General features: G+C 34.2%; 1 protein-coding gene and 1 pseudogene across 1 annotated transcript; one reads left to right on the forward strand and one right to left on the reverse strand.

The window, feature by feature from the left end:
* Positions 1 to 54,977: 54,977 nt before the first annotated feature.
* Positions 54,978 to 119,315, reverse strand: trbl (tribbles). Its single transcript, XM_023167227.2, has 5 exons — positions 119,156 to 119,315; positions 117,839 to 118,246; positions 108,840 to 109,129; positions 65,921 to 66,112; positions 54,978 to 56,299 (listed from the first exon to the last, which is right to left on the reverse strand). Exons 2-5 carry the CDS (start codon positions 118,148 to 118,150, stop codon positions 56,056 to 56,058), a joined length of 1,038 nt encoding a protein of 345 aa, XP_023022995.1. The 5' UTR covers positions 118,151 to 118,246; positions 119,156 to 119,315; the 3' UTR covers positions 54,978 to 56,055.
* Positions 85,922 to 86,314, forward strand: LOC141480599 (large ribosomal subunit protein P1-like; annotated as a pseudogene).
* Positions 119,316 to 144,179: the final 24,864 nt, after the last annotated feature.

Consider the following 144,179-nt stretch of genomic DNA (forward strand, 5'->3'; position numbering starts at 1 on the left):
CTCATATATTAGCTATTACCGGTGAAAGTGGCGATCTCATTGGCAATCCCTCATCTTGCGTAAATAATTCGTCCTTCAGTTGGAAGTAGCAGTTTCGTACACAGCATCCTAGTAAGTATCGGTAAGTTAGTTCTATCTTTCAGGTCTCCATTTTCGGATAGCTTCTTCTGTATGCTTTGAAGTGCTTCTTCTAGAGGAACGTTGGTATAGAGGCTTTCCACGTCGAAACTGATCAGTTGATCCTGTTCTTTGACTTCGATTTCCCCTAGCATTCTAGTAAATTCTATGATTAGTTGTATCGGTAAGTTAGTTCTATCTTTCAGGTCTCCATTTTCGGATAGCTTCTTCTGTATGCTTTGAAGTGCTTCTTCTACAGGAACGTTGGTATAGAGGCTTTCCACGTCGAAACTGATCAGTTGATCCTGTTCTTTGACTTCGATTTCCCCTAGACGTACTGATGAAGAGGACCAACACTAAATGGGAAACATCTGTAGGTATATCGAAAACCCTCTCACACAGGAGAGTATCTGAACCAGAAATCCAACCACCATCAATCGACTAAGAGAGGAATCATCAAGACTCTACTAGACCATGCCTTCGGGCTCTATAATATAAAGGAAGGTCTCGAAAGGGAACTAGGGATCATCAGGTTTAAACGTTATCGTATCACTTGTTCCCGCTCCTTGCAGAAGAAGGAGCGGGAACAAGTGATACAGTAGGAACACTGGAGGAATACTGGTTTAGGAGAAAATTTAAAGAAGCTGCGTATATGTTGTCCAACAAAGCATTTAGTCAAGCTAGCGTAGAGATACGTAACATTTGGAAATCTCTAATCAAACGGAAAACGACCAACTCCCGCCAAACGGTCATCACCCGCCAAAACCAATGAAGCGAAGAGAGAGAAGAGGGGATAGGTGAAAGCACTCGAATGGCCTATAAATAGTCGTAAATAATAATTTTTTATTTTCAACTTTTATTAATATTTAAATTTTTATTTTTTTGGTTGTTGTTTGGTTTCATGTTATTTCTTTGTAATTTCAGTTTTTTTGTTCAAATAAAATTATTATTTTAGGATAATCTTCTCAATACTTTTTCAGAAATTTCAAATCAATTTATATTATATTAGACAATGGAAGTCCGAACTGATGAAATACACCACGAAACATTGTCAACCACTTTCAAACAAATTTCCTCCATGTTTCATTTCATTTCAGTATTGTTGCTCAATTTAATTGTTATTTTTTCAGCTAACCTTTGTAATTTTTCACAGATTCTTTCAAGGATTTCAAATCAATTTATATCCTATTAGACAATGGAAGTCCGAACTAATAAAATGCATCAACAATTTACTTGGGTTAAGGATTAAAACCCTTCATAATTCATTGGGAATATATTTTTTTAAATATTACTATCGATCCGTTTTTTTCATGATCAAAAGCTACATGAAAATAATTTTTTCAAATTGTTATTTCCTACTGGTCAAAAATTGTTATAAACAAATGCATCGTTCATAAGATAATTCAAAACTTTTTTGGAAACTCTTCAATGCAAATTATGATATTAAAAAAAATCGTTTTAAAAAAATATTGCTTAAATTTGTTAATTAACAATTTTTTTACTTTCAATTAATATTAAGAAACCATTTTGTCAAATCACAATTTATCTTGCTTTTTGATAACTAAAAAACATTGTTTTCAATTAAATTTTCATTGTTCATTCAATAAACAATTTGTTATAAACACAATGTTCTCACAATGAAGTTTTACTTGGATAGCAAGAACTGATTGAAATTTTCTCGGACAATTATAAGTTCTTCGTTTGCTTTTCACATGGGTCAAACATAGAAATATCTAGTAACTAGTATACAATCAATACAGTTTACTTTATAGGACAAAACTGAAGTAACAATAGTTACAAACACAAGTGTTATGAAAACATAGGAAGTTTTATTTTCCATTTTTCAATAGAATGTATAATTTTCATCAAAATTAATATTTATCAGTTGATTGAGTCACTTGACTAAAATAGGTTTTTTAAGGACAGAACACAAGCATTACAGAAAAATCCTTGATGCGCTCTAAAAGCGGTGCCTGTGCGAAAGTAGTGATTCACGTTGGATTTGAAGCGCTGGAGATTGAATTCATTTAGAAAAACGTTCTCAGGAAGTTTATTCCACATACACGCAGTTCTCCAAATGGAAGAGTTCTTAAGCAGTCCAGAGCAGTGAGAGTAAGAGAGCAGTAAGCAGTTAAGAGTATTTCTGATATGTACTTCTGATATGTATTTCTGATATGTACTGCTCTTGGTGGAATCAAATGTGTCAAGTCACTTGAACACTTCCCGTGAAAGTATCTATAGAAGAGAGGCAAATCTCCAACCTTTCTTCGATGTTCCAGACTATCTAGGTTGCAAGTGATGTTCGAGTCTTCAATCAGGTTGATGGCTCTTTTCTGGATGGAATACAGCAGCTTCAGAGTAAGCTTAGGGGCGGAGCTCCATACATGAGAAAAATACTCTAAAAAAGGTACGATCTGAGCTTTATGAAGCATCAAAAGTTGCTGAGGTATTTACAGTTTTATGATTCAGAATAGTGTTCCAAGCTTTTGAGAAGCAGCCTTTGCAATTCCAGCGACATGATTGTGCCAAGACATATTGGTGTCCATTTCGACCCCATCAAACTTATCAAAGCAGAAAGCGAAATTGTCTGACCTGACATTATTTTATCCGGTTCAGAAACATTTATATTTTTGGAGAAAACCGATGAACGTGTTTTTTTGGCATTGAATTCAACTTGGTTACTTTCGTCCCATTTCGAAATCACCTCAATAAGATATTCAACCTCCTGCTGCCGGTGAAGATGTGCATCTGCAGCCGAGGTCCTGGAATTCAAATGGAATGGTTGTGTATTTCTCACTATTTTTTGGGTATGTTAGTAACCTTCCACAATCTGAAAATTAAACAAAGCTAAAGCAATAGAGAATCTGCTGAAGTCTAATAAAGGGCAAACTGAAAAGTTCACCCCGAAACATTACTGCGTAATATGAACCACTGAAGATTCCAATTAGTCAGTATCTCCTCGAATTCATGAAGTCCTCCACAAAAAATGTCTTTCAAAGAATATGTTGTGTATCTTTCTGTAATTGGTTTAAGTCACCTGATAGTATTATGTCAAATTTGAACGTACTGGTAAATATTGTAACATTTTTTTGAAGAGTAAACACCAATAGTACACATATCTTTTGGTATATTGTGAATATATCAAATGATTCCATTTCCTCTTGTTATACAATTCCACTAAGTCTACCAAACGAGATTGAAATAACACGTCTGGTGAATGTGATAGCTTGTGATTTCCCAAGTAAAGTGATGCAAGACAAACAATCCAGCAGACAAAGCAAATTTTTAAAAATCAATACATTGAGACAGTATGTTGAATAAATGTTACAAATAGTTCAAAGTACAATAAACACTTCAAGAAAATAACGTATCAGTTATGAAATGAAATGTCTTGTCTCAACGGACCTTTACTCTTTCAATAACTTGAATGTAAGTAAACAATCAAATGCTGATAATTCGGGATTTCACTCTCTTAACTGACAATTTGATACGTTTTTTCAAACGAATACAATTCGTTTAAAAATGTCCTATTATTATTATTGCAGTTTGTTCGTTTGTTTGGGTCAAATTTAGCAACTGAAGTTTGACCCCCATCCTGTTGACAGAATGATCTGATATTTGATACACACATTTAGTTTTGATGACAATACAATTCAATTAATTTTGTATCATTTTAAAGTCGAAATGGCCGCAGCTACAAAATGACGGATTACATATTGTTTCACAACTACCTCAAAATGGGTATCAAATGACAGGGCTAGACTAGTAGAATAGTATTTTTTTTTCTGATTGATTCGGCCGTTACTTGATGAAGATCCATAGAAACTTCCACAAAATTTATTTGGAAAATATATCACATGTTTCGCTAAAACAATAGCTTCTTCAACAGTGATTTGAATACTTATGCTGATATTCATATACCACAGGTAACTACAATTGGGACTACCTCTATCAAATTACCTGAACCTCTACAATTCTTACCTGTGGTACCTGAGGTGCCTGAGATACCTGAGGTACCTCTTCAATTATGATTACCTGAAGTATATTGCCTCACTTCTACATCAATAATAATACTTTATTGGTTTTTTAAGAAAACAAGTTCAATAGTGGTGATCTATTCAAATCCAGTTGGTCATTCATTAGAATATTTGAATTTTTAAGTTTATTAGTTTCCATTGCTTCCAAATGATTCAGTTTCGAATCTTTATTTTCTATGTGTAATTGTAAAATTTCAAACTTTTCGTTAAAGATATGATTTTCTTCTGAAAGATGATTTGAATATGTTGAACTTGTTTTCTTATTTACAAAGCTCATATGATGTTCCTGGATTCGATTCCTGAATGTTCTGCCAGTTTGACCAATATATATCTTAGAAACGTTCCACACTTCAATTTATTGTATACTCCTGATTTCTCGAATTTTGATGTTTTGCCTTTATTATTTTTAATTAACTTTTCCAACGTATTACTTGTTCTATATGCAATTTTAATATCTCGTTTCCTCAAAAATGAAGCCACTTCTTTCGTTACGTTAAAGTTCTATAATTTTGATTATCTAACTTACTAATAGGAAACACGTCTCGAATTGGTTTTGCGTAGACTTTTTTGGAAAGTATTTTATTTAATTCGGCTTTAAAACCATTGTTTACTGCAATTTGCTTGATGATATTAAGTTCTCTATTGGAATTATCTATTGAAAGATGAAAAATGACTAATCTGTGAATCATGCTATTGTAAGCTGTTACATTGAGTTGATATGGATGGGTAGAATCCTAAGTAATATCCGTATAGGACGGTTTTTCATAAATTGAAAAATCATGTTTGTTGTTCATTCTACTATTTGTTAAGTCCAAGAAATTGATTGAGTGTCTGCTTCTACTTCAATAGTGAATTTAATGTTTTCACGAATTTTGTTAATATCCCTATGAAAAGTATCTAATTGTCTCTTAGTACCTGTAAAACACACCAAAACGTCATCCACATATCTATACCTATACAAGCAATTATTAATCAAAGGATGTTTAAAAATCGACTTATCTAGGTTATCTATGAAAATTTCCGCAAGTAATAGGCTTAACGGATTTCCCATAATTAAACCTTTTGAAGAGGAATAAATATGTATTCCTCTTCAAAAAATATTAAATTCACTATTGAAGTAGAAGCAGACAACTCAATCAAATTCCTGGACTTAACAATTATTAAAAATGATTCGGGAGTTCCTAAGTAGCAGTCATCACACCACTCTCCTCAGCAATCTACATTACTGATCAAATAAAAAATTAAGTCACTTCTGTGCATGATCTACACATTTTTGTACTGAGTTAATTTTTGATTCCTTAGTTTCTTTGAAAGATTTCCACATTTTTTGTATCAAGATGGAGAAGTAGAAGGCCAAAAATATTCTTTCCAAAAAAAATAATAAAATCGTTGGGCGTAGTATCTACATATTTACTCAGGTTACGCTACGCCCAACGATTTTACTTATACTGATTGCTGAGGCGAGTGGTGTGATGACTGCTACCTAGGATTTTCCGAATTATTTTTTAGTGCATTATCTACATCATTATTACCTTTTTTTTAAATAAAACCGTTTAACGTAAAAAATTGTTTTACTTATTTTATACAAATATAATCCGTTTGAAAATGTCCTTTTGGGAGGAAACTGCAGTAACGTTAGTTACAAATAAATACAAGTGGTATAAAACATCCATCAATATAATAATAACTATGATGTTATCAATTTCCTTTGTTGATTCTCTCTAAAATTATGGAAATTCTTTAGAAATTATCAACCATATTTAGTGAGTAGAATCTAGGCACTGGAAATGAGCATTTTTTTTTCGTGATGAATAAGCAATGAAGAGTTGGGAGTGACATTGTAGGAAAACAACGAAATAAAATTTTAAAAGCGACTCTTCTACGGTTTCATATGCAATGATGTAGAACTTGAAAATATAATATCATTACTTTTATCTTTGAAGTTTATTATTTCAACAAATTAGCTTTCGTGAAATAATGTAGTGAAATTTGACATTAAAGGTTTTAAGTAATACATTCTCAGAAAATAATGTTTTGATTAATATTTTCTTTGTTTCTCAATGAGTTTAACATTTGTTATTATGATGTTTTTCAATTTGGCATATATTTCATTTATAATGAGCATTTGTTTGTTAAATTATTATCCTATCGGGTTATTTTTCAATAATTAACATGAACGAACCGTATACCGTAATTTGTTATTGCGGCCGAAACGACTAGAGTAAATTGTTGTTTCCTTCTCTCATTTTTATTTGTATAGGTCGTTTATAAGCAATAATATAGATTATGAATGGAATGCTGTTGTGGTTGTTGCGAAATTACTGTTTGTTACTATCCTTCTTGATGAATTTGAACAATCAAATGATAATCAACAAGATCACTGAATATAACGTTTTCAGTTGCATGGTGGTGTATCTCAATGAAAAGAAGACAATTTTTATATCAAGAAGATAAAGATTTCGAAATGAAATCTCAAAACACTCATCACTCCTAACGTACCTAGTTTCTGCATAGTGCCAGCTGGAACACAACTACTCCCCCGGCTAATACTACGCTTGATACCCGGCTTGACCACGCAACAGACATTCATGCAAGGTACCTGAGAGATGGTTCTCGTTCATCCAGTAGAAGGACCACGCTAGAATCAATCGAGTATATCACTTACAACTCCTCATCAGTGCAGGAAAGAAACAACCCAATCAAAGTGTTCCTGGGACTCGACCAACTTTCTCCCACCCTTTGAAAGAGCATTCAAAAGAGGGGCCACAAATATGTTCCAATTTAATAGGTGCGGTACAGGTTTCAGTCGTGAAGATAACATGCGTCGTCATCAAATGTACTCTTGCAGGCTGATGATGCAGGCCCCCCAGCAAAACGTATCAGAGCGGATTCTGCCTCACTGAGTGCAGTTCAGGAATTGTGCAACTATTGTAATAGAATGGTGTCTGCGACTTAGATGGATTCTCACCTCAAAACATTGGAGCACTGAACAAATTCCTGTACAGAATTTGAAGATGGTGTCATCTTCAAATTCTGTACAGCTCATTTAAATATAGGCTCGAATGTAAGAATCCGCATTCAGATTAATAATCAATCATTTTTCAATATATCAGTGGTGAAGTTTTTCAACAGCCAAAATTAAATTGTTGATCCAATCTACCGACCTTGAGGAGGTATATTATCTACATGAATCTAAAAGTTTTCAGTCATGAAACGAGTAATGTTTTCACAGGTTGGACTCTGGAAAAAGTTATGTTTATCGAAGTAAACATCACCAAATATAACCCTCTTAGTGGATATTCCAACATCGAACTTCCAGAATTCATCGCTTTGAAGAGGACAGTTTTAAATGTGAGGGATGAAGACTAAACCTGCTTCGCTTGGGCGATAACACCATCAGCGCTGCCTCCAGCGCAAATGAGAATTTCTGAAGCAGGATCATATCCACCCTTCAGAGATGTACTCAATATTGAAGATATATATTTTCTAATGAAATCACGCGATATTCCAAAATTTGAGAGTATAAATGATTGTTCAGTCAATGCTTATGGGTTAGAAACAACAAAGTGAAATATGAAATTATCAGCCCTCTTATCATGCACGGCTGAAACTCGGTCGCCATGTTTATGGCGGTAATGAGCATAAACATACATCATAAGGTAATGAGCACCATTGTTGGATAAAAAATCTATCTACATCAGTTTCACCAAAAATTCCATCTCATGACCATAGGATGTATTTTTTTTATAGATGCCTGATGTATTTTTCAGACGAACGGAAATTATTGCGACATCCGTTAAATGATTGCAATTTCATTTCAACCACCATTTCGACAACACAAATCAAAACTAATGAATGTGGGAGGACTGCACCAAAAGATATATTCGAACTTAAAAATTTTGAAACACAGTGTGACGTATGTCAACCACTCCTACGAAGTCAACTTGCAATTTTGCAGCTTCGAATTGTGGAACATGAATGATGGCTTCATTTAGTTCTTTATGACGCGCCATCCTCAGTGACTGCTGTATCTCCATCTCACGAACCTAGTCGATGACACTGTGGACGCTATTTCAGTGGGTGAAGTTATCGGGTGCTTCTGGATGAAGAAACTAAGATTTGTATTTATAATAATAAATAAACGTCAAGCAGTCATGGAAAGCAGGAGAATACATAGAAATGACTCGGCTGCGAACTAGTCCACGTGGACTGTAGAATTGGCGGTTCGTATTGGATAATTTTTACTAACCGAGTTTCGTGATTGGCTGAAGAGTCATAAAAATTAAATTTAAAGCCATGTTACGATGACGAAAAGAAATCGGGGAATGTGGGAATGGTTATTGCCGTCTTGTTATTAATGTTCAGTTCAGGAACTGATCGCGATTTGAGTGTTAAAATTTGATATTGGTGCAGTTATAATTACTTGAAATTTTTATCATCTGTTCAAAATGTGGCGTCCTTGGACAAGTACTAATAGTAATAACGAGTGTGATAACAACGCAGACTTTTTTCAGTGTAGTGATTTCAATAGCAATGGTGAACAATGTGAAAGAGAGATACCAGTGAATAAGGATCGGCCGCATTAGAATATTGAAACACAGAGAGTACGTTTCACTGTATATAAGAATCTACATCTCAAGTTTGCTTTCGAGGGAAATGAACTAATACAAGCATCATCAGATTTGACTGAAATTCCTTTCTCAACTGTACGTGAAATAGTCAAAAACAAACCTTATGAACACAAGACGTGGTGTGATACAGGATTACCAAAACCTTTAGATGTTCACCTAATAAAATCATTTAAAAAAACAATATACGACTGTTACAAAAGCAATGAGATTCCTACAACTGAAATCATAAGGAAAAAATTGCAAACTTTGGGCCATAACGTGAGTTACTGTAACAAAATACTTCAGAATTTGATAAAGAAACTAGGAATTAGATTTGAAATAATAAACAAACGTCAAGCAGTTATGGAAAGCAGAAGAATAGTGGAATTGCGTAATAAATACTTAGAACAAATAACTAAATATAGACAAGAACAACAGCAAATTTTCTATTTGGACGAAACTTGATATGACACTCACGACACAGTTAAGAAAGGGTGAACTGATGGTTCGATAATGTGTACGCCTAACATGCCTGCAAACAAAAGATCGCGACTAATCATTGTGCATTACGGAGGAAGTGAAGGGTGGATACAAAATTCTATGAAATTATGTGGAAAAAAACTTGAGGCCTGCAATGTTGACTATCATAAGAAGATGGAAGCTAATATATTCGAGAAATGGTTTGAAAACACATTGATCCCAAATTTGGATGCGGATAGTGTAATAGTTCTCGACAAAGCTTCCTATCATTCGCGATAGCTCATCAAAGTACCGAATAAAAATTTGAAGAAAGATGAAATACAAAGTTTTTTAATGGATAACAATTTATATTTTGAAGATAACTATAACAAAAACCAACTATTTGAAGTTTCACAGACAAAAACATTTGAAAAAGTGTATTCACTTGAGATAATTGCTGAAAAGTATGGACACACCATACTGAGACTTTCCCCCTATTTTTGTGTTTTCAATCCCATCGAAATGATTTGGGGAAAATTGAAACAAAGCATCAGGCGTAAAAATAATTTTCCAAAATTTGATAAGAAGGTTTTGAAAAAGTTACTTTAGTTGAAAAAGATTATATGGAGATTGGACACTTCCATATTAATCCAATTTATTATATATTTTTATTATATATATATTATATTATATTATATTTCACAATATCACCAGACCCGATTATTGTTCTTATCAGCTTAATCGTTTTTTGTCATTGTATGAGTGGCGTTATATTTGTGGGGGATTTCACTTCATTGAATTTCTCGATATAAGGTATGCTCATCATTGCGAAACTTTGCGGTCTATAAATTAGCTTGGAGCACCATTATCACAGAATATGTGTTTTATTTATTTCGAAATGTGATAAAACTAGATTGCAAAGATTACAGAATACCTGTGTTCGTCGCATATGCGGCTTATGTAGGAGAAATTATGCTATAAATGCTTTGAAATCGCTGGATTGGATGAACATGACTGAAAGGAGAGCACCTCATGCCTGCTACTTATTCGAAGAATCCAAATCAATAAAAGTCATTTCAATTCATACCATAAGACATTATTCAGAACGGACGTATAGTTCAAGTAAACGATATATTATGAGATAAATTTATTTGAAATTCCTTGAAAGAATCTGTAAAAAATTAAAAAAGGTTAACTGAAAAAATAACAATTATATTAAGCCAAAAAACTGAAATTGCAATGAAATGAAATACAAGCAATAACCAAAAAATCAAAAAATTAAAAGATTCCAAACCAAGTAACTTAACGACGTTTCGATTATTAGTATCCACAATCGTCTTCGGTAGCTATAGCTACCTGCGACGAGGTGATGTTAGATGGTGTCTGGGAATGCTAGGTCTTCTAATTGAAACCACAAATGTGTGGTTAGCCCCTGTTGGTGACACCGTGCATATGTGATGTTTTTCATTTTTGGTAACCATCTTTGCAATTGGCTGCACCGCGCTGATGAGGCCAATTGCCAGAAACACGTGTCCGCGGTTTGCCCCCATTGTTTGAGTGTTATGTCATCATTTCTTATTAGATAAAAATCACAATAACCATATAATATATATATATATATATATATATATATATATATATATATATATATAAATATATATATATATATATATATATATATATATATATATATATATATATATATATATATATATATATATATATATATATATATATATATAATTCCTTGAAGTTATTTGGGATAGCAGCGAAGCGCAAGTGTACTCTTATAACATTATATTTCCAATATTTCGACAATGGTTATTGTCATCATCAGGGAGCTAAGATGATAGATTTTGAATTAATACAGAATTTAAGTTAACAGACAGATACTTACAATGTTAGTGAGATTGGTCGCAATTGAGTTGAGTTAAAATTAAAATATGAACGTTGTGATCATGATAAAAACAACTGTAAAATTACAAGACATATGAAGTAAGTGAAAGCTACAAAATATATACGTTAAATGAGGAATATTCATAAAATTGTGTTTTTTTTTTAATTTGAGAATGAACGTGGTGATCTTAGGTTAGAAACACATCACTTGTCAATTTATTAAATTTTGAAGAAGAAGTAGACTTGGCATTTGCCGCTGGTGCAATTAATCAAAGAGTTACAGTTGCCTCCAGAAGAAAGAGTTATGTTGCATAATTTTTTTGTTGATAAGTTGATAAATGAATTTAAGTAATGTCAAATGAGTTGTCTTTGAAGGAATTCCAGTTTTTGTCTATAAAAAGTAAATAGGAATATATTTCACTTAAATGTTGTAAGTCTGTTTTTTTATTCTGACAATTTTGTGATTGCGAAATGTAAGTCATTTCAAGGAATAATCTTTTAGAAACATTCCTCTCTTTGGTCAAAATTTTTACTGAGTTAAAGTCCATTACATGTCCATTATTATAAACATGTTCACTAAGGGCACACCTTTCTGGATGAAGTCTACAGTCACTTTTGTGTGCAGATATTCTGTCTTTTAATAATCTGGCAGTCTGACCAATGTATTCAGCACTGCAACTTATACAAGGGATACTATAAACCACTTGAGATTGAAATTTTGTTGGGATTTTATCTTTTAAGTTTGAAAAAAGGGAATTAATTGTTAATATAGGTTTGTGTGCAATTTTTATATTATCAATATTTTTGAAAATTCGTGTGAGTTTGGGTGTAATTTCACTGGTATGTGGTAAGGAAGTAAAAAGATAATTATTTATCTGAATTTCATTATTATTATTATTGATATCATTGTCCTGACTTGGAGAGATTGAAGGACGAACGTTATGATCTATTTCATTTGGGGACGTGTTAAACAATATCTTGTTTAATAAGGTTTTAGGATATGAATTTTGTACAAAGAGGTTTAAAAGGATTTTGAAATTTTTTAAATGAAAGGACGAGTCCGAAATTCTGATAACACGTTGTTTCATCTGTTTGACCAAATTGACTTTTATTGATTGTTTATGCAGTGACCAATAGTTCATGTAACTACCTGAACTTATTGGCTTTCTGTACCAGTCAATAAGTACGGTATTAGTGGAAGTGCGAATGAGTTTAGTGTCTAGAAATGGAACACTTTGTTCATCGTCTTCCTTTTTGATGGTAAATTTTATATAGGGGTCATAACTATTAAAGATTTCAACGATTTCTGTGACTCCTGTATAGGGAAGGGCAAGGATTATGTCATCGACATATTTTTTTAAGAAAAAAACATGGTAAGGAAGGACATTTAGGACATTGTCTAACAGGTCATCCATTACATAGTTAGCTAAAATGGGGCTTATTTTGGCTCCCATTGGTGTACCAAAATTTTGTTTATATATTTTGTTATTAAAAGAAAAATATGTATTATTGAACAAGAAGGTCAGAAGATGCATGAAGTCATCTTCATGAATATTACAAAAATTACTGATACGATTCCAATTATTATGAATGGCTCTAAGGCAAATATCAAGGTAAACATTACTGAACAGTGAAACCACATCCAAACTGGCTAACACATAATTTTCTGGAAGTTGAATTCTATTGAATTTTGAAGAGACTTCAAAAGAGTCTTTAATGTAATATGGATTATCATAATCATAAGCCTTTGTCAATATATCCGTCAAAAAAGATGCCAAAGATTCTGTAGGGTTATTTATAGAGGCAATGATGGGCCTTAAAGATAAAGTAGGTTTATGAAATTTGGGGAGAGCATAAAATTTTGGAATGATACCTGTGTAAGAAGTAAGTTTTTTTTTAGTAATTTCATCTATTTGATTAGTGGTAAAGAGGTTTTTTATTAGGGAATTAGATTTATTTTGGATTTTAAGAGTGGGATCTCTTTGGATGAGTTCATAAGAATTACAATTTTCTATTAGTTCGGAGAATAACTGTTTATATTGTTATTTGGGATAGCGCTTCGCTGCTATCTCCATCTATCTAAATAACTTCAAGGAATTGTTAATAACTAGTCAGCAAAGACTACCTCTCTCTCTCTCTCTCTCTCTCTATATATATATATATATATATATATATATATATATATATATATATATATATATATATATATATATATAATAAATAGATAAGTGCTTTTTGATCATTCCCATATTGATTTCAATTTAAGAGCCACCGGGAGACAGCTTTTCATTACAATAAAGCGTGTTTCATTATAAAAATAAAAAAATTACTCATCAGTAAAATATAAAAACGCCTTTTGTATAAAATGCAGAAGAGATGGGGGTGTAGGGAACCCTAATATAGTTTTAAAGGAAATCTACTCCTGCGTCAAATTACGTCACTAAATACGGGTGTTCCATTCAACTTTATATTTAATTAAATGTGTGTCCAAATTTTGAGGAAATTTTTTTCGCCACTCGGAATAATATTGCATCAAAAATTTCATGTGGTAGTCAACTTTAACCTTTGAGCTAAGCAGTACATTTAATCACTAGCAGCTCGTTACATGTTACAGGGTGAAAACAATTTTTGAATTATGGTCTGTATTTTTAAATTTCTCGAAATTTCTCAGAAACGGTCAGTTTTTAGTATGGGTAATATAATAGTAACTCACCTTTATTTTGTCTATAGTATCTCAAAATGTAAAAAATATAGGGTATTCCATAAGAAAAAATATAAGTTATGTTACTTTTTTGGGAGTCACCCTTTATTATTATTATTCAAAATAATTTTGAAATATGCTCCTCATGGACCCACATAAAACTGTGCTCATTTTTTTCCCTAACTCTCTTCATTTCTCGTAAAAATACCGAGGCGAATGTGGTGGGCCACCCTGTGTCTAACATATAATATATTTTGTTACCGAAGTTTGCGCTGGTCAGGTCCTATCCCTCGAAGCCCCTATACATTCCGGAAGGCGTGCCAGCATCATCAACTAATGACCACTTCCCACACCGTGGGGAAGGTGATCATTGGATCCGAGAATCGTGCGCCCTGAGTAAGCGCAGTGAGCCAAGAATGACAGCCGTCTGCATCTTTCCGGCTTAGTGGGGAATATCGGCGTGATTTTGAGATTCGATGGTAGAGAGGGTATCATTCCACCAAGAACTACAATAATCAGAACAACCATCTTGATAGAGTGGTCTGGATAGAGTCTACGGAGTTCGAAGAGAAAATCTCGATATTTTATTATTATTATTTCGTCATATAGTCATAATTGTTTTCATCACTAGGTTAAAACTAAAATTAATTGTTTTGAAACTACATTTAGAAATGATTCTTGCCACCGTCATCGTTAAAAAAAATAAGTTGAATGAATTTTTATGTTGAACGATTTTATTGAAGAAAAAATTATAATGAAGAAAATAATGTACTACAAACCAAAAATTAATTCGGGAAGTGCTAGGTGGCAGTCATCACAGCACTCTCCTCAGCAATCCACTTTTGAACAGATGAAAAAATAATAAAATCGTTGGACGTGGCGTAACCTGAGTAAATATGTAAATACTATGCCTTAGATTGCTGAGGAGAGTTGTGTGATGACTGCTACCTAGAAATTTCCGAATTATTTTTTAGCTTTTAGTACATTGCCTATATCATTATTATCGGTGGCCAGGCGATTCGTCGCGGGTGCTTTGTTCACTCACTCGAATTGACTGCCGTGTTGGTCGATGGTTCAAGCCCTAGAAGGAACGATCGATTTTCACTTGCTATCGTCCAACCCGTGTTAAGAATCAAACGTTAAAAGGTGAGACCTCGTTAATCCTTAGCTCGCACAAATTTCGACTTCTGAGGGTTGTCGTTCGTAGGGGTGCGACAGCTGGTTAACAGAAAAACAGATTTCAAACAGAAACAGATTATAATCTTTTTTTTCGTTAATAAAACCGTTCAACATATTTTTTTTTACCTATTTCATTTTCAAGTTTTTAGTTTCTAATATTTATCCACCCTAATGTCACACAGTTCTCGGCACGTTTCAATCGTTGTCCTCAACTTGGGTGGTGTATCGCTAACGAAGTATCTTTTTCATAGTTCGTTCAGTATTGTCTGAGAGTAAAAAAAATTCAAGAATGCAAACATGTCGCTACATCGAAGAAAGCAACATAGTCGTCTCAAGCAAATAGCACTGCAATTCACCCACAAAATCATTGAGATATGTCTGCCCTCTATATCCCTTGAGGACGCCGCTAACGAGCCATTGAAATAGGGATATGCGACAAAGAACGCGAAAACATCGACAAATAATGCGAAAATACTGCCAAAAGAACCGCTCGATGTTTTTTCTGATATTAGGTTTAAGATAATATTAATAGGCGTTGGACTGAGGGTATTAATATAAATTTTCCATTGATATATTCTGTATGATGAGAAGATGATTAAAATATGGTGAAAACTAGTTTTGTTTGAATATTTTATTTTGGGAAGGACAATTTATATTTGATATCGAGTTTTTTATTAATTAGAATTGTTACCTTCTACAGATCTATAAAATAATCAGAATATTAAATTTACTAATAAATACAAATGTAGAAAGGGCAAAACTGGTGACGTTTTAAAGACTCTTTATCCAACCTATTTGAATCAAAACATTATAATTTGTAGTTATGATTCGTCTTTTGATGTGAATAAATTTGAATATATTATTATCATTGACACTGATAATATCAAATTGATCGTCGGTATGATAAGGAAGATGGATAAAGTATTCGAAACATCACCAGCTAAGTATACAAATAGAATAGATTTTCGCGTTTAGAAATTTGAACATCTGATTTGAGTTGAACCGCGTTCAAAATTTTACGTTGTTCGACGTTTCGGCTTCGAGTTTGACATTTTCTGGAAGTAGAAAAGTGTGGCTGCACTGAGAGATACACTTTATATATTCTTGTTGGTTTGGAAATGAACATTCATATTCCTTATTGGATTTTATAGTTGATTCAGAAACAATTTTATAGATTTAATGGGAAATCTCACTTCGAATAAGACATTGCGATAAAGTCTACAGGGATTCGTTGAGTGATTCTTCACTGGATGAATCAGTTTCATTAGGATTGATGACAACTGGAATAATTTTTTCTGATAATGAGTCTATGCGATCATCCAGATTCCACATCTCTGCTTCGATTCTAATTGTTTTGTGGATACATTTTTCCCAAGCTTGTTGGTGGACTGTTTTCAGAGCACTGTATAGGCATTTCTACACTTCACACAGTTCGAAAGTCTTACGGCCAATTTCATAATCAATATCTAAAGTCCACTTTACCGAAAGAAGACTTTATACTAAAGTCCCCTTTAAAGTAGCTGTTGCCGTCATTTGGTTTCATAATTAATATTAAAATGCCCTGTCCATAAAGTATCTTTTGAGTAATTTTTAAGATGTTAGTTAACCTGGAATTCATGGATTTTGACAAGATTTGTCATATTTTGCGAGTATTTAAGTTCCGTGTTTGAATAAGTAAGGTTAAGAGTTGTGGTGTTTGGTGTTTTTGTTATTTGTATTTGTGAGGACGATTTATTTGGACAAAAAATGGAAATGTTAAAAAACAATAAGAAAGTTCGCTCGTCAATTTTTTCTCGGGAGGAAGAAATGAATTTAATACAAGAAATTGAAAAATTCAAGCATATTTTAGAATGCAAAACTACTAATGAAGTAACTAATGCAGAAAAGGTATGTATTACAACTACAAGCAATTTTTTGTGTGTTTTATTTATTGTAGAATACATGTTCATATAATCGTAACCCTAATTTTACTTCATCAAGGGTGAAGGGTGAGCTTGAAATAATAAATTGAAACTATATATTATTATGTAGTTAGATACCTCAATATAAATAAATTTAAATATGATTTTAGGAAGAGGCATGGCGCAAAGTACTTTCCGGCTTCCACTCTAGAAATCTACAAGTGAGAAGTATATCTCAGATTAAAGCAAAATTTGATAATCTAAAAACAAAAGCTAGAAAAGATATGGCGAAACAAAAATCATATATGACGGGAACAGGGGGTGGTCCCGCAATAAAAATTGATTTAGAGATATATATATATATATATATATATATATATATATATATATATATATATATATATATATATATATATACTGCTGTAGTGTCTCTCATTTCTGAACAGCCACATCAACGCCACATAGTCCTCGACACGATCAAACATCTTGACTTGGGTGGGAGATCCATGCTTGTATCCCGATTCTTTGTATAATTTATATTGGATTTGCATCTTTTTGATAGTGTACTATTATAGTACTAGTCAAGCCCTGTTGTTTGATACCCATATTTAGGTAGTTGTGAAACAATATGTAATCCGCCATTTTGTAGCTACGACCATCTTGGATTTAGACTGATACAGACTTTATTAAATTGTATTGTCATCAAAACTAAATATGTCTACCTAATATCAGATCAATCTGTCAACAGGAAGGGAGTCAAACTTCAATTACTAAATTTGACTCAGACAAATGAATAAACAAACAAACAGGGCAAGCTGAGTAAAAAACCTTTCAAAAATTAGAACCAACTCGAATCATTTTGAAAATGAAGAACGGAAAAAAGATTGGGAAACATATCACATAGTCAAATATAGGATAGAATCTGATCAACAGGTAATTATCGGGGAACATTCACTTTGAACAAACCGTACATGAAATTGAAAAGACAAGTTAAAAATTGAAACCTAAAATATCACCGACCCTCTCATACGTGCATAATTAGTTTCACTAACTAAATTATTGAAAACATAAATATTTCCTAAATATTTTAAACAAAATAAGCAGAACAACATCATTTAAAAAAAAAGAAAACCAAGTCTCAAATTTCGAAAATAATTCGCCTGTATGGTATGTATTTTATATCAAGTAGGTAACTGAAATGGATTTGTGGAAAAAAAGCGAAAACCAATCGTTTAATATTGCATAAGCGAGGTTTTCACTCGAACTCACAATACAAATTGTGTTTACCACTAATGTTTTCCTTCTTTCTTTTTCTCTTTTCTGAGGTGAGTTTTCATATACTTAATACTGTACGAACTGAAATCTTATTGCATATTCTTTATTTCCATTGTTGATATCTGCCTCCAAAAACATCTTCCAAATATCTTCCACAGTTACTTAGATGTCACCTTCCTAATGAATTTGAAATTTTTGACTTTCATCTAGTGAGAATTTTTTTCATATACGCTGAAAAAACTCTTCTACTACATACCAGAATTGTAAGTAGGTTTTATCAGGAGATGACGTTAAAAATATTTGCTTGACTCAACTCGCATTAGAATGGTGTTACAATTCTGGTGTATTTTTGTTGAAATCATTTTACAACCCCAGTTGTACATTTCATTGCGCTTCTTGTTTTCATTCATTCGAAAAGTCTGATCTCATAAATAACCTTTTGATAGACTAAGTAACATTTTACACAGCAGTAGTCGCACACGGTCCACTAGACCAGTTGATTACCATTATATATTGTTCTAATAAATATTGTTTTACAATCATTTTGCGTTACTTTTCAATAGTTTATTTACATATTCATTTTCAGGGGAAGTAGAAAAATCAATGAATTTTTGAACTCCTTATTTTATTCTTACGTAATACAAAAATTTTACATACTTTTCGACAAATAAAACCAAACACATATTTCTGGAATGTTTTGAAATGATTACCAATAGATAATTAAATAAATGAATCAACTGTAGTATACATGTAAAGCTAGAGAATCAGGGTACAATTACATATTAAATTTACATATGCCATTTGTGGCGATTTTCACATATCGGGATACCGTGCTCTGAACATAAATATTTTTTACATAATGCACAGACACATTTTTGTTTTACGATATTGTTTTTCAACTACAATCGCCACATCTCCAAATTTCTCCTGGATTTCTTTGAATAGGTATTGAATAACCTCTAAATGGCATATCTTCTTCAAGCACATCCTTATTGTCTTTGGAATATTTGCATTCATATTTAAGTTTTTCTGATGTTTATAATAATAATATATTTATTGATTTCTTTAGGACATCCTAATATACATACATTATTTTAAAAATATATAAATAAATTACATAAAATGATGAAAAAACTAATAAAAACCATTTTTCAATGATTCCAGAATGGTTTTAACATGATGATATAAATAATGAATATATTACCAAACAGAAAAAAGAAAATCAAGTATGATATTTTATATAGTTCACCCGACCTGCAAGAATTTCTGCCGAGTTGCAAAATTTATTTTCAATTTTATGAGAGTTCAGAAATATTTGGGTAGTGGTTGAAATTTTTTCTATCGGAAATGAATAATCTGATCGAAATTCATATCTGGAATACACGAGCTGCACGAATTTCTGCCGACCTGCAAAATTTATTACACGAAGGGTGAGGGTTGATTTTTTTTTGTCGAAAATGAATGAGCTGGTCGAAATTCATGTCTGGGAGATTCAACCTGCAATAACTTCTGTCGACCTGCAAAATTTATTTTCAATTTTATGAGAAATATGAAATGTTTTCATAGTCGAGTTCTAACATTTTTAGGTCCTCTGTGTTTGTCCAATTTTGTTTTGTGGTCTTTTCCAATGAAGTAGGGTCCACGAATGGATGATAATTCTTTCACAACTTCTAATTTCTCAACTTCTTTCTCTGTTCTGCTTTCCTCTAACCTTTCTTCAATGTTATCTTCCTCTTCTAATTCCTCTTCATCATCGTATCCATCTTCTGATTTGACTTTCTCAAAAAGCCACAACAGCTTTTCCTACTTCCTTTTATAATCCATAATTATCTCCATAGTTATCGCACACACCAGTTTGTCAATTTACGAGTACTCACTTACTATTCTAGCACAGTAAACGAACGAATACATACTACATAACATACTGATCTATTATTCCATAAATGTAAAGAACACGGCCAGAGAGTTCCGTACACTCCTGATAACTTTTTCGAAATACTGATCATAATCCTGTTCGGTACACTAGACCAGCATCGTCCACTGAAGGGATAATTAAATAAACTGGCAACCTTATCTCATGCCCACACCAAACTATCATGTGATTCTCCATGAACTCAGTAATTTATCTCGAAGTAAGAATATATACGTTCGGTTCTTTACAGTTTCAGGTTAATTTTTTAGTTGTTTCAGGGAGGACAACAATCAGTGTTGTTCTGGTCTCTCTAACTGTTTCATTCCGAAATTACGAATGTTACGGATAGCAAAAAAATGCAATGTCTGTGTGGACGATGAGTGAATAATTCTTGCACAGGACATGTACGCTCAATAATACGGTAACAAACAGTTGTGTTGAAAGCCAACTGCCTAGCTTTGGAGCCGATAGCACCGTTATCACAGACTCGTCTGGCGTTGAGAGGCACGTTAATTACAACTCTAGTCAATATCTAATATGACGAACTGTATAACAAGAACCAGAGAAAACAAACAATTCTTCCAATAAACGATATGGTTGTATGAGAAAGTGCAGGATTAGTAACGTTTCGTTGGTGGTGAAAGATTGAATGATGATAAAAATGGTAGAAATTTTCGTTAATATAAGTAATATACAGATAGATAATGGACTTAGCGTCTGATATGAGTCAGATATTCAGTTGGAAGGGTTTCTGAAAAAAAAATGAATAGTTTTACAACGATTCTGCAAATTGGTGAGTACATTGTCTCGCTTGCTTACGGTATTTGCTATCTATATCTTCTATACAATAACACAAGATGGTTGTTGGATTATTTATAAACGGACACTTACATGAGAGTCATTGATACCAAAATTTTGAGTGTGAAGTTTTTCTACAGGTAGTCAAATAAAAAAATCCCTAAATTCATGGTAACTTACCAAAAAAAACCAAAGGTATTGATATCGATAGATATCAGTATTTGTTCAGTTCTAACTCTGAAAATATAATGAAATCAGAAATTGACTATTCTCGAATAAGTTACGTTCAACAATTTTAACTGGGGTAAGTTATATCTGTTTCTCTTAAGTTGTATGTAGCTTACTGATCTTTAAATCGTTGTTTTAGGACAAACTTTATAAAAGTTGTTATTGAGGTATATTCGATCACACAATCCTTTTTGTCGTTTGTGTTAATTCTCAACTATTACCAAATTACCAAAGTTATCCTGAGACTTATATTTAGAGAAATGTACAAGGAGCTGCAATAAAATCTTTTGATAACCCTGAGACGAAAATGAGGAAATAACAATAATCTATAAATTAATATTGAGGGAAAATATAAAAAATACATCTATTTTTAGAAAATACCGGTATGCTTATCGAACTGAACAAAAAAGAACCTATAATGTTTTTGAAATCACCCATTTCAATTACATCTATGTTTTTCAGTTTGTACCAGCTATCAAGATTCGGTGATTTTTAAATAGAAAAAATGCCAGAGAAGATCCTAAAAAATCAGTTTAAGGATGCGCTTCAACTTCAGAGACACCCAAAAACAGTGTGACCCAAAGAAGAAATCTGAGATCCTGAGAAAACCGTAAGGTGAACTGTTCATAGTTTTAACAGTATATTCCTGTGTTTATGCATAACACTGGTAAACACACAGTTTGCTGCCGGAATTTTTATTACTGTTTCTAGGTAATTTGGGTATGCTGAATCCAAAAATGCCACCAGATTTGCTTAATCAGATCGTTTTCAGAAAATACGACAACAGATCACATTTCTAACATATAGGGTAATTCAACTCAGCACTACCTATACATATATGTAGTGCTGCTAAGCATCTAATAAACGATACATGAATAAAAAGTAAGATATTTATTGTAAAATAGTATACTTACAAAAATTATCACACTTATCTGCCAAACAAACTTAACTTTTCATGTAACCTTACCAGCATCGCAACACAAATCTGTTATTCGGCGTCATCTAAAAACTCCCTTTTATATGATTTTCTTGCAAAGGCTTCAAAAGGACGGTCCCTTTGAAGACTCCAACAGTAATCCGCCATCATGTGAGTGTCTCTCCCATCTCCCCTGATACCTCTCTTCCATCGTTTTGATATTTTGGTGGAAGCGTTCCCCTTGTTCCTCACTAAGGTCACCAAAATTTTCTGAGAAACGGTCTAAGTGGCTGTGGAGGTAATGAATTCTAATACTCATATGATAACCGTGTTTGTTAAAAATGTTGAGCATTTCTTCCACTAAATCCCGATAATTTTCCGATTCATTCTTTCCAAGAAAATTTTCCACCATGCATTACACTCAATTTCAGTCATTGATTCTGTAAAATGTGAATCTTTCATAAGTTGTCGTATCTGAGGCCCATCAAATATTCCGGCTTTCAATTTTTCTTCTCTAAGTGCAGGAAATTTGCTGGACAAGTATTCAAAACAAGGACGATTCTGGTCTAGGGCCTTTACAAATTGTTTCATCAGCCCTAGTTTAATATGTAACGGAGGTAATATTATTTTCTCTCGGTCGACCAATGCTTCGTTAACTACGTTAGCTTCTTCTTGAACTAAAGCATCTCTAGAACACCAATTTCTTCTACTTCCGTGTTGGTCGTTTTCCCAAAGACACAAGAAACAAGGATATTTTGTATGGCCACCTTGTTGTCCCAGGAGAAAGTTCACCATCTTGAAATCAACACAGATCGCCCACTGATGTTGGTCATACTTGATGTTTTTTAGCACCAGCGATATTGTTTTATAAGTATTCTTCTTTCAGTTTTGTAGAATGCCCAATTGGTATACTTCCATATTTGTTGCCATTATGTTGAAGGACACGACAGTTCCAAACTTCGTTTGGAACTGTCGATAAAAAGACGCCAGTGATCTGGTATATACTCCGATACACCCATTTTTTCTAACAGTCCTTTAATATTGTTATAAAAAACCATATCATCTTGCTGAGAAAAAAAAGGCAAAAGATCTCTTTCTCTATTATGGTAGTATGTAATTTTGGTGTCTGGGAAGGAAGTTTCTTTTCCTTTCGTCTGGAGGCAAGCAACTCGGAAGAATCCTTTGGAAGGTTCAAGTCTCTAATAAGATCGCTTAGCTCTTCCTGAGTAAAGCGCTCAGGACGTGTTGAATCCCCTTCAAAATCACTGTCGTCTTCTTCAAATCTATTAGTCTGTAGTTCATCAGATAACGTTTTGATATTATCCTCTAGTAACGTAGGTAGGCTGCTAAATATTGGAATGTGTATCTGCTCAAGCTGATGTGGAATTGGTCTTATTGCTAAATCCAGGTAAGGATATCCACGTACGTCGATTGTTACGATTAATGTCCTTTATATTCACAAGACAGAAATAGCAATCGTCAAAATGATTTTTTGGTTCCCTCCATACCATTGGAACACCAAACTTTGAACATTTTCGTTGTCCTTTCGTCCACTGTCGCAAGTTTTCAAGACAAGTTTTGCACACTACATGTGGAGCCCAGGATTCATATTGATGTCCTAAATGAACACCAAAATAGGCTTGATACGCCCTTTTTATAAAATCACAAACTGGTTTTCTACTTTTCTTTACAATGTACTCGCCATGCACATATGTAGCAATAAACGTTCGGGTTATTCACACAACAACGCCTGCTTGTAGAAGCCATGGATTTCAATTGTCAAAAATAAACTCTTGCAACGAAACTCAAGTTCAGACTGAATTTTACAATGGAATGCAGTCGACTTTATAGGAATTTATTAAGGCCATTTCCGAGAAAATACTATTTACTTATCGGACAATAAAGCAATAAAGCAATTAGCGCTAATTTCATGTTATGGGCATTTCAAATAAGTACACTTTAATTAGAAGTCATCAGTATGCATTTGTCTTAGAATTTGTTGAGTTTGTTTATGAACATATTGCAAAATCAAATGATTTTTTTTCTTTAAGTTTTATTCTGAAAATTTTTGGTTTGCTTATAATCTGTATCTGTCTCCAAACTCGAAGGTTTGGACCAATATGTACGTGATTTTGACATAGGAATTGTCGATACTTTTACCATTGAAAACTTTCATTAACATTCCAATAAAAACTTACAAAATTATTTCGAAATAAAAATAAAAATCAGAATATCACAGAATCTTCATTGGGGACATTAATATTAACCCTCTAGAAAACGATGAAGATACTATAGATTTCAAAAATATCCTAAATGAGTTTGGATACATATCAACAAGTGCATAGATATCATCAGTCCTAATCACATATTTATTAAATCTTCAAATAATATCTTCCTTACCCCTAGTGATAAAGACAAATATAACGGATCACTTTACTACCCAACTACAAAAAGTTCTAGATTGTGAAATATTACAAAAAACTACCTGAAACTGAGTAAAATATCTTGGCAGAGTATATATACACTGCTCCGAACGCAGACGCTGCTACCGACATATTTATTAACATGTCAATAACAAGTCACTACAATCTATTGACATGATTCAATTGTTTAAATGTTACATTCTTTTCGACACGGTCATCCTCACTAACAGTTAGTTTGAGCCCTTCGTATTAGTTTTATATTGTACTATCATCATACAAATTTTGTAGCTTTTACTTGGAGATGACAATGAGAAATATTGGAATAACTTGTGTTATATGAGTACATTTTCGTTCTGCTAATCACCCAAGTTTATGCAGTCAAGCTGCTGGAAAATAATTCCATGAAAATCAAAAGATAAATAGAAACATGTGGATTCATTTTCCGATGGCATTCTAGAATAGCTTCCCGAATTTCTGCTAATGCAGATGTCGGTTGATTGGTCAAACCACCAACACTGACATAAAAACTTGACAAGTTGATTTGGGTGTCACACCAATAGGTGGTTCCACTTATGTCTTGCCTGCGTTTACGCAGTTATTTTTGTCAAGTACTTTTCTTGGTTATTCACATTTTGTTTTCAATCGAGGACCGCCTGCTCGGTAGTGACGATGCCCAACAGGCTGAAACAGCTGGCTAATGACTGGCAAACACTCAAAATTGAGGCTCAGACAGATTTTTGCATGGTAAAAGACTGGCTTGATTATAAATTACTCACCATACATTTTGATAAGACAAAATTTATGCTTTTCTCTTGCAACAGTTCCAGCTCCCAGTCGTACGATCGACTCACAGTATATATTCAAAGGAAAACATGCAACGTGTTATCTGTAACGAAAATTAAATAATTGGGCATATTCTTAGTCTGTAACATGAGATGGATCGACCATATAACATACCCTATCAATAAACTTCAAAGTATTCTTTTTAAAATCATATATCTGAAAAAATCTTACCGTATTTTATATCACTCTTTAATTGAAAGTCGTTTACGGTATGGTATACTTGCCTGTGGGGTAGGCTCTTAGAACATTTATTCAACACCTTGAGGCGTTGCAGCGTAAATTTGTCAAACTATTCCTTGATAGGGAATGGATTCGTCAAATGAAATTTATTCAGAGAGAGATGGAATATTAGATATAAGGCAACTATATTACCTGAACAACAACTTGAAATTTCACTCTATATGCCACTTGATTTCTCTCCCATCCCATAATTACCTTACCCGTCGGAGAAATTATCGTGTTGTTCCCCACATGACAAAATCTAGGTGCCAGCGGTTTTTTGCCTACCTAGCACAAAAAGTCTACAATAACCTATCCGTAGGAATACAACAGACAGATTCCTATACATAGTTGAAGAACAGATTGAAAAAATTAATTCGTGATTCTCCGAGATGACATCAATACTTTTATTGAAGAAAGACAATGAATGGAAGTGTCACTACTCTATTATTTCAAATAAATCTATTTCTATTTATCAGAGTAAATTTTTGATTATTTTGAGTTTGAATATTTGTTTAATCGTATTTCACATTTGTTGTATATTTAACGCTATTGTTTTTTATTGATGTTGTCTTGCACTATGGCACAGTCAAAATAAGAGTGAATTCACTTCTCGAGTCCATGTTTTATCATATTTTACATGTTGACTTATTTTTATTCGCCCTATCTCGAAACAAGTGTTAACTAACTTATCGATTATAATAATTAAAATTTCCGGAAATGTTATTTTATCAAGTATCACATACGGAAAATACATGGATTATTATTATTGTTATTTACATTATTGTGCGTACAATATATTCAAAAAACCATATCAAAATGTATTTAGAAGTTTTATCTGATTACCACTTTTTATCAGTTTTGCTTGTTCAGGGACTTCATCGCGAAAAAAGAACAAACAAAACAAATCAGATCCGCCACTGCTATCTCACGAGTTTTTCAAAATATAGAATATATAACAAATTTAGGTTACCATGTAATTTATACTTTGTTTTTTTTCAGTACGTTTTGATATGACGATATATATGGTGTAAGAACAATCGACGATCAGTCATTCAATTCGTGCATGTAACGTTGTGTGACCTGCTAATGTGCACGTTTGCCAAAATACAGTAGAAACGATACGACATAATTCATTATCATTTTATCGAGAGACAAGACACGATGTCTGGGCTTATAAGCAAATGGATCATGAATCATTACACCGCGTTTAATTAAATGAAGTATTGTCTCATTTTTTAAATTTCTGCTCACATCAAAGCATTATTTGTACATTCCGAACTGTTTTTGCCTTCGCGATTGAATTGCTACACTTTTTAAAATCATAAAGCAAATCTGATTCTTTATTACTAAATTGTACGAAAGCGCGATTTTATAATCGACATTTCAAACTGTCGAGTATAGATAATTCACAGTTTCAACTGTCTTATCAGTGGTTCTAGGCTAAACCACGAATTATTGCCGGACTCGACTGTCCTGATAATAATGATGGTATTGAAAACAATGAGAAGAGACGACCATCCAATATCTTAGGCCTTTGGTGAGATGCGCTACCACTTATCTGAACAAATGGTGCAAACCGACCGGCAGCCCAAGTGCACCCTGAAGGGAGAACACATTTCTACCTCTAATGACGGCTGTGGGTCTATTGGGTTAACCACGACCCCATATACCATAAATTTACTTGAGGATAAGAGTCCTACATAACAGGCCCTCTCGGACTAGAGGTCAAAGGCAAGGTGGTGGGGCCTATAACGAGGATTTGCCATCGAACAAGAGACATGCAATGCCACCGGGCGCTTTGAGCTAAGGTATAGACTTCTGCGTTGCTACGAGAATAGTTGGCCCGCGCGAAGAAGATGCATGGCAAGAATGCATGCTCTGTGGTGTAAAACACATCTTGGTTCATATCGCCTTTTCCGTCCAATACAATACAATAGGAATTATCTATCGTATCTTAGACGGTAGAACTATATAACTCCTCCCCAGTCAGTCAACGAAGTGGTGGAATTGGTAGTTCTACCACCCGTACAGCTGGAGGGAAGACTCGCATCATGCTACCAGTGGAGACAATCAGAACACGCAGGGCGCTCCACCGAATTACACCCCTGAAGTCACAAGAACTAGCTAGCTGAAGCCAGTTCTTATGGCTGAAATTGAACGGTGGGTACACAAGATGGAGGCTAAGATCAAATTAGCAGTTCAATACTTGTCTCATATTCAATATTTACGAGTATCTTATACACACGACAAAAATGATTTGAAGCTTTATAACTTCTATTTATTATATGCGAGCACTTTCGATAGCTGGCTGTGCTATCATCTTCTTGGCTCTTCTCAAACTGAACGTGTCATCCTCTTGTTTGTTCTTTTATGCGGTCAGAACGCCTTGGTGCAAGTAATGTAGGCATATTTACCTGTATTTGAGTTACATCAGGTAATATCCTTTATGTTGGATTTTCTTTAGGTTCACTGTTTCTAGGAATGTGTATTGTATTGAGTAGTATATTGAATGTTAGGTATTGTTGTGTTTTGATTTGTATTTGTTCCTCGATAAGTGATTTATGAATTTTAAATTTATCGATGTTTACGTTTTCCCAGATGTCCATACAGTTTCCTCTATTGATTGTTTTATGAATTTTATGTTCTCTGGTGGGGGGAAGTTATGTTTGTTTTGTATGGCGTGTGTTGCGAGGTTTGTTTTATATATTATTGGGTTTATGTATGCCTTTTCGTGCTCCTCGTACCTGTGGATCAGTTTTTTCTTGATCTGGTCGATATTGAATTTGTTGCAGTCCGAGCATTGTATTATGCTATACATTCCGTTTAGGATTTTGTATTCTTCTTTTTCATAGCTCTTTATTTTTTGTGCTATTTTCGTGTTTGGCTTGTATATGTGATGTTGATATTCAGGGGTTAGTTTTTTGGTTTGGTGACCTACGTATGTCAATGCAGTCCATCGTTGTGTTGTTTTATCTGTTGGAGTAGTTTGATCCTTGTTCTGTATTTTTTTTGATTCTATTTTCTAATTTATCTATTGTCTTTTGGGTGTATCCATTCTCTTTCGCTATTTGGTATATGATTTTTCTTTCCTTGTTCCAGGCTTCATTGCTAAGTAATATCCTTAACATTCTGTATATGGATGCGTTATAGGCAGCTATTTTGTACGATGGTGGGTGGTTTGAACTTGGGGGTATGTTGGAGCTTATTTGTGTAGGTTTCCTGTATATTGCCATTTGGAATTGTGTTTTGTTGTGGTTATATCCGATACTTATGTCCAGGTAGTTGAGTTTCGATTTGTTTACTTCCTCTATGCTGAAAATCAGTTTTTGATTTATTTTGTTAATTTCCCTTGTTATTTGTTCTATTCTTATTCCTTTGTTTTGTGATATGTATAGGCCATCATCAACGTATCTGAACCATTCTCCTTTTTTATCGTGTGTTTTTTATTGTTGTTAAGATTTTCTCATCTCTGGTTTGCAGGTATATTTGGGATATAATGCTAGATAGTGGGGATCTCATCGCTAGTCCATCTGTTTGTTTATAAACTTTTTCTCATTCCATCTGGTTAATGTAGGTCCTGTCTATGTTTTGGTGTTTTAGTTTATCTGATATGATTTTTATACTTTCGTTGATCGATATGTTGGGGTATATTATGTTTTATATGTCGAATGAGAATAGTTTAGTGTTCGTGCTGACATTTGTCGTTGAAATTCTGTCTGTGAGTTCTATTAAATTTTTGACACTGTGGTTGTTCCTTCCTATTGGTTTTGTTTTTTAGTTCATCGGCTATGATTTTTGAAATTTTGTATGAAGATGCTTTGGTGAAATTGATAACCCGTCTTATAGGTTTATTTTCCTTATGTTTCTTTATCTGTGCGTTAAGTTTTGGTGCTTTCGGGTTGTTGACTGTGTATCTGTTCAATATTTTGTTAGTGAAGATCTGTTTGTTGGATTTTATTAGGATACTTATTTGACTTTCAAATTTTGTGGTTGGGTCGTGGTTCATTAAACAAAAATCGTTTTCTGTAATGTACTTGTTCACTTTCATACTTAATTCCTGTTTTTCGATTATAACTGTGGCGTTACTTTCGTCAGTTTTAACTGCTGTGAGGTTTTTAGAAATTACCTTCCTTTTTATTGATTTGATAGCTTTTGTGATTGCTGTTTCCTCTCTCACAAAACAAAGGAATAAGAATAGAACAAAGAACGAAGAAAATAACAAAATAAATCAAAAACTAAATTTCACCATAGAATTTCATTTGAATACTTAATATTTGCATTTATTTTTGGCGATTTATTGAAATACCGTCAATAACCATTTATCACGGATAACATTATCAAGAATTATTATTGCTCCTTCTTGGTGAGACGTAACTGATTTATCATTCCACTTGTGATATATATATATATATATATATATATATATATATATATATATATTATTTATATTTTGGGATTTTTCGGTAATATTTAATTATAATTGGGTGAATTATTCCCTTTTGAATTGAGGCTCTGGAAATTGGTTGACTGAGTTGAATAACAACACAATAGCAACTTTAACGTCTCCCTATGTACCGTAGAATCTTTAGAGAGTTTTTTTTCATATTTAGGTATCTATTCATATTCATAAATTGTAATGAAAATTGAAATGAAGTAAATAATATACACAAAAAAATTAATGACACAATAATTGTTCGAATTGGAATCCTTCCATTTAGAGACAAATAATGGGCCAATGAGATGGCCTGCAAGATAACCAGATCTTACTATTTTGGACTAATTTCTATGGGGGATATTGAAAAATAGGATTTATGCTCGCAGAGAGATAGAAAATGTTGAAGACTCGAGATTGAGGATTTTGAATGATTCCGCAACAATGCAGCAAATAAGTGTATTGAGGGCAATAAATAATATGAAAAACCAAGTTCAAAAATGTCTCGAAATGGAAGGACTCCAATTGGAACATTTATTGCGCCATTAATGTTTTTCTGTATATAATTTACTTCATTTCAATTTCCATTAAAATTATAGTGTTCATTTCGGATGTTATTATTGCTATCATTTCTTTTCCTGCTTATTGAAACACATATAATATATTTTTGATGTAGATATGTTTCAGATAATCATAAAAGGTTTTCTTACTCGAAGTTCATTATAGAAAACGCTCAGAGCAATGGAAAAAATATGAATAGGTACCTAAAAAATGAAAAAAATATCTCAAAAACTCTACTGTACACAGGGAGACGTGAAAGTTGCTATTGTGTTCTTATTCAACTCAGTGAACCAATTTCCAGGGCCGAAATTTAAAAGGGAATAATACCCACAATTACCGAAACATCCCGAAATATACAATTGAATTTGATTTCTAAGAATGAAGTGAACGTTAACGATACAAAAACTACAACAAAAAATACATGTCCACATTTAAAAATTCAAAGATGGGGTTGGCCCAAGTCAGATAACACCCTGTATAAAAGATTCATGGACATATTCTGATAACTCACATCAAGTACCAATAGCAAAATGTGGACAGATTTTCAATATGTCTGCGAGTAAAGAAGATATAGGCAAAAAAATAATTTGGGATTTTTTGGTTTTTCCTGTAACCAAAAACCATAACCAAAAGAGCTATATTCGATTTTTTTAGATAATTGAATTGGTCTCTAAAATACGCAACTTTGCCACAATTTAACCGACACTCTATCTCTTATCGTTCACGAGATCCCCATGTACAGAAACGAATTTGAATAATAGCCCTGTGTATATATATATATATATATATATATATATATATATATATATATATATATATATATATATATATATATATATATATATATATATATGCTGGTGGCTCCGTCCATTTGTATTTATTTCTTTCTTTTGGTAACCAAATGTGGCCCATCCTTACAGTTGGCTGCACCATACTGATGATGGGCCAAAAGCCCCAAACTCGTGACTATGGTTTGCCACTTTCTTGAGTGCAATGTCCAATTATTAACTTCTTTCTCTATCTACATCAGGAGACTCAATTACCCTCATATTTGTGTTATTTCCTGGACTCGGATGTCACGCAGGTAGCTTTAGCTGCTATTATAAACATTGTTGAGTTTCCGCTAACAAATTGCAAAGATATATTCTGTTCTATGAATTAAAGCAAAAATTCCGCCTACCCAAATATCATATTTGAAGTGAGGTGGAATATATTTATCACATTTGAGTTTCTACCCTATGTACGAGTATCATTAGCAGTGCATGAACTCTGGCAAGTTATTCAATGAAGCACCCCTTTCATGTTGCTTCCTCGACCTAGTTTCATCCGTAGGGTGGCATATTTTTTTGGTCTCAATTTCATTTCCGGGTCCTGCCTCCCACATGTTTGCTCTCAATACCACTTAATACTTTATTTTGGAGGCCCTTTCATGGCCGTAATAATTTTGAAAACACTCACCTCCAGGAAATTTGACAGACCGCCTGGAAAGCATCCCCTCTTGTTATGTAAATAACAATTAACACGTGAGTGATTTTTATTTACTTGTTTATAAACACTATTTTTCATAAAGAAGTAGGTATTTGGACAGCTCAGTTGTTTTTGATCAAGAATATTATACAAGATTTCATATTATCAAATTTCAGTCTATATGATGGGCATCTGATAAATGCGGATTTATGAGGGGAGTACTGGGGGTATTTACCTCAACATTTACATCAACAGTTCATTGTTATACTGGGTGGTCCAAGCCATGTCATTGAAAAATAAAAATTAGATTCTTTGCATCAAGAGGTATTAAAATACACCCAATGTATATTATCCGATCTTTGATTTTTTGTAGTTTTTGAGTTACCAATTTTTTCATGTTTTCGTTAAAAAAAATTGTCGGATCAGATTTGATTGTTTCGATAGCTTTTTTAGGACTTCTCTGTATCTGTAGAGTAGGGAGGGTACTTAGTACAGTACTTAGGTCACATGTGACCCATTGTACATCCTCCCGAGGAGTTGTCCTTCTAGGTCATCGTCCATCCTGTCCTTTCCAGAAAGGTGGACAGGTCACTGGGAGACATCTCCTGTATATCGGCAGGTGTAGGCCAAGACTCGTGAAACATACACTCTCTTATTGACGATAACTCCGGGCACTCGCACAAGACATGCCTGACAATCTCATCTTCCTGTTCACACATGCTGCATAGAGGTGTGTCCACTAGCACCGTATTGTGGAGGTCTTTCCTTAGTTTACAGTGGCCAGTCAGAAATCCTACTGTTAGGCATTGAATTTTCCTGGTCATCGCCAGATATTTCTTTGGCGCCAGCTTCCCAGGGTTGCCCAAGGTGATCCTGGCAAGATTACATCTTTTGGTTTCGTCCCATCTCTTCAAGGATTAAGCATGGGTGTAATACTTGACTAGTTCCGCAATTATCGAAGTCATCAGGCCGTAGGTGCCACAGGGTCCTAAAATTCTTAGTCCAGCCGCTTCCTTGGCTGAAAAGTTGGCAATGCGATTATCTTTACTCCTGTCGTGCCCTTTAATCCACCTCAGGATAATGTTATTATCTACCGAGGCTTTGGCTAAATCTTGGTGACACTCTAGTAGTAGCCCTGAGGTTATACGTTGTCTGTTCAAGGCTAATAGGGCTTGTCTGCTGTCACTGCAGATTGTTATGTTTTTTGCCAGAAATTCCTTTCTTGGTTAATTCTTTTGTGGCGATTGAGATACCAGCCAGTTCTGTTTAGACCACGCTGGTATTTCTTCCCATTCTCCACTTAATTCATAGGCTTAGTGATCTGGAAGACACTCCACACTTGGTTTTTGAGCCGTCTGTGTAAATCCGTATTGCATTTATATCATCTGACTCTATGTTCAGCTTTATTTGTATTTTGTAGGGTTTATTAAACACAAACCTGGGTTCAATTGCATCGCTTATTGCCTGCAGTAGAGGTTGCACAGTAAGCGCTTCCCACCACAGGCCCAGCCTCAATTGACCCATTCCTACTTCGAGGTTTACACCAGTCGTGCACAATCGTACAATGACCATCAAGGCAACCTCCTTCACGTACAGATCAAGAGGGGTCAGGCCCGTGATTAATTCCATTGCCGTGGTTGGTGTTATTCTCACGGCTCCTGTGATGTTTAAACAAGCCATTCGCTGTATTTGGTATAATTTTTAGATGGCCGTTGCTTGTAGAACTTTCAGCCCCCATACAATGGCTCCATACGTTAACATAGGTCTTATTATTGCAGTGTAGATTCAGGTGACCACACGGGGTGAACGAACCCATGCGCGTCCCACTGTCCTCCGACATTGCTCATAAGCAACGTATGCTCTTTTTGCTCTACTCTGTAGATGAGAGTTCTTCATCACTTACGTACCGCTCACATAGCCTCTCCATGGATTTTAAGAAAAACGATGTGAGACTAATTGGTCGGAATGCTTTTGGTAGGGTGTAGTCCATCCTACCTGGTTTGGGTATGAATACTACTCTTACTTCTCTCCACTTACTGGGAATATACCTCAGAGCTAGAGCGGCTCTGAATATTCCAACCAGGTGCGGCATAAGAGTGTCCAGTCCCCACTGAAGTAGGGCTGGTCTTATACCGTCAGTTCCTGGTGACTTACTTGAAGGGGGAAAAGCCCGATATAGCCCATCTTATTTTGCCCTCATCAATTACTGCACTATTGTGAGGGTGTTGTTGGTACATCCGTCCAGTTCATCGTTCCAGGAAAGACAGAACCTGGGAAGTGAGTTTCCATAAGAATTTCAGCACTCTCCTGGAGGTTGGCGGCTTTGTCGCCAGTTTCCCTCTTCAGGATGCCGGTACTCTTATGGTGGTCATTTGAGACTGCCTTCTGTAGCCTAGAAGCTAGTGGGAAGTCATCGACTGCCTCACAATAGGCTCTCCAGGCTTCTCTTTGCTTTCGTCTGCAGACTTTTTTGAACTCTCTGAGGTTGGCTTGAGGTTGGCCCAGTCCTCTTTGAGTCTTGTACGTTTTGCCTTGTTAAAGGTCGTTCCTGAGGTGTTCCAATTCAGGACACCACCATGTGTTGGTTGTGTCATCTGTTTGAACTATCCTCATCGGACAGGATTCTTGTAGGCAGTGTCTATTTTGTTGTGGATAGATACCGTGTATCTTCCAGTTCTTCATTGTTGCCAGGAGTCTGGCCCTCTGTTTCCCGCAGAGCTCCTCTTAAGAGTCGATTGTAGAGAGCTACATCCGTCCTCTTCGAGACACGGGATTTTACAGTGGTCCTGAGATCCTGGTTTACCGAATAGGTCAACCAGCGGTGGTCTGACATTGAGATATGGTCCGAGACTTGCCAGTCTTGGATTTTGTTTGATATTTTGGCTGTAGTAACCGTGATATCTATTAATGTTTGGCTACGGGCGTTAATAAATGTCGGTTCCGTGCCTCTATTCAAGATTGTTAGATCTTTCTTAATTATATATTCATTATATATATATATATATATATATATATATATATATATATATATATATATATATATATATATATATATATATATATATATATATATATATTTAGGACTTATTGTTTGAAATATAATTCTTATGAATATTATACTTCCACGTAGAATAAATTAAAAAAAAAATACCTTCCGAAAATTAATCAGTCAAAATGAAATGAATGTAAAAACTTTAAATTTCGTGACAGTGATGTATCATGACAGTAGTAGTACTATGTTCTAATCTTCGAAAAGCGTTTGCATTTTTCCTATGATTTATGTCAATTGAAAATTATTCTTAGTTCAAGTAATGAGATAAATTTAGTATAATTGTGATCATTCATTTACAATCAGACTTTTATAATCCAACATTTCGGAATTTATTAAATCCATCATCTGGGCTCAAAATGGGTTTAATGAAGTCTGAAACGTTGGCATAAAACTAAATTGTTTATCTACTGACATTTTTGATCCCTTTCTCAACCAATAGAAAGAAACCGCATTTGAAAATATTTTGGATCACTAAACCAGGCAAAGTTAATATAATTCATGTCATCACCTATGTCCGTGTTAGGAATCCGTGTTAGGAATCCGTGTTAAGAATCACACGTTAGAAGGTAAGACCTCATTTGCATGTCGCAGCTCGCTAGGACCTGCCACTGCTGATTTGGATCTTTAATCAAAAATTGAGTTGGTTAACAGATGATCAGTGTCAGCAGGGATCGAGTCCGGTATATTTTGCACACTACATAAATTCGGATAGCATATATAGGGTATATTCAGATACCCTTAATTTATATTCTTTGACGTCATGGTTTGGACTACCCTGTATACAGGGTACAGCGCGATGACCGTCGGTTAGCCGTATTTTGAGAAATAATAGAATAATAATAGAATAATAGAAATAATATCCTCAATTCAAAAGTAATAATCTGTAAATTTTCACATTTTTGATAACTGGTATATTCTAATGTGAGCTTATACCAAAAATGAGCCTATACCAAAAAATCAACCGTCCTCGAGAAATTCATTTGTTTACTCAAAAAAAACTAGGTGATAAAATTAAAGATTTTGATAGAATACATAACCGAACGGCTAACCGATGGTCATCGAGCTGTACCCTGTATACAGGCACCTACTTTCATATATACACATTATTTCCCCTGAAAATTACTTTTTCCCGAAATTTTGATCTAAATCCGCCCGAGAGATCTCATAATCGGTAAGAGAGAGAATTGGTGGAATTGTGGATATTTTTTGAATAATATTTCAGGGTAGGGGAGACCGGGTAAGTAACGCGGCGTGTCGAAAGTAACAAATGCTCTCTAGATTGATCCACTGGACTAACAACGCTTCGCCGCCGTCAGGCGATAGCCGGGAGCGCCCGCCCCAATTGATTTCAATCGCCGTGTGCGCTGTTAGGCTGTGTGACAGGACGCAACGTGTTTTCACAAAGCAAAAGTAAGATTTTCGACGTATTCATTAAATGTTTATGTAGTCTTGAAAGGATGATAGTTATCTGAATGTTTGCATATCCATTCTTGATTAGGGTGATTATATATTGCTTTAATTCATTTTTGTGTTCCGTTTTAAGGTTGTGTTGCACGTTTTGACAAAAATGTGTAATGATTTAATTATCTATCATATTTTTAGGTGTGTTTTTACTTCAATAGAGTGCCGCGACAACGCATACCTAATAACTACTGAACGAGGAACTACCGACACGGAAGTGTATCAAAAAGCGGCTGAAGAGCTTTTCAAAGATGATGCAAAAATTAGAGGTCTGCCAAAAAATATAATGTTTGCCATGTAAAATTATATAGACTTATAAAAAAAGACAAAAAGCAGGAAATACTAGCGCAGTTGTGGGATACCGTTGCGTCAACCGAATGTTTACTGAGGATAGTAATCTACGCGACTATTTAATTGAGTGTTCAGCAGTGTATTTTGGGCATACACTGGCATACAAGTTAGTGATAAAAACGAAAAATCATTTCCTGAAAAGTGGCACAATAGTTACATGGCGCTTAAGGATTGGTTGACGGGTTTTTTTAAAACACCCGAGCCTGCCTTTGTCGCAGGCAACAAGTCTGTCGCGGTCTTCAAGCTTCAACGAGCATAATGTGAGTAAATTTTTTGATAACCTTGCTGAGGTATTGGATAGCTACCAATTCCAGCTAATAGATATCTGGAATATGGACGAAATAGGGGTGGGCACTGTCCAAAAACCTAGCAAAATTGTAGCTCAAAAAGAAATTAAACGAGTAGGTGCAGTAACCTCAGAAGAGGGTGGAAGATTACTTGAACTAAAGGAGGGCACATTCCGCTTTTTTACGTATTCCCACTGAAAAGATACCAAGACCAATGCTATTTTAAAAGGCAAGTCAAGCCCACAGTTGATCAAAAATTTTGTTACTGCTCGACAACCATGCATCGCATATATCTATTCAAACTCTATATGTTTGTATAGAAAATGGAATAGTACTGCTATCGTTTTCACCCCATTGCATACACAAACTTCAGTCTTTGGATAGATCAAGCCATTTAAGAAAATGAAAGACACCGCTACAGACAACTAGATGCGAAATCATCCTGGTCGAACGATGACTATTCGTTACATTCCTGGGATTGTTAGAGAAGCATTTTCTCCCTCTGTCACTGATAGAAATGCAATTTCTGGATTCACCTGTACTGGCATAAGTCCATTTAATAGAAATAAATTACTGCTTTTGACTACGCGGATATCTGTCACTAACCGGGCGTTACAAGTTAACAGACAAATTCCACCAAATAGTGGAATTTGGAAAAAGTTCTGATGCAATGTCATCCATTCAACTTGATCCACAAGTACTCTAATTGGTTACCTTCCAACATCAATTGCCACACTGACACTCATCCTCTGTTAACTAACTCAATTTTTGATCAAAGATCCAAATCACCAGTGGCAGGACTTATCGAGCTGCGACATGCAATTTCTACCTGGTTGTTTATTTCTCACCTAAAGATTTTAGACCTTTACCACAAGCGGGTCCGAAAACTGAAATAAATAAAGTTCGTAAAAAACGTAAGACTTCAATTCTGACGGACACTCTCGAAAAAAAACTTAATTGAACAAGAACACCAACAACGAAATGAAGCCAAGAAAATGGTACTGCAAACTAATCTGGAGAAGGTAAGAGAAAATTGATATCTATAAAAGGAAAGGAAAAAAGACAATGAAGGCACCAAAAGGAAGGAAAATAAATCTGACGACGGAGATTGCTTCTGTATTGTCTGTTCAGAAACTTTTGGCACTAGTCGACCAAATGAATAATGGATACAATATATCGAATGTAAAATGTGGAATGCGTGGGTGATGATAAGAATTATGTGTGCCATAATTGCGATAATTGATCTCATTACTTAAACTAAAAATAATTTTTATTGATTTGAACATTTAAAATACAGAAGTTGATTTGTGTTATTGATAAAAAGTATTCAAATAAATAATTTATTGATATATCATGTATAATATCGTATTCATTAATAACATGTTATCGACCTGTCTACGTGGCGTGGTCGAAAGTAATAACCAACGATTTTTTTTAAATTTATGTTATTCATATAAAACACACCATAATATAATGAATCGAGTTACTAGTGTAAAGAACGTAAACTGAATTTATACATGGTCAGTTTAATGATAACAGTAACACCCAGCCAGAAATCAAGGTAAAAGTACAAAGTATTACTTTTGTACCCGGTCTCCACTACTCCAACTCTTTTGATTGCTGCAAGAACTCTTATTGGACTCTCACAATATCTTCATTGAACTTTTATACAGAGACTCATTGCACATTCGAATGTGGTACTGAATTTTTTGTAGTAATTTCTTGATCCTCAACGGTCATTTCATAGCTCTCTGGAAAAATTATTTGATACCCTATTTTTATTCAAAGCAAAAAGTACTTCAAGTATATTGGTATCACAACCTGCTAATAATATTACCAATGATATTTTTTCCAGACCATACAACTCCCGGAGGTTTATATTCCACACCTATTTTGGTTACCGGTAAAAAAATACGAATCAGTGTAAATAGATTTAACCTACTGCACATATTTCCAACAATACTCTAAAATGTTATACAATTTCGACTCTGATCAATCAAATGAAGAAATCCGTATAGTTTCACTGATTAGTAGTGGTAGCAAAGGCCAATAGGGATTAAAAATTGGAAACGAAAATCATCAGGACAGCTGGTCAGTTCTATGAGTTACATAATTTTTTGGGAAAGAAAGTTTTTGGCTCTCTACTACTCCATCTTGATACAAAAAAAGGAAGGACGAGCTACTTTCATATAAACATTGAATTATACGAAAGAAAAATTCATTCGAAACAAATACTTCTATATGAACACTGAATTATACAGAAGATACTTTTCTCTACTCAGTTTGAATTTCAAAAATTCGTTGTGGAATAAAAATCAGATATCATTCACATGAGTTTTACTTTAAATGAATGGTAACAAATTGCACTTACATAGAACACTGCCATCCTCACTGGTATACACCGATGTTTCGCCTTAAGACACTTGCCCTAAGGCTCTTCAGTACCAAATTGGATAACATTATAGAAAATACACACACTTCATTCATGAATTACGATTTTTTAATGTCACGGAATAAGCTTGATCTGCTTATGTCATCGATGACATCGTAATGACATTCATTCATTCACCTATTTGATTTAATTTCATCTAAGAGGAATCTTATTTGAATTGAAGGGGTTATATTTTTTAGGAGTGATTAATTTTTGGGAAAGAAAGTTTTTGGCTCTCTACTACTCCATCTTGATACAAAAAAAAGGAAGGATGAGGGAGTATTCCAAAGAAAGGAAGGAAATAACTCTATACATGGATGTGTAGATCATGCAAAGAAGTAACTTTCTTTTTTTTGTATCAAGATGGAGTAGTAGAGAGCCAAAAACTTTCTTTCCCAAAAATTAATCACTGCTATTTCATAAGGTTAGCTCATGCTTCAATTAACAACACATATAAAAATAAATGTTTAATAATTTTGTGTGTAGCCCCATTAATAACTGTCCCTAATGTACAATTTTCCCAAAAGTTGTACAACTTTAAAGTGTTTGATCATACTATTTGAAATTCTTTTAGAGCAGCAATATAACTCTACTAATTTGAAGTTCATACGATATTACTAAGAGGAGCTACGAAAGCACAGAAGTGCCTCATATTTTTATCTTCGTTTCTGAGAAATTTCGACTTTAAAAATCAAAATTCCGACATATAATCTTGAAATTGCGACTTTAATCTTGAAATTACGAGTTTTAACTCGAAATTTCGACTTCAAACTAAAACTTTGTCTTCAAACTCGAAATTTCAACTTAAAACTGGAAATTTCTGCTTCGTTCTCGAAATTGTCGTAATTTCCAAATAACCAGATGCATTGATGTCTAAAACCTTTACACGAAACATTTTGATAACCTCACTGCTTCATCTCAAACTGTTGATGGAAGGTCGATGTGACACACACTGTATCTTTAGTAGTATTTCTTCTCTTTTCTTGTAATTTCTTTTAACCATCAAATTTAGCATTCAAAACGTTCCTACATAACCTACACAACCTATCGCGCAAACATATGTTATTCCGAATGTTGTAATAGAAAGGGTGGTTGTAATTTGAAAATACGCATGAATCATGTTTTCTAAGAAAGAACACAAGCACTACAGGCAAATCCTTGATGCGCTCTCAGAGCGGTGCCTGTGCGAAAGTAGCGACTCACATTGGATTAGAATTGCTGGAGATTAAATCCATTTGGAAACACGTTCTCAGGAAGTTTATTCCTCATAAACGCAGTTCTCCAGATGAACGAGTTCTTAAACAGTGAAGTTCGAGGTGTTCTGAGGTGAACCTCAAAACGATGCAGCCACAGTCCGTCGCGTATTTCTGATATGTACCGCTCCTGGTGGAATCGAATGTGCCAAGTCACTTGAACACTTCCCTTGAAAGTATCTGCAGAAGAGAGACAAATCTCCAAACTTTTTTCGATGTATCAGGCTATCAAGGTTGTACGTGATGTTCGCCTCTCCAATCAGGCGGATGGCTCTTTTCTGGATGGAATCCAGCAACTTCAGGGTATGTTTGGGGACAGAGTCTCGTACATGAGAACAATACTCCAAAAATGTCTGATCTGAGTTTTATAAAGAACCAAAGTTGCTTTTGAGAAGTAGCCTTTGCAATTCCAGCGACATGACCGTGCCATGACATTGGTGTCCATTTCAACTCCCAACAAACTTATCGAAGCAGAAAGCGGAATTGTCTGACCTGACATTTTTATATCCGGTTCAGAGAAATGTATCTTCTTGGAGAAAACCGATGCCTGGGTTTTTATGGCATTGAATTGAACCTGGTAACTTTCACCCCATTTCGAAATCACTTCTAGATCCTCATTAAGATATGCAACCACCTGCTGCCGGTGAAGATGTGCCTCCGTAGCCGATGTCCTGGAATCCAAATGGAATATGACAAGACAAGTGTGCTGTAGTCAGCAAAGCAATATATTGGATTCTTGGTTTTATTTCAAAGAGTCGTTGATATACAATTGAAGACAATATGGATTACTGGGGAATACCAGCGTTGATGGTGAAAGTATTCGAGAAGAATTCTAGGAAGCTGAAGAGCAATACACAAAAAAGATCCGACAAGCCATAGCATCGAAGTCTGGTCTTTTCCCTAACGTATTCGACAAACTTCCAACATTACCCCAAAAAATTGCAATATAGGTATCAGTTTTTTCACCTGATCAACCGATCACGCCTTGGAGTGAGCCAATCCTGGAGGATTCTGCCAGAAGTCCATAACTCTTCGCCATTCAGGTGTTCAGTGTTTCTTTGGCAAAGCCGAAAGCGATACCAATGCCAGGTTCTGGTCCAATGAGGCCGCTTGCAGCACCCTCCTTTGCAAGAGAGTCAGCAGCTTCATTGCCTTCCAGACCAGAGACAATGTGTTAAATCTTTCTATCGAGGAGAATCTTTTTTGGCAGTTTGCTACCAATTTAGACGTTGCTCGGTAGAAGCCAAGAGCTTTCAACGCCGTTTGACTGTCCGAGAATATTTTTAATGACTTGTGAGTGAGGTTGGATTTATCCAATCTCTCCGCACACAATTCAATAGCGTAAATTTCCGCTTGAAATACAGTCGCATAAGTTCCTAGACAGCTAAATAACTCTGTCCTGGGTCTGCGACTGAAAACACCAGAACCGGAAGGTGATTTTGATCCATCTGTGAACCAACAAGTATCTGCTCTTAATATTTCCTTCTCCCGGAGAATCCAGTCCTCTCTACTCGGGAATAATACTTTATAAGGCAGTTCGTAGCTGACAGTTGAAAGCATAAAGTCATAGGTTATTTCCAGAATGATGTGACTTCCAATATCAGCCAACAATTTGTTGCACTCTGCATTGTATTGATTTGTGCAATTGGCAATGTGCACAAGTCTGTATGCAGTCCATCTAGCATCTCTTTCCAGAAAAATGTGGAGAGGAGGTAGATCTAGAAGGATCTCCATGGCCGCTGATGGTGTCTTACTGATGGCACCACTGATAGCCAAACAAGCCTGTCTCTGTAAGCCAGAGAGCTTCGCTTGGGCCGTTTTATGTACAGTTTTCGGCCACCAAGCAATTGCACCATAAGTGATCATTGGTCTGACAATCATCACATGAATCCAATGGATTTGTTTGGGACCTAAACTCCAAGTTTTACCACAAATCCTTCGACATGTTCATAGAGACAGTCTGGCTTTGTGTAAAACTTTTTCCAAGTGAGCGTTCCAGGTGAGTATTTTATCAAGGACAATGCCAAGATATTTCACCTCCGTTCCAAATGGAATGACCACACCTTTGAGAGAAAGTGGCGTTAGATCGTCCAATTTCCAGTTTTGCTGGGGTTGACAGACATCTTCTCCCTCAGGCACCAACTGTGAACAACGCCCAACGCGCTTGGCTACCAAGCTACTAAGCTACCCTTTCCGGCGTGGACTTTGTCAGGATGACAAGGTCATCTGCATAAGCTTACGGATCAACTTTTCTTCTGTCGACGGCATCAAGCAGACTATCCACCAGGAGCGACCACAGAAGGGGAGATAGTGTTCCACCTTGAGGGCAGCCCCTGATGACCCTGAACCTGATAGCCTCGCCTTGAAGAGTCGTAGTTGCAGTTCTGTTTACTAACATGGCATAGATCCAGCCAGTTATGGTCGATTCTATACCCTTTCTAACCAGAGACAATCCTATAGATTTAGGTAGTGCATTGTGAAATGCTCCTTCAATATCAAGAAATACAGCAACCGCAATCTCCTTGTTGTCAAGGGATTGGGAGATTTTCTCAACGAGGTTGTTTAATGCTGAATCTGTTGATTTGCCGGTTTGATAAGCATACTGGTGGTTATTCAGGGGGGATGATATGTCCGTCCAGTATCCTCTCAAGTCCTTTCAGCAGAAAGGATGTAAGGCTGATTGGTTGTACCGATTTGTACCGACCCACTTCAGGTATATATACCACCCTTGCTGCCAACCAGCTAGGTGGTATATAGTTTCACGCCAGACTAGCTCTATACAATTTTGTGAGAATAGGTAAAATTATTTCCAGTCCGTTTGAAGAAGAGCTGGAAATATATCATCCTCTCCGGGAAATTTGAAGGGCTGAAAAGACTTGATAGCCCATTCAACTGCCGGTGCTGTGATAACCTTCTTTGCGACGTCCCAGTCGTTCTTTTTTGGGCATTTCGCGCCCTCGAAGATGGGCGGTCTGTTGTTATCAAGAGTCAGATTTCCAGGAAAGTGGTTTTCTATCAAAAGCTCTAACGTTTCTTTACTAGAGGTATTAAATGTGTCGTTTAAGCGACCCAATTTCAGCAGTCGGCTCTCTAGAGAGAATCTTCTGAATTCTGGTGCTGCGAGGTAAATCAGAGATACTCTCACAGAACTTCCTCCAAGACTCCCGTTTTGCCTTTCTAATTTCCTTGTTGTATGTCGTTAGAGTGGTTTTATAAAGCTCCCAGTTACCTGATTCTTTAGCTCGATTGAATAGTCGTCGAACTTCTTTTCCTTTACTTTCAAGGCTTTTGTTCCACCAAGAAGAGTTGCGATTATCTCTTTTGACCCTCAGTGGACAGTTCTCATGATAGGATGAGATCACTGCTTCACGAAATTGCGTCGCTACTGTATCCATATTATTATAACTGTGAATAGTACTGAATCCGTCCTCAAATTACGATCGGAGGGAGTTTTTATACCCCTCCAGTCGAAATTTTGCTAAGCAAATGATTTGATTGTATAATCATTTGATAAAATTCCAAAAGCTTGATGTGCAAGTGATAGGGGAGAGGGGGGTACATTGGGACACGGGGCACATATGGACATTTCAAATTTTTGCGCCATTAAGCATAAAGTTGAGTTGTAATGCTTATCGTTAGAGCGCACCACGTACCTTTTTTATTGTAGAAAAGTTTCGAAAGCGTCAAGCGACTCAGTACCTAGTTACAGTTTGTTACGTGCACGTGTCCGGCGTGGTAAATAAATCAGAAATCGTTTGAGATCGAATATTTTTCAAGTGGATGCTAGAAATAACTATGTTGAAATTCTGAAGGTAAGTGGAATTGTTTATGCTCATTATGTCTGTAAGTGCTGATGTTATTGTGTATTTTAGTTATTTATATAAACCCATTTTGTTTATAAGAATGATTGGGGCAGATTGGGACATCTAGTCGGGGGCACATATAGACACTGTCCCAATCTGCCCCAGAGAAAAATGTGGGAATTGACTGCATTTTTTTTCAGGCATCAACATGGTAAGGACTTACAAGAGGAAGACCAATCGTTCTGATATATCAGAGGAAAACATAATGGCCGCTGTCGAAGATATTTTGCAAGGAAGAGTTTCAATAAGAACTGCAACCACAACCTACAATTTGACGAAATCGACCCTGGGTAACAGACTGAAAAAAATAAAGAGACGACGTTTCGAAAATCCTGGCCGAGACCATGACGCTCCTGACAGACAAGATTCAGATGATCCAATATCATTTGCATCATCATTCCAGTCAAAGTATTCGTCTCAACAAGTTTTTACATCTGCTCAAGAAGAACAACTAGCCAAATATTTTATCCAGAGTTCGAAAATGAATTATGGTCTCACATATACACAAGCTCAAAAGCTGGCATATGATTATGCCAAAAAACTAAATGTGAAGTATCCGCCGAGCTGGAATAACTCGTTATCCGCTGGAAAGGATTGGATGAAATCATTCATGAAGAGGTATCCAATTTTGTCATTGAGGAAAGCAGAAAATACCAGTATAGCAAGAGTCTCGGCATTTAATGAAACAAATGTGAAGGAATTTTTCGATAATTTACAGAGAGCTTTAGAAAAGTATAAGATTACACCAGAACGAATCTACAATTTGGATGAAACAGGTGTTGCCACTGTTTTAGATGCACCAAAAGTTATTGCCAAAACTGGCACAAAACAAGTTGGTCAGGCAGTATCCGCCGAACGGGGAGAGCTTGTTACATTTTGCGCTATAATAAGTGGAGTTGGAAATACAATTCCTCCTGTTTATGTGTTCCCAAGAGCCAAATTCAAGGATGTTTTTATGAAAGCAGCGCCTACAGGAAGTCTTGGATTAGCTAACAAGTCAGGGTCAGAATGGATGACTTCTATATTATTCTTGGATCTGATTAAACACATACAAAAGCATACAAAATGTACGAAAAATGAACCAATATTGATTGTTTTGGACAACCATGAGTCTCACACCAGTCTTGAAACTATTTTATATTGTAGGGAGAACGGAATCATTTTCGTTACGTTTCCCCCACATTGTACGCACCGCCTTCAGCCTCTTGACGTTGCGTTATATGGCCCATTTAAAACATATTTGAAGCAAGCTTTCAATGATTGGTTAGTAAACCATCCTGGCAAAAGGGTATCTATATATGAAATCGCAGAATTGACAGAAAAAGCGTATCAGAAAGCTTTCACTCTGGCCAACATATGTTCCGGGTTTAGAAAAACCGAGATTATGCCATTTGATAGAGGTATTTTTAAGGAAGATGATTTCGTTGCTGCATCTATAACAGATACAAGGGATCCAGTAGCAACAGACGCACCATCAACATCTGTGTTGGTCAGTAGCACTTCATCAACTTCATTACAGTCGGATGTCATATCTCCAGACATAATACGGCTCTATCCCAAAGCAGAGAGAAAGATATCAAATTCAAAAGGAAGACAGTCCGGAAAATCACGAATTCTAACAGAGACGCCAGAAAAAGATAGACTGGAAGAAAAAAAAATAGCTAAGCAAAAGAAGAAGCAAGTTAAACATAACCTATTTGATAATGTTGAGCAACAAGCGAATGATTCAGATGATTCCGGAGAGAAAGTGAGCTATGCTGATGATGAATCTGACTGTTTGAGTGAAATGGACCGTGAAAATTCTGACGAAGAATTCATGCAAAATGTAGAAGCTATCATAGATCCTGAATCTGGGATGCCAAATATCAAAGTCGGTGACTTTTTGCTGGTTAAGTATTGCACGAAGAAAACCCAAAAATATTATGTAGGAGAAGTGGAAGAAATTGTCGACGGAAAATATTTCATGAATTTTCTCAGGAACACAGGAACTGGATTTACCTTAACCCAAGTACCTGATAAGGACCAAATAGAATTGGAACAAGTGGAACTAAAACTACCTAAGCCAAGAACGTCTGAAACAACTGCAAGGTCTAGTTCAATAAAACGGTTTCAAGTTGACTTCCGCGCCTATAATGTCAACTAAATCAAATGAAAATGTTGTTTAATGTATTTTTTATTTTTATTTTACTGTTTATACGATTTATGTTAGATCGTACCACCTTTATTCACCAAGTGAATATGACTCAAAACTTTTTTAATAAAGAAATTTGTTTTTGTCCACATCTGCCCCTACATTGTCCAAATCTACCCCAGCCAAGGGGCACATCGGGACATTTTGAATACTTGGTAAAATCTCAAAATCTGATTTATCTATTAGTGGATAAGAGCTAAGCCTATGGTGATAGATAGTACACTTATAAATGTAAACAACATAAAATTATTTGATCAATATATCGAAAGCCAAGCTCTACATAGCTAATTATATTTGTAGCGTCCCAATGTCCCCCCCTCTCCCCTATATATGTTGAGATTATTTCCAGATTAAGGGAAAAACCAAAATTTAGGACGTACGTATTGTATTCTAGTACATTTGAATAACTACTGTAAAACTCTGTAAACGCTGTTAAACCTTCGACTGTTTCATCGTTTTATGCATTGAGGAAAATAATCATGAAAATTATACCTATTTCAAAATAATAGAATATGTTTATGTTCATAGTTATACTGCTCCTAATGAGTACGGAGAATTAATTTTCATCTGAATCTGCCCCTGTGGAAGGTAATCATCAATATTGTATCACTATTCAAGTGTTGTTCAGTTCTCAGAATGTATCTATAAAATGAAAAGGAATGAACAAGTTACGATTCGTGTTGATGAGTAGTAGTTCGTGATTCATCCTTCCTTCGGAACCAGTCAGGTCATTTTCTTGCTGGCTGGGACAGGTTTGTTCATAAACGGTTTAGGAAAGATGAGTCACACGTCGGGACGACTTTTCGAAGATCAATAACACGGATTACGCACACATTTTATAATAGAATTACTATTTTGAACTTTTTCGGTGCGTATTTACATAAACATTTTTTTTACAATACAATACCTGTATAAAATGGAAAACAAAAAGGAAAATACATATTAATGTATACTGTAGAAAATAGCGCTTTCGACACCATTTTGACAGTTTGGGTGAATGAGAGAAACGCTTTTCAAACGAGTTTTACGATATACTTTTTCTACGACGGCACTATTTCAGTACTATGGCGTACCATTGAAATAAATTGTTCACACCAGATTATAATTTACTTCAATATTTTTTTTACTTTTTTTACCTACCCTAACTAATTAACATAAAAAAATGAAATATGGACTAATTAAATATTTTCTAATAAATTAAAAAAAAAAAAAGTTAATGAATATAAAAAGTTGATAGTTGTCAAAATCTAGTTCAGAAAATTGTCGGGCTTTATTTTGTTATAAATACTTGTTTTTTCTTTTTCGTTGATTTCTCTGGTGTATGATTTTTTTTATTTTCTCTTTATGAAAAATTGAAGTTTCATATAGTCGAAAGTTCGGAAGGCTACTTTTCCGTTCAACTTTTTAGAAATGCGATTCAATTCCTTAGTGCATATTGGGTCATTCGGAAAGACAAAGAAATTTGAGTCAATGTCTTTTCGAAAAGTCGAAGATTCCCAAATTTTATGTTTCCTAATTAATTTATATACAATATTTGAAAAATATACGTTGCTTTCAGCTATGCCCCTGCTAACATTTTTCTCAATATCGTATAATTTACTAGTTGTTGCCCGCCCGCGTAGAATTTGGTTTGTCAAATTAAGTTCCGTGGCAGACCATTTTAAACAGTTACAATATTTTTTAATTATCCCAAGTTTTCAACTTAAAAACTGACGACATTCAATACAATCTTTACACCCGTATTTTTCCCCCCAGGGTGGAAATTCCTGATTCCCTTTCTTGATGCTCAGTTACGCTATACAAAGAACGTACTGCGTATTTCAAAATTCTACTTATCCTACTTATGTCCTACTCCTACTTATAAACTACTCAAAATGAATATAGAGACACATCCTTAAAATCCAATAAGTAAAAAAACATGTATTATTTCATGATAAAAACTTCTGGTGTGTACTCCATACTAATTCTTATCATGTTCCATTCGGTTGTTGTTTACTTTTTTTACTTCTTTTTGTACTTTTAGCTACAAAATCATTAATATGAAAAATTCTGTATTTAGTTTGACTTTACTTTAGTTCGTAATAGGTATTAAATTTTAAAATTTAAACAAGTTGCTAGAGCAGTGGCATTGATCGAAGTAGGGTATTCAAGTCGTCGAGCAGCCCAAATGTTTAATGTGAGTCATTTTGCCGTTTCCAGAGCTTGGAATCGCCATCAAATTTTTGGCATAGTAAAAAGAGCCCCTTATCCCAATCGACAAAGGGCAACAACCCGCAGAAAAGATCCTTTATTACAACTTTGGGCAATTAGGGGTCGCACCGATTCTGCTAGAATACTGCAAAATCGCCTTATAGAAGCTACGGGAATGCGAATTTCGAACCAAACGATACGAAACCGACTTCACGAAGTACAACTCCATGCAAGACGAACTGCTAGAGTCCCTAGATTAACTCCAGCTCATCGATGGAATCGTAGAAACTTTTGTCAAGAGCATCATAATCGAAATTTAGAGCAGTGGGCCAATGTAATGTTTACAGATGAAAAAAATTCATGTTATTCAACAATGACGGACGTGTTCGGGTATGGAGATGTCCCGGTGAACGCTATTTTGATGACTGTGTGCAAGAAATTGTTCCATTTGGAGGTGGATCGATAATGGTATGGGCTGGTATAACTTTGACAGGACACACGGACTTTGTGGTATTTCGGGAAGAGAGTTTAACGGTTGTCCGTTACACAGAGGAGATATTGGAACCTCATGTCGTCCCATTTGCCCAAAATTTGGGCCCTGGGCTCATTTTACAACAAGATAATGCCAGGCCACACGTAGCCAGGGTCATGAGAAATTTCCTACAGCAGCACAATATTAATGTCATGAGATGGCCAGCTAATAGTACGGATTTAAATCCTATTGAACAGCTCTGGGATGAACTGGAAAGACGTTTGAAGGATCATCAACCCTTCCAAAATCTGAACCAAGTTGCAGATGCTCTTTTGACGATGTATGAGCAGTTACCACAACAAATAATTAGAAATTTGGTGGAAAGCATGCCTCGTCGTTGTGCCGAACTTCTTAGAGCCAGGAGTGGACGTACTCACTAATAATATACATTTTTCTTAATTTTTTTTAAAATAAATTTTATTTGTTTTTGACACTCATTTGTATTTCTTTTTAATCGTATTACCAAACACCATTTTGAAAACAATGTAAGTTAAATTTAATAAAGGCACCTATAAACTATTTTATAAATATAAATGTTTGACAAAATAATACATATTTTTTTACTCATTGCATTTCAAGGACATGCCCCTATATTCATTTTGAGTAGTTTATTATAAATGCGTAAAGTTTGTGATTTTTATTTTTTCACGCCTAAATAGCTCAACCGATTCAAATGTAAGCTATTATTGAATAAGTGGGTACCTATTGATTGACTGACATTCTTATATTAAGTACAGCCAAAACTACTGAACCTAGAATCTTGAAATATGCAGGTAGGTTCTTTGTATAGCGTAAATAAGCACCAAGAAAGGGAATCAGGAGGTTCCATTCCCAAGGGGGAAAAATAGGGGTTCGAAGATTGTATTGAATTTCGTAAGCTTTGAAGTTGGAAACCTGAAGTTTTGGGTCGATAAAAAAATATTTTAACTATTTGTTTAGAATGGTCTGTCACGAAATTTAGTGTGACAAACCAAATTTTACCCGGACGAAGCCGCGAGCAACAGCTAGTAATTTATATTTTTACTTTAAAAATACAGTAACAAAAAAAATATGCCAACTGCACTAAGTAATGAATAGCTTCGAGAATCCAATTATATTACCTGTAAGAAATTTCGCAAAACTAACATAACCGTCAACGTCTGCCCGCGGTCGGGTCGCGTTCTCGGCGATGGCGCTTCATTGCTTAGACCGCCTCTCTACCCCTGCGCATCGTCCACCGTCGTCTTACAGTAGACACGACGCGTAATGGCTTACTGCGTTGCGTCAAGTTAATCTTATCGTGATAACTTTTAAACGATTACTCAATACTTAAAACGGCAATTGTATCAATTTTTATAAGAAGTCGACAGATATTCTAAAATGTGCAAGTCCAATTTAATTGTATTTATGACTCAGTGTTTTACATATAGTGGCTACCACATAAAAGGTGGATATATGCTATCGCGGACTTTCATTCAGAATGATCTTACGGTACTTCATCTTCATGTAATTCCAACGGTATAGACAGCGCACACCAAGTTTCCGACTGACTTAATTAATGATTCATATCGTTATATTATCACCAAAATTACACAACACATTCGTAAATTCTAACTTATATGTTATTCTGATGTATTGGCTGTTTTTATGTGAAGTTTCATCTAAATCCGTTCAGTCGTTTAGGCGTGAAAGAGTCACAAACATACATACTTACATTTATCCATCCTCACAAACTTTCTCATTTAGAATATTAGTATAGATATAGATTGTCAAGGGGAATGTAACTAGTCTGAGAACCAGAAAGTTCAGTATTGTGAACTTTAAACTGTAATATCTCAGTGAATACTCATTCAATTTGAACGAAATAAGCGCCATTTGAGTCAGTGCACTCAAACAAATTAATTAATTCCATCAGCGTTAAAATTGGGTGCTTGGGATTCGATGAAGCCGATGAAGGCCGTTTATACCTGCTCCTGATTAACGAAGGTTCTACCAGTTGGAAAGTAATCGAAGTGTTCGAAAAGATAGAAATCAGTTGGCAAGAGGTCTGGGGAGTATGGTGGGTGAGGTTGGCGCTCAATTTGTTCAATTTTCGGACGGTGATTTGTGAAACGTGCCAACGTGCGTTGTCGTGAAGCAGGATCAGACCTCTTCCGTTGACCAGTGTCGGCTACTGTTGATGCAATTTTCGATAAATTTCGTCGATTTTCTCAAAGTAGGACTTTGCTGTGATTGGTGGTTTGTCTTGGAGAATATGTATTCATCGATATACTTATTACATCATTTTTCAGAAAGGTGATATTGAGGTAATTTATTTTTAGTTTATTCTTCAGCAGAATCGGTCCTGAACAAATAGTTTCTAATTTTATCCAGGTAACTTTACTTTCATCACGTAGTTCACTCTCCATGTCATAAAAAATACGTATACGGAATATTGTGAATTTTTTCATCATCTACATTTTGTAGTTGATGATATATTATCACTCATATTGGTTTAATTACTTTCAACATCTCATAAAAAATCATAAATATGTTCCTACGAAATCATGCAAAATTCGCTCATTACTTTTGATAAGATATGAATGAATTGCAAAATTTGTAAAACGTGTTCGAAATAAAACGCGTTGGTAAATTCTCAGATGATTTTTTCCAAAATATCTCTCCATACTCTAAGCAGAAACTAGAAAGAAATTAATTGTTGTGAAATGAATAGGTGAGGAAGTAGGTAAAATGTATGAGAGAAAATACTGAAAAAAAAATCTCAACTGGTATAAAATTTGCCCAGCATGAGAATGATACTACGGAAATTAATTAGAATAATTGTGGCTAACCATGAATTACATCAATCGCAATATTTCCGAGACTTTCTGTATGGATTTGCTCATGTTATTTCAATTTAGTAACGCAATGTTCTCAATTGAGTCTACATATATTTTATATCTCAAAAATAATTATTTCTTTATGTTTTATCACATATCTAAGCAGAGAGTTCTCCTGTTTATCTTCATTTCTATTTCGGGTCAATTTGAGAGACCATGCCCGGTACTGATGATGGGGCACACACTCCGAGTCTATTGAATGTTCGGATCGACCAAACAAAATTAATTTCTGCTTTTCATAGTGGGAAATGACTTACGACGAATCTTTCGAATCGAAGACGTTGCAGAGGTGCATGATGGTTTCATTTCAACTCTGCGGGGTATTAGCTGGGTTAGTTGTTGTTTCTCCGTTGGGTATCTGCCACACGTACATACAAAGTATTAGGTCTATATAAGAGGAAAGGGATACGGTGTTTTCACCTGAACCTGCCATATGCACCTCTCCGGAATATTAGTCATTATTCCGACTTCCACCCCGGAGTATGTTTATGGAGTTGTTTCCTGGCTGTCTGCAGCTGGCGCAGTGAACATCCCACTGAATCAACTGCAGAAAGATTTCATGACTAGCTGGAATTATATTTGTTTGGTCGTGATACTTAGACGGTTCACATCATTCTGAAGAGGCCATGCCCGGTACGGATGATGGGGCAAACACCCCGAAACCGGTCTATCGGTTGGTCGGATCGACCAAACGAGATTAATTTCTGCTTTTCATAATGGGAAATAACTTACGACGAATCTTCCAAATCGAAGACGTTGCACAGGTGCCTGATGGTTTTACTTCAACTCTCTGCGCGGCATTAGCTGGGTTAGTTGTTGTTTTCCGTTAAATATCTGCCACACGTACCTACAAAGTCGTAGATCTACATGAGAGGAAAGGGGTAAGGTGTTTTTCACCTGAACCTACAGCTTGCCATATGCACCTCTCTGGAATATTAATTATTATTCCGAATCCCACCCCGGAGTACGTTTGTAGAGTTGTTTCCTGGCTGTCTGTCAAATTTTCAAACTTCAAATGTCTATATATAATGTCAATGATCAAATTTCGAATATTTCCTGTTTCCTCTCTCTTTATGGTTGCTACCACGCTACTAGTAAGTGCCAAGCATGGCCAGTGAAATAATTTTAAAATTTCAAAATCTTTTGAGTATTTAAATTAAATAAGTTTATTGTACTTTTTCTTTGAAACCCTAAAATTGAATGTGTGACACTTTTCTACATGATGAAAAGTATTAACTTTGTTTTTCTCATTGCAACATTACTATAACCTCAAGTTAGTAAGTACATTTTTTACCTATTTGTTTTACAATTTTGCTGCAATGTTCTGAATTTCTTGTAGATGTCTTAATGAAGGGAATAAATATTCTCGAAAGCTCGACCATATAACGAAGAGTATTCTTTAATCCCCAACAATATTCCGTATTTCTATATATATATATATACTAAAAAGAGTAAATATTTATTCTAATCAGACCGATTCCCTGAAAAAAGTTATTGTAGTCAAGCTGCTGGAAAATAATTCCATGAAAATCAAAAGATAAATCTATAAGTACTATTTTGATTTCAATTTACGGTACTGACGATGCCCAATAGGCTGAAACAGTTGTCTACCGGTGGCTCTCAAATTTATTTTTTTACTAGGTTTTTCATATTATTTATTGCCCTTAATACACTTATTTGCTGCATTGTTGGAAAATCATTCAAAATCCTCAATCTCGAGTCTTCCACATTTTCTATCTCTCTGCCAGCGTAAATCCTATTTTTCAATGCCCCCTATAGAAAATAGTCCAAAATAGTTGGATCTGGTGATCTTGAACACCATCTTATTGTCCCATTATTTGTCTCGAAATGGAAGGACTTCAATTCGAACATTAATTGCACAATGAATTTTTTTGTGTATATAAATTACTTCATTTCAATTTTCATTATAATTATAGTGTTCTTTTCGGATGTTATTATAACTACCATTTTTTTTTCTGCTCATCAAAACACATATAATATATTTTTGTTGTAGATATGTTTCAGGTAATCATAAAAGGTTTTCTTATTCGAAGTTTATTGTAGAAAACGCTCAGAGCAATGGATAAATATGAATAGGTACCTAAAAATGAGAAAATTCTAGAAAAACTCTATGGTACATAGGGAGACGTGAAAGTTGCTATTGTGTTTTTATTCAACCCAGTAAACCAATTTCCAGGGCCGTAATTTAAAAGGGAATAATAAACACAATTGTAATCGAATATTACCGAAAAATCCCGAAATATAAAATTGAATTCAATTTGTCAGTATGAAGTGAACGTCTACGATCCAAAAACTACAACAAAAAATACAGGTCTGTATTTAAAAATTCAAAGATGGGGGTGAATTATTTCCTCGTTTGATTAACCCACCTCAAATATTTTCGGTTGTAGCATATAGCAGCGTGTTCATACTAACCTTCAATTAGTATTACATTGATACAGTATTTCATTGTTGATTCATAAACCAAGTACTTGGGGAGTTTGCTGAAAGAGTGAAATGAAACCAAAATATTTACAAAAACTATCGTTTTATTATGAACAACATAATATACCACCGATGAATTTTTTCTCACAAATGCCAAGCTATTTACACGATATACATCGATATACCAATTAACATAATATAAATTAATAAAACGAAATATACAACGACTTCTATGTACATGATCAGTTCAAAAATATACAATGTGGTCAAATTCTCTGACCGAGATCACAAAACTAATTTTCAACAGCATCACAATTTTGAATTTTTCAAACATTAACGTCACCTAAGTAGAATATCTTACGTCATATTGCTGCAAGTCACCAACTGATAACAACACTGTAGCCAACGGTTGAGTAAAAATATAAGAAAAAAATGTTCCAAAGAAAAAATGTTAAGAGAAAAAGTTTAAAATGACTATTAAATAGAGTGAAAATGCTTGGAATATTTGCAGAAATGAGTATGAATAAATAATATACTCAAATTCATTTTCCTTGCAGCGATACAATGCAATTTTAATCATATTTGGTGGTTTAATATTAGGTAACAACGTTTGGCAGTGGATTGCCAATAAAAAGAAAAACAAGAAATCAACCTTCGAATCCACCAAACAAAATAATTCAGTCTTCGAAAAAAATCACTTGAATGATACAGTGATGCCTTCAAACAGAGAAATATTCAGTTTGCCAACTGACCTAAAACTTAAAGTGCGAGAATGAAAAAATATAAATGTACAACAGTCACATCAGAAAATAATCTGAAACAGAAAAGCAACAAAAAGATAGATTAAAAAGACTTTTGGTGGAGCCAAATTAAACAATATCAATAAATAAATTTAACTAAAAACTTTCATTGCATACAAGATGAAAACAAAACTAATACCTCAATCTTCCAAAACTTAAAATGTACAGAATGGCTTCAACAGACATTGCAGTATATCGAAAAGGTTGACAAATTTCGACAAAAGGTCAACTAAAATAGATAAATAATCTCTAAAAAAAGTCAGCCAACCCTCACGATATATAGCAAACATCTTACTTATTCCTAAAACACAGCACAAGATTTGCACGTTGTCCCGAATTTTTTTCACAGAAAAAAACTTAGGAACTAATCGTAGAAACTACATTCGGGCACTACTTGATCACATGGCGAAGGCTTCCAGTTCCGGTCCTCTTTCGTCAACCACGGATGGTAGAGAATATCTTCGGAAGTTAACCGTTCTGAAGGTTCTCTTCTGAGCAGGGATCTGATAAGACATCGAGCTCTAGGCGAAATGGATTCAGGAATCACGAAATGCCCTCTGGAGATTTTCACGAAGAGAGAAATATGCTCGGAATCATTGAAAGGATACCTGGAACAAAGAAAAACATTTTGAGAAAAGATTACTCATTTGTAGGTAGAAATCATGCTCAGACATTTTATTAAGAAACAAATGTCTATAAAAGGGCAGTCATTTGTGAGACGTGGTTTCTGTTACAAACTGTATTATATTCAGATACTAAGAAATGTACAAAGTCAACTGCTAATGTAACATAATCGCACTCACAAATCTATCCACATAAAATCTCATAACAAAGCGATAATGGATTGAATTTGTACATATGTTAAGAGGAATTTAGACAATGCAAATTCGAGACTACAATCAGTGGCTTAGTCATATTTATTACTGACGGTGATAATGCCTAAAATTCGATTTCATCCCGTAGACGCCTGAAACTGTCAACATTCGGTAAAAGTAAACGATATCCTGCAAGGGTATAAATATCTGATCAAATTGTTGAAATATGTATGTTCCTAATAAAATGCCAAGAATTTTCGAGAAATTGTCTTATCTATGAAATTATTAAATATCTTTATTTTGGTTCAATTCCACTAATTCCAGTGATACAAAAAATGTCATTATTTGAAGATGCTAATTTTTCTAGCGGTGCTGTTGATTGCAGTATTGCATTATATTTTCCATGGTACTTGTAAGTATTTTTGAAGGGATGATGTAGATATTTGAGATACCCTGTATAATTATTCATTATTTGCACGGATATTCGGACTAAATTTTGTAAATGCGTTCGTATTTGTCCGATAAACACATTTTGATGATCCTGATGTTGAGACAGATCCTGTAGTGTACACATTCTATATTATATCATGATTCAGTGTCTTGTTTATCCTTTGGCATATATTCCAAATCTCATTTAGAAATGGTTATTTTCTCCGGTTTTACCTTCCAACCAATCAATATTGTATTAGACTGTCTTTTTGAATGACATTTTTTGCAGCAATACTTGCTGGTAAGTTAGTTCTTATGGAGGGAGCCTTATTTCATGAGGTTTTCATTATGATTGGGTTCATCTCTATCTCAATATGACAGAGTAATATATTTTTTTTGTTTCAGATGGACACAGTAACAAAAGTCTTAAACTAGCAATGTCGGTGTTGTATATTATAACAATATGTGTTCTCTGCTGAATATATAAAAATTTGGTATTATTTATTTCACTTCTTCAGTTTTTCTCCAACGTGAAACAGAGACAAACATTCCTTTTGTGGCTTAAATTTACTAGAGCCACTTTGTGGTTATAGTCATATCCGTTACGAATGCAATTTATTCAGACATTTCGTGCAGTTATTTCAAATAACGAAACGATAAAAGAATACGTTGCATAACTTGCTGACGCTAGCTGAAATATAAAAACTTCAACCCCGTCGCTATAAATTATAATAGTTCATTATGCAAAGCCATCTAATGGACTATAAACGTTGCATTTTAACCCCTCGATAGCCATAAACGATAAAAACTACGCAAATTCACACTTCCGGTTGGTAGAGACGATTTTTGATGGGAAAAAGAACGTTATTTTCTTGCGGGCTTATTTCTTCCTTTCCCAAGCTATGATGCGTAACGGATGCACCATATGTTGTCAGAAGTCGAAATTATACAGGTGAACCGATGAACCTCTTTCTTTTCTTACCCATCAACTGCAGGAGTGGACTTCCCAAGTTTGATAATAAACAGAAGACTTGTTTACTTTACAGTACACTTTACCCCTCAATTGAAAATCAAATGAAACCCAAACTCCACAACAAAGAATCTAAATGAAAAATAAGTGAGACATATTTTTGGAATATTCTTATATATTTGAAAAAAATGTACGGTTGGATGACAGCCATTTTCAGAGAATTTGTCAAAGATATGTATATTTTCAAATAATGAAGTTGAATGGATTCAATTCGATTAGTTAGAGAGATCATTTCAGTAAAGACAATCAAATAAAAGTCTATATCTATCTCCCAATCACATAATCTTGGAAAGGTATATTAAGAGTTGTTGGGAACTTACTTTGATTTCATTTCTATATACAGTTAATCTTCAGGAAACATTGGTAATGCCAATTAAATGTACCAGTTAAATTAAATACTACTAGTATTTGATACAATTAAAAAAACTGGAATTAAACTCCTGCTTAGGATTAAATTGTTTTTAATTTGTAAAGTTAATTTTTTTTTAAATTACTTATTGTTGAATCATCTGAAAATGGAATTTTTAACAGGTGATAATTGACTGTATTGCCAAACATACGCCAAACTAACTGTTATAAGGAAAAAAGTATAGCTGAGGCACCAGTCAATATAATAATAATACTGATAATCTTCAAACAATACTCAACCTCTGACGGAAGAACCAAACTGTTTCGAAGGTTCGAAATAGATGAACACTTCAATCTAGCAGACCACTATTATAATATTCATGCAGTCATTGTTCACTGTGGTTCTGGCGTTGAATTTGGTCATTATTACGCCTTGGTCAAGACGAAACGGACTGGTTTAAGTTTGACGATAGTCGTGTCACGAAGTGTTCAGGCGATGTATTGAATTTATTGGAGCCTCTGGAGTCTACATTTTGTTTTATAAGAATCTTCAGATAATATGGTGCAGAGGTTTTTCCGGGTTTTCCTGCAGCTGAAAAAGCAAATGCGCCACTGGAATCAATGAAGTCGTCTCGGAGCGGCAATTCATTTTTATTGTTGTTTTATAATTTCACAAATAAACATAACATATATTCTCATATATACTTATATTCATATCACACGTACATATAGACCTACCAATTCTTTTCTAAATATTCTCGAAATCATGCCTAATAATGATTCTTTATTCACAAACATTCAAAAATGTGTTTCACTAGAATCAGAAACCTACATCAAAAGTCCGGCACTGCATCTGCATGTTGTGTGCAACAGTTGTCTTTTAGTCATTATTTCGTGGATGGGGTGGAAGTTACATATCGATGACCATATGCTGTTACAACACGCGCGTTCTTACGTGAAAATAAACTTGGTTTGTTGCTTTCAATTAATTTGCTAAGTTTGTTAAGAAAATATTCCTATTCTTATCGTTCCATTTTACTTGAATTGGAAATATTTGTTTCTTTCTTTTGAAAATGGAACAAGGAAAAACATACGCATGAAAATTGTTTTTATGGAAAATTGTTTATCAGAAAAAAACCTATTTTGGCTTTATACTTCTAAATGTCGTACATAGAAACAGAATAACTTCCAAAAAATAACAAATGGCACCTTTTCAAGAAAATGTGCATATTGTAATGTTTTTTGTGTACTATTAGAGAAATATAGAGCTAAAAATATCTTCCTTAACACAATTTGGGTTTGATATATAACGTGCAACGCATATTTGAAAAAATGTGATTAATCTTTTATAAATACCAGAACTATTTAAATTTATAAAGAATACATATGTATCACATGAAATTTCACAAATTTATAGTTGGAAAAATCCTTGAAAACCAACTGAGCACATTCACTCATTTGTAACGACAAACCATTTTTGGGATAATGAATCACCGAATGATAAATCTAATTCATTCACTTCCTACTTCCAGATATAGACGATAACAAAACTAAAACAGCTGAGCAGCGAAAGATTAGTGAATTTACTCGGCCGTATCCTTTCAAGAATGAAACGAGGAAGAATCCAACAATGGTCATGCTTCGATCAACATAAAAAGTCGGTATACTACGATCGCCATGATTCTTTTATTCCTAGTTAGTCATGGTTTATGAGCCATGTACAATATTATAAATCGAACCTTGAACTTACGCCAACCTTGATTTCAAGTTATGTGTTTCACCTTAAAGCAGTAATTTTACAAGGACGAGAAGAGATAATTTCAACTGCATTAGAGTGTCGAAAAATTCCAATCAGAGCAATTTTTTTATTAACCGCAACACATTTACAGTTTCGCAGGGTATAGAGATTATTAACGCATATGGTCAATATCCCGAAATAATTTCTACTCAGGAGATCGAAAAAATAAGTTCACCACGTTGGTACGACAATATTAGAATATTAGAATGCATCAGATTCGAGGAAAATTCTAATTTTATACAAAAAAGAAACTTTATGCCATAATTTTAAGAATTCGCATCAGTTGACAACTGGGAACTGATAGATTGCCTAGTAGTGAATGCACATGTGTTTGGGACACGTGTTTTGATGAAACTTGAAACCAAGAGTTTCAACACATATTGAAATGATTGGTGTGACATTTCCTATTCGAATGATTACCTTAAAAATACCACTAATGTGTTTTTCAGTATTTACATTTAAAATAAAGGTTTTGTATTATGAATGTATGTCTAACCAGGTTTTTTAAAACCCTGTTGAATCAATTAATGCACTAATATGGTAAACAATAATTGATTTTATACAATCATCGAAATTTGGAGAAAAATTAGCAAACAAATATCAAACAAAAAAAGTCATGCAAACCAATAAGACAGTCTAACGCAGCGTTAAACTCAAAAATACTGTTGATGTTTTTTGGAAGACATCGCAAATCTTAGACGAAGAATGTTTTACTTCCAGAATATTACCATTAGATAATGAAAGACATCTTAGAGATTATTGCTTTCATGCTTTAAATATTAAGTTGGTGAAAACACATATTTCCGTAAATGAATTCGAAATAATGCAGAAATGCGACAAACCTCTTTTCTGTATAGGCCAATATCTTATAGAAAACCTCAGTTGATAAAAATATATATTGATGTCATGCACCTACAGTTTTTCTGATATATATGGGTCATATTGCATATTTTTTTATTAAGAAATGAAAAATTTCCACATTTAATTTATCAATAATTCAATATATTGCTTTTCTGAATTTCCAAATATCATCAGGTTTATTGAGATGTTACCGGTATGATTTCAAATTTCAATTCTTTAAATTTTTTAACTTACTTGTTTATTTTTGTCAACTGAAAATGAATAATATGATGGAATTGTCTGAAAATTGATGAAAATACATAACGCATATGTTCAAGTAACATTTGTGAGATTTCCACTGGGCAGTTTACAGAACAATAATGAAAAATCTTCAGTGTAGGATAGATCAGGAGTATACAAGTTGACTTGTGGTTCTTGCCAAAAATTTACATTGGCCAAATGGAAAGAAAGTTTTTCCAAAGAATAAAATAACATAGAGTAGTTTCTTGAATGTGAATACCAATTTCACATGGTGTGAGTTAAACCATGAAGTATTATATTTGGAATGTTCAGGAAGTAATATATTCAAAAATTCTGATAATGTACTGAATAATGGAATGAAATTGAATTTTTCTTCTATCCCAAATATGTTCTGTAATGTGGAAATTGGTAATCAGTGTATTACATGTCCATTTGATGAATTGATAAAATTTTCTATTTATTCTTAACCTCTTACCAAACAAAGAAAAATTTAATCATTTAGAAAATCGAATACCAATTGATGTACATCTATAATGTGATGAGAACAAAAAAGCCAAACACGCGAACCCACCTGTTTCTAATTAATGCCCTGTCGAAAAAATCCAAATGAGTTCCGATAAACCCTTGAAAATCTGCACCTGCTTATAATGAACCCTTCTCGCGATCCAGGTAGATCTGATATACTACATGTACGCAATATTTCAGAGTCAGCAGTTCACAAAATGTTGAGGAGACAGATTGTGATCTTGCCTAAATTGATGTCTGTTCAATACTTCTACTGGACAGTTTTTCGTGTGAATCAATTCGACATTTGAAAAAGTTTCAACCGAATCAGGTGGAATAAAAATTATAGGTGAATGTATTAATTGCCTTTTACAATGTACTGAAACGTAAAGCTATGATGCAATAATGTGGACCTTAACACATTCACATATCAAAGCATGAACTGAACCGGAAACGAATTCGTAGATAAAATGGAAAACAACACCAACGTCGCATAATAATTCATTTTTAAATAACTTGAAAACGTATGGAATTTATATTTATCTTCGAAAAAAATACACCGGTTTAAAATATTCGAGGAAACATTCCAAATTTAACTTACGAGTTTTTATAGACATTACTTTCTTATATAGGTCTTTTAGAGTTTCTAGTTTAAGATCTCTGAGCTACGTTCTTTCAGCAAAGTCAGCGGTGTTCACTTCTGTGTACGGTAATATTTTGGGAAATAAAGTTTTTGGTCTTCTACTTCTCAGTCTTACAAAAAATTTGGGAAGAAAGGAAGCAATCAATTTCAAAAATTTACTCTATAGAAAGATGTGCAGATCATGCAAAGAAGTAACTTTCAGACACAAACTGAAAAAAAAGGCTTTTTGAAACAGCTATTTTCATATAAACATTGAATTACACAAGAGGAAAATAATTTCGAAACAAATACTTTTATATAAACGTTGAATTATACGAAAAACTTTTCTCTCTTCCGTTTGTATTCCAAACATTCGTAATGGGATCGGATCAGATATCATTCACAGGATTCCTATAGAATATAATTAATGAAAGAAGTGAAATTTCACTTACATGAAACACTGTCATCCTCACTGTCAGACATCCGATGTTTCGCCGTAAGACACTTGCCTTATCGGCTCTTCAGTAGCAAATACGGATAACATAATAAAAAACATGCATAGTTACGACTTTTTGTCACGGAATGGCAACATAGATAGTTGTAGTTGAGAATGTATGCATATTTGCAAATTTGAAAGCTAGGCCCATTATTGGTCTCGATAAAACGGTGATAGTATTAAGAACCAAACGTGTTTCTTTGTTTTTAGTTTATATTACTTAAGGTGGCCCTAAACAATAAATCTGTTTGATCAAACGATTGAGTCAATCGATTGACGCGCGCTTCAATCAACTGCAATCAGCCCTTCAATCTTTTGATCAAAACCTTCTTCTCATCAGAAATGGGACCAGTGCACACTTGTTGTTCATTCGCTGGTGGTTCATTTCGGTGAGCAATGGTTTCGAACACGAATTTGGCCTTCCTGTCCCTCACATTGGTTGCCCTCAAGCGGAAAAAACAACAGAAAAAGAAACGACGGTGGTCGAAGGAGTGGTACATGGTAATGATGCAGTTTTCTTGTTTCTGTTGTAATAGTCTTTGCTCGTCACTTTCCATAATTCCGGACAATCGCGATATAATTCCATCAATAGGTTAATGAATTCCTGACCAGAGTTTTCGGGAAGCCCGCTTTCCGTAGCGGACGCCATAGTTTCTACCTAGTGACTGACGCAATGCTTGACGAAAATTGCCCTAGACGGTCAACCGCTTGAGTCATTCAAAATTTCTATCAGTCACCATCAAGCCTCGCGTCACGCGTCAAACAAGTTCCTACACGGTCAATCACGCATGAGTCTATCGATTGACTCAAGCTTTTGATCAAATTGATTGGCCGTCTAGGGCCTCTTTTACAGTTTTTTAAACTTTTTTTTGTTTTTATCCTCTCAACCGCATTTATACTTTCGGGTTTACTTTTGTAGACTGTATATAATCTATAAATGAGACTCTACTGACTTTTTTCGTTAAAACTTTGATTCATTCATGAACTGAAAATGACAGCGATTTTGTTATTGTTTACTCTTTCAGAATCATGAGCCAAAGCAATTCTAAACTCCAGACTAGATTGATACCGCATTACCATAGAACCATACATAAGTACAAACAACCATACATGGTAAAATTGTAACACTTCTTTTATTAGATTTTGCTCTACAATGTGAATCATACATCTCACTCTGGCTCAATTTTTCTTAAAGTTCATTTTAATATAATGCCAATTTGAATGAATTACGATACCTTGGCCCGACAATGAAATAAATACCAATCAACAATCAAAATTACCATTTACGAATAATGACCTAGATAATTTGGTTCCATTTATTCGGTAATTAGTGTGCTCTATTCGAATTTCTATTGGCGAGTACAAGTTGAGGGTTCTTTAATTTTGTTTTGAATATAATAAAACAATGTATGAATATATTCAATTATGGAATGATACTTTACAAAGATGAAATTGAAAGGGCAATTTTGACATGTGAGAACTCAAAAGTTAGTTCAAAGTACAGTGGTTTTGAAGAGTTATATAAGGTTTTCCTTCTCTGAAAGTAATATGAATTACGATCTTGACGTCACAATATTTTTCGTAATCATATTGCAGTCTTACAAATTTATACGATTCGAGATACGATCTAGCATTGCGCACTAGAGTTTATGTAAATTTTTCGCGAGACTTTAATCATCACATAACTTGAAAGTGTTAGAATCTGCAGGGTATCATTAAATTGAAATTATTTTTGTCGAACATGCTATATAAAAATATATTTTCGACACATTTAAATGACTGTTTAGTAAACTGTCAACTGTTATTTGAATACGTTATTTTCATTAGGTATCATCGGCCAGCTCTATCACACATATTTTCGATCTTAATTGGTTCAAACTGAAATTCTAGAGCCACATCGCAGATGCAAGCTTTTATTTACCACTGGCATATGTGGTTCACCTGTTCCTTCGAAATCACCCCTTAAGGCCCTTACGAAACCTCGTCAAGATGGAGATTACGCCGCAGCAGATTTCACCTGCCCCACATCTCCTGACAGTAGCTGATGGCATGAGGGTTCAAAAAAAAAAGATAATGTGGCGTCGGTCAAAGATGGGCAGGTGGTCGCACATGTCGGTATATTGCAAAGTGCTTCGGCTTCGTGAGTATATTCGCGATTTTTGTTCCTTTTCGCTCGTGGCATCTGCTGATGTTATTTAATCAACTGAGCGATGTAGATATTGAAATATTATCGAAAATTTGTAAGGTGTTAATAACGAATAAATTCAACTTTTCCACTCGTCTTCTTCCTTATCCTTCTATTTATCTTTCTATTTTCTGGGTCTGAAAGGTGATAAATCATCGTCTAGTTTTTCCTAAATATAGTTTCTTATCATACTTTCATAGATATTAAAGTTAACGAGAAGACATAGAGCTAGATTTGTCTGTAGGTACATCTAATTTGCTGTTTATAATTATAATTCCTTTTTTGTTTTGCTTTGTTCCTTCATAGTTCAGTTAATGCTGTTAGTAATCCTTCCTTATTCCTCCCACCCATTTTATCGGCTAGGCCACATCGCCACACACTTTCCTATTTTATTTTTTCTCAGACTTTTTTGTTTTGTCATATGCCTTGTTTTCAGTATCTCTCCTGTTTCTTCTATAAACAAATTTTCATATCACACTTCGAACATAATTTTGTAATAGTCTCTCCACCCCTTTCAGCACTGCGCTATTTTAATCTGTTTTTTTTTCACTGAAACTTCTGTTTGATTCTGTTCATTCATAAACTCTTTCCGAAGTTTTTGTTTCCATCTCCTGATAATTTCCTTTATTTGTTCCTTTAGTGTCTTCGGTAGCAGGTAAGAAAGGAAAAAAAATTAACAAATCAATAGGTACTCCTTGGAGAAACGAAAAATCCACTTTTCCGTAAGGATCACTCTTTCTTTATCTGTCATACATTTGTTCTTGATCATTTCGTCAATTATAGTGTCCTTCTAAAAGTTATCAATTTGTCTAGGGTTTTTAAAAATGAAGTTATTGAAAACATCGAAGCGAAAAACTGAGGAGAGTTTAATTTAATTTTTTTAATAGATTGTGAAACCTACCTTCCAACCAACATGGTGAACAAAATGACCCCCAAGCTCCACATGTCAGCAGCTTTTCCAGAATACTGTGCTCCGGTTTTCAGAATTTCGGGACTCACGTAAGCAGGACACCCCCTCTTATCGTGTAACCAATCATATTCCGGTTCATCTAATACTACAGCATCTTCTAAAGACTCTAATTTAAGCTCCGTCCTGAAAAAAAAAGACAATATCAACACATCATGCATACTGAAGTGAGCTGAATAAAATAATGAAACCAATATATATTCGTAATTCAAATTTTCCTAAACAATAATACTCTTTCTATTTACGAACGAAACATTAACCCAACTTTTAAACATTTTATTTTGAATTCTGTTTCTCCTATTTTCTGATACCTCTCCTATAGTGCAAAAGTATACCCATCAAAGCGGTTCTCACACCAGATATTTAGTTTGACACTTCAGATTTAGTATTGCGCAATATATTATCAGGTATTTGCCAATAAACCTACAAGTTTGGCTCGGTTATAACTATTACTATATTGAAATCCAAGAGAGCTATGTCAATATTTTCAGAAACATTTTAATTATTAATCAACGTTAGTTAACATCGTGTGCTAACATAGTAAATATGTTGCAAAACAAAAAACACACGAGTTACAAAACCCATTTCGTTTATAACTCCAATTTGTTAATATTTATACTGAGAATAACGCAAGAGTGTACCGTTTTGGTAATGGATTTCGCAAAATACTAAACGAACCTTTTCACGATAGTTCAAAGAAATAGAGGTAATGTTAAACTGACATCACATTAATAGTAGATGATTACATCGCTATAATCGCGTGTTCAAATTGCATTTGAGAGATAAAATATACGCGGAAGGGTTTTTCTGAAATTAACCAGTGCAATGTTTCGCGATTTTAATTGGGTGCATTGCACCTTAAAGATAAGACCCCGTTTATCCTTAGTTTCAACACGTTTCGACTTTTGATGGTTGTTGTTGGATTGTGGATGACAGCTGGTTAACTGAAACTTGTTTAAATATCAGAAAAAATGTCAAATTTTGGAAACGGAAACTTTCTACCAGGTTTGCAATACTTTCTTGAGCTGGGACAGGTGGGCTACGTAGGTCTGCATTATATTATACAAGATAATCGAAAAAACGATAATACATTTTCATTTTGTACAAGAAGAGTTTTTCAAACGACTGATTTTATTATTCAAGCGGTTTTTTCACACCTTATCATCATCTTTATAAGTCACCAAACGCTTTCTTTAAAATATAAAATATCACTAGAGTAACTTTTCCTATCAAACAGTTTCGTAATATCACATTTTTTCCGAAGCTTGGAACGCGAGTTCTCAGATATATTATAACCACAGATAAAATAAAACAAACATTTCAAAAGATTTCGCGAAAAAAAATCTTGGTTTCGTTCATGATAAGGTTACCCCAATGTCAATCTCTTCACATTTGTGTGAAGTAACATTTCAAGATATAATTGTGTATTTAGGTCATACAGATTACTTGCAATGTCGTCAGATATATACAGGATGATAAAAGAAAATGAAGGCGACCAACCAGAAATGCAATTTCTTTGGATTCCAACGAAATGAATGAATTAGTTCACACGTTGAATTTTGTGTTCAGAGATAAAACTCCTAAAAATATAAACAATAGCTCATTAGATTCGGAATGACGCAGTATTTGAAGCTAAATAAAATTTTTAACGTTGTTTGTTAATAAATCATTAATGAACAAATAAAAAAAGTGTAGTAAATAAAAAAAATCCTCGCCAAATTTGTGTTTATAATTGTTATATTTCACAATTGAACAAAAAAAATTGTTATGGAATTATTTTATTTTCAAAAACAACAGAATAACAGGATTTATTCATAATTGATTAGATTAGTGAGTTAAAAACTTGTCAATTCATTTTTACGATAGTAAAAATTTCAGGAAGAGGCATACTTGACTTGATGGACATACAGGTCGATTTGAAGACGGTCTGTTGTTTGACGGTATTGTTATCAGTTGTTGTAGCAATATGTTAATAGAAATTAAAGATTTTTCATGACATACATACGAAAAATGCAAAAACGTTAATGGACCTGCAAAACAACTTTGTTCGGTGGAAAATATATGTCAATTATGTTTTTTTTCAATTATTCGTGTTCGAATAAACATGTATCTGACTACAATTTTTTGTGTGCTGAAAAAAATCATCGAAAACCATTTTTCTACACGTCAGTCTGAATTCAGTGAACTATTGCTCACATTCAACTTGTGAACTGATTAGCGTGACAAGCTTAATATGAACTAGTTTGAAACATTTCATATTTTATCATTTAGAAATATTGAAAAGAATTACACATATTTCGAAAATAATTGAAATCAGGTAAACCATGGTGAAATAAATCCGCTCGCTATTGGACTCGACTGATATCGTCAAAATTCACGGTATACGATGTCGACTAATTGATGAAATTCTAGAATAATTGAGTTGCCGAACCGGCATTGCGGCCAAAAGCGAAAATGACACAAATTGATATCCGCCCGCTTTGAATATAAATTTGGCAAATAATCCGGGACACAGTCGGTAATTGACCTCTAAAATGCGCTCGGCAGAAAACATACGCTGTGGTGCGAATTTGTTTGTCGTGATCATCGCAGAGGTCAACAAAACAAACTCGAAAAAATATACTGTACAAACAGTGGTGTGCCGAATCTAGGCAGCTACTATGTGCGCTTGTTTGAATGTGGGTGGGGCATTGTCTCTCACTGAAGGGTACTGTTTCGGACTACCATTGTTTTTTTCATTTTTGACATTTCACAGTAATCACAGTTTGGACGAAACTGTAGTAAAGTTAGTTTACCAATAAACGTGGTACAAAACATAGAACATTTCTTAGATTTTCATTGACGACTTACATTAATTTAGGATTATTTCTTTGCCTTTATATTCCCGCCGTTGGTATTATAGTTTGTCTTTTCTTATTCTGAAGCTATTGATGAAAAAAAAAAGATCATAGAGAAAATTGGAGGCCAGTAAAAGCTATCTCATATTGAAAATGATATGATTTCTGAAGACATATATAGATAAATTTATCACCAACAATCAACAGTCAACATTTATTCCATGTAGAGGAAAAATTCTGTAAAGAAAGAATGTGATAGTATTTGCTACAAATATTAAACTTCAAAATATCATTTCTCGAACTTCCTCAGAAAAAAATTCAAAAACATCGGAATGGATTCAAGTCCCAAAAGTTTTCAGATGAGGTTTGGTCAAGATGAGTCTGCCCTGTCTATACACCTTGTGCCTGCATAATGAACCCTAATTTGTTAGTTGATAGGAATGATTGCTGGTAAAAAAATTGAATTTAAAATAGTAACATATTTGCGATTTGTTATGCCCTGTTAATTATATAATGAAACGTAGTGGAACCTCCAGTGGAACTTTCATACAATTAAATCTCTGCTTATCTTTCGTGTGAGCATTGGTTACCTACATGAAGGTCCACAATTACTTGATTTTTACTAGTTTCTGACCAATTTCAAAACAATATTCCACAGCTTTCAATTCTATATTTCAGTTTTGTTGACATTTTGAAGTTCTATTTGTTCAAATAAACTTTTGTGATCCATAATAACGCTACTGGCTTGAAAACTGAAAGAGGATCATCATTTTGGTGCCTCACAAACGGGTTTTTTGGTCTTTATAGATGTCATCCGAGATAAATACGCAAAACGAGATAGCTAGTTATTTATCTTTTCACCATTCTATTTGCTCTGTTATGAGAAATTTTTATTATGCATGATGTATGAAATTTTAGACTTGCGAAACAATGAAATATGATATGGAATTTATCCATAATAAATAAAACAACGTGCCCCTATATAAGAGCTTTTCAGAAAGTATATACGTATGTACTGATGGAATAAAATATACAAGATGGTTATTAAATTTCAGAAATCGGTCGTGTAATAATATATAGAAAAATATTGTGTTGAAAAATGGAAAACGAACATTACATAAACTGTTTTAAAACCTTGATGACCTACTAGAATATGTTTCTGAAAATTGTTATTCCACAAATTTGATTATGAAATGGAATTTCCACCTCCATCAAGTCAATGTGGCCGGTCAAGGGGCCAAGTAATCTCTGTTCTTGTTATTAATATAAATATAAACGAATTTTTCATTACAGCGCGAAAGATAACGGTTTTGAAAAAATTGATTTTTTACATTATCCAGTTTTCGTCCAGATACGAACAACGACATTCGATAGGTAAAGACTGATATGGACTTACAACTCTATAGAACCTTTACCGACACATTAATTTGCGATGGTTACTACTACAATTATTTTTCATGCATGTCGCTCCTTACTGGTTTCCCCCATTCCACGGACCGCCTATATCATTAATTCGAATTAAATGTTGTGCTCCGAGTAATGTTTTCATCTCTTATCTATTTAGAAAAAGGAGGCGGATTTTAGAAATGAATAGTCGTCTGGTTTTCCAATGAAAATTGCCCTACTTCTGCAGCTCGATAATAACCAACAGAGCTACTACGGTCTGGCACCAAAATAACGCGTAAAATAAATTGATATTTGAAATGAGATATGAGTGCTTAATTTTCGTAATCCTCATATTTTCCAATCTGAAAAAAATTTCATCAAATTTCAACATATCTCGAATGATTGCCATTGATATTGATAATAATGTAAATGAGTAATCTATGTAAATGAGAAAAGTAATATCGATTTACCACAAAAGGTACGTAATGACTCTTTGTGTGGTACATGTGATATTAGTAGGGTTCTCGAAGTTTTATAATGTTGCTGGATTGATGATGGTAAATATTTGAGAGTGATTTTTGAACATTCATTAGCAATACTCTTTTCACTGTTTCTAGAGAGACCAAATCAGGGTTAATAGGCCATGTATCATCATCATGGAATACTATCATCAAACATTTCATTGGCTACTGCGCCAATAGGCTACTGCGCGGCAGTAGCATCGGCCGTAAAAGCTTATATTCCTATATTCTTCTGTGAAACTTCTTCTTGTAATTCCATGATAATTAAGTACTGGGAAACATTATTGTATTGATACATCAATTATCAAACGTTCAGACCAACCAATTCATTTATGCTAACTATATATTATTCATTTCTATTATGTATTGTTCTTTCTCAGAGTATTCATTATTTTTGTTATATAATCATATATTTTTTACGAGGTTTTGAATGTATTCCATGGTCGAGTTGAAAAACAGCTTGAGCTGAATATCAGCCTATTCTTCATACCTTATTTGGAGACAAATATTTTGTTACTCTGATTTATTTTAAATTAATTTTTTCTGCGAAAGTTAGGCTGGACGGGCTCTGTTCCCGAAGATCTGATATATTCGGGAGGGCGCGCCAGCATTGTCAACCAATGAGCACTCCTCACTCAGTGGAGTGAGTGAATATGAATAGCCTGTTGTATTTGTCCGGCTAAGAGTTTTGCCATAGTGTGGCAAGCCAGCATGATCTTGAGATTCGAGAGTAGAGAGTGCATCATTCCACCATTGACTCCAATGATAAGACCAACCATCTCAACAGAGTGGTCTGATGATTGTACTGGCTACAACCATTTCACTATACTCCAAAGGAGTAGTAGCTACATTGTTTTTTTTTTCGACAGTTCCGATAACCAGATCTGTCGGAGTTTGTGCTAATACTTACCGCGGAGAGAGTTCTTCACTGCTGCTATCTCTTGTGAGTGGCGTTGTTCCACCCCGAGGTAAGTATACGTCTATCCGGCTACTAGCTGCGCATGGTCCTCTTTTAAAATAAGCCGTTGCACATTTGTCTATCTCGAATTTCCTACCGAAAGCATGCCTGTACTCTTCCACCACCCACAAGGACTGTTGGAGATATTTTTCTCCAGAGGCATAAAGTTTAGGATCATCCATATTAAACAAATGGGTGTTCTTATGCGTTCAGTTCTTGGGGGGGGATAGAGCACAGTTATCCCCCCAAAAGGGGCCTGAGGTAATCGCCCTGAAATACACCAATTTCGAAAGTGACCCGCTCTGTTTCATGTTATGGTGAAGCGAAACCACCATAGTGCATCAGTTATATTCAAGTCACATTTTTTTGAATACCAACATATCTGATTTCAAGACAACCATTTTGTTAGTCTGATGAATTTGAATAAGGACCATATTATTATTATCAATGTTATCGAAGCTGCGACTAAGGCAAGTCGCGGTTGCGAATTTGCCGGTTTCGACAAATTGAGGGACGCGCTAGAATCATGAAAGACTTCTTCCTCAATTTGTTGAGTGAGTAACCATACGGCCTAGAATTGTCTTTCCGACTACTTTGACTACTTTCACACGTCTATTGTATATAATGATAGAATGTGAGCAGAAGTCAGGTTTTTTTTTTCAGATTTTCGAGGGTGTGAATTCTTAGAAAGATCCATAAAAAAATTTCACGTTAGTGAAAAGTGTTTCTTTTAGATTTTCTCATATAGTTTCACATACGGATAGAGTTACGTTTATCACCGGTTTTTCAATACAAAAATTCTCTCGGTATAGAAAATCAATTCAATCAGAACCGTTCGACAACGCAAAAACGGGAATATCTCTTACGGAAAGTCCAGTAACCGTGGACGCCAACTCGTGCATTAAGGTTCAAGAATCTATCGAAATTGCACAACTGCTTCTTTTCCGGGGCTTTTGACTCCGGCAGACCGTTCATCGACCTAACGAGTCGGAGAAAGCAATATGCTTCATTATAATGAAAGCGTACGCCATTTCTTCACCGATTATTGCAAAATCTCCAACCGTTACCATCGCTTACATTGTGGGATTGAGAGCTACAAGTACAATCTAAAATTGGGAAATACGTCCCTAATAGGAATAGATTTCGAGCCGCACCTCTGGCGCGAGTAGGTTTGTTCTAAAGGTTTTCATCGAACGGAATTTGACAATATCGTATGGTGCAAGGTCAACAACGAGATAACTATTATCTATTTATTACTACATAGAAAATTTTATTTGTAATAGCAGTAGTAATCATACAAGTGAAATAGGGGAATTTCGACTGTTTATAGAAAAATCATTTTGAAGTTTCAGATGAATACGCTAGATATTGAAAATAAAACAAAGTTCTCATGTCCTGTGATTAAGCAAGAAAAATTGAAAACAATCTTCAAAGGATCCTATAATCCTTTATGATATGGAATCATTTTAGTATTTGAAGTAAATTTTCAGTTAACAATTTAGCCAACTTTCACCGTAATTTGAAATCTATTCGTGAATGTTTTGCTGATTGTTCAAGGGAGATTCCATGGTTTTGTTGTCTAAGAAAGAATAATTTTTCATTTATTGGAATACACTATACGTTTTATATTGATTTTGATCTTCTAATATCTCAATAAAAAATGTCCTCTACCCGTTTCAATTGAATATTCAGGCTGTCATCTCACAATACTATTCCACTGAATAATATTTTACTACTAGGAGTAATCTGAATTGGAGCGTTCTATAAAAAAATTATTTTGTTGTTGGGGTCTGATAGTTCAACTGCTAAGCTGTGATACCTCCGTAAATCAAAAGCGAACCTGAAGAAAAATTAGGTGAAAAAAATTAGAGCAGAATCAAATTTTAAATAAAAAAAACTGATTCTGCCATCAGCTTGACGAGGATTCATAACTACAAACTATATACAAGAGCACCTGATCAAAAAAGCATTTAATTAGCTAGATAAGTACCTTCTGTTAAATATTTATTAGGTATCGTATTGTTAAAAATTGTTATTTGTGAATTTGGCAATCTTTTTTTACACATATAAAACTTCACTCTAACAGTTAACAAAGACTAGGCTGATTTATAATAATAGTTTAATCATAAGTTATCAATGATAACTCATTGCACAAAACATCCAATTCCAATTATACAGAATACAAGTTTCATCATTATTAATCAAGAAGCAAAATGTTTCAGTTGAATAAATCAAAATTAAAGGCAACATCAAATAATCAAAATAATTAGAATGCGATTAAAATATAATCTCATGATCACAAGATATATCCTGGCAGGTATAGAAATCGTTCTTCTATTTTTATAATGAAATTGCTTCTCTCATAGGTACAATATAAATGTGAAAAACTGTTCTTGACGCAGTGCTACTAACCAAATCACTATCACGAGGAAACTAGCGTCGAAAATATTATTTTAATAGTAATATATAACAATTGACTCATAGTAATATTACAATTGACTTATAGTAATATTGCTAGAACAAATCTAGCGACCAAATGTCCCAGTTCCACCCATTGATGAAATTTCCTTTTCTTCGAGAAATTTTTGGGCAATACCAATAATTTTACATATACTGTCACTCAACCTTTTTTTTTAATTTCATAGAAGCAACGCCCTGTACAAAACTACGTTCCAAACGCCCACAAGGATTACATGTATATTCCAGCATCGGTTTCTCATAACCAGACAGGTGTGTTTTACAGCAACACTTTACATCACCCGATTACAAAATGCCCGCCGTTCATTTTGAAACGAACTCTTTGCAATAGCCTAGCGTCGAATGTAATAATCCTTTAGTTTGTACATTATTTTCGTCTTGGCAAATCCCGTATGGGACCCCACCTCAAAACATTTGACGGTGTTCAGAGTTAAACGGTAAGTGACCTGATGTGACCAGCCAAAAAGGATGCGTCACATTATGAATTTGGGTATTTATGACGGGCCAATCGGAAACGTTCTTGGTCGGAAACGCTTTGGTATTCTAAGTACCACAAATCAATTGAACAGAAACAAAGCAAGAAAGACATTGTGCGCTAAAGAAAATCCCCGTCTCTCCTCTGATTAGAAAAATACAAACGATGAAAATGGATGAAACGAATGTTGAGATACAACTTTCAAAAAAAAGTCAAAAATGAGACAAGCCTATCAAATAGCTGTATGAACTGAGTTTATAAAAAATAGACATTTATCTGAGAAAAATTTTGAGTGGAGTGGTATTCGAGAAGATTATTTCCCGAAATATTGCATCGATATAAGAACAAAATTATCAATTCTCAAATCAAATCAATGTTACTACCTAGCAATTGTGTTTCATTGTTAATATCCATCGTGTATTAACATGAGATCGCATAGTCGGCACCCGAATGACGCAGCTAGATGCATTTAGTGCATGTCGATTTCAATGAAATTATTACTATTCAATATGATGTTTCGAATTAAAAATATCTCATTATAACAATAAGTTTTGATTAAGATATATAAATTGTTGGTATTCAAGGTAGAGTTTGAATTGAAGTCGGCATAGTTTGGCGTGGTTATGTAAATCAATTAAGAATTGCAATTCTTTTTTCATTTTCGTCTCTTGTCTATTTCAGTTTTACCAGAATAGTCGAAACTGTTGTTGGAAAATTACAACATCATGTTTGTTTTCGACATATTTGTTTGTCATAGTATTTTCTATGATTTAAAAAAATGTCCTTTGTCAGTCGATGAATTTGTGTAATCAGCTCACAAAGGTTTGAATAATGGTAAACAATGGGTTCCACTTTTCATTTTCTAACCAATTCCCCCTGCTGTGTGTAGGGCAATACCACTATTATTATTATCCATAACTGTATCACGGCTATCAAGCAAGCGAACTACGTAACTGTGAAAAGTGTCACTGGTAAAAATGAATGAGCTAGATTCGCCTAGTCGGTCGATCGATGGCAAAGAAAGTTTCGCCGATGATGATGGCGCAACGTGAAAGAAATGTGTGAAATGTGGTAGACAGAAAGTAGAGTCTCTCGAGTTCACTGACTCCAGATACAAGTACTGCAATACCCATTATGTTTGTACCACTTTTACAACTGAAATTTCTACAAACAATCTGTGCTGTTATTAATTCATTTGTTTTGAACTCCGGTAACCTTTCTTGTTCACTATAACAGGTGAGATTTTCTGTAGATTTCAGTAAGGCCAGTAGGTATGTTCTTAAGTTTATATAGTTAGAAGACATCGGGTACATTCTCAATCGATAACGATAAAAATAACAATGTTGCAGTGGAACATGCAATAGCCGGAAGCCAGTTTGAATAACGTGAATACACAACAATCAAATTTTTATTAATAAAGTCATCAGGTTGTTTTGGTAGGTACCTACTAAAAGAAAACGCACATTGACATATATTTCAGTACAAATCAAACCATCATGCTAGTGTTAGAAAATATATACCTAATCACATGCAGATTCATTCGTATTCACTACAAAAAATGCAAATTGAATTAAGACAGTCAGATCATAGTCATACTAATACATTAATCGCCAACAAACAATTCTCTTCACGTCGCTATGTACTTGCACATAAATGAAGTAAAAATATCTATTTTCAAAACGATTAATTATGCAGACATGCAACTTTCAGAAAATATATCAGTCGTAAACCTACCAAGATCACCTGACCTTATACCAATAGACTTATACAAAACTAAACCACTAGATTTAGTAGACTCAGGTCGATTACACTTTAAAAATCCCCAGAGTTTCAATTCCCACTGTAGGGTTGTTAAATTTAGGGATAAAAAATTTACCCACTAGGATGTAATTTTAAATCCAAAACTGACTTACTTAAAGATTTCTTACGAATATGCACAATGACTGTCCCACAATGTATATATTTTTTAATAACTTGAAATGTCTTTCGAATTATAGCACATTATATACTCAAAAATAAATATATTTGAATCAGTTTTACATTATAAAATCTTCAGAGTTTCAACTTGACACTTCTGAAATTTCAGTAATTTACAATGGCCTAAAATAATATAATCAATCACCTGTCAAACGACGTTAAATGTATAGAAAGCTTTACTTAACTCAGAAAAACAATCAAAGTACTATTCTCTGATATACCCTATCTATAGTCTATTTCAAAAGAGTGTAGAGTAATAAAATCTCATTAAGTATTCAAAAGCGCTACAGGGTGATCCGTCAATAAATTCTGTCACTTCCCTAGTCCGCATTGCAAAATTATGTCGTTTCATAAAGAGCAGGTAGGTATAACCCTGTTTTAAGGGATTTGTCCATTGTTATCGACGGATAAATACTGAGCCAGAGGCGCGCTAGTGGGATAATTGCCAAAAGAATATGCATTCATAATAATTATATTAAAGGAAATAAAAATTTAATACAGCAGAACAGTGTTATTAAAAAAATATAAAATGTAACAATAAAATATATACGAACCGAAATCGGGAAATACTCACAAACACACACGAACGAACTTTACGTATTGAAACACTTGTGGGGACTTTAAATCAATTTATTCACAAAAACGACAAGAACTTTACTGGATACGTTATTACAATTTGACACTTGAACAATACTAAAACTGTGAACTTCCCTTAACGTTTAACAACACTCTATTTATACCCTAATTGAATGTTCTAGAGATTACTAGGTACAATTTTCGAGAACATTCCGAGAAAATAATTATTCAGACTACCCTTAATTCTAAACCCTAACCTAAGCAAAAGTGTCACTGTCACTGATACACTGGTCTCTGTCCAGATTGCTTATCCCGCTACAGTATATTTACAATTCAATTAAATTATTCTACATCAGTATAGTCTTCATCCGAAGAACTGTCATCATCCCCTGGTGTTATAATTATAGGGTCAACCACCTGATCGACCAAGTTGTCCAGTTCCCACATTTTATCTTCCTCTTTTAAAACATGCTGGATTGCTTTTTGCCAGTTTTCTGATGTGATTTCCATAATGGCTTGATCAAACAATACCTTGACATCTTTCATTTTAAATGTGGTATTGTGCCTTGCAACATATCCTTTAACTTGTGCCCATATAAGTTCTATAGGATTTAATTCGCAATGATATGGCGGTAGGCGCAGCACAGTTACTTTATACTTTTCTGCTACATCTTTTACGGCATATTTCATGAAGCGAGATTTATGTTGTTTTACTATGGCTAGTAGTTCCTTCTTTACTGAATTCGTCTCAAACTGAATACCTTTATTTGACAGCCAGTTAATAATTTCTTGCTTTCTCCAAGCTGAAGTTGGTACCTTCTCTAAGCGCCTTGAATGGTAGCTTGCATTATCCATAACCACGACCGAATCAGCTGAAAGAAATTTTAACATTTCCCCGAAGTAGTCTTCGAAGACATCCGAATTCATGTCCTCATGATAATCTCCCGTCCGGCACGACTCAAAGCTTAACAAACCTTCTTTTAAAAATCCGTCTTCGCTTCCAATGTGAGCAATTATAAGCCTCTTCCCTTTTCCCGAAGGCACTTTAATACCCGTCGAAAGGCCTTCTATGAAAGCTTGGCGAGAACTTGTTATATTTTTATCTTGCCACATTTTTTTGACTATATAACCTTCGTTTATCCACGTCTCATCAAGATAAAAAATTTTCTTTTGCTCTCTGCGGTACTGCTTTATAGTTGTCAAATATTTTCGTCTCCAGCAAACAATTTCATCACTTTCCAGTAATAGTGCCTTTCGATTGTGCTTTTCCCAGGCAAAATTCATACTTTTTAAAGTTTTCCATAAAAGTTTTCTGGATATCAAAGGAATATCGTTATCTTGGCTTATCTCGATAAATATTTTTTCAAGAGTGGGTATTTCCTTTTTAAAATAAAACGAATGAACTTTTCTTCGAATGTCACATTTGGTGTCTTCATCTAAGATTTTTATTGGTCTTCCTGATTTTCTCTTGCATGGACTTACCTGGCCTGATATCTTTCTTTCTCGCAATAATTTAAAAATCGTGGACTGTCCAATTCCAGTCATTCGGGCACATCGCTCAACACTTTCTTGCACAGACAAACTAGGGTGATCGTGTTTTATGCAATCATATACATTTAAAATTATAACTTTTTCGCAAACAGATAGCGGAGAATTTTTTACACTTCTTTTCTTTGGAGTAAATGTCCCCATTTTATAACTTTTTCACTATTTCTATATCACAATATCACTGTACGTTTAATTGGTGTAGTAACAATTACTATTATAACTCGAATGTTTAAGACACCATTACAATATATTTAAACCCTTTTTCTTAATTACCTGGGTTTAATAGGTATTGCATGATTGGTGGGCAGGGTCAAAAAGGGATTATTATAATGACATGGCACCTCGGAACTAAGTGTTAACCCTTTTTTGAGAAATCATGCTCAAGTATATGAACCCAAATTGCATATTAAATAAGTTTACAAGAACCACTAAAATTAATCTTAATCTTTTTTTAAGAAATTTTACTTACCTAAATACATGTAGGTACTTAGTTTTAGACCAAATTACTTCCCAAAAATGGCCTTTTATTATTATCTATGTCTGTAATTTTTAATTTACTTTAATTATTAAATTTAATAATCCTAAGATTTGCCTACGCCCATGGACGACAACGAAATTCAGGCAAATTTTATGACACTTCATGATTTATTACTCTACACTCTTTTGAAATAGACTATAGATAAATTTTATGATAAATCAGTAAGTTAAACTATATCATATCCCAAATTATTAATAGTATCAATCTGCTTCGTCTGGTATTTATTGAAGATCATATCATCATCACTTTTTTGGCTTAACACATGAATTGAATAGAAGACGGATCCTATTGCCTATCGAACTGAATGCCTGTTTCAATAACATGTTCATTTACGTCAATAGAATGTACTCTAACATCATAAACAAAAATTCAACAAAGCGCAAAGAAAAAACAGTTATAAGTACCAACAAACGTGTTCAGAATGTTGGAAACTCGATATTAAGGTTGTTTGTAGGTTCACGATTCCAGCACGTTTTGATTAGCCATGAGAAAATTTGTATTGTTACTGCTTTTCATTTAATATGTGCTGGGCCTTGATATATGAGAGGATAAAGAGAATACAAAATTAGTTTCATAAAAATTCCTCGAATTGATAATCAATTTCGATGCTTCAAATATTGAATAATACTCATAAACATTTTTCCACGTTTCACACCACTCCTATGTTTTTCAAACTTATAAAGTACATTTTTGATAGCATTGCTTTTCTCTTTTTGTAATGGACTGTTTACCAATTTCTAGTACTATCAATAAAACTGTACCTACTTTGGTTGGTTAATGATATAATACATGATCGAGAATTAATATTTATGTTCGGATTTTTTCGAAATAAAAGTGAAAACGTTAAATTTCAGCAAAAAATAGTATTACATTTATTTGTTGATAATTTCTTTAAATCGCTTGTAACCGAAAAAGTATTCTATAGGATTAATTACGGTTTTTGGTGAAGTTTTTCCGGGTTTGATTGCAAACCCGACTGCAAATGAAGAAGCAAAAGTACCAACTTGTTTTTCATAACCTGAAAATATTTCTCACCAAGCAGAGCCACAATTCTTAAATGTAACATCAATCCTGAGACACAGTATACACGTAAATACGTATATATATATATATATATATATATATATATATATATATATATATATATATATATATCTTTGTATTTTTTGTTGAAATAATCATTTTGGTTCGCAAGTCAGACTTCTTGTTCGAATATAACAATATCACGATTTGTAAATCAACAAACACCAGGCATTGTTTTTCTGGTACATGTATGTTATATATTCCAAAGCTACGATACAACATGTATGTGGTCGTTTGCTTCTGACTGAAGAATACAAACAAAAACAAAATCCACTTCATTACTAACCATCTACAACTTCACAAGTCTGTAATCATTTCATTTCCTGTTTTATTGTCTGGGATCTCATTTGAAATTCATTAGTCGGCGTCTTATTCATTTCAGATATCTTCCACTCTTTGTATCTCTAATGGATTTCTTTGTTATAACGATGTCGATATTCCAGGAATACTCGTGAGTAATTTCCAAGAAGTTGAACAATTTATGAGAGGCAGGGAACTCGCAGAGTTTTATGAATCATATATGCCTGTTAAATCAAATAGTAAATTCAGGATCAATTCAAAGTACACTTCCTATACGGTTATACATATATGATTAGAAAATATGTACAAGATATTTGAATTTAAATTGAAACAGGTATATTTTTTAGAAAAAAAAAAACAATGTTTTTCGGGAGGATAAAGGTTTTGGCTACTTGGGATGATATTTTCTAGCTGTGAAATAATACTTGGATGTCAACTGCTTTCGTCATATTGTTGCAAACAAATCAGTCCTGATTGAGCGATTATTACACCGAAAAAAATGAGTGGTGGTAGGTAGAATTTCCTACTTTTAACCTTGCCTCCCACCTACGCTTTGTTAACGCCGTCAAGTGTACCAAGCAGACCACTTCCGCATATCTCTGCCTCTGCATTTCATGGATATCTCTCAGTACTAGATGCGCGCGCGTTCATACATAGTTCAATGCACTACTTGCAGAATTAGAAATTGTGCATTGGAGGAGGCAAAGCGTTTTGCAATTATTGTCAAATTAGAAAGGTGTGAGCTTTTCTCAATTATACGTCTTGGTATCGGCACTTTTCGTTTCCAATAGCTACATTTAAACTTCTAGCATCAATTCCCTTTTCCATTTGGACTGTACCTTTTTCTTTTTCATTACCATACATTCTTCAAATAGTTTTATTTTAGCTTCAAGCAATAATATGTTACTATTGTTCTAAATATTGTATTAAAATTTGTTACTTTTATTTTTCGTAATAATATTTCAATTTAATTAGAATATATATCATTGATTCGGACTTCCATTGTCTAATATGATATAAATTGATTTGAAATACCTCTAAGAATCTGTAAATAATTAAAAAAGAAATTAGCTGAAAAATAATAATTGTTATTTTTTCAGCTAATCTCTTTTTCAATTTTTCACCTATTCTTTCAGGTATTTCAATTAATTTATATCATATTAGACAATGGAAGTCCGAACTGATGCACCAAACAACCTTCAAAAAAACGTTAATTAAAATATGATTTTCAAAACGTGTTTTCTTTTTCGTTACCTTATATTCTTTCAGGTATGTACTCCTTTAATCCCTCAATACCATTTGCTGAACAACTCCTTTTTAAATTAACTTTCCATTGTAAGAGGTGAGCAAATCCAAGATTAGGGCAATCTTATGGTATTTGCCCGTTTTTCGGATTAATGCCGAGTATAATAGGACAAAGCAACATTGTGGTGTATTCAAAAAGCTATTATTCGAAAAACCTACCTAACAAACAAAATTAACCTAACTATTTACAAATTATGAGGCAGCCAATTATAGTATTTTATGAAAAAATTATGTTACTACTTGAATAATATAAAGACATATATTGGAATGTTGTTATATGGCGACATATAACAACAACAGGCGACAGTGCTAAATCGTAGGAAGTTTTGTGTTGATGGTCCTTATTCATAATTTTGTATTTCGAAGTAATATTACTCTGCACCACAGGAATTATAATATGTTTTCCGTTTTTTTTGCTTTTGTTCAGATCATACCTTCTTTGGAGTGTTGTTCTCATATATGGAGCTCCGTCCATAAGCATACCTTTGGAAACGCGAACATCACTTGTAATCTTGATAGTCTGAAACATCGAAGAAAGGTTGGAGATTTGTCTCTCTTCTATAGATACTTTCACGGATTCAAGTGACTTGGCACATTTCATTCCACCAAGAGCGGTACATATCAGAAATACGCGAGAGACGATGGCTGCTCATCGTTTTGAGGTTCAACTCAGTACACCTCGAACTTCACTGTTTAAGAACTCTTTCATGTGGAGAACTGTGCTCGAGTGGAATAAACGTCCTACACGGTTTACCAAATGGATTCAATCTCCAGCGATGTGAATCACTACTTTCGCACAGGCACCGCTCTTAGAGCGCCCGAAGGATTTTTCTGTAGTGCTTGTGTTTTGCTCTTAAAAAAATATCTATTTTTTTTCTTATGTCATACATTTATTTTGAACATCTCTCTACCTTTATTATGAAACAGTTTTAGTTTATTTCATTTTGAGGATTCAATAATTAAATTCATTTATTTTTTAACAGACACTTTGAACTTTGGAATCAAATTTCTGTTGATCTGCACTCTTTGAGTTTGTTCACCGAATTTCTGGAGTATTCCACAGCAATTAACTTTCACTAAATAACGATCTCCAAGTTAAAGCCTATATATCACACTCATAATTCTGGTTCTATAAATTTTTTCCACTGAATCAATCTGGATTATTTTTCAAGAGACAAAATATTTTTTATTTAAAAATGTTATTTGTACATTTAAGTAGCAATACGTACATAGGGGGACAACAAAATAAGTCAAAAACCTAATATAAATTCGCACAAAATATAGCTGATATAACAAATGATTTTTTCCAGACAACGATAATGAATTGAAAGGTCATACGTTATTTTTTGCCAACATTATGGTACATAAAGTTGTTGTTAAGTTCTAGGCTAAGGTGCTAATGACTTGAGTACACCACCAATATAATTAAGATGAATATAATTCAAATAGGTTCATCAAGGTTAATTTTACAATGTCAAAGTCATTATTTCCAAGCGATTTTCTCACAACGAGATTCAAACTATTGACACCATATCGACTTTAAAGTAATTACTTATGTAAATGAATATTCTATATATAAAATATTTTTTCGTTGAAGTGGTGTTGGAGATAAATTTATTGAAATGGTTCTACGAAAAAAAATGTGACAACATCCATAATGACACAATCCCAAAATTATGCACATTTCAGACAAATCACTCGGCCAAAATCATAAATACCGACATAATTTTTTTTCAATATTTAAAGTTCTTTGTTTAGTATTTATGGAAATAGTTCAGCATGAGGTGTAACAGAAATATTGTAATTGACCAAGTCAATAACAACACGCCCATGGTAAAGTCAGGCCCACACCATTATCTGGGTGTAATACCATTTGTTTAACAAGATTTAGAATGCAGGGTTAGTGCAGACAGAACATTATTTGGAATATCGACGAGTAAATTATTTGGTTCTTGGTAAAGCTATCAGCTTATGACGTCAGCCAGAAATATTTTAGAACAAAAAATGAGTGATTTGAAAAAATCAGATTAAAAATTGGATTTTCATGAACACATATATTTGTTTTATAGAGTAAAATATAATTTTTTTTTTCAATTTTGACATATTCAAAACGCATTACTTTTTATTCTATGAAATACATTTTTTGGGAAGGACTCGTTTTACACTTCATAAATTTTATCGTTCTCTTATATTTATTGAAGTCAAATAAGAGTAAATATTCATAGGCTATACATTTTCAATCAAACATCATTTTTAGGCTGTTACCATTTTTTACAATACCAATTATTTATATATACAACACCCGCCTTTTCCTTTATCTTCTCAAAAATTGTCGTTTACACAAAAATCAATTTCAATTAATCCAGTTGGTTTTAGAAACTGATGTTTTCAAATAGTCATTTCTGAAGAATGAAATCATTGCTAGGAATCGCATGTTGAAAAGGTAAGAACTCGTTAAACCAAAGCTTGCGCTAGTTTCGACTTCTGAGTGTTGTCGTTCGCTGGTTAAAGGAAAAATATATTTTCGAAGGATTTATGTTGGCATCAATTCAAGTATTTAACCTTTCAGAGTTTTTAGACCTATCAATTTCTCAAAATTTTTCGTAATCCAATTTCATAATTATCAAAACATCATATCAATTTCACCAAGAGGTCTCATTTCCTTCATTGTGAGATAAACTTTGCAACCCACCGCGTAACTTAGTGCTCGGATTTCTTAACCCGATATTCGTTTACGAAGATAGCACAATCGCATATTGGTAAATGAATTGCGTCACCTGTTGCGTCACACACACAATTTCATTGATCCGATCACTATCCCACGTTTTGCTAAATAGTCGATAATCTCTCAATCCGATCTCCCTAAAAATCACAACTTGTTGTCTGCTAGTTTCTAAACTGCATCGATTAGGCAACGTACCAGTTACGTGCGCCGGGTGCACATTGAATATTTCAGCAAATTTCACAGGTGCAACACTCCACTGATAGTCGGAGAGTAGACGACGAAAATGTGCAAGTTTTTCTGATGGCTTTTATTTCCAGATTAGGTTACATTTTACTGAATGTTTTCTCTGAACAGTTAAAAATTCACAAAACTGAAATTCTTCAAAACATCAATCAAAACTATGAAGTTAATAAAGCAGGCAGTTAATGTCATTTAAAAAAAAGAGAATATTTTCATGAGATTATATATATATATATATATATATATATATATATATATATATATATATATATATATATATATATATATATATATATATAATGTGCAAAACCGATCTCACTGTAAATGATAAAACAGTTTCCAAATTTGCCACCCATGTCAAGTTTTAAGGAATGTGCATTGATGAACATCTCGATTGGAAAGTACATTGTTCGAGTATGGTCAACCACGTCTCAGAAAGTTTTCATTGCACAAAAAAAACTCATCAGGTGCATCATGAATGTGCCTAGTACCGAGAACTGTAAAAGTTTTTTCAGCAAATATGAAATCTCAACACTTCCATCGTTATATATTTTTGAATTGTGTCTCTATATTTTCAAGAATAGAGATAGTTTTGTGAAGAATTCGTAAATACTCGTTCTCAAAATCACTTCCATATACCAATTTGTAAAAATATAGTAGATTTCTGCTCTCCTGATAATAATGGCTTATGTACATTTGATAAATTACCAGATGAATTGAAAAACTGTTTTTCGTTATTGACTTTCAGAAAGCAACTCAAAAAATTACTTGTTACAAAATGTTTTTATTCTCAGAAGAATATTGTCGCTAAAGTGATTGTTATATTTTACATTTTTATATGTATAACAATTTTATATGTTTAGAATTTTTAACGGCGAGTCTTTGTATTCCAAAACTCTGAATGTGATATTGTTAAATCTACCTTGTATGTTTTTTTTCTAGACAGTTTGCACTCCAAACATTCGTTATGGAATTAAGACAATTATAATTCACCAACGCCGAACTTGCTTGCGTCTACTCAGCCCTAATTCTGGTTGATGATGATATTGTCGTAATTGACGAGAAAATCCGACCATCCTCAAAGCAGCCAATGTTGACGTAGAACCATACTGGCCTGGTTTTTTTGCAAAAGCGCTAGAAGGAATCGACGTTAGAGAAATGATCACCAACATTGAGTCTGGAGTAGGAAATGCACCCTCGGCAGGAGGTGCAGCAGCTCCAGCTGCGGTAGGCAGGAGAAAAAAAAGAAGAAAGAAGAACCTAAAGAGTCTGATGATGACATGGTTCTTGGACTCTTCGATAAGAGTACAAGTTTTTTAACTATGTCACATAGGATTAAACTTTTTCTAAGAAACGCTGCACAACGTAATTTATGAAAGACAATCGGTACAATATCTCACTTGCATTACATTATCATCATTACATATATTGTCGGATTTCCGTCGAATTCATTCCGTTTCCGGTTATTCATCCAAGTGTATCTATCATCAACAAGTTTCTTAAAACAAACCGTTTCGACTCTAACCAAATTTATTCCTGTGAATAAAATGTAGATATGTATATCATTAAGGCTAGTTTACTTACCACTATGGAAACCTATTCAACCACCTATTTGAGAGTTCTCAATGTTTCGGCAAAATGAGAGATTGGCACCTTCAGGAGTACTGTCACTATTGAATATGTGATATTCACTATCTTTAATAGTGAGAGTACCTGACATTTTTGAGGTATTTGACGATTCAACAAAAAGTGGTTTTATGTACAGTTTGTTAAATCTAGGAAGAGACGTGAGAATTCTCTCTTTCTCTCTTGCTCTTATAGTCTTCTAGCGAACGCACATCTAGTGGGCGGGACCATAACATAACTTGGAAAGCTCTTCCTAAAGCGGTAACTCGCATGACTGATGATCCAGCCCAAAGTTTGATTTTAATCGATACGATAACTAATACTCAAACACACTTTCATAATAAATTACACACTAATTAATATAAAAAATGAAATTGTCTTCTACAGAAACGGACATTCAAGCACACATTCTTATTTTTTCCGTTAAAGGGACATATAAAAGGATTTATGTGCATAAATTATAGGCGAAGGTCGTAGGTGTATTACAAAAGTTATTCACGAATTTAACCACATGCTAACTTGAAAATTGGGGGATAATATAAGACTTCACACACATTAACATTATCGACTGGTCTATTAGGTGCAACGCACTGTTACGGAAGAAAACTGAACATTACTGAAATATCGGTCGAATTATTTACTACCGTATGATATATGTGCTCCGATTATGCAAAAACTATTGCACACAAAATAACATAATATATACGAAATATGTAATATATAGGTTTATAAAATATATAAGTGATTGTTACCTAAACTTCGTTGATTATTCCGTCGAGCAAGTAAAACAGCAAGATTTGCAAATTACCAGCTAGAAAGTGAAATACTATTGAAATTCCGCAACATGCATCAGACTAGTACCACAAGGGTGATATATACTATCTGGGCTGAAAAGTATCGGGCCTAAGACATAGATAGCGCTAGTTTTATTGCATTTCAGTTACTACTAACCTTCAAATGAAAGCTGTTGAAATTCCATGATATTCTACTCATAAGTTTGTGAGTTATTGTGCTAAGAGTGACACTACTTTTTTATTTTCAAAACAATGGATAAAAAAATTCGTGTTTTAATTTTAAACTGCTTCTTGATGGGAAAAAATACCGTTCAAGCGAAGTAATGACTTGGAAAGTATCATAAGGACTCCGTGCCATCAGAAACAACAAATGAAAGTTGGGTTGCTAACTTCAAACATGGTCGTACCGATGATGCAGAACGCAATGGACGTCCAAATGAGGTAGCAACACCAGAAAACAAAAAAAAATCCACAAAATGGTTTTGAATGATCAAAAAGTGAAGTTGCGTGAGTTAGATGACATTGTAAAGATATCAAAAGAACGTGTTGGCTTTATTTTGCATGATCCTTTGACCATGAGAGAGCTCTGGTCAAAGTGAGTGCAGCACGAGCTCACGTCTTGATCATTTTGAGCAGTGTTTAGCCATGTTCAAACATAACAAACCGGAATTTCTGCGTCGATATGTGACAATGGATGAAACATGGATCCATCACTTCAGTCCTGAATAAAAACGTTCGTCATCTGAGTGGAGATCAACTGGTAAATCTCGTCCAAAGCGCACGAAAGCACAACAATCGGCTAGAAAGGTTATGTCCTTGGTATTTTGGGATGTACGTGGTGTAACTTTCATCGACTATCTTGAGAAGGAAAATACCATCAACAGTAAACATTATATAACATTATTGGAGCGTTTTGAAGACCGAAATTGCAAAGAAACGACCGCACATAGCAAAGAAAAAAAGTATTCCATCAAGACAATGCACCTGTCACAAGTCAATCAAAACAATGGCAAAACTACATGAATTGAACTCCGAATCGCTCCCACATCCACCGTATTCGCCAGATTTGGCTCCCAGCGACTACTGGCTGTTTGCAGACCTCATAAAAATGATCACCGGTGAGAAATTTCGCTCGAATGAAGAGGTTATTGCTAAATTGCTGAAACTGAGGCCTATTTTGAGGCAAACGATAAATCGTTCTGAAAAAGTGGTATTGAAATGTTAGAGCGGCGCTGGAATGATTGTGTGGCTCTTGATGGTTAATAGGTTAATAAATGAGGCCAATTTTGAACAAAAAAAAACATGTTTTCTGTGTTAGGCCCGAGAATGTTTTAAATCATTCACCGAAAGATCATTCATTTGTAGGTACTCTGAAAGGGCGACAGTATAATATAAAACACCTAGAAATTTATCTAATTATAACGTGCTGAACAGTAAGACCTCGTTGATCTCTAGTTTACGAGTTTATTAGATGACTTGTACTCAAACAACTGATCAATCGATTATTCGTAGAAACGTTACTTGTTAAAGTTGTTTGATGTTTAGAATCAATGACTTCTTTCTCCATGGTCATTGCCAGACCAATACTGTCATAAAATTCAAACGGTTGAGGAATTGAAAACGTATGTAAAAATAAAATCAATCATTTTATAGTAACCGAACAGTAGTTCAATATCAATCAGATTGCAAAATTAAGAATGGAACAATAAAACACGGAATAACAAAGGATGGCGACACCTACTTCGTTTACAGTTTGTTCTATTTAATATCTATTTAATGAGTTGCAACAGACGTTTATGGGTGTTGAATTTGTAATTTCAATACAGTTTAATCAGATCAAGGACTAAAATCCATAAAAGGTTGGGCATACAGGACGAGTCAAGTCGAATGAGATATCAAAGCTTTGATTAAAGTTTTAGTATTCAATTTCTCTGAAAGTCTACTGTAATCTGGCAAGGAAAACCTATAGTCATAACTGAACACAATGCAATGATGCATTTATATGACCAAACAATAATGAATCAGAAATTCCACCCTGTGAATGAATCCCTCATTTGAGCAATTTTGCGAAATACATTGTTACGGCATTGACAGAAATATACCACTTGAAAATATTTTCTTTATGGAAAAAATATCTAGAATCTAGATCTTTTCTATAGCCCGCCTACGCAAGTTAATATTCATTGGAACGATTCCGTCTGCGGTACTAATTCTGTGTATTACCAGCAAAAATCGAAAGAATCAACCGCAGCTAACCTTAGAGCGAGTCATTTTATTGAAAAAGAAGGCCAATGCAACTTGGTTCACACGGACAAGTAGGTTAAGGACTTGCCGGCGAGGTTTTCACATTGAATCTGCCGCACGTCCGAACGGTTCGAGAGAGACCGATCGGATGTCAGAAAGAGACGCTAAACACTCGTAGTTCCGAACCGAATCGGATATGCTGATTAGTAAGTTTTACTTATTGCCACAATGTATGGATCTTGCGCTCACGTCACGTCCCAATTTGAAGATTTCACGAAGTGGTGTCAGATGATTCTACTTGCATTGTCAAATTCAAAGACATAATGAGTATTAGATGCGATTCATAATTGCGTCTGCCTTTCTTAATCAAAACATTTAATTAATATGTTGACATATTCATTCACATTGAAAAACATAATTATTATAATACGTTGTTGTCAAATTGAAGATTGACATTTTCGTATTTAACGATTAAAGCATGAATATAACAAGTCGATTTTAGAAAATAATCGGATGTTAAGACATTTTTGCTCCGAAATGTTGGTTTTAAGAAGAGGATTGCCTCGCTGATGATAGGTATAATGCAATAACTAAAAAGAATCTCATCTTAGTACTTGAAAAATAAATTGTTGGGACTGGTGATAGGTGAATATTAATCAGTCGGACACAGCGTTTACAAATAATGAAATTTATTAACAACACCAACAAATGAACAAACAGAAAATAACAGTGTAACCTGGTGGCGAGGAGAATGAGAATTAGGATTAGCCCGGCCAAAATCCCAGAACAGAATCAATGAATGCTTCTGCTAAAAATGTTTTTCAAGTCACTTTCGAAATAATCGTCACTGACAATAAGGTCGGGGACATAAATATATTCGAGAAGGGTCAACCACTTTTGCGCCCTTATCTTAATCCATCAAAGTGTTAACAATGATTCCCTACTCGGAACATCCCAAATGGTTTCGTTCTGAATATCCATATGTTTTTCGGCAATTACCGTTGGGTTGGAGAGAATAAAGTATTTCATTGATTTGCCATGAAAAAATACAAACATGCTGAGTAAAAATAAAAAGAAAAGAATTAACATAAAAAACCCAAGCAGATGGATATTTTGTACGATATTAGAGCTATGAAAAGTTAATTTCCTGCCACGAATTTATAATACAAAAAAAATCAATAAAGAAATGAAATGTTTCTAAACTAAATAGTTGTAGGAAAACCCTACAAAATGGTCACCAAATATAAATAATTCATATTGAACAATAATATTACATTAATATTAACAACAATCAGTTGAACTTTATCATATGTGATGGATCTGGACAAAACTTGATTAAAAATTAATTAATACGCATATTTTCACAGGACAGTTCACAAAAGATTAGATTCAGTTCTTTCTGCTATTGAAGAAGTACTGACTAGAACATAAACTTGACAATACCGCCCACAAAAATTTAAGTGAAACGTAACGCATTGCTATTGATATTGACACCACCAATTATAAACTCATTGGCTTGTGTGAAGGCTATTATTGGACGATTTTTTTTTTCACTTTTTGGACATTTCAATGAATCTCAATGAACTGGTCATCATGTAAAAACGTGGGTCTTTCCCTAGTGCCTTAATGATATTCATACAATACAATTTTCAGTTTCCTATATAAAGGTTTCGGAATCCTGAATTTGAATGATACTTATAACTTTTCTAAAATTATTTCAAGATGCATTTTTTGATAACTTCTAGCATATTACTTCGATTTCAGTACTGACTGAACTAAAGACTAATATATATGCAACTGTGTCGTCTACATCTAAAAATAATTTATCGGATTAATGCGATAATGCACTAAATATCAATAACTAAATTCATAATATGATTATCTACCTTGACAGTTTTAACAGGATAACAGAATATTTGTTTTTAGTTGGATACTCACTTCTCAATAACAATCCTAATATTGTGAAACTTCACTTTGATTGGGTCACTCGAAAACAAAATCCAAGCCAAGTCTGGTTACTTTCTGAATAAACACCAAAAACGTCAACTCTTGCACAAACAAAGCTGTTAGACAAAATTTATAGCAGATGTGCGAAATCGAAATCCTCTGGCCGGGGAATTTTGCAGTCGACCGTCTAGGTAGTAGGCGTAGATTCTAAGTAATCATCCCCAATATCTGACCGACTCGATAGGGGACCAATTGCTTTGTGAGCGTTTACAATAGAAAAATATTTGAACTTTTGTAGGTGTTCCCATTACGTCAAACACCTGGCCGAGATTCAGAAAAAATGCGATTCTCCTCGATAGCTACCAAATTTAGAAATATATTGTTTGTGTATAACAAATAGAGAGAAGTCTGACAAGATTATCGAAAGTGAGAGTGAGAAGGCACACTTATTCTGTCAGACCTCGTACTTCAGTATGATAAATAATTATTACTGAAACCAGATCAATTACGTGTTACGTAATAAAGAGATGGACAGTTTCTTATATAAGGTCATGTTTGCATTAAAAAAATATTATTACTCTACCACACACAATGAAACAACCTGATATTTCTTTTCAATTTCTGGAAGACAGGCACACTTTAACACTGTGAGTCGAGTATTATTTGACATAATCGAACAATTATTATTTGGCAAACCTACAGACTGCAGTTTTATGAGCTAAGTATTCAATGGAATGAGAATTTTCCACAATATTATATCAAAAAATCAATTATATTTTAATTTGGGTGGAGGCTATTACACAGTGAATTTCAAAAAGTCTGCCTCATATGGAAAACTTTTTTATAACCCATTTCTCAAAAAATGTTATTCCTGTTCACAATTTGTGCATTGCGGGAAATTTGGATTTGAGTTGTCAAAATTCTGAATTTGTGAACGGTGTACAGGGAAGATCAAAAAATTAAAATTTTGATCAAGAGTAAACTACCCTTATTTTCGACATTATTAAAAAAGGTTATCTAGAAAAGTTGTTTGAATCTGGAAACAATATCCAGATCTGAAAGACCTACGTAAAAAAACAAAAAACATATTTTTTTATGGTTCTAGCCTCATAAAGATTTCTAGTATCTCATATACACCTTAGGCGACTCCCTCATATTACTATAATAATATTTCAATGCGAAATTCAGTCCAATTCATTATTCGAACTAGTATATCGATGTTTGTTGAAAATGGTTGAAGTTTTTACTAGTTTTTTGGTGCAAAAATGATATTTCACTCTGTATGTATGTCCATAATAAATATAAGTATAATTTAATGACAAGACTAAATTAATTATTGCTAAACAATTAAATAATACAAATATTTAAGTAGTATTAGTACCCTTTATGAAGCTAGAACCATAAAAAATGTTTTTTTGTTTTGCTACGTAGGTGGCTGTGATTTCAAATCTGAATATTGCTTTCAAATTCAAACAACTTTTTTAATGAACTTTTTCAATAATGCCGAAAATAAGGGTGCTTTACTTCTGATCAAAATTTCAGTTTTTTTGGTTCTCCCCTGTACACCGTTCAGAAATTCAGAATTTTGACAACTCAAATCTAAGTTGCCCGGAATCCACCCATTTTTATCAAGAATAAAATTTTTTGACAAATGCATAATAAAAAAGTTTCGCATATGGTGCAAACTTTTTGAAACTCACTGTATAAGTTTCACTTGAATACATTTCAATTTTGAGTCAAGATTTTGAGTGAACAGCAACTTCGCTAGTATATGCCAAGTTGGCACACGAGATTCCCTTGAAAAAGCTTCTTCACTGCTGAGAAACCTTCTTTGAAATTGTGAAATGTTAACATATTCCTTTGATTTTACAGAATTCTAAATATTTTTTATTCTGTCACTATTACCTCTATTGAGCCATTTCTATTGAATATGACTCTGCGCGTCTATATCGGTATTTTATACTTAATGATCAAATAAATTTGCATCAGGGAATCGTCCAACCCCAATAATTTATTCAAAAAACCAATTTATGAAACTGTTGAAAATTTATCCCTTGACTAACATCCTTATTTTTAGCCACTATCTAGTCCCAAATATACTAAAGGTATTATGCTTTTCTTCAATTTGTCGCTTGGTCTCAAATCAGCCAGCCGGAGCTTTTGTCCGACGAAAAGTATCATTTCGTCTGGAATCAATTCACAATACCAATTTTGTATGCCCAAAAGTGAAATATAACATCGATGAAAAAATATATCAATATTCGATGCAAGTTGTAGCCGAAAGACAAAAAATACCTCGGGGAAGACAAAAAAAATAACTTTTTTTGTTTTCGGGATTAATTCTTACCCTTCTCATATCTCTTGACTAATAGTCCACATGTTTCCTGTTTCATAATGGACGGTGCCGAGAAAATCAGGACAAGAGCACAACAAATACCACCCATCCAACGTCCAACATCTGCCTCTGATTTCCTTTTTACCTGGCCGAATAAAAAAGAATGCCCTCGAGATACGTGCTTAGCATTATATAGAGACTCATTCTGAGGAAGGTAAAAAGAGATGGTCGCTTTGTTCTTTTTTCTGGCCAAGTGTTCATCAGCATCTGCCACGCGACCAGAGGTGGTAATTTGAGGCGTTTTTTTTTTCATTCCTTGAATCTAAAACGTACGGCAATGTTTAACTGCCAGAGATTATGTGAGTACTTCTTTCACATTACAGTTTAATGCATAGTTGAACGATTGTGATCAAATGCTTTTAAGAATGATGGATTTCATCTCGGATTTCATTAATTTTATTCAAATTCTGAATTTATAAAGTAATATAGATTGGTATGACTTTACTAAAATTAAGTTCATATAGCAATATTTCCGCAGTGTAACCTATTTCTAGTATGAAAATCTACAATACTAGTAATACTTTTCAATACTAGTTCCATCTTTGTACACTATTTATTTTAAATGTTCGAGAATGATGACACCACGGTGGGTCATCTATTGTCCTTTTCATTTATTTACTACTGAATTTCCCGTGCAACCATTGAGAAATGTCACTGGGCAGGACATCTATTATGTTGGTATGAATTGTATCACACCTGTAATGCCAATTTATTCAAATTCTCTCAATTTAAAACAAACATGGGTTTTCATTGACATTATCTACAATTTTGGGATGATAGATTTGTTGTAGAAACACATTATGACATTGCAGATTCTTCTATTTCATCCAAGATCCATATGGTTATGGCAAAATGATTTGATTGTTGCTATTTTCAAAATAATTTAAACGAAAACTGAAAAAATATAACGACGGAGCATTTCAAAATTTAAAAAAAACCATAAAAAATTTGTATAGGAGCCTATTACTTTGTATTTGAGAATAACTTTCAATTCTTGAGAAATCAGATTTTAATAAATGAAAGTACCTTACACCTGAACAAATTTAATATTTTTCACCTGCCTTGTCTGCATATAACATTGTTCTCGAACATGCGGTATTCATATTTCTATGAAAAAGGAAAACCAATTGCACAGCCAACCTGTATTTCCACAATTACAAAAAGAATATTTCATTTATCAATAGATATCATAATTAAAATTTATGTAACAGATAAATTTCAAATAAGAAGTTGGGGCTCAACTGTATGTGAATTGAAAAAAAAATGACAGTTGGCACGCGACAGGAAGCTTCTGCAAAAGGATTGGACTTCAAATAAAGGCAACATCCTGCCATTTGCAAGCGGAGAATATGGTTCCGTGATATTTGATATTCAATGTCGGAAGGTCATTTGTTCCGCCTAAACATAATCTAGTAGCCATTGAACGCGTTAAAAAGAATGCTCGCTCGGGTGTTTTTGATTTATGGGTTTCGTATTACGAGTCAGTTTAATTATCAAGTGCTGGTATCTTTGAATCGTTAACTAAAGCAGACTCAGACGAGAAATTTTTGCTCATATGCTTCTTTATTGATCAGTTGAACATTTTTTGACAGTATTTATAATGGACCACATGCAAATTTTTTTTTGGGCGAAAAATATCCCCTTATTTGTTTATTAAGTGCTATAAAAATTCATACAGCCGCAGTGAATGATTGACTCCGAATAGTAGATGAATTTATAAAATCTCATTTCTTCTAAAACCATCCAGCCTTAGATTGATGAACCTGCAGTATTTCATACAGAATTTTTTTTCTACTACTACCACTGCATTTTATATAATGGTAACAACGGTCAAGAAAACATGAAAGATGATAAATATTTAGTTTCAATATCCAACACCTGTTCTTGATAACATTTGTATTTTTTCCTTATAAATGTACCAGACGTAGAAAAATTGAGAAGGCATCTCTGTTCGATAGCTTGCCTGGATTTAATGACAAAAGGCAAAACAAGAAAAAATACTTGTGAGGAGTTGAAAGAATGAAGAGAAGTTGCGAGAGCAATAAGGTAGGAAGTTCCCAGGAAACAAATATGAACAGAAGAGAGATCATATTTTTAATCGTCTTCAGATCTAGGTACTTTAGATGAACCTCGAGATTAATCGAATGTCACTGAAAAAAAAAAAAAACTTGTAAAAAATTTGAAAAAGAATGTGGATTGAATTCCAATTCTTTGTGAGAATCTGAAAAGCCAAATGAAAATGTGAACTGGTTATGGACTCAAATCAAGACCATCACTTTTATTTCTGATTCAGTCTCGAATTTTATGATAGACGAGTAGTATTGTCCAGGAGTTACAATCCAAAAAAAACAACGATTATGAAGCTAGGATAACGCATAAAAGTGATATGAAGTAAGTATATTAGAATTGTCCAGAAAAAGATTTGTTAATATTAGTATCAAAATCTATATTCCCCTATAGCTTGGCAACACTGAGCTATATTCAATCATTTCGTACTGTCATGTTTCAGAATGCTGTTATAATGCTTTCATTGAATTGAAGTACAGTATGACTGATGTTGCTGTGAGCAGATTCATTAGAGAAATAAAGCAGACTTGTGACGTCAACCAATTGGAAACCATTTGGATGTGAAGTAAAATTTCATGGATTTAGAGTAACGATTTTAAAGTATATAAATTTGCGACTGGAAGACGAAAGTGAAGATATCATCGTAACGATAAAAACAGTTTTATTAGCATTAAAGAACAAAGAAAAAATGTTATCAATATATTTATTCTTATAACTAACTGTTTTATATTATACACAAATATCATTATGAAAATTAGAGAATTCAAAGTTAATTGATGTCCTTGACTCGCCAGGAAGTTTTATTTCAAATCGATGTTTTCGAATGAAGTTCTGACATAATGCCTAATTATTAATATCCGGCAAAAATATTCCAATTTGAAAACCCTGAAACTGTTATTTTTGAAGATTTTAGTCATAACGGAAGCAGCCCGCGCTATTGACGTCATTTACTTTTCTCAAATACATAGCGAGACGTACAACACGTATTTGAGCGAAAAAGGTCGATACGGAATGGCTAAAAATAGTGCATGTGGCGTCAATGTGCCAAACGGAACAGAATTAAGGATAAGATGAAAAGGATACAAAAACGATTTTTGATCGTAGTTGTGTCTTGCCAAGGGTAAATGATTGATTTCTCATTGAACTGATCGCTTATCAATAACGTATCCTTGGCACGTTAATATCTTTTATGGTAACATTAAAACTTCAATACAGGAATATAGATATCCAAGAACATATCAAAAACATTACAATTTTTGTTTGTGGATCTTCAAGTTGGTAAAATAAACAAATTAGAAAATTTGAATGTTGCATTAGGTATGTAGTATAGACATGGTTAATAAAAATTTGATATTATTATTAAAAATGTTTCTAAACTTATGAAAAATCGCCGAAAAACAAAATTCATTATAATGAAGCAAAAAAATTATTTCAAATCAATTGTAAGTATTTTAGAGATAATATTTTGTGCAATAATGTACCTCCATTTATATTATTATCATAAATAAATGAATGTTCAACTGTTTTTATAAGTTATAGATAAATCGACAAAATGAGTTACATTATAATTCACAAATAAGGTTTCTATTTTATCTCTGACTAATAACTCTATTATTCATTTGTTCATTAGGATATATGTTCGGTTTATATGCAAAATTTTGAAAATCATATATTCTCCAGAAATATTATATGATAGTTGTGTAGTTTATATTAAGTATTGCTTAGTTTCATGAAGGAGGAAAGTACTGTAAGTTCCTAGAACTCTGTATAGTTCATTTTGATAACGTCTTATTTCCTCTATAACTCGTACAAACTGTACTAAAATCACATTGACGTACAGTTTCTGTTGAACAAAAAACTAACTCAAACACCATATTATCCATTCACATGGACTTCGTATCCATAATTTGTAACATTTCAAAAATATATAGAATATATGTCTGAACATTATCCAAATAGACAAAGAGTCTCAAATAATTACCAGACAATGAAAATAAATAAAATATCAATTTTGTTTGCCACACCAAAACTTTCCAACCATGCATCATTCACGAATGAAGGAAATGTTTCCAAAACTGGTTCTGTTAATTATACATCACTTTTGAGCTTACCCACCATTTAATGGAAATGGTAACAAATTTCGTCATGTTTAGCAATAATTCATACTCACTCAAATTCAAACACAATGATTAATAAATATGTATCAGTGTTGCAACCACAATATTACGAAAACCTTGTCCGGGAAGCCCAAGGTTATTCGTTTTTGGAATCGTTTCAAGTTGTGATACCTTTTTGCAAGGGTATGCAGCGTATGTTAACTATTGATTAGTCAGTGTTATATATTTTTGTAAATTTTCATTTAAAATTCAGAGTTTGGCAACATTTCTTTTTAAGCATTTATAGCACTCAGTTATCGTTAAAGTGTAGAAGATTCTACTTTACTCTCTAAATGTTTTATTCAAAATCTATTACTGATGATTAGAATTAATAAGAGAGGATATTAATTACTATTGCGAAATTACGTTTATAATTGAGCCAAATTTTGTTTACCTAATAATATTACCGACTAAACATACACCGCTTATCAATGTTTGTATAAAGTAAACAGAAAAATACGAAATTATTGTGCACCGGACAGTCTGATCTCTGATTCATCTTAATTTCATAGCAAGCGTACATGTTTTGTAAAGATATGAAAATTGTTTACGAAATCTTCGATGAATTTCTAAATTCATAGGAATGAATGAAAATCGCATGCCTGGTGAGTCAAGATTTTTTTTAATTTTTAAATATCTCCACTTCCCGTGAAATTAATCATTGAGGTATATCACGAGTTACTTTTTTGGTTTTGTTCCAACCTTAACACCCTGTAAATTATTGAGTAAATAATAATACAGATCCCTTATCTCTGTTCTGTAATCTAATACTATGATAAAATAAAGCGATTGTCGGTAGAAAAATCTATGATTACAGCTGACTTTTATATTCGAGGAAAGATTTTATATGAGATGAAATTTGCTGGAATTTGCAAAACTTTTTTCAAATCTGGGAACAGTTTATGTAAACAGACGCAAGAGGAAACGATATGAATCACTCGAAGAATAAATTAAATTAATGTTTATTGGATTTCACAACTCAACCTTGTCATGCCGTGGAAAAACAAATTAGTATGTTTCATGGTTATTTTCGAGAAGTCACGTTGGAAATGATGGTATTATGTTTGTTCTCTGAATCCCGATAGCCTTAATCCGGATTTTCCTCATTAGCAAATTCAAATACGAGCTATGTCCCGGAAGTTTATTGCAGACGTTTTTAATAGCGCTACCTACACACATCGGAAAAGTCTAGGGATATTTTTAAAAATGGCAATAATTTTTTTTTAGATCGCTTTAGGGAAAAAAAAGTTGACGGGTGATTATTAAACGAATGTAACTTACAACAAAATTTATTAAATGGTTAAAAATACTGAGTGCACATATAAGCAAAACTAAAAAAAAATAAGGCTCTTCTTTGGCACCCCGAAAAAAAATCATAATACAAAAAAAATTGGAATCATTACAAAGTATGGCCTCCACGCTGGTTTATTACGGCCCTACATCTATCGTGCATCGACAAAATGAGATTGTCAATGTCTTGTTGAGGTACATTTGCCCATTCAGCGATTAAAAGCTCTCTCAATTGAAACGTTGTGTGAATGTTCCCCATATGCGGAGTAATTCTTCGTTAAAGCATGTCCCACACATGCTCGATGGGATTCAGGTCCGGTGATTGTGCTGGCCATGGCAATACATCAACTCCTTCGTTGGTGAGCCAGTCAGTCATTAGACGAGCGACATGTGGACGAGCATTATCGTGCATTAGGTGGGAGTTTTCACCAACAGCACCAGCAAACGGACGGACGATAGGTAGAAGAATGGTGTCGAGGTACTGTCGAGCTGTGAGGGAGCGATTTGGAAAAACGAGATGGGTTCTGCCGCCGATCATGATTCCGCCCATAGCATTACTGTACCACCTCTGTATGTGTGGACTTCCTGGACGTGTCTCAAACGTTCATTATTTCCAGGTCGTCTCCACAGTCTTACTCGACGAGAATCTGGATGAAATCCAAATCTGGATTCGTCTGTAAACAAAACTGTGGCCCAATCATTTGCATCCCAGTTTTGATGTTCTTGACACCACTCTAATCTTCTACCGCGATTGCCTCTCGACAAAGGTGGACATCTAAATGGCCTTCTGTTGTGGAGATCTGCTTCATGCAGTCGATTTCTGACAGTATCACGACCAATGGTTACCTGGTGCGTCTGCTGCAACACGTTAACCAACTCAGGTTCTGTGATTGTCGGTTGTCTTCTTGCGGTTGAGACCAAAAATCGGTCTTGAACTGCAGTTGTAGCGCATCCTCGCCCTGGATGTTGTTCGGCTGGACTGCCAGTTTCACGGAAACGCCGCCACAATCGACTGATAACACTTTGGGAGACCCCCAAACGAAGAGCTACATCATTTTGTCGCATGCCACCTTGAAGAAGCCCTACAGCTCTATTCATCTCAGCCAATGGTAAGTGATGGCGTTCCATGTTAAAGCACAATATTCCCAGTTTAATTGCTGAGCAAGAACTGCATAGAATGTACAAACTCGACACTTTCAGATTATTCATTTTAGCCGAAAACCTACAGTTTGTAAAAAACTTGATAAAAGATTAGTTACCGTTTTTGCAGGCTTTGTTCAACCCATAGAAATCTACAGGGTGGTCGAGTGTATCAATTTAATCGAAATTAAACGACCTCATGCATTTATTTTTATGATATTTAGTATGTTATAAAAATATCCCTAGACTTTTCCGACGTTTATCATACAATATATGGACCGTTATACAAGACGCAAGTAATAACGACTTTGTTTTCAAAAATTATGGGAAAACGTTCTGAGCATGAACAGTGAAGTTCTAGGTTGTAAGTGATATTCGTGTCCCCAATCAGGCGAATTGCTCTTTTCTGGATAGAATCCAGAATTCCAGCTACATGATGGTGCCAAGATATATTGGTGTCCATTTTAAACCCCAACAAATTATCGAAACAGAAAGTGGAATTGTCTGACCTGACAATATTATATCCGGTTCGGAGACATTTATCCTTTTGGAAAAAACCGATGCCCGGGTTTTTGCGGCATTGAATTGAACCTGGTTTTTTTCACCCCATTTCTAAATTACTTCTAGATCCTCATTAAGATATGCAATCTCCTGCTGCCGTTGAAGATGTGCATCCGCTGCCGATGTCTTGGAATCCAAATAAAATGACGAAACAAGTGTGCTGTCGTCAGCAAAGCAATATATTGGATTCTTAGGGTTTCCCAATAAGTCGTTGATATACAATAGAAAAAAGGTTGGAGACAAGATAGATCCCTGGGGAACACCAGCATTGATGTAAGTATCCGAGAGATATCTGTCGAGGGCTACTTGCAGGGTACGTTCTTTCAGGAAGCTGGAGAGCCATACACAAAAATGATCCGACAAACCATAGCTTCGAAGTTTGTCCAGTAAACCCCCATTCAACATCCTTCATTCAAACTTGAACAAATCATGACCGTCACTATCACTTTGGATGTACTGTTGTTGAAAGATCACCACGTTTTTACCGATATGAAGTGAGTAGTCAAAGCAAGATTACTGAATTTTTATTTCAAGTTACTACATGTAAAACACACCTGAAGTACTTTCTCGAGCAAGAAAACAATCGATCATAATCTATTTGCCAGGAACAGTTTAAATACAATCAATGCATGAATAATAACGCTAAATATATCGCGATTGATCCCTTTTGTGACCCCACGTTTTATATTCCTCAATTTTCCGTTTACAAATGAACTTTTCGCTAAATAGAGTAAATCGTCCAGTACCTTTCAATGAAACGAATAATCAAATTACTGGGTATTTTGCAACAAAGATGTTCCAAATAAAACGACTCAACTTCAACAGCCAAATGTGTTTGCTAATCTCGCATTCGGTATGAAATGAAGCAATTGCTACTTTATTTATAAACAACATGAGGCGTAGACATATAAAATATGTAGAAGGGTAGCAAAAACTATGGGTACTATACATCTGAAATCGTCGTTTCCATTTAGAGGTCAAGTGATTAATATACTCGTATATTTAATGAGTTCAATTTTAATTTTAAGCACGTATTATATAATTTTTACGGAAGAGACAAGTTACCTTGAATATTTGGTGTTCTTCAGAATTGATAGATAAATAAAGTGAGTTCGTTATCACCCAACGAGCCATTGAGCATTATCGATGAAATGAGGATAACACCCCATTTGAAGAATTCATATACCTCATACTCAAATACTGAAGTTGTAAATTTATTAATTTCGCGAGATAATTAGATCGGACACGATTAAAATATCTAGAAAATGACATTTCCAGGAAATTAATTTGAATCTGTACAAAAATACATATAACTGAAGAAAGGTTGGTTGGCTCTATTAACCAATTTTTTCTTAAAAAAAAAGTTTTCTTGGCGACGTTTCGAATTCAATAAAATTCTTCTTCAGGGCTCTGTAACAATCAATTTTCATAAACATACCTCCCACAGAAATTGTTTCAAGAAAAGAAAAGAAAAATACCACAAGAATTACAATCTAATATGGTGTACAAATTGAGCTGTGCATTTTACTTATCTATTTGAAATATGCAGTAATAAAGCCATCGACTTCTCTTCTAGTGTTAACACTATCGCATTTGAGAATATGTATCATTTCGCTTAAAGTCTTTTGGATAAATATGTACTTATGATGCACTGTTTGGAACCTTTGGTGTAGTAATGAATATTACTGGAGTTTTTTCCCAACACCAAATCGTTATTTTTAACACCTCGACACGTGTTTCGATCACCAAGTGATCATCTTCAATGAGGAAGATTAAAACTGAGTTCAAAGAGGAAGATTAACACTCAGTTTCAATCTTCCTCTTTGAAGATGATCACTTGGTGACCGAAACACGTGTCGAGGTGTTAAAAATAAAAAACAAACTCCAGTAATATGGATAAATATGGTTGAACAGAATGTGTCCATATTCTGTTTCATATTCAACGAGGGCTGTTAAGTTTTTTATATTTAGTTTCTTAGAGTCTCCCAAGTGTTCTGAAACTCGTGTTTAAGATACCGTCCGGTTTGACCAACATATCATTTGTGACAGCTTCTACAGTTCAATTTGTACACTATATTGGATTGTAATTCTTGTGGTGTTTTTGGTTTTTTTTAAACAAGTTTTGTGGGAGGTATGTTTATGAAAATTCATCGAAAAATAATTTATTTGAATTCGAAACGTCGGCAAAAAAACAATTTTTTTTTCAAGAAAATATTGATCCTGTTACCCAACTAACCTTTCTTCAGAAAAATTATTGGATCACAAAACTAGTTAACTTAGTTTCATTTTTGATGGAGCCTAAATTATTCAATTGAGAGAAGTCATGATCTCTTTGAGGCATAAAACCGGTGTTAACCTAAAGTATATACTAATACTTTCTCATTATACTAGTTTTGGAAACATTTTATATCACTCACTAGGACAACCGTTATCCACGCCTATGATTGTCGATTCAAAGCAGTTTCAAAATCCAAGTATCTCATTTCACAAATGTCATTTAAGCGTGGGTATGGCAAAATTACATTTGCAACATTTTCCTTTTACAAGTTACGTTATCGAAACAAGGTCAACGGAACCCATAAAAAGGGCAAAGGAATGGTTATTTTCATTCTTCGGATTCTCGATTAAGCCTTTCCGTCACATGCATCGATGAGCGCACGTGTATATAAAATGAACAATAAGTAATTTGCCTTAAATATGATTGAATGAACAATTTCGTTGTAACCATCATTTTTAATTTATGATTGCTCAATGCTCAGCAAGTCTCAAAGTAATTTTATTCAATTAGGGCGGGCATTAGCTACAATTTTATTGGTGAGCATCTACATAGAACTGACACAAAATAGAAATTTAATAAAATCAGATTGAAACAAGACCGAGTCGAGATATCCGAAACTTCCTCACTGAGAGTGGAGAAATGTACATATTTCAGTAAAAAATTAAAAAATTGAACATAACAGTTCAAACAAGTTTTGTTAGTCATCGATTAGGTTTGATGGGTTTCATCCTGAAACATATACCTACCCAATATCGTGTATATATGTATATTTACAGGGAGAAACTACATTAAAGAATGTCAGTCCTCTTTAGCCTTAAGTTATCAGTATTCGAAGGAATGAGATTATGATATCTCTCCATTAACAAAAACGTCCTCGGTTGAAGCGTCTACTGAGTGTGATTTCTGTACAGTGCATACGTATCTCATCAGTATACTTTGGATTAATTTTGACATTGTATCGACTCTTTGTTAACGAGTCTACCAGTTCTACAATGGGGATAATTTCCATCACTTCACAGTTGGATAATTTGTAGGGATCAGCTCATTTTTGTGATACTGAATCCATGTTTTTCAATGCATTAGTGACCACTCCTCTATTTTGATCGTAATGTTTATCTTATCCAGCCCATTCGTTCACACACTTGCAAGTAGACAAAAAATCGGAACGAGCGGAAACTCTGTTACCTTTGAAGTAAAATAATCCTATTTGAACACGACAAATTCAGGTAGAAACTCGTAATCAGAACGCAATTCTGCAAAAAAGAACGCCATTCTGGGACATAGCACTTTATCTATTAAGAATACAAAAGATGCGTTAACATCCTGTTTCTCACAGCTGGCTACTAAGTTTCCGGCAGGTTCAGACACATATAGAAAACAACAGAGTAACGCTATCAAGTTTACCGATTCATTATTGTATTATGACCTAGCAGCGGATACGGAAGTCGGAGGTTGGGGGCGTCGATACATACAATTGCGGCACTTTTCTGGAACTCATGGTTTTTTGGATTTATTTCACGTTGAAACGTAGTGCTGTTTGGGCAAAAGGGGTTAAGGCACACTTTTCCCATAAGTAGTTTGCGTTGATACTTTTTATCTGTATCTTATACAGAGTGGAAGTGAAATTAACTTACTTTATATCCTATGAAATACAAATCCAAATCGATTTTTCTGACTCAACATTTTGCACATAATTTTCCTGAACAACAGAAGCCAACCGCACATTTGTGGTTCCAGTTAGAGGACCTAGGATTTTTTGGAGTGTTGTGTCCACGAATTGTTTCATTTTTTATTTGTATCATGCACACTCAATAAAATCTCTATTTGTATATAAAAAACTAATAATAATCTCTGTTTCTTTCCACAAATTCGAATTTCGAAATCGTCATCATGACCGCCCGTTGAAATTGAGTACATTTCAAGAATGTAACGCCGAGATTGCAGCACTCACACACAGCTTAACGGTTTGAGAAACGATTTCCCAACTCAAAAACAGAGATCGAACGAACGAGGCATTGAGAAACAAGCAATTACTCATGTTCGTTAATGATGAAATCGTTCGGATCCTTGACGAAAATAACGTGAGCGATCGTTAGGATTGGCTCGTCGCCATATTTTAATACTGTCAAAATTTCATCCGAGGTCAAGTTTAAAGGTCGATCGCGGCATTTAGTTAATTGGAAGGAGACTCGATGGTGCTCTATTTCGCAATTGCTGGTTTTAATTAGTGTCTTCCTTATCGCGTTATGCCGAGAGAATCCCGTTACTTGAGGTGAAAATGTACGGCAAATAGATATCTAGCAGTAAATTCTAAAATGCTCCTAAATGAGATCATTCGTGTTACAAAAATGTACCGAACATTATGAAACAACAAAGGAAATAACAGAAATGAAGAAAGACATACAATCATTGAATTGTCACCAATCATTATCTTGTGGCTACATGCTCATTCGAAGTCCCGAACAAGACCGCAACCATATGACTGGTAACAACGCAATTCCTGAAAATCATCTCCAAGGTGTGTCAACCGGCAATCCAATATCGACAACAAAAGCAAATTTCACCACAAATTACAATCGAGTATTTCCAAATCCTCGATACAACCGTCTTGTGTTGCACAGTTTCAACAAATCCGATCGGCAAAGTTGAATAATGTTCAACCGATTCTTAAATCATTCTTTTCTTCTTTTGTACGATTTATTTTCAAAACAGGACAGGAAGTGTTTAGTAATTTGAAAGATTAAAATCTAGTCGGCAGCCTGTCCTCCACGTGTGGTAACGAAGTTGAGTAACAAAGTTCGAAATAGGATTGCTTCACGCACTGTTCGGAATATCTTTGAATCAATTAATGAGAAAATTAGTCAGGTTCATATAGGCAAATATTTCAATATTGTTATTTCGAAAGCACATTTTTTTTTTGTAATCTACGGGCACAAAATTTTTCCAATTGAGTTGTTCATCATTCTTCTCTCTATTAATCTCTTCATCATTTACTACTGCTACGTTTTTACACACTATATCCACTATATAGGTCTTATATATTTTAGTTTAATTTGTATTTTGTTTAATAACTGATATATTTGTATAATCTTCATGTATATTAAGACAATTTAGCAGTTATTTGCATAGCTGCGAAAATTGAACTTCGCCTTTTACTATAACTTTTTATATGTAGTTAGAACTTGATATTGTTATTGGTTTGTGTAGTTGTAGTAATAAAGACGTTTATTATTATTATTATTTTCAACCGTAGTTTGCGCTGGTCAGGCCTTATCCCCCGAAGCTCCGATACATTCGGGAGGGCGCGCCAGCATTATTAACCAATGATCACTCCCCACACCGTGGGGTAAGTGATCATTGGGTCCGAGAATCATGTGCCCTGAGCAAGTGCAGTGAGCCAATAATGACAACCTTCTGAATCCGAGTGGCTAAGATTTCTGCCTTAGTGAAGCAAGCCGGTATGATTCGAAAGTAGAAAGGGCATCATTCCACCAAGGACTCCAATAATCAGAACAACCATCTTGACAGAATGACATGGATAGAGTCTGCGGAGTTCGAAGACAAAATCTCGATTTTTGATCCATTTTTCCTCCCCTTTTCTGACGATATTTGTCTCGCCAGGAGCTGAAAACTCCACGACAAATATCGTTTTGCTGTGGTGGTCGAGAAGGACTACATCAGGCTTATTAGCTTGTATGAGCCTGAGGGTGGGGAACGAATAGTTCCAATAAATTCGGTACTTCTCGTTCTCCACAACGGATTCAATATCCTTCGGAGCGTAGGCAACACCGTTGTCTCGTCAATAACGTACGAGTATCGTAGATGGTAATATAGCACTCTTAGGGCCGCGTTATACCGATGAATTTAGGCCGAGACCGCATATGCTGGACATGCTGAAAGCAAGTGCATTAGGATCTCGGGCGCCTCGCGGCAGGCCCTGCACCTTGTGTCAGGAACCTCGATACCCATCACGCGACTGCGGTAGACTAAGATGTTGAAGACACCATCCTGGCATGCCATGATGAACCCCTCAGTTTCCGACTTCAGCCCACTCGGCCTAAGAAAAGCGAACGTCAGGCGCTTTGATAAGCCAAGGTCTACAATGTTATTAAAGAAGACCCCATGCATTGGCTTATCCGCGTGTTTCCGCAGAAGTAAGGTGATCTCTGCGGCTTTTATTTGAGCTTTTGCTGAACGGGTTCCAACTCGGTGACAGAGTTGTGGTCACCTCGTTCAGTGTCGAAAACTATACCCTAAAGAGAAATGCTCCAATTTCTGCTCTCTCATGGTCACAGACCATGCAGACAAGGGGATCCGAACTCCTGACGACTTTACAGGCTGTATTTAGTCCCATTCTGTCATGTGGACACTCCAAACTCAAAAGTCCACGGCCTCCCTGTTGTCGGGGGAAGTACAACCGTGGAACGGACACATTATGTTTTTGAAAAAATAATTGGTTGGATACAAAATATGTGCCATAATTTTTCAAAAAGATTCTGATAAGGTGGTGTCTATTTTTTAATCAATGACAAAAAGAATAGAATGAAAACAGGGTAAATTATTCAGGTATTTTACTTATCAAATTGAAATATGCAGCATTAAGGCCGCCATCGACATCTCTTCTAGTGTTAACGCTATCGCATTTGAGGATATATATCATTTCGCTCAAAAATCTTTTGGATAAATATGGTTGAATATCTAGAATAGTTGGATGATCAAAATAAAAAATGTGTCCATATTCTTTTTCATTTTCAAGGAGGGCTGTGGGGTTTTTATAATTAGTTTCTTAGAGTATATCATATGTTCTGAAACTCGTGTTTGAAAATACCGTCCGGTTTGACCAACATAGTATTTGTGACAGATTCCACAGTTCAATTTGTACACTACATTGGATTGTAATTCTTGTGAAGTTTTTGTTTTTTTGTTTCGAGAAAAATGCTTTCCAACTGAAAATACAGTGGGAGGTAAAATTCATTCTTACAGAGCTCTGAAGGAGAATTCATCCAAATTCGAAACACCTCTTACATTTTTTTTGTAATAACTGTTTTTGAATGAATAATAACTACAGTACTTCTGTAGATGCTGGAAATTCTTAATTCATTTATATTGTTTACAAGCATTTGTTGACTGAATGAACGTTGAAGATGCAAGCAAACTCGGCAAAGTTAAAAAATGTGTGGAAAATAGCCAATGATAATGATCTTCGATTAGAAATTTTTCTCAAACGATTTTTCAAATTGAAGTAGGGTTGATTCTGCTGCGTTACGAAGCTGCCAGAACTGCGAATAACCATGATGGTGTTTACGTGGCACGGGGAGTTATTAATATAACTTACCCAAAACATAAGGCTATAGCGACCATTGCAGTCAATGCCGCTGACACCGAAAAAAAAAAAATCTCAAACTTACCTCTCGTGATCGGAGAAAACAAATTTCCTTAATTTCAGGTCCCGGAGAACGATGCCATTTTCGTGGCACACCTGGACCGTTTCGGCGATTTGTTTGAACAGCTTTTTCGCCTCGGATTCGCGCAGTCTTTTTCTTGTTCTAACGTAGGAATGCAAATCACCGTGAGGCTTAGGAAAAACCAGGTACATGTGAGAATTTTTCGATATAACTTCGTGGATGGAAGATACGCGCGGATGAAAATCCAATTTGTAATGAGCAGACACCAGAGAATGGCTGTCACGTGGGACGACCTGTAACAAAGGAAACAGGTAGGTATAGTGGAATTTTTTCTCTCATAATTTGACATATTTTATATGGCCTTCGACATTTAATACGAATGTAGAAAAAGTACGAGTTATCCATTATCCAATGCTGAATTTCATATACAAGTAGATTAATATTGAAAAAAAAAACATTGAACATTTGCCAGGTTAGTAATAGAAAAGATAAGTTTTGCAATGATTAAAAAATTCAATTAAATGAAAAAAGCACATTTTGTTTTGATGAACAACACTTGTCTTTCGTCATCTACTGGGAACATCTCCAATATTCACATATAGTTTCACCGAATCAATAGTTGATTATGAGACATTTTTGCATACATAGGAATTTTAAATACTTTTTGAAAATAGCTATACGTTGCCACCGTAAACATCGTTTCTGTTACGAAAAGTCAATTCAACCTTTTTCCATAATAAACAGTTATCATTGGTACTACATACATTTGCATAGCATGTCTGACTAATAATTTATGTACAAAAAAAAAATGCTTTGAAGTACAGTTCATACCTGTTGAAACAAGAGAGGTATTTATTCTTTCGAAATCCTATATAGGTTTGGCTTCAGATGTTGCCATATAAGGTTTATTAATATCTAACGTAATAATGCTGGTGCAAATGTATTATTAGATCATACTCACGTTAAAAATATGATATTCATTAGTTCGAATCAGAATGTAGGCGGAAAGAAATGTAAAGACTCATTGAAACAGCTACAATTTTCCCTAGTTATAGCTGGTACGTTTTGAATATAATTCAATGAGAAAATATGTGGTCTGTATCACCATTCTTCAATATTAATATGGAATAATAAAACAATATTGAAGAAATTGTTTATAGCTACAATGTGAAGAGAGAACATATGATAAAATTTAAATAATATCAGATCGATAGATAACGTTTTTTTATCACAACCATTCCTTTCACTGAAAAATAATTGGTGTAGTTTCAATGACACGCAACATTTTCCAGAGACAACCACTTTTTTGTCATTGAATAGAAGTCACAGTTTGAAATTCGATAATCTCTACTGAAGTTGATACGCATTCATCATTGGGGAGACTTTCAGTGCATTTTTCTTGATTCGGCTGGAAAATCGATTAATCGAAAATCGTCAATTTTTTGTGACTTGGAAGGTGTTTATTAAATTGAATCTTAATCATCACGGGTTTTTGTCATTCATGTTGAAGTAATTTTTGAAGACGTTGAGGAACCAAAAGTCTTGTCTATACGAATGATTGAGTTTATACCTGACCCGAACAGGTTCAATCCAGTTCAGTAACTACATGGGCATAGATATTATCTATTTTTTATAGTAAATTAAATTGGATCAACGGTGTCAGGAAAACGTAGTAAATATCTTCAAAAATTCTTCCAAATATATGAGCAAGTCACAGCTCGCGAAATATTCAGTTGTGACATCTATGAATTGATATGAAACCTTGAAAGAATATCGCTGTTCTACATTTATCACAATTCTAGATACAAAGGGGAAAAAGAGTTTGCATCATTATTTGACTTTTCATAAGTAGCTCTCTTTTTATACCTAACCACAAACAATTATTAAATTATTTAATCCAATGAAATATTCATCCGCTAAAAAAGATTTCGACTCACGGGACTGTCAATATCAAGTTCCTTTTGGGGATTTCACCTTGTAATAACTTGATAGTAATTACATCACGAAAACATTGAGTGAGTAAAAATTAAACATCAATTTGTCATGTTTAATTCCATGTCGAGGATAAAAGATAAATATAAATCTTTAATGTATTCTCGACGCGTAAAGGTTTGATCAATTGACACATAAAAGTCACTCATTCACAGCAAATTTTGCTAATAATTACATTTTCAAAGGACAGTGATGGAAGTATGAAAGAAGTAGCAAATTCACATTTATAAGGGCAAAAAACAATATTTCAATCAAAAAGATCAGATTCTCAGCAAGACAATGTTATTTTTCTTACAAAGATTCCTTATATGTAGAATCGAATACATATTATGCCCTGTGAATTCGTGAAATAGGTAAATGATTATATTCGAGGAGACATGTAAATTATAATATGATCGTGTGCTGGTAATAGTAAGGCTATCACGAACTTTCTGATATTTCTTTCACTCGTTTACTAGAAAAGTAAACAAGGCCAATATTGCATACACACCAATTATTTTGTATTAAGATGACGAAATACAATAGTTCAACGGATTAGTTATTAAAATTACAATAATTTTATCCTCCCATTTACCTTTTCATAATTTCACCTTTCGATGATGTAGTGAATAGTTAACTACATTACTTTCATATTCAACGAAAGTCATTTTTTGTGGAGGAAAAAAATCAGTTTTTTTATTGACCTTCTTTGGGTAATCGTTACCTTCCACAATCTGAAAAAATATAAAAATTATAATGGAGAACTTCATACAAGTGTAGAAGGGCAAACTTTTTAGTTTACCCCGATAAGTTACTGCGTAAAAATCAAAGTATTTTTCACAAAGAAAAATCTTCTATTTATCAGTAACTTGTCGTATTTAACAATTTTGCCTATAAAAAAAAATTATTAAGAAATAATACTTATCTTTTACGTTTCGGAGGCCAAAATCTGCCTCCGTCTTCAGAAATGGATAAAAAATTCGAATATATTCGCAGTTATTCCTTTTTTGATAGCTTATTTCTTTACTTCTTCGACAGATGTCAAAGAAGTTCTCCATTATAATTTTTATATTTTTTCTCAGATTGTGGAAGGTAACAATTACCCAAAAAAGGTCGATAAAAAAACTGATTACTTTCATATTCCAAAATGAAATATTGCGTAATAGTAGGTATATCCAAATAGAGTACAAAAATAGACAAATTTAACTGAATTCAAAATCCATTCAATACATTAAAAAACATCGAATCGAATATCATGATTATCCTTGAGTTGATCCTAACCGTCATGACGTCAAAATTAATATAATCCACACCATAATGCGAAATGCGATCTAGTGTCCTTCTTTATTATATTTGCGATTGGTCCAACCGAATGCCAAATTCAAGGTCCCCTCAATATTTCACGACCACAAAAGGTGAATGTCAATATTTAACCAATAAGACGACGGAGCCAGTGTTTGTGGAATATATATTTGATTATTTAGAATGTAATTTAACACTACAGAATATTGCATCATAGTGCACGTTAATCGACAAGTATATACGAAGATAATATATGCGAATAAAAATGTTTCGCAATGCACTGAAATGTTATGTGAAATATATTTTAAAAAAAGTAAGACTTCGATGACGTACACTTCCAATATGTATCATTTTGAGAAGCAAAATCCACCGTCGTTTTATTAACACATCAATAATTTGACTTGAAAAAAATATTTGCGAAGTTAATTCAGAACTACTAAGTACTTCTTTACAGGTTGCTGGAAACTTTTCGAATATTAATTTTCATGCAGAATACGTCCAGTCTTATGAAAAAAGTATTCCTCTGAAAGAAGTACTAATTCTTAAAACTTATCTGGACCAGTTGTTGTCTAAAACGAAAGGTAGAGTTAAAACATTTTTGAGGAAGTTTTTCTAGGAAACATTCTGAAATAGATTGAACATTGTCTAGCCTAACGAGTACAATTTGTAAAATATAGTAACTCAATATCTTCTCAATCACAGTTTCATCGGGTGTACCACAGGGTTCTCATTCAGGGCCATTGCTTGTCAACCTATTTGTAAATGACTTGAAAGATGTTATTCTTTATAGTGAATGTCTTTTATTTGCTGATGACCTGAATATGTTTAAAGTTATTCATGACTCAACTGATACTGAATTATTACAGTAAGATTTATCTAACTTTGTTCGCTGGTGTGATATAAATCTACTGCAATTAAATACAGACAAATGTCAAAAATTTACTTTTTTCTGAAACAAAAATCCTATTACCCGGCCATATAAAATCAATCAATTAGAACTGAAAACAACAAACACAATCAGATATTTAGGAATCACTCTCGACCCAAAAATGCCATATTGCAAATATAACTTCTAAAGCACTAAAAATGTTAAGTTTCATTCTCAGATCTGCAAATGAATTATCTTTCAATTCAATAAAATCATATATTGTTCAATTGTTAGATCAATAATCGAATATAATTCCACAATTTGGTGCCCTTCATATCATGTGGATATTGATATGCTTCAAAGTGTTCAAAGTACGTTTTTAAAGTACTCTACATATAAATTAACTGGGACTTCATATTGGTGAATATGACTATAAAATTATATTGGACATTCTTAACTTGAATACTCTGGCTCATAGAAGATTAGAATCAGATCTTACACTAATTCATAAAATAATCAATGGTAGCATCAATTCCCCGGAACTTGTCGAACTCATAACTTTAAATGTGAATCTAGGCAACTTGAAGTAAAAAGTAGCTACTATACCTACTGACATTAGTGAAACCAAAATTGTGAGTCTGGAAGTGGGTGCGTTTATTTTTTTCGTGTTCAACAATACTTGCATAAAATTCATAATAGGTTAATAGTTAGAAAGTTTACTATCAAACTATGTTTAATGTAACACAACTCAATCTGTAACATAACAACCGCAAATCTCAATTTTACATTGAGTAACATCGATATATTAGGTATTACCGAGGGTACTAGGGCCCTACTGAAGTTATGATGACATAGTTATGGAAAACGTACCACACGAGGGGTGCTTCACTTTAAAAATCTAGTGTAAGTAGGTGTATCTCGACTAGACAAATCCTTGCTAAATTCCAGAAATCCTAGCGTTATTCTTAAATTTTTGAATAAATTCCAATTGATATCCAATTGAAATTCCTTCATTTGAAAATATGGTTCCATGGAAATGAAACACCCCTTGTAAATCATGAAGAATTTTTAAAGCACTTTGACTGATTTTCTGAATACGCCCTGTATGGATATTTTACACGAGTAAGAACATTGTTTTGAAGTTTTACCACAATAATGACCAAAAACGGGCACGGATTGAATAATAAGGAATCCAATAATACGCTGACGCAGATTTACAAGAAGTTACAATTACCTATCTCATTTTACTTATCGAAGAGAGGAAATGACATGACATTCGAGACTTTCAACTAAATGCGTCGTTCGTACATGATTTGAATGTCGTCACATATATAAAAATAATTGACCATGCGTAGGTATTTTCCGAGGTGGCTTCTACATGTGCATAACAGAAACAATATACCTACCGACTTATGTATGTTGAACTGGAATAAAGTTTCAACCAATATTTTACCAATTGAAAAATATCTTGTGACAATTAATGACGTTATAATTACAAGTGAATGAATACAAGATTATGGCCATGAAGGAAACGTGGAATTTTAAACATTTGAACTCAATTCTACATGCTGCTGGAGAATTGATAAGTACCTAGGTACTTATTCAATGTAATCTGTAAGCTATGCACTTTATGGAAAATGAAAAAATAATGTGAAAAACAGTGGCCATCAGGGGGGGGAGCATTTCAAGCTTCAGTCAGTGTCAGACCAGACCAAGGTGGAAAAGATTTCATTATATTACACTAAGAATAAATCAAAGTAAGTAGTATATTTTGTTAAAATAACCTATATTCGATAAAACATATTCAATATTTGGGAAGTTGACTATATTTGTGACTAGTAAATAATAGGGTTCAGATATAAAAGAATGAAGTCACCCTTTCTTACTCATTATTTGTCGTCTTCGAATGAGATATTCATTATAAAAGTCCATGGGAAAATGTCTTTACAAGTATAAGTACACTGTAATTTCAATGGTTTTTCATGAAAGGGGTGTACAATGATAAATAGGTAAACAACCCTTCAAGCACCCACCCCAATTTATCCCCCACACCTTCAGAATGTCTTGAATGACCCAGTGAGAATATCCTGCTGCGAATGGGGGTTGTTCCCTACCGAATATTTGCAATTAATTATAGGAATTGTTGGTTTAGAAAAGCGAAGAAAACCTATCATCATTATAGATAACCGCATTTTTTCAATGTTTAATGTAATGTTAATTTCAATGAGATATTCTACGCTTGGAGAAATGAATCATTACACATGCGTCATCAATAGCTAACGCGATAAAATACATACTTTCATATGGCATCCCTTTTTTCTATACGAGAGAAACAAAGACACGACATTTACCATTTGAGTATATTTCTCGATTTAATCAGAGGAAGTTTTTGTTGGATGTATAACTATCGCTTGGCAGTTTAAAAGTTATTAATGTGAAATTTCTACGGTTCAAAGTCTTTTATATTACACAAATAGAGGCATTTCACATTTCATAATGGGCAAATTTTATATCATAATCATACATTTCAATCTCAACGACAAATTTTATGAAAGTGGCCTAAAATCGTAACATAGTATAATTTTTAGCGAATTAGGAAAATAAAACAATTCTTCACTGAAAGGTTTGTTCGGAGCAGTAACTATGTGGTTTTTCATTTTGAATGCACAAACCGATGACTCATTTTTAAAGAATCTTTGACCGTCTGTACTGCAACCATTCAAGGGAATGATTTCAAAAGAAGTAAACTACATGGATTCTAGTAACCAATAGTAGAAAAGCGTTTTTAAAACAATGCCACTGATCAATTTCGTTCAATAAAATTTAATTCCATTCAGCATTGACCTTCCGTTTTAGTTCCAACCAGTTACCGCACAAAGTCATCTACGTCCTTAGTTCTCAGGGTCGCCCTACAAGTTTTACGAAGAGCGAAATTAATTTACATCGCCATTCCACTATCAAACTACTACGAAACCCGTTCTCGGTCCACAATGCTGAGACTGACCAAACAATATCGAGCTTGAAGATTCGCGCTCCGCTTCTATGGGAATACTTGGTGAATCGAGGGGGCTCCACTATCATCCGGTTTTATCTTAACCTCTCCGTGACCTCTTTCAACTTTTCTTCTATCCAATATTGGCTGATTAATTCTCATAATGTGGGAAATCTGGGAAAAAACTTGCGAAAATATATGCACCCTATTTATTCGTTCGATGTTAGAAAAAGGGTTGAGATTTTTATATAGAAAGCATTTGCATTTGTTATCGATTATGTATACAAATGGGGGAATTTATATTATTACGATTCCTATTAGAATTTGAAAGGGTTCAGGTAAACCCCTTTTCAAGTTTGATTGAATTCCTACGGCCAGCTGGTAGCTGATTCATATTTTGCCACTTTTGTTCAAAATTATTTTCTCGTATTTTATTCGATATGTGGATCCGTTATTATTCTCAATGTAACTGTCAACCAGTAGCTTACAAGGACTGATGTTTGATGTTGGACTTTTACACGGGGGCCAATTGAAATATAAAGAGTAGGTATACCGTTTATACCATTTGAATATGAAACTTAAATAATTAATATGACAACAAGTAAATACTTACTTGATGAAATTTACCACCAAATACAAATAAGTAAATATACATATGAACTTCTTTTTGAATATTACTGGAGTTCTTTCCCAACACCAAATCGTTATTTTCAACACCTCGACACGTGTTTCTATCACCAAGTGAAGATTAAACTTCCTCTTGAAGATGATCACTTGGTGATCGAAACACGTGTCGAGGTGTTGAAAATAACGATTTGGTGTTGGGAAAGAACTCCAGTAATATTTATTACTACACCAAAGGTCCCAAACAGTGCATCATAAGTTCTTTTTGATTTTGTCGACCTTTTTGGGTATTTTTACTTTCCATCTGAAAAATATTGTGGAAGGTAAAAATAGATACCGAAAAAAGGTCGATAAAAACTGATTTTTCTCCACAAAAAATGACTTTCGTTAAATATTCCTTTAGTTGAATTTATGTTTGAAAATATTTATTCACAAAATTTTCTGAATTATGGTTTGTCAAATATTTGATGTTCAACAAATTTCACAATGTCACACTGTTACTTATTCATTTGACGTTAGTCAACCTTATCATTTTCTTTATCTGAATATTTTTTAAACTCTACTCTCCAATCTCTTTGTATTTTTTTTATCTAATCATGGACATCTCTGTATTGCAAAACTCGAAATACTAATAGCAAAAGGTTAGAAGTGGAAATCACTCGATTCACCCTTGAGTTTCTTTACTCTACTGAACCCTCTATAAGTTCCCTAGAATCCAACTGGTGGGAACATTTTTTTAAATAGTATCCCGCAGGTTCCTATATTTTTTTGAATTACACATTATTAATCATTTCTATGGTATGCAAACGAATAATCGACATGCTATGAGGATACGACACTCTTGGAGAGGGTACAACAATTTCTTAACAAAAATAACTCGGAATTATTGGCAAACCTGAAGCTAAGAAAAATTTACTCAAAAAAGTACCAGTGTGCATTTAGAAAGACCATTTTATACCCGTCTCACAAAGTTGTTTAACAGTGAAACTGGGATTAAACATTTCATTTCAAATTCTGAGGAAAAACAAAACGATCACATGATGACATCATTGTACTACTCCCGGTGCATTTTGTATGAATAAACACAAAAAAATACTCTTCAAAAAATTGCCAACAAAACACTGGCCACTGTACATACATCCCTTTGATGGATGATGCAGCAGATGTAAGTCAGGAAAGTGATGAAAATACATTTTTTGATACCCATATTGAAACAACTTATTCATTAATAACTTTTGAACTCACCTTACAAACCAGTTCCTCTCGAGTATTGATATCCACACATCTATAGAGAGAGCTTCCCTCCACCTGTTCCAACAATTCATACTTGTCTGCAATGACAACAGTACTCCCCAAGTGTTTATCAGTTTGATTGGGACTCAGAGGCGAAGTATCCGCATCAGAAGTCACCCTCGAAACTCTACACTCCACGTCGCGCAATCGGGATATTCGCAACTTTTTCACGGTATGTCCGCTAGAATTCACTATCGCGGACTTTTCGACCACCATCCGAGTCCCTGGGAGAATTTCTTGTAGTTGAATACTCTGCATGTTCATTTTTCTTGCACGAATTTTATCACAATGTTTGATTTTAGGAAAGGCAATGTTTTTTAGATAGGTTGGTAAGTGGCCCCGCGTTGTGTTGATAAGGCTCTGAAAAGACAAAAAGGTGATATGGTTAGTGATGAAGAAGGCAAATCTCACTTTGTTGGATACGAAAATGAATTCAAAGTTGAACAACAAATGGTTGTTTTCAAATATTACAGTCACGAAACTAGACCAATCTTCACTTTCTGATACAAAAATGATATAATCAATCATTAAAGTTTTCAATCGACCCTCATATTCGTCCTGTTCATAGGGGCCTTTGTTAACAGGTATCCTCAAAAAGTTAAAGTGTGAATTTCATTTAGAAACTACTCAGGTAGTTTTGAGGAGATTCCCCAGAAGTATTTTATATGTAAATGATTCTCAGGTATCAATTATCCTCACCACGTGCGTGTATCCTTTTTACAAAAAATATTTAAATAGGTAGGAAGCACGTATATATCGCGGAATGCAGTGAAATAATACCTAATTGTTAGGTTAAAGACATGAATTATCTCAATACGGGAGACACACGACTGTCATCAAATCATAATCCAGCACTGTAAAGTTTGAGAATACATTCTTTAGAATTAGAATAGCCAGCTCTTCTACATCTACGACAAAGCTGTCACAACTGAACTCGTAAAACTTAATTATTGATCAATCGTATCATATTCATTCTGTAATGAAATCAAGCGTTTAGGGATGTATCAAGAAACATTTGGTTTGCATCATAATTTTTAAGGTTATGTCACAACTGTAAAGAGGATTTATAAAAAGTATATAGTAAATTAACAGAAAAATCCTCAACTACAAGAATGTACATACAATACATAACTTTGATACATGAAAATATTGCAAAACATTGAAGCTCAAATGTTATTGAAAGGTCAAACACATTAATTAAACGACAAAGTCATTGACTAACTGGTTGGTTTGAAATTCTGCACTGAAATGAAATAAATCAATAGTCACCTTGCACAGAACTCCAAAAAGGTTAAAATCCTTGAGTTATAACATTGATTTCACAATAACAAACAAAATCACAAAACGTCAAACTTTACACATTGAGGAAAAACTCCGTGAACGCAACAACAGTATCACCGCGCCACTGTCCGCCGCTTGTTTTGTTTCTTGACGGAATCTGAAATTCATTTGAAATGAAAGGTGGGGAGGCGCAAGCGCGTTACTACGGCTCTACGTTATCGCAAGTCGCGATGGTGCTATTGCCACATTCTGAATTATTGCGCTTCTTCAGATTTTTAATTTTTACCTGAGTTTTCGACAAGGTGTGCGTGGTTCCAGTCGCCACCCACCAAATTCACCCCTTATTCGAATTCGATCTACGCAGTAGCGCATCTACTAAAAAACTATTTGAGGGGTATGTCATTAAAATTCATCCATTTTATCATTATTTCCATTTACGAATATTCTTAATGTCTCACATTTTCTGAATCTTCCTATTCTTCAAATATAATTGAACATGTAAGCTTCTACACTGAAATTAAAAATTTCAATTCATACAGTATCAAGTGGGATTTAGATCTAAATTTCGGGGAGGAGGAGTAATTTCTGAATTTCTGGTAATTTTAGGGAAATAATTTATATATGAAAATATGTACGTGAATATATTACAATACTCATGTGAAATGTATTGAACTGCATCTGAACTGCAACACTTTTCTCGACGCGCATTTTATCAACCAAGTTGGCGTCTTTTGGAGATGAAGTTCGTTAATTCCCGACTCTAAAAATGGGCTCTATTTATATTTAACAAGGTTCACTTTCACTCTCAGATACCTACACATTAGTAATTTCAGGTTGGAAAAGGAAGAAAGAAAGATAATCAAATGATTGAAAGTGAAAAATGTGTTCTATTTAAAATCAAACGAAAGCAATAAGGCCTCATAGTAAGTCAGATTACTATGAGAGAATTGATAAGTTACCTATAATGGTTTAAGAAGCAATAAACACACTCAAGAAGTGCAGAAGTGGATTGCACCAACTCTGAAGAGGAGTCTACAGGTTTCTCTAGTGAAGAAACGTTAAAGCTTTTGATAGAAAACCACTGTCCTGGAAATCTGACTCTTGATAACAATAGACCTCCCGTCTTTCAGGGCGCTGAACGCCCAAGAAAAAACGACTGGGAGGTCGTCAAGAAGGTAATCACAGCACCGGCAGTTGAATTGGCTATCAAGTCGTTTCAGCCCTTCAAATCTCCTAGAGAGGATGATATATTTCCAGCTCTTCTTCAAAACGGACTGGAAATAATTTTACCTATTCTCATAAAATTGTATAAAGCTAGTCTGGCGTGGAACTATATACCACCCAGTTGGTTGGCAGCAAGGGTGGTATATATACATAAAGTGGTTCGAAAAGACCCACACCCTAAATCGGTATGACCCACCAGCCTTACATCCTTTCTGTTGAAAGAACTTGACATGATACTGGACGGACAAATAAGGTGGGTGGTATTATATGCAGCCCCCCTGAATAATCACCAGTATGCATTTCAAACCGGCAAATCGACAGATTTAGCATTAAACAACATTTGAAGAGAAAATTTCCAAATCCCTTGACAAATAGGAGATTGCGGTTGCTGTATTTCTCGATATTGAAGGAGCAGCATTATGTCTGTCTAGGAAAGGCATAGAATCGGATCAATGCCATGCTGGTAAGCAGCATATGTCTGTCAACCCCAGCAAAACTGTGATAATCCCCTTCACCAGGAGGAGAAAATTAGACGATTCAACGCCACTTTCCCTCAATAGTGAGGTCATTCCATTTGGAATGGAGGTGCAATATCTTGGCATTATCCTTGATAAAATACTCACCTGGAACGCTCACTTGGAAACAGTTTTACACAAAGCCAGACTGTCCCTATGGACATGTCGAAGAATTTGTGGTAAAACAGGTCTCAAACAAATCCATTGGATTTATGTGATGATTGTCAGACCAATGATCACTTATGGAGCAATTGCTTGGTGTCCGAAGGCTTTACAGAAAAGGGTTCAGTCGAAGCTCTCTGGCTCCTCTTCACATTTTTCTAGAGAGAAAGGCTAGATGGACTGCATATAGACTTAAGCACATTGCTAATAGCACAAATCAATCTAATGCAGAGTACAACAGACTGCTGGTTGACACAGGAAGTCACAACATTCTGGGAATGACCTCTGACTGTATGCCTCCAGCTGTCAACTACGAACTGCCTTATAAAGTACTGTTTCCGAGTAGAGAGGACTGAATCCTCTGAGAGAAGGAAATATTAAGAGCAGATAGTTGTTGGTTCACAGATAGATGAAAAATACTTTCTGGTTCTGATACAGGTGTTTTCAGTCGCAGACCTAGGACTGAGATATCAACCTGCCTAGGAACCTATGAAACTGTATTACAAGCACACAATTCAATGCTATTGAATGGTGTGTGGAGAGACTGGTAAAATCCAACCTCATACACTTGGCTTCCACAGAGCAACGTCTATATTGGTACCAAATTGCCAAAAACGACTCTCCTCTATAGAAAGACTTAACAAATCGTATCTGGTGTGGATTCTTGGCCACACTGGCCTGGAAGGCAATGAGGCTACTAACTCCCTTTCAAATGAGGGTGCTGCAAGCAGCTTCATCGGACCAGAACCTGTCATTTCAGGCTTTGCCAAACAAACATTGAACACCTGGATGGCAAGAAGTTTCATGGACTTCTGGGAGGATCTTCTAGGATTGGCTCACTCCAAGGCGTTTATGTTCGCGTCTCCAGTCAGGCGGATGGTTCCATACATGAAAACAATACTCCAAAGAAGGTCTGATCTGAGCTTTATAAAGCATTAAAAGTTGCTGAGGTATGTACAGTTCACTGGTTCCTAACAGTGTTTCAAGCTTTTGAGAAGCAGCTTCTGCAATTCCAGCGACATGATAGTGCCTATTTTAACCCCCCAAGAAACTTACCTGCCATTGCTATATCCGATTCGGAGATATTTATCTTTTTGGAGAAAACCGAGGCCTATGGGTTTTTGTGTCATTGAATTGAACCTGGTTATTTTCAACCAAATTCGAAATTACTTCTAGATCCTCATTAAGGTATGCAACCTCCGAGATGTCATTAATGTACAGAACGATGAGAGTAGGTATATAGGATCGAAAATACTACCTTGTGAAGTGGAATCTGTCGTGATTTTACAGGATTCAGAGGGAAAAATTCCAGATTCTAGCGAAACTTCAACTGTTTGCGTACGGTTAAACAAACATGAAATATGATTTTACCCAATTTATACTAGGGCCGCGAATACCTGAATCACAAAGTGTTTTCAGAAGTAGCTTGTGATTAATGGTATCGAAAGCCCCAGTCAGGCCAAATAGAATAACTACTGTTTTCACCTTCGTCAAAATTGAAAAGAATGTAATTGATTGGTGATAACGTGGCGTCTTGTGTTAATAAAAAACTTGAAAGCCATATAAAGAATTAGAAACTTTCAGTAAAATTTGAAAGAACTTAATTGATTAGTTATAACGTGGCGTCTTTTGTTGATAAACCCACTTCAAAACAACAATAGAAAACTATCTTAATTTTTTTACGAAATGATATGATCCTATTATGATAAGACTTTTGAAAGATTTTCAGAATGATTCAATAATTAGAAATTAGGTGTTCATCATGATTGTAATGATTTGGTATAGTTATTGTCTGCTTCAGAAAAGAAGGAAACATCTTTAGTAAAGGAAAGATAAAGTCGTATGTGACAGGTTTGATAATGCTTTCGGCGACGTCACTTGAAATACTGCCCTGCAATTCATCAACGCCACTGGAGTTCCTAGATGAATATCAATTAGCCCAATGTCATCTGATAGGTTGAAAAAAAATATGTCAATTTTTCTGTCGTTATTATTCTTCCCAACGAGGATAGTTTTTCTGGTTTTAAAATATTTATTGCTAAAATATTGTTGTTTCGAGTGGTCGATTTCTTGCCTGCGATTTTCGAGGAGTTTTCTATATTGTTTACTGGTAACTTCGTCAACTTAAGTTTTGCCTAAACTGGAAATATCTCTGAGTGATTACCCTTACACATGATTTCATTTATACTAATTTCATTAGTCTTCATTAACCTGAAATAGGTAGTTTCATATATCTTATAAGAAAATCCTTTGTCGAATAACAATGAGAATTGAAAGGTGTATATTTTATAGGAGAGGTCAATTTTTCGGGATAGAAATGTTTTGACTTTATACTTCTCCATCTTTATATAAAAAAATGAGGGAATATTCCAATGGAAAGAAGAAAGCATGCAATTTCAAAATAAACTCGTTACAAAGATGTGTATATCATGCAAAGAAGTAACTTTTAGACACAAACTGCAAGAAAAAACCTTCTCGAAACAACTACTTTCATATAAGTAAACATGTAAGCACATGGAAGAAAAAATGAATGTTTCGGAATAAGACACTTGAAACATCGATGTTCACCATTGAGGATGACAGTGTTCCATTTGAGTGGAATATTTCCCCTCTCATATACTATATTGTGTAACAATCCTCTGAATGATATCTAATTCAACTCTGAAGAATGCTTAGAGTACAAACTGAATACAATTTTTTTTTCTATGATTCAATGTTCATATTTATAAAAGTAGTTGTTTCCAGAAGGTTTTTAGTTCCAGTTTGTGTCGGAAAGTAAACTTATTTGCATGAACTACACACCTCTGCAAATTATTCACACATTTTTTGTATAAAACAGGAGCAGCAGAAAGCCAAAAACATTTCTTTCTTAAAGGTGGATCTCTCCTAAAAATATACCCCTCTTAATTCAAACAAGATTCCTATGGCTGAGAATAAATCAAATGAGCGAATGAATGTCATTACGTACTGTCAACGATGACATGAGTAGATTCAACTCATTCGTGACATTAAGTCGTAATTCAATGAATGAATTGAGTGCCTTATCTTGTAATGTTATCCATATTGGTGATCCGAAACATCGATGTCCGCCATTGCAGATAACAGTGTTCCATCTAGAGAATTCCCATATTTTTTGTGTGACGATGAAGAAATAGAAAGCCAAAACCTTCATTTACCAAGCATGAATAATATATCATGAAAGATGGCAAATTTAATGTTACAGTCATCATTGCAGTCGCAGCTTTCTTATGCCAACGATGTTTTGAAGTAGTGAATATTTTGTTTGCTAAAGACACATAATAATTGTTTACTATTCTAAAGGGTCGAACACATAATAGGCAACCTTATAGGAAGGTGGATTTCAATGCAACAAAATATACCGGAGTTCATGGTATGAAAGGTCAATGTTAGTGACAAATATATGAATAGGGAATGCGAATATATTTACGACTACCTTGCTTTTTCCATGGGTTCTAGTGTATTCGTCAATGCATTGCTTCAAATCATGAGAGGAGAACAAACTACGAAGGGGTCTTGCGTCTGGAGAATTTTCATCAAAATTTAAAAAAATTAACGTCAAGATTGAAAACTTCATATACACAGATGTACACTTAGGGAGGGTCTCAAGAAAATAATCTTTAAATACTTCTGTTTTAGTCATATATGACTATCAGAAGAGAAAGGGCGGTTAACTATCTTGAGCACTCAATACAGTGGACGCAAATGGGAAAAAAATTGAAATCGTGCTAGTGCAAACTTTTCTATACTCCTGATTATTTTCAACAATAATATTTTCTTACACCAATTTTCAGCAATTCATACTACGTTTGGATAATCAAAATATTGTATCTGATGCCATAAATATATGAATGAAAGGTCACCAAAGTTGTAGAGTTCAAATCAAATCAAATCAGTTTATTTCCAGATACTCTACAGCATGGAAAAAGCCAATTAAACTTAAATATAGAAATTCACAATACAAATAATATACACATATATATATATATATATATATATATATATATATATATATATATGTAACAGTTTATTAACATTTTTTTTGAAGGTATGCAGGTTTGATAGCTGTTTAAGAGAGATAGGTAGTTTGTTGTATAACTTGATGGGCATAATTAGAGGGCCGTTTGCTGCTTTCGTCAATTTATGGTGGGGAACAATAAAATTATAGTTAGATCTTAACGTATATCCTGTGGCGAGCCGAAGATTATCTCTTGATTCAAATTTGTCGAGCTGAGTTTTGACATAAACAACACAGTTGAATATATATATCGAAATAATAGTTAGAATATGCAAATTGGTAAACAGCTCCCTACATTAGTCATCATATTTTTTGAAACACATTGTTCTCACTATCGTTTTTTGAGCTATTAGTAATTCGTTAATTCTTGTACAGTTACCAAAGTTGATCAGACAATAACTGAATGAAGATTGAATATAAGCATAGTAATAGCTCTTCGATATATTCAGTGGAACAAAATTACGGAGATTACGAAATACAAAACAATGTTTCGACATTTTACTCAAAATATAATCAATGTGCCTGTTCCAAGAGAGTTGAGCATCAATGTTCAAACCTAAAAATTTTACAGATGAGGTTTGTTGTATTGACTTGCCATTTATTTTGACCAGAACACTGCGATCATTCTCATGTAGTGAAAAGACGATTGTATTAGTTTTTGAGCTGTTCAGAATGAGACCATCTTGAGAACAATATTTTTGCATATTAGCAACTGTTTGATTGGCCTGACTCGACAATCCCTCATAATCTGAAGACTTCAGAGTGAACGAAGAATCGTCGGCAAATTGCACTGTTCAATGTTTACGATTACTATTGTTGAGGTCATGTACGAATAAAAGAAAGAGAATAGGTCCTAGGACGCTACCCTGGGGAACACCTGTGGGAACGACACAGGTTCTAGAGTGGAAGGTTTCAGCCTCCAGTTTAACCCTCACAGTTTGCGTTCTGCAATCCAGATAAGATCTCAACCAATCCAGAGATGAGCCACGAATTCCTAGACAAAACAGCTTGTTCAAAAGTAAATAGTGATCAACAGTGTCGAAAGCTCGTGACAAGTCGAATAGAACACTATCGTTTTTTCACCTCTATCGAGATTAGAAATGACTTCATTGACTGAATTCATCGAATGGACTTGCCAATTTGGAAGCCATATTGACAGTCTGGGATGATTTTATACTTCTCGCAAAAAGAGAGTAGTCTTCTTTGATAAGTTTTCTCGAATATTTTGGAAAATGCAGATAGTAACGCAATTCCTCTGTAATTGGAAACCGAGTGCTTGTCATGTTTCTTATGGATAGGCACTATTATTGCATGTTTGAGTCGAGTAGGGTATATACCTTCGAGTAAGGAGATATTAATGAGGTATAAGAGGGGTTCTATCAAATTTTCAACCACCTTGAACAAGAGGTTGCAAGGTACTTCATCCACGCCACTGGAAGTCTTAGAAGGTATGGACTTCACTATCTCGAGTAGTTCTGTTTCATCCAGAGGATATAAAAAAGTGAGTTGGAGTTGATGTCACAATTATTTACAAAAATAGGAGATGTTTCTTTGACTATTTTTTGGACAGAATTCAAGAAGTAATCGCTGAATGTTTGGGAGATATCAACACCCTCGTTTACAGATAATTCATTTTCATCAATAACATAGTTTGGCAAGAATTGGCTTTTTTTTATCACATGCGGTATTCTGTTTGATTATAGTCCAGGCAACCTTAGATTTATTTGTGGCTTCAAGAAATTTGTGGCCGAAGTAAGACTTCTTTAAAGTTTCTATCTTTTGTCGATGCTGTTTCAAAAGTAATTTATATTGTTGGTTAATGATTTCATCAGATTGGATTTGTCTGATGTGAAAAATATCTCTGAGTAATTTTCCTTCATTAACAATCTCCTTAGTTATCCAAGGTTTAATGTTATTAGATTTTTTATGTGTATTGGTTTGATGTAATTCCTGAGGAAAGACTTTATCGAATAGGTTGAGAAATGAGTCAAAAAAAATTGAGAATTCTTCATCAGCATTACCGTTGCTGGAGTATATAGATAGCCAATCCTCACGAGCCAATAACGCATTCAAAAAGTGAATGTTTTGATCACAGAAGGATCTTTTAAGAAAATAATTGGTTATCTTTACAGTAGCAGAGGTGATTGGTAAAACTATATATTAGAGTGTATGATCCGAGAAATCTATGTGACTGACGGTGGAATTAGAGATATTGGATGTAGAGGAAAAAATATTGTCCACCGTAGACATGCTATTGCCCTGTATTCTTGTGTAATCGCATATACATTGATTCAATCCGTAAGAGGCAAATACATTACGCAGATAACTTTCATTGCCATCAGTGGAATTGTTATGGAAGTTGAAATTAAAATCACCACAAACGATACAAGAGGTTTGAACATTTATTTCAAAAAGAGAATCAAGAAATAATTCCATATTATGTATGAATAATAGACTATTGGAAGATGGAGGTCTGTAAAAACAGTTAACGCGAATTTTAGAGTTGTGAGCGGTTATTTCGACAGCAGCATATTCAAACGTACCCTGAGATTTTTCGACGGTAGTGTGTAAGACTGTATAATCGTGAATATTTTTAACAAAGATAGATACCCCTCCACCAACTTTATCTTTACGGCAAAAATAATCGGAAAGAGTATAACAATTGACATTGACAGCTGATATTTCATTTTCTTGACACCAAGTTTCTATTAAACAAACTACATCCGGATATTCAAGAGACTATAATAAGGAATCAAGTTCACTTATTTTGTTTCTTAAACTATGAATGTTCAGATGGAAGATTACAGAAAAGGCGATTTTTGAATTGGTTCATGAGAAATGAGAGAGTTTTCACGGAAAAAACAAAAAGTCTTTCACCACGACGTTTTCTGGCCCCCTATCACTCTTCAACAGTAACTGCTTACAAGATTTGGAAATACCCAATTTGAACGCACTGTTTTTCCCTTTGGTGTTCAAATTGTAACACTTGATATTTTGATCCGGAAATGATCCTTTCAGAATAGACTGCATCACTTCATTATCAACCTGTCCTCTGATTGGAACGCCTTGTATCATCATGTTAGGTTTCTTATTGGATCCAGTAATGAGAATTTTTGGATTATTACCTGGTTTATTAGCAGAGAACTCTGTCATTGGCCTTGACTTTTTTCGCAGAGTTTTTTTGGATATCGGACTTTGGATATGGCTCGAGTAGAAAAGAAGCACTTTGTTTTTGTTCCGAGTTGATGCTTGGTTTACGCATTTTTTTGTCCAATTCAATAGGAGCATTGATGTTCTAATTGTTGGCAAAATGATTATAACCGACTATTTGCTTTTTCAATAGGAAAATAATTTCTTCTTGGTCATGTAGTCTTTTAGTCATCTGTTCGGAGAGTTTTTCTAATAGATTCACTTCGATCGACTTGTTGAAGTTTACTCGCGGTAAAGAGGCATTCCGATTTCGAACAACGCACGGATGATTCATTATCAAAGTCTGAGTTTTCACTTGAGTTAATACCACTCGATAGGTCAACAAGGAGATTCTGTAAAATAATATTCTCAGAATAACTATCTGGTAAAACTCTCGTCACTAGCACACCCTGCTCGCTTGGCGACATGTTGGCGACTCAAATCGAGAGGAAAAGGAATCACACCTGAAAAAACAACAATTTTTTTTAATACTATATACTACATTTCTAACATCAACTACTCAAACTTCCTTGAAATGCCAAGTTTGAACGAACTATTCCTTCTTTTAGTCCTGTTGGGTTTATATTATTTAATATCTTGGTTAGGAAATAAATCGTTATGCAATCACTTCGTTTTAGATCATTCCTTGAATTTTTCCCACTTGGTGTTCACTGAAACGCCTCGTATTTTCATGTTTGGTTTTTTTTATCAGAACCAGTGATCAGAATATTATTGTTTACTGGTTGATTACTAGGAGGTTCGGAATTTTGGCCTTCAGTTTTTTTTTTTTGGAACAGTTTCCCTCCGAGATTTTCATGTCAACTTGTTCTTGCACAAAATGGACTTTAGGTTTATGCACCATTTTGTCAAGATTTGAAACAGTATCGACCAAAGGGTTGAGTTAATCTTTTGATTTTCAGTAAAAATATGATTCTTTCTTGGGTTTTTTTTCCATTTGTATGGATATATTTTCCAATAATGCGAATTTACAGTTATACTGAAGCTTGCGCGAGGTTAACTACATACAGATTTTAAACAGTCAATGGATGATTCATCGCTTGTTTCCATAATATCACTTGCAGCATTATTGACTCGGTTATTCAATAGAGATTGAAGAATTTTATTCTCCGAGATTAACTTAGATGAAGCAGTAAGAAAAAAAAACATTTTTTCTCTTTTCTCAAATTTGTTGAGTTCGGAAACACACTGAATAATACTATAATAATAATAATTATAATAATAATAATAATTTTTATTCGCAATAACAAAATACATGTACTAAATTTCAATCATTTACAGATTTGCAAATAAAATAGTTCAGTCATTTAGGTTCTGGCGAACCTGTCTATGACACTACTTACAAGCAGAACGAGTATAATTAGATAATTTAATTAATGAATACTGCTAGCGAATCAAATTTTGAAAAGAGATACAACAGAAAAAGAAACTAGAAATATAAATAAAATAAAATAAATAGAAGTGGAATTTTTAATAATCAGTTCGAAACACTGTTCTATCTGAGATATGTGTTAATTGCTTCAACTCAATTTGTTTTCTTTACTAAGGATCAATTATCACATGAAAAAAGGTTCTATCCGTTTTGAGAATCCACTCTATGATCATCCCATCATTTGATTCAAACGTTCTCCATTGTATATCATCTCATAATCATTTAATCTATATAATAATTCATTTTTGATTTCCCAAGTTTCAGTTAATATTATGCAACTAAATGATTTTTTTATTTGCGAGATATAAACTTCTAATTGGTTAAAATTTTTCAAAATACTACCAATATTAATATGGCATATAGAAAACGATTTTTTAAGTTTGAATGTTTCGAACATATCATTCAATTCCTATATAGAGTAAAGTTCTGTTGTATAAGTATAATTATTCCACTAACCTTAATTTTTATCTATAAATGTTAACTTGTAGAATATATATATATATATATATATATATATATATATATATATATATATATATATATATATCAATTTATTTATATCTATTAGATTCAAGATTACGCAAAAACAATGAAAGAAGGAAAACTATATAAAAAATATATAAATGAACTATAAAATTCAAAAATTAAATAGTGAAAACAAATGATTTTTTTTGTTTTTTCAAAATTCAGTTCACTTATTTGTTATTTCCGTACGTTTATTAACAGATTTACTCCTATTTACTCCTAATTACATCAATTAACTTCAGCTGTTATAATTTATCAATTTGAACTGGATCACAGATCATGAAAACAATAGAACATGATTATATTATTTGATTTATTTTGATGGCATTTATATCAATTTCCTATTTATTATTCTGTACCATTTCAATATTTCATTATCTGTAGAGATGTTAAATATTTTGCATAATGAAAGTTTTATTCTATTTAAACTGAAAAGGTTATATTTCTAAGAGAGAATAATTTTTGGAAATAAAAGATTTGGTTTCCTACTTCGCCATCGTTGTACAAAAAATGTGGGAATTTTCCAAAGAAAGGAAACAAGCAATTGATTTCAAAAAAGTGCCACTATACAAGGTTATGTCAATCATGTAAAGAATCAACTTTCAGACACAAACTTGAAGAAAAGCCTTCTCGAAACACCTACTTTCATACAGTGAATTTCTTTAATGGTCCCCCCTTTTATTTTTTGAACGAGTCAACTCAAAGAATTGAAATTTGAGATAATGAAATTAATGTATGAATGCTTTATTTTGAAGTAAAATTGACAGATGAAACTTTCAAGATGGCGACTGGACGCCATCTGGAAAAAAATTTAATAGAAAGGGGGCTCTTGTGACAGACACATCTTTTTGAAGCTCCTGACGAATACTTCATAACCCTAGAATATGAAGTCAATATCTTCACCTACTACAAAATGGCGGAACATTTAATAATTTCCTGAAGACAAACACATTAATATCGATATTTCTATAAATATTCCTTTTCATCTGCCATACGGCAATTCCAACAACCCAATAAGATTTGTAAAGTTATTTTTTATTTATAAAAACGACATAAAATGTCAGTACGACAATGAACATCATTGTTCAATCAGAATATTCTAATTTAATTATCAGTTTTCCCAATATCCAGAAAAAATTAACGTTTGAACAGGAATATTGGGAAACCATATTGTAGGGCCTTCATTTATTGATCAAAATTCAACAGGGAAACCGTATTTGAATATGATGGAAACTACCGTTGACCGTCTCATCACTGAAATCGTCGAAGCGAATCCTAACGAGTTCGATATGGATATTGTATTCCAACAAGATGGAACACAACCACAATACTCCAGAAAAGTAAGAAACTATTTGGATACTACTTTTCCCGGTCGTTGGATTGGCCGCCGAGGTCCTACAGAAGGGTCAGCCCGCTCCCAGATTTGACACCTTTGGACGTTATTTTATGGGGCTATTTGAAGCAAAAGGTATACGAAACTGAAACGGCTTCAATATTGGATATACGGCAGACAATAATTAATATTTGTAAAGATATTGACGTTACTGTGTTCGAAAATGTTAGGCGTGAAATATCGGATAGGCTATTCATATGTCAAAAAGTTCAAGGCAACCATTTTGAGCATCTTCTGAACTGACCTCAAGCTTATTACTTCACATTATGTAGTTAAATGTCAATGTATTTAGGCAATTATTAAATGTTCCTCAATTTTGTAGCAGGTGACGATATTGACTTCATATTCTAGGGTTATGAAGTATTCGTCTGGAGATTCAAAGTGATGTGTCACAAGACTCCCCTTTCCATTGATTTTTTGCCAGATGGGGCCCAGTCGCCGCGCCGTCTTGAAAGTTTCATCTGTCGATTTTACTTCAAAATAAAGTATTTATGCATTGATTTCATTATTCCACATTTCAATTTCTTGAGTTGACCCGTTCAAAAACTAAATGGGGGGGCATTAAAGAAATGCACTTTATACACATTGAATTACACGAAAAAAGATACTTTAGAATTCTTGCAAACTATTTTAAACGATACTATAGTAGGGCCACTCGATAAGAAAATCCTTAGTTGATTTTCGAAAGACATGGTTGGACAACTGCCCGGGGCGCTGATGATATCGTTAAAGGGGAGCCGCAGGCGCCCCTTCATCATCAACGCCATAGGCCTTAAGATTTTTTTAGATCATGAAAAATAAAGTAATTAATTAATATTTGGATAGATTGGAATATCTATAGTGTAATATAATCTTAATTTTGTGCTGTCGAATTAATTTAATTAACTTCCATTTGGATTGAAATTGAAATCTATACTATATTATATAGATGTGAAAGTTTGTGAGGGTGAATAAATGTATGTATGTATGTTTATGGCTCTTTCACGCCTAAACGACTGAACGGATTTAGGTGATACTTTACATAAATACAACGTACATCTCAGAATAACATAGAGTCTACAATTTACAAAGATTTTGTGTAATTTTGGTCATAATATAACGATAAGTATTAGGTAAGTCTGAAAAACTCTTGCTCCCTGAGAGTCATCTTGGCGTGCGCTGCCTATACCGTTGGAGTTAACACATGGATCAATAAGTCCCGAGACTAACAATGAAAACAACATTTTTTTTACAAATTTTTTTTTTATTCATCATCATAATCTCCTTTTAGGGTGATACAATGGTTCCAACGCTTTTCCAATTTTTCAATACCATGTTTATAAAAAAATGTATCTTTCGCTTCAAAATAAGTTTCAGTTTCAGCGATGACCTCCTCATTTGAGCCAAATCTTTTTCCCTGGAGCATTTTTTTAAGATCAGCAAAGAGCCAGTAGTCACTGGGGGCTAAATCTGGTGAGTATGGGGGGTGGGGAAGCAGATCAAAGCCCAATTCGTTTAATTTTGCCATTTCTTTTCATCGACCTGTGGCAAGGTGCATTGTCTTGGTGAAAAAGGATTTTTTTTCTCTGCATGTGCGGTCGTTTTTTTGCGATTTCCTCCTTCAAACGTACCAGTAAGTCAATATAATAATCACTGTTGATCGATTTACCTTTTTCGAGGTAGTCAATGAAAATCACGCCATGCGCTTCCCAAAAAACTGACGCCATCACTTTGCCAGCTGACTGCTGCGTTTGCGGACGTTTCGGACGGCTTTCGCCAGCTGTGCGCCACTCAGATGACTGCCGCTTTGACTCTGGAGTGTAGTGATGTATCCATGTTTCGTCCATGGTCACGTAACGACGCAAGAAATCTTTTTTGTTGCGAGTAAATAGCGATAAACAGCTTTCTGAATCATCGACTCGTTGCTGTTTTTGTTCCATCGAAAGCAATCGCGGCACCCACTTAGAAAAAACCTTTTTCATGCTCAATTTTTCATGAAGGATAGTAAATACACTTCCATATGATATCTGTGTCATCTCAGCAATCTCACGGAGCTTCACTTTACGATCTTTCATTACAATTTTTGTCACTTCACTCACATTTTCCGGTGTAACAGCTTCCACAGGTCTACCCAAGCGTTCTGCATCATTTGTGTCGGTACGACCACGTTTAAACTCGGCAAACCACCGACAAATCGTTGCTTTTGATGGACAAGAGTCCGGGTAACATTTTTCAATCCATTCTTTCGCTTGCACGGTGTTTTTACCCATTAAAAAACAATGTTTTATCAGAACACGAAACTCGGTTTTTTCCATTTTTTAAACAAACTACAAAACGACTTTACTCTAACCTCGATAACTCAGCTGTTTCTGGTCCGATCGACTTAAAATTTCGACACGTTTCAAGCAAAGGTTAGTACTCTAGAAAGACGTGGTTACTGGTTTACTAAGAGCGCCATCTCTGGGTTAGTCTCGGGACTTATTGATCCATGTAGTACATGTAGATAGTATACCGTAAGATTGTTTATCTTGAATAGTTATTAATAAAAGTTCGCGATAGCATATATCTACCTCTTATGTGGTAGCCATTATATGCAAAATACTGAGCCATAAATACAATTGAATTTGATCCTTTTTTACAATACACAATTTAGAATATCTGACAAATTCTTATAAAAATCGATACAATTTCAGTTTTAGGTATTTAATAAAGATAAACTTTGTCTTTTACACTAAGTAATTTGGACGAATCGTTTAAAAGTTATCACGATAAGATTAATTTGACGCAACGCTGTAAAACATTACGCGTCGCGTCTACTGTAACACGACGGGGGATGATGCGCGGGGGTAGAGACGTGGTCTAAGCAATGAAGCGCTATCACCGAGAATGCGATCTGAACGCGGACAGTTACGTGAGGGCAGACGTCGTTGACGGCTGTGTGAGTTTTGCGAAATTTATACAGGTAACGTAATCCAATTTTTGAAGCTTTTCATCACATAGTGCAGTTGGCATATTTTTTCAGTTACTGCATTTTTAAAGTAGGAATATAAATTAGTAGATGTTATCTGCGTCTTCGGCCGCGTAGAATTTGGTAACAGACCATTTCAAACAAATAGTTACAATATTTTTTATTAACCCAAAACTTTAGGTTTCCAACTTCAAACCTGACGAAATTCAGTTCAATTTTTGAACCCCTATTTTTACCCCTTGGGAGTGAATATTTCCTTTTCTTGATGCTCATATACGCTATACAAAGAACCTACCTGCATATTTCAAGATTCTATATTCATTAGCTTCGGCTGAACGTTAATATAAGAGTGTCAATCAATCAATAGGTACCCACTCATAGAATACTAGCTGTTCCCTGCTGTTTCACCCGCGTTACTGTAGGAACCTACCCTATGTTTTATTCCAGGTCATGAACTATCTATATACCAACTTACATTTGAATCCGTTGAGCTGTTTAGGCGTGAAAAAGTAAAAACGAATACATACATTACATTCATTCATCCTGACAAACTTTACGCATTTATAATATTAGTAGGAATAGGATTAGTAGAATTACCAATGTATTTCATTCTAATCCTTTCAGTTTTTTGCTGATGCTATTCAATATTGTATAAGTAGGTAATTATTGATTGACTGACACTCTTATATTAACTTACAGTGGAAGCTATTGAGCCTAGAATCTTGAAATATGCAGGTAGGTTCTTTGTAAAGCGTAAATAAGCATCAAGAAAGGGAAACAGGAATTTCTACCCCCAAAGGGGAAAAATAGGGGTTTAAAGATTGTATTGAATTCCGTCAGTTTTGAAGTTGGAAATCTGAAGTTATGGGTTAATAAAAAATATGGTGAATATTTTTTCAAAATGGTCTATCACAAAACTTAATGCGACAAACCATGTTCTACGCAGGTGAAGCCGCCGGCAACCACTAGTACGTTCATAAATTGAAATGACACCTATAAAACCGTTTCGTATCTTGAACTATTGTCGAATATCATATACAGTAAATTATTCATTATGTAACTATAAAAAGAAAAAAAAATTACTTTTCATCACGTACATATTATCGGTCACTTTGTTTGGGGTGAATAAGATATTGTTCACATTGTTTTTAGCTTCTGTACATCGATGGAAATTTCAACCGTTCACTTGTAATTACTTATATTGTTGAAAAGCTTAGTGGCACACGTTGGGAGGCAGAATAAGCAGTGACAAAGTAGTTCGCTACCAAGTTTGTGCCATACAAGACACTTTAATTACTTCGGCTATTGAAACTGAGAAAACTGATCTTTAAATATCTCATGAAGCTACCACCCTATTAGATCAGCTTCTCAGATTCACTAATCGTTTAATATAAGAAACTTCTTCAAATTAATGTCGTTGGTACATCCTTACAATCAATCAGTAAATGCACAAACATGTTGAAAAAATTATGTGCTTTCTTAGAAGAATACAGAAACACAGGATTCGAAAGTGTCAAATTAACTACAAAGGAATTGTCTGAAGAATTGGATATTCAACCTGTATTTACAGCCACAACAAGGATCCGACGTGTGAAGCGTCAAGCTAGTGAAACTGCCAACGAAGCCTATATATTTGAGGTTCAATTTTTCAATGTTTTCTGGAAACTACATTAATTTCAGTTAAAGAAAGATTCAAACAGTTAAACGAGTACTAGGAATCTTGGTTTCTTTTGTACAATATAAAAACGATTTCAGAAAAAAACCGACCTTCTCAAATTCTGTAGTGATCTCCAATTGAAATTTACTCTAAATTAGATATAGATGATTGTTTGTTATGTGACAAACTCTCAAGTCAGAAATCTTTTTCGCCTGATCAGAATGTGGTTACTCCTGTTTTTAATTTAAATTTTATGAAAGATCGTTACCTAACTGTATTTAAATGTATGAATAGCATTACGAAAATTATTAACTATACCTGAAACGTTTGCCAGTGGAGAGAAGAGTTTTTCTAAGCTTAACCTGATAATAACCTATATGCGATCGACAATATCTCAATGTCGATTGACAAACTTGGCATCATTGTCAATGTAATTGCTGAAAGCATCGACTTTCCTACTTGATAAGAGAGTTCGTTGATAAGAAAGCCAGAAAAGTAAAATTCTATTTTTTTCGTTGTAATGAAGTGGTTATTTCATTACATATATTCCTTGATTTTTTTTTCGTATGGGTTTCATTTGTAGTTACGGGGCGCCGTAGAAATCTCGCCCAGGGTGCTGAAACCGGCACTGTCCATGTTAAATTTTGTTTGATGATTTTGTGTTTACTAGGATTTGAATGTTACCATAAAAAAAAGAGAGTTGGCAACAGTTGTTCTGATAAAAATGAGACATTTTGAATTTGCTTTGCTTATTTAATTCAGTTTCTTGAATTTTAAAATGGAATCCATACAGTATTTTGTCCCTTCTAGTTACTTGTGAACACACGATGTCTAATTCAACTCAAAAAACGATCAGCTTGACATTAAAAATGTAACTGCCCTGACGTGAGAGAAAAAGAAAAATATGTCCGAATATGAACGATCTAATGAAAGTACTGGTCACAGGGAGACAACCAACATGAAAATTAGAAAATACAAAGCAAGCAAAATCGCCTCGGGGCTTGGGTTAGAGGCTCAGATAAAGACAGATAAAGCACTGGCGTGTACAATGGCTCAGAGAAAGATATGATTTTAAATAGACGTTAATTGGCAATATCCTAAATTGAAGAAGATTACCTTGAACAATCGGAAAGTCAATATTAGGAAACAAAATTAATAAATTCGATAAACGTTAAACATGAAGAAATTTAAAAATATTCTGAAGTTCGTCATTGGCATTTTACGCAAAAACCAGATGACATTGCAATCTCTACTAGCACGTTAAGTGAAGCAAATTTCATAGTGTCGCTAGAAAAAAATGAAATATTTTTGAGACAAAACATAAACAAACTCAGCCAGTGGTTGTGAAAGAGTGGTCTTGATGTTTTATCCAAAATCGAAACAATTTCCAGAAGAAAATTGTGACAATAACGAAAATGCCTCACTGCATGATGAGGCTAAAATAGGCCTTGAAGGTATTTTCCTTCCTGCAGTATATTTAGATGAAATATTGAAAATTTGAAAAATCGTTTCGGTAGACCTGTCTTAAGAGTCTAGAGAAATCTATGATGAAGGACGTAGAAATGCTACTTTTTGTCCACAATGTACACAAAAAATAATGTCTTTTATTGCTCATGCTTGATGAAATGTTTACACCTTTTTGTAAAACATTTTGGTTAGGTTAGGTTTCTGCAGGACCATATATGTTTTTTCTCGTCAAGTGTATGCGTCTGCGCCCATATACAATCCTGAGTTGAATGTCTTCCGACATAATGGGCAATAGAAATTTTTCTTACCCCCATTAAAAGTGAAATATCGTGGAGGGAGAGTTCTGTGTTTTCATGGTACTGGTGTTATATTTTTTCCTTCTCACTTTCAGCTCCTATTTCTGCTTCAAAGTTCGCTTTCAAAAAAATTTGGCAAAAAATGTGTGGAACATTTATCAACATTTCTGATACTTTTGATTTTTTGTCAACGTACTTTCTGATCTTCCAAAACTTCTAAATGTTTTCTGGTAGAGCAGACTCAACCACTGGATAAAGCCGCATATTTGTCACTTTTTACCGTTCACGATTCAACCAACATACACGCTTCATACTCATGGATTGTTTCAATATATGATTAAGAATTTTTTACATATGCGAGTACTTTGCTCAAGATTTTGTCTCTAGAAAATCTGGCTTTTAGTTAATGAATGACCTTGACATAATTATCCTTGGATAATGGAAGACTCTCAACCAGTTGGCTTACTGCAGTTCCAACTTCAGTGAATTATATTAAATGTGACTCTCATCAATAGATAGTGAGTTGGTCTCGAAATGATTTAACAGTGCCTTATTGACTTGTTCGATTGATGACCTATTCATATTCATGTTGAATATAGGATAATGTAGGATTTCTACTAAGTTTTTCATTTGTTACAACCAGTTTCAGTTTGTTAAACTATTTTCAAGTAAACTGATATAACTTTTGTCTGATTTCTACTTTTTATTTGGTACGATCGGTTTCGGTTTCTTAAACCATTTTCAAGGAAAGTGATGCATTTTGACAAACAAGTCCTCAAATATACAATCAATGTGCTTTTGGTACCTGAAATAGATACCTGAAATAAAAAATGTTACCTGAATTATCATTATCAATACCAATACTAAAACAAACTACTATTTAAATTTTATGATATTCAAATTTACCAACTATTACCAACAAAAACTGAAGAAGGTGTAGGAGCAGGTATCTATATAACTAAAACAAAGACAAAAGTCTCACTAAGCCTAGGTAAAAAAGTGACGATATTCCAGGCTTAGTAGAAATCAGACAAAAGTTATTTTCTTCAATTTATACCGCCATATTGCCTGAATTATGTATCTTCAACATCGGTTGGAAACATTATATCATGCATTGTTTCGTCGTCACCTCTCAATCACTAATTCTCATCTAACTGGTTCGAAGGAGGAGAAACTCCCTCTTTTCTAGCTAATTTATCGTTCCATGAAACGTTTTGTTTCAGCTGGTCCCACCTCTTCCTTAAATGGTTGAATTTCTCCATTTCAGTCCTGTCACTGTCGCCAAATGTAGGGAATGCAGAATAATTAATGATATGGAGAGAACAGTTTTCAAAAAATATATTTCAAAGTACTCAAATTGTCAAAACAAATTAAGAGTAACAAGCTTGTCAAATATTTCGATAAATAGGAAGGAAAGCTAAATAACATCAACATAATAATAATATTTCCAGCAATGTCTACTAGTTGAATAATGTAGAGCTTGAAAATTACAGACAAAACGATTGAAATTTATCAAAAAGCATTCCTCATAATAATAAAATAATTTTAACAGCAAAAAGTATTCTTAATCTGAAATATTCTGTTTGATTCAGTTTAGAGAAACTTCCTAAAATATGCGGTATTTAAGATTGATGATAATTTTCAGCCTAGGGTGAATGAACATGCATTATTTCTATATATATTCTCATGTCTCTCAATAGAAAATCGAAGAAAATACCTTGCCTCTTTATTTTTGTAAAAATAATAAAGAAGAACCATAGCTACTTATCAGGTCTATCACTTCAAAAAATGATAATGAGTGTCATAGAATATTGACATATTGTGATGAATCTACCAATACCATCGCTTGTTTTTTGAAAATGAAAGACTTGGACTTGAGTAAATTTATTTAAAACAATGAAGACAAAACTTCAGTGTCGGATAGATCAGGAGTAAATGAATTGACGTGGGTTCATGCTGAAAATTTTATATTGGCCAACCGGTGAGTACCTTATCCTGAAGAATAATAAAAGAACATAGGAAAAGTTTCTTGAGTGCGATGCCCTATTCAACATTTGCAAACCATTTTTTGGCAGAGGGAAACGTGTTATTTCTGGAAGAGAATGGTTAAAAACTCACTCTCTTGGAATGCTTTGAAATTAGTAGATTTGAGAAAGTCTCCCCTTCTATTAAATCTGCCTTTTCATGTGGAAATTGGGAAATAGGTTATTACATGTCCATTTAATGTGCTTGTAAAATACATTTTATAATGTTTGAAACTTCAATTAGTGTGTACCTGAACTCGGGTTAAATTATTATTTATTAACTAGGTAAGTGAGTCTTATGACTCAATTTGTTATATCATATAAAGCACTGATCAGAACAAATTTTGTCATTTTTGGAAAAGAAAGTTTTTGGCTTTCTAATACTCCATCTTGATACAAAAAAATATGGGAATCTTCCAAAGAAAGGAAAGAAGTAATTAATTTGAAAATAAGTAACTCTACACATGGATCATGCAAAGAACCAACTTTTAGACACAAACTTGAAGAAAGCCCTCCTAAAACAGCTACTTTCATATAAACATTAAACTACACGAAAAAAAATTTATTTCGAAACAAATACTTTTATATATGAACACTGAATTATACAGAAGATACTTTTCTCTACTCAGAGAGTAGAGTTTGTATTCCAAACATTCGTTATGGAATAAAATTAGATATAATTCACAGGAGTTCTACTTTAAATAAATGATAACAAATTGCACTTACATGGAACATTGTCATCCTCACTGGTAGGCATCGATGTTTCGCCGTAAGACACTTGCCTTAGGGCTCTTCAGTACCAATCTAAATAACATTATAGAAAATACACACAATTCATTCATGAATTACGATTTTTAATGTCACGGAATAAGTTTGATGTACTTATGTCATCGATGACATCGTAATGATATTCATTCACCTATTTGATTGAATCCCAGCCAAGAGGAATCTTATTTGAAATGAAAGGGTTATATTTTTAGAAGTGACTAATTTTTGGGGAAAAAAGTTTTTGGCTTTCTACTACTCCATCTTGATACAAAAAAAGATGGGAATCTTCCAAAGACAGGAAGGAAGTAATCAATTTGAAAATAAGTAAATCTATACATGGATGTGTAAATCATGCAAAGAAGCAACTTTCAGACACAAACTGGAAGAAACATCGAAGTCTACCAATGAGGATGACAGTGTTTCATGTAAGTCCAATTTGTTACCATTCATTTAAAGTAGAACTCCCGTGAATGATATCTGATTTTATGTCATAACGAATGTTTGGAATACAAACTGAGCAGAAAAAAGTATCTTCTGTATAATTCAGTGTTCATATAAAAGTATTTATTTCGAATGAATTTTCTTCTTTCCTGTAATTCAATGTTTATATGAAACAGCTGTTTCGGGAAGACTTTCTTCCAGTTTGTGTCTGAAAGTTACTTCTTTGCATGATCAACACATCCATGTATTGAGTTGCTTATTTTCAAATTGATTACTTCCTTCCTTTCTTTGGAAGATTCCCACATTTTTTTGTATCAAGATGGAGTAGTAGAAAGCCAAAAACTTTCTTTCCCAAAAATTAATCACTCCTGGAAATATAACCCTTTCAATTCAAATTTTATATCAATACCTGATATCATATATTCGATACGTTGTGTATAGTTTCCTGTGAATTTCGAAAACTAGTAAAACTGTGAAAATTATGAAGAAGGATCAACCTTCTGAAGACTTTATCCCTGGTTTTTCACTTCCCAGAGCAAATCTGAGATTTCATAAAGAGATTTTCTTATGAATCAGCTACTGTTACATTACAAAAAATAATGATCATGTGAAATGGTAACTTGATAACACAACTCTGGTATGCTTTTGATATCCATCTAAAAATTTAATACCCGCCTCTGATCGTCAGCCACAATCAACAAAAGATGGGGCAGATGTCTTCTGATTTTTTGTGACACGGCAGGAGTTACAGAATGATGTTATGTTGGTGGTACATCTGCTAGGTACTTAATTTTCTTCCACTTTTTTGTTGGCTCTCAGTTATGTAGCACCTTGCTTTTCTCCTGCCTTCACCCTCTACCTACCCTTAAGGTGGTTGATGGTGTTCTAGAAGTAGGTTCTGGTTTGTATTCATTGATGATAGTGCATGTAACTTTTTGTTTTGAATATTAATGAGATAAATGAAACAAATAGTTTTTTCATCGAAATAATATCTTTATTATGAGAGGAGGGGAAATGAAAAATGGAATAATCAAAGGAAGACAATTTAAAGCCGCATTTTTAGCAAGTATTAACAAATAGTTCAACGCAAATGAGATACTGGAAAAAATATCCCTCAGATCCTTCTTTGTTCAATGAAAACACTTGCTCCCTTACACTCGTCTCGACGCCAAGCTAGCGTCATCGAGAGACAACCTAAACTGTAGTCTGTTCAGATATTAGAGAAACTACAACAGTATATCTATATGTTATATTAGTGTCATAGGCGTACTACATTCAAATCATTCACTCTCAACGAAATGAATATACAAAATTTATTCTTGAAAATTCTCATTCATATCAAACAGAATAATAAATCAAATATACACGACAAATGTGAACATATGTCCAGTAGTAAGCAAGACATTCTCCAACAAATAAGTATTTAGTTGAAGAGGATTGAAAAACATCTTTTTTATTTTTTAAGGGGGTAAGAATAGACCCTCCTTCGAAATATTGCCGCAACAGACACACAACACTCATTAATAGGACCGACTTGGCTTTTTCCATAGGAAGAAAATATTACATTATTTTCTGTTGAAAGAGGTAGAGGGGTTAGTCGTAATATTCTTCAGTTTACTTCGAGAGCGTGTTGAATAAAAAGCTATAAAACATGGAAGCTAGTTATTCGGGAACCGTGAAGCGTCCGAAACTGTCAGCATTAACTGTAACCGTAAGGAGGAAGTAGTGCAAAAATGTGTGAGTATGACCGGCGTCAATAAATCGACAATTTTTAGAATTCTTAAGGAACTCGAGGAAAACAACAGCTTTTTGGAGCCGAAAGTATCCACTGGTAGAAAGTGTTTAGTTATCGACGAAGAAGTCAGAGAAGAGTATACTCTTTTAACATAAAAGCCAAAATACCTACATTAAAGTTTTGTCATTCAGTGGAGTCAGTTTTTTTACTTCACTTTTGGAAAACAAGATAAAAAGAGCATGTTAATAAAAAAATCAGAGATTGTAATGTGGAGAATAAACTATTTAAGAGAAATAAAGAAAGCCAGAACACTGGGTAGATCTATTTTTTATTTGGATGAAACATGGGTCAATGAGGGTCATACCGTCTCGAAGCTTTAGCAAGTCCAGGTGATTACCATCACCGGACGTCTTGATGGAGATGGGCATCGGGAAATTAGGGGTTTCCAGGTAGTTGGAAGTCTCTGACCGTCATCACGTTTCTTCAAGCAAAGGTCGCTTTTCGATTTCGATGGCCTCGCTTGGCCGAGCTGGTAGTGTTTTCGCTGTGGCCATGTTCTTAGTGTTCGCAAAGTCTATGTTATGTCCTGAGTCTTGATGATGTTTGGACAGGGCTGGGGATGGGTTTGACTTGCGGAGAGCGAGTTGATGTTCGTATACTCTACTTGTCACACGTCTGTTGGTCTGGCCTATAAATGTTCTATCACAATCGGAGCATGGAATTTCATATGTACCCTGGGATTCATTGAAAATTTTGTTCTTAGGGGAACGGAGGAATGTGGAAATTTGATTGTTGGCGGTAAATACCGTTTTTATGACCTGTTTTTTGAGAATTCGGACAATTTTGTCAGTGAGAAAGGAAGCTTTGTGCGGAACGTTGTTGTCTTTTGGATCTTCGGGACTGAAAGAAGAAGTTTGTTGATGACGGATGGATCTGTCAATTGTATCTGTGAATCCATTTTGAAGAAGAGCAGCTTTCATTTGAGCCAGATCTTGTGGTTTGTTGTGGCGGTCTGTGAGGTTGATAGATCTGTGGATGAGAGAATTCAAGACTGACTTTGTTTGTACTGGATGATGGTGGGAGTTTGAGTGGAGGTATGTATTTGTATGTGTTGGTTTCCTGTAGACCGTGTGAGTGAAGGATTTATTGGATTTTGTAATAAGGACATCTAAGAATGGAAGGG

This window comes from Leptinotarsa decemlineata, unplaced genomic scaffold (assembly GCF_025532065.1).
Source record: "Leptinotarsa decemlineata unplaced genomic scaffold, Ldec_3_MD MMD2_P_RNA_scaffold_9, whole genome shotgun sequence".
In the NCBI taxonomy this organism is placed as follows: Eukaryota; Metazoa; Arthropoda; class Insecta; order Coleoptera; family Chrysomelidae; genus Leptinotarsa; species Leptinotarsa decemlineata.

Excerpts from the sequence above, each read along its gene's own strand:
- trbl (XM_023167227.2), bottom strand. The coding sequence starts at position 118,150 with ATGAACATGCAGAGTATTCAACTACAAGAAATTCTCCCAGGGACTCGG. Across the intron at positions 109,130-117,838 it reads GAGAGGAACTGGTTTGTAAG|GTCGTCCCACGTGACAGCCA; the intron begins GTGAGTTCAAAA and ends CCTTTGTTACAG. Across the intron at positions 66,113-108,839 it reads GTTTTCTCCGATCACGAGAG|GACGGAGCTTAAATTAGAGT; the intron begins GTAAGTTTGAGA and ends TTTTTTTTTCAG.